Source organism: Chrysoperla carnea, chromosome X, assembly GCF_905475395.1.
Source record: "Chrysoperla carnea chromosome X, inChrCarn1.1, whole genome shotgun sequence".
NCBI lineage: Eukaryota > Metazoa > Arthropoda > Insecta > Neuroptera > Chrysopidae > Chrysoperla > Chrysoperla carnea.
Window position 1 is genome coordinate 36,097,728 of NC_058342.1, and position 123,744 is coordinate 36,221,471.

Below are 123,744 nucleotides of genomic sequence, written 5' to 3' on the forward strand. Positions count from 1 at the left end.
ACACATTTTATATGTATTCAAATCAACATGATTTTATTTACAGCTTGCTAGATTTGACATGACAACTGTAGTTTACTATAAATAATAAGCATGGAATTTTTATATTTTCTTGATTTTCGACGACCTTTTTTTTCTTTTCAAGTTGTTTTTTCTACGCAAAAAGAACAAACCTATGATTCTAGGATACAGTTTTCGTCAATAAAAAAATCTAAGGATTCTACAGACATACAAGTTTTTTTATCTTTCAGGAGTAAAAAGGTTTAAATAAATTATTTATTCTTCAGGAATAAATGATTATTCATCCTTCAGGATTAAAAGATAGATAAGTATTAAACTTATAAAAACAATTTGTTAGAATTTTAAAATAAGCCATGTCTAAAAGTGTGAACTGTAATTGAATAGCCAACAAATAATTTTCAACGAATATAATATTGTCCTGTAGGATAGCAGAACACTAAAGAGGGTGCAGCTAGTTGTTCGTTCATAAAATATAAGAATGTAATATAATTTATATAAAAAAAATGTTAAATTTGGGTGTAAAATATGTCAATTTTATTGAAAATCAAACAATTTTAAGGAGTTTCATTCAAAAAATCAAGAAATTTTAATAAAAACTGTGAGTAACTTTCAGTATTTACATAATTTTTTTGAAAGAATTGTATTGTATTTTTGTATTTGTACATGGATGGTGAATTGTGTTCCATTCGTAATTGTATGGGAAATCAACCTAAATGTCACGAGATACCAAAATATTTATTTTTTTTAACTATGTGAGCGAAAAATGTGTAATTATTTGAGATTTAAGTGCAATTTTTTATTTATGTTTAACCAAAAAAAAATCTGCTTTTAACGGTTTCATGTTTTATTTTAAAAACAAAATAAACTTCTTCTGTGTGTTTTGTTTTTTGAAGGTCAAATGAATCTTTAAGGATATTTTTATTTTCATATTTTGTTTTTCCATTCAGGATAATCTTATTTACCGAAGTTTTTGAATTTCTATTTAGTATCCTTTTTTCTTTATTCTAAGCCATAGCCGTTATAATCTAATGCTGCCATTTCAAAGTTCCGGGAAGTCGGGAGATAAGTGAAATTAATCTAATTATATACGACTGAATTATAATTTTAAAAATATTTATAAATATCCTTCAAATTAGTTTAAAAAATAATTGCTCAACTGCTCAATTTAACTGAATTTGAAACATATCTTTATTTATTTAATTCATGGTCGGTCTTAAGAAAAGGAACAAATTTCTGGATCAAGTTTGGAGAAATGGCAACTCTATTATAAACCGATTTTGACTTTATGATAATTTCTCTCTTTAACTCTTCAAATTAAGGGCTAAGCGACGGTTTTCTGTTCAGAATAACCCCGTTTATAATCCGACGATTTTCCATCTAGCAGCAGATTTTAAATTGAAAATTTACGAATGGATTTAGGAAATAATAGACCGGAAATAATTTCTGTAATAGTGTACTATTTTTGAACCGAAGGGCTAAAAACTTCAGAACAAGTTCTGCCATCTGGATGAAAGTAAAATAATCTTCAGCAGCGTCAAATCTTTTTACGATTTGACGCTCCTGAAGATTATTTTACTTTCATCCAGATGGCAGCACGGCTTACACTGACCACGTGACCTAATTTGACACTCAAACTCAGCGTGAAGCGTCATCATGAAAATACACCTTTAGACTCTTGACTGATTTTTTCATTGAATGAAAAAGCAAAAGATACCTACTTGATTATATCTTTTAATGTGCTTGGCCATATTTGCTCCCCTAGGATTTTATAATTGCAATATAGTTTTCCTACTTTTTTAGATAAACTTTGTTATTCGTGTTGTTATTTATAGTTCCCTAAGCTCCCCAATTAGAAAAAAAAAAATTTTTTTGTGGTACGCATTTCGTGACCATGAGGGATGAGGAAAGGTGAGAAATTTGCCGGGCTTTTATATACCTGTTTGTTTTTGATAATTGATCGACCGCCGCTGACAGTTGGGGGGGGGGAGTTCTAGTGACCAAAATGAATCCCCTCAGGTCGAAGTATGATTAAATATCTACAAAATATCAAATTTTTTTTATTAACTTGCCTGACAGTAATTGTTGAATTAACATTTTGGGAATTTCACGTTTTAGAAAATTGTAAACAACATTTCCGTTGAATATTATATGTCTATGCGAGCTAATTACCTATAGTGATTTTTTCTATCACTAGATAGAGTCTTTGTTAGCATTAAAGCCGCTTAGTTCGCAATATTAATAATGAATTGATGTATGTTTCAGTGATTTGTGAAATTGATTGAAGTGATAACCGTTATCATCTAAATATTTGGAACATATGAAGTTGGCTTCATGGCATGGATAATGTTGTGGACAAACACAAAGATCAGCTTCATGGAATCAGCTTCAATGATCAGCTACAAAAAGTATATTCAACGACACAAACGTTTACCAAAAAGTTCCAGATCCTCAGCAGGCTAACTACTGACAGACTACAGCTGCAGCTGAAGCTGATCAATCCATTTGGATCATTTGGATCATTTGGATCATTTGGATCATCATTGGATCACATAACATTCACAACAGTTATATTAATATTATTAATCCAAGCCTTATTTGCTCAGACGGTTGCTTTATGTCCAACACGCTGTGAATGCAACGAGGACTCGTTACATGTCTCATGCATTGACTCCAATTTGGATTTAGTACCAATACTGTTAAACCCCGATTTACTCCAATTAAATTTAACCAATAATCGAATAACAAATTTACATTATACGTTAAATTTTTACAATAATTTAAATATCTTAGATTTATCGCACAACAAGATACAAACGTTAGGCTCCATGAACTTTGAGTCACAGCATCAATTACATGTGTTAAATATAAGCAATAATCAAGTGAAAAACATTTCGAAAGATACGTTTAAAGGTCTCCAACAGTTACAAATCTTAGATTTCAGTTATAATCAATTACAATTGATTATGACGAATGCATTCGTCGATTTACATAACATCCAGATTTTAAATTTAAATCATAATAATTTACTCAGTTTTGAAGAGTCCGTTTTCTCATCCAGTCCAAAATTAACTCATTTATATTTAACATCAAATCAATTATTGGAAATTCCATATAATTTAATATCGTTTACACCGAATTTAAAACATTTCGAGTTAGCTCATAATTTAATTGAACAAATTGATTTAGTTATCGATTTAGAATACTTAGAATATTTAAATTTCAATTCGAATATGATTTCAAATATTAGTTCGAATGCATTCGATTCGTTATATAATTTAAAATATTTAGATTTCACAGATAATAATTTAAATAGTGTGCCAACTGAACAAATGTCCAAGTTAACAAACTTAACAATATTAAAACTTAGTGGTAATTTTATAGAAGTCATACCAACATTAGCATTTCAAAATTTATTTCAATTAAAATATTTATATATGAATCGTATGACACGATTAACATCGATCGATTCACGTGCATTTATCGATAATATACATTTAGAATCGATACAAATCGATTCAAATACACAATTAACAGTGATACCAACACGTATGTTTCATTCGTTAAAATATCTAACACATATAACGATACGTGATAATGTGTTTGAAACGCTTGCGCCTGATCACTTTCCATTGGATCAATTACAAACGTTAAAGATCTCTGGTCAACAATTCATTTGTAATTGTTCGTTGTTATGGTTGTGGAAGTTGTTACAATTACAAGACCCTACAGTTCAGGTCCAGGTCCATGCAATTCATGCAGATCATTTACATGCGTTGCAAATCGATGGACGTAAGATTGTATGTACGTTACCGCCTGAATTGAGCAAGATACCATTGATAAATGTACGAGAAAGCGATGTAACATGTTCCAAAGATTGGGCAACAGTGATTATAGCCATGATTCTGGTTCTATTTGTGATAACAGTGATTGCGAGTGTTATCTCATACGCAAAACGTTATAAATGTCTTCCTTCGCGTCCAGCCATGCAAAGTGTTGTTAACAGTCATAGTCATGCACATGCGCATGGACATCATCGTCATGGTCATGTGACACGTGGACACAGTAATAGCATTGGTAGTGGTACTGATCATATGACAATTAGTGGACCATCACAAGTGTATGGTCATGGTCATGGTCATCATAGTCCACCGTTACCACCGTTACCCCCACCAAATAATTTACATCGTCCAAAATTGAATATGACACCAACTCATTGGGATATTTCATTTCAAGAGCAATATTCACAAAGTGATTATCATCATACGCATCCACATCAGACATCCACAAATACCCCACAAACACAAATTAAAAATAAACCACCACATATTGTCTTTGTTTAATACATTACATTTTACATACTATCCTTCTCTCTCTCTATTCTCTTCTCTCTTTATCTTCTTCTCTGTCACTGTCATGTACTATATTTAATTGTGTGCACGGATTTCTATATTCAACTTAGATTGCTAACATGAAACGACATTCAATTAATTCCAGGGCGGTGATACTCAAATGGACAGTGAGCTTCTTAAATGTCAGGGCTTGAACCCATATAACAAGGACGTGAAACTTGGGTGTAGAGGGTAGCAGGAAAAAAGGCGCCTATCTGGGCGGTCCATGGTCGTTGCATACTGCGCATCAGGATGTATAAAGTGATTGAAAACAAAAAACAGGCTAATGCGCATTACAACGTAGGCAACGAGATAGGCGCCTTTTTTATTGCTTCGCTCTCAGGGGTACCGCAAGTGAGTCCCTAGCACCTAGACCATGAGTCGTCTGGTCTCTCCGATGTGAACGACCTGTTTTAGCTACGTTTTTCGACTGTTAGCGATCTAACTTGAATATTGACGTATGTGTTCTAATTGAGAGGTTTTCAAACCACTTCTTATAAATATAATTTTATTTAAATATTTAAGCTCCTTTAATAAGACAAAAGCTAGTAAAGCTAAATTTTAAGCGTCCAGGAATTTTTATAAAATGATTTGTGAGAAAAAATTTGAATGAAGAAATTTTTTGAATATTATATAATTATTTGAGAGTTTCATGTGCTAATTTTCTGATAATTTGCGTCCGTCTTTGAAACGTATTTATCAAAGTGATTCAGTTAAACGCATTTCTATATTAAAATACGTAGATTTAATTTAGATCGAATGGATTTTAGGATCTATACAAAAAATTCATTCGATTTAAAGAAGATTAAATCTTAAAAATTTAAAAATGATTTGCAATTTTTGTCGATTTTAATTGTGAATTACATACTAAGATCTAAGAAAAGCATTACATCTTCTAAAATTTTCAAAACATTAATTTACTGTTATCTGTTTTATTTTTAAAGAGAAATTTCATTTTCTTGTCTAAAGTTCAGCGACCACTTTAAGCTGTATTTAACCCAACGTCATGGTCTGAATCATAGTCATGGTTATATCGCTTCCAAGGGCCTCCATTAGCAAATCTGACAGTATATCACTATTGCATGAGCTGTCAAAGTGTGGAGAAACAGGAGACGATGTCTCATCTTGTCTCATCTTGCCACTGTCCAGCTCTTGCCATGAAGAGCTGGGCTTATTTGAGCCAGCCTCTCTTTGACGACCTCTCTGGCCTAAAGTCCGTTGTCGTCAAAGCACTCCTACTGTTCTTAAACAACTCAAAATGGTTCATGGAGAAGTGGCCGGGGTTGGACCAACCCTTTTTCGATATCACAATGGATCCCATGGTCTAAGTGTCTTTTCATAGACGTAAGACGTGAAAACTCCATCAAAAGATCAACGACAGCAACTACTGGGAGGTTAATAACAGCGTGATCACTGAACAGAAGATCGACAAGAATTATTCTCATACCTTAGACTCTACCTCGATTAAAAGTCTTTCTAGTAAAGTAATTCACCTTAGAAATCGACTATTGCGCACAAATTCGTACTTAAAAGCAATATTATGTACAAATAATAAAGTTAGGACTTCCCACGGCCATGACCACAGTGTCACGGTGGTCAGGACGATATGGAGTTCTAATCTTAACTAACTGATGTAGGTATACTACACGATAATAGGTAGTATGCGATAAAAACGTTTGGAAACTAAAAAATAAAAAAATAAAAATAAAGCCAAAGTGTGATAAACGCACATAAAAATTTAATTTTTAAAGACTGTTTTTTATGTACTTCAATACATACTTAATTAATTAATTAATTAATATAAACGAACGATATTTATTTTTTATTAATTCACATCCACAGTGGAATTTACACCTCTCAATCACTGACATGGGTCCGTCCACAATCCACAATCCATCACATGTTCCATGTTTACATGTTCCAAACGGCTTAGGTCAAAATCGATTATAACGGCATCGAAGGCACTCTTACTTTTTATCTATCTGAAATAAAGGACCATCCATAAATTACGTCATACGTTAGCGGGGGGGGGGGTAGGGAGCAGGGACAAAACTTCCGACAAGTGCCATCGCACGCGCAATTAAAAATTATTTTGAATGGAAATATAAAAAATTTTAAAACTGATGGTTTTAATTTATAAGGGGGGGGGGAGTTTTCACAAATATGACCACGTGTGATAAATACGTAAGGGAGAGATGGAGATGGAGCCCTAGTTTATGGATGGCCCCTAATAATGTCTCTTACATTAGTCGCCTTGGAGATATGACTTCAATTTGTAAGTTTTGTACTTTACCAATAGCCGATGGTCGTAATAACCGATTTTCACTGTACACAGTTAAAGATAAATATTCACAATAAATATAACAAATCCAAAAAACGATTAAAAAAAAGTTAGTTTTTAATAGGAAAATAATTTTAAAATGTGGACGAGCCCATTCTAATACATAAAAGAATTGAATAACTAGTATTTATATATAAATATATTTATATTACTGATACTGGGTCTGCTAGCAGTAACTATACGCTTACCATTACATTGCAGGACATATTTTTAGACTTAAGCAGTGGAATTTGAGTCACAGCTGAAAATTTGGGAAACTGTGTCTTAACAACTTTTTGAAATATGTAAATTTTTTTAGCCAAGTTTCAGTATGAATGTTCATTGAGAGCGAGGACAGGACAATAAGAGAGAGATGTTGGGTTAAATGATTTTTTCTGGTCCCTAGCTTTGAAAATGTTGCTATTTTAAAAAGTTGTTAGACTGTGCGGCTATAACCTTAATATTTTATAATTTATTTATAGATTAGTTTTTAAAATTTTAGTTTTAGTTATTTCGGCTTCTAATTTATTATGCTCTACGAGCACTACGAGCTACATCTACAGTTCTATTTTAGTACTAAGCAGAAGCTCTTTGAACCATAGAGATAATAGAGATAGAGCAGACAAACCATAGAATGCTGTGTAAGTGGAAATGTCTGCAAAACAAATAAACTTGGTTATCATTTGTCTCTGTCAAGTGTTAACAACAACTACCGCAATTCTCTCTATTAAAATAAAGTTTGGTAGCATCTATCTCTGTCGATAACAGCTACCGCAACTGACTATCTCTTTCATTTCTGCGGACAGGTTTTATGCTGGCTTGTCTCTTCCATATATGTAATACTTCTTACAGCCCAGACTATATATTCCTCACACTCTGTCGACGCAGGACCACGACTCTTGCGCATGCGTCACTTCATACGTATCAGTACAAACGTACTTTTTCTCTGCCTCGCCTGTTTTCGCCGGTCCCTCTCATAGAGATATATAACCTGTTTGCTTTGAACACAGTATGCAACTTACAGCCCTTAAGAAGTGTGTTAAGTGAGATGGTGATGGTTTGCGTTTAGTTAATCTAAACTTACCCAATATTTAAAAATAATCTTGATTTAATTTATCAATTCAATATATAGAATCATTTTTTTAATATGACTCATCCAGTGTCCATGTGCTCACTGCTACGTTCAGTTTAATCGCCATTATTCAAATATCTTCTAAAAAATAACAATCATATTCTGAAGTGTATTGAGTTTAATCGAAATCGAATACATAAAATATTTTTCGATTTTTTAAGAGGAAATTATTTTGGGGGGAGGGGAGGGGGTTCTAGTTTATGGTAACATTGGATTGGATGAATTTAACCTTGATTGACTCCTTCAATAATTATTTTTTTGTGAGATATTTGAATCCGTCCATTAAAAGGATTACCCAAAAAGTTAGCAAATTAAATCCAAACCATTACGGTTTTTTTTTGGATTTTAAGTGGTACTGATCGTGTTATGGCAGACTCATCTTTCCGAATCTGTAAATTTTAGTAAAAATCGTATGGGTTTTGTTAAAAAAAGAATTCTATATACAAAAAAAAAAAAAGAAAAAAGGTGTTTTTGGTTTCTATTTGAATATAAATTCGTTTTACAATATTTAATAAATTTATGAATAAAAATTGATTTTAGATCAGCCATTCCAATAATTTTCTATGCCACCGTCGAATATTCACATTAATTTTCCAATTTTGGAAAAATTAAAAAAGATAATAAAAATATTTTGAAATAAAATACAAAAATCCGGTTCATTTAACGATTTAAAGTGTAGTTTTTGAGATATCATCTATAGTCCTATATAAAGAGCGATATTTTGAAGCGATTTCAGATGATCGTTCAAAAACTAATCGTCAAAATGAACCATGTCGTTCGGACGCAGACGCAATAATAAATGATGACTGATCTATGATCTATGAATGATGATAAAAAGTATTTTATATAATAAATTAAAATAAAGTAAGGTATGTTGTGAACGCCATTTTGTTAAGGTACCTATTAATTACATAAATATAATGTATCTATATTATATAATCTAAAAATATATAATTATCAAAATAAATAAATAAATTATTATATAATCGAAATGCAAAAACAAATAAATAAATAAAAAATTATTTTTAATAATTCAATTTTTATTCAAATAGAAATACATTAACGTTGCAATAAATTAATATTTATAATGATCTGCAATGATCAATGATCTATGATGGATCTATGGATCTACAGATCTATTATATATGTATAAAGTTTGTATTTATTACTTAAAAAAAATCATTACATAGATTCAACAATTTTGATTAAATTATCATTCAGTGTTTTTAATTAATAACCTCACTTTACCAACACCAATTTCAAACTTCTAGGTCCTAGAGGAGAAAGAAGATTGTTGAACGAACATAAATATCAGTTGGATAAAATTAGACCCTCTGGACTTCTTTTCATTCCATATAAGGAGATTAGGCAACTGCCTAGGAGTCCTGGAAAAAAATGAATCAATGAAAATAGGTTAGGTAAGATTAGAGGGGCTGTCATGGGGTGGGACACACTTACAACTATGGGGTCCGTTGTGATACCGAATAGGGTTGGTCCATCCCCGGCCACTACTCCATGAATTATTTGGAGCTGTTTAAGAACAGCAGAAGTGTTTTGACGTCAACGGACTTCAGGTCAAGAGAGGCTGGCTCAAATAGATCCACCTCCTCATGGCAAGAGCTAGACAGTAACAGAAAGGATGAGACATCGTCTCCCCCCCCCTTCCACACTGTGACAGCTAGGTATTAATGACAATAGGTATTACTTTTTTGACGTATGCTGTCAGTTAATGAAATATTTCATACTTACAGAACAGAATCATCTAGTAAATGGGGAGGAGGGGGGCGCTAAAAAGATATTGTGCCTCGGGCACGAGTTAAGCTCACTACGCCACTGACAACTCTGTATTGATTTAATTACGAGTTGGTTAGGTTGACTTTGTCGACTGTAGAAGAGTTGGTTGGTTGAGTTCTGAAGTTTTTAGTCCTTGCGTTTAAAAATAGGATGGAAGTCTAAAATGAATAAAAATTAATGATGTATAATGTTCTAGAGAGTTTTGGAACTTGAATGTTCAAGAAATATATGAAATAGGAAAAGAGGGAACATTTGACAGAAGGTAGAATTATGGAAGTAAATTTGTTTGCAGGTGTACAGCATACAAGTACAGGTTTGCTATAAGTAATCAAAATGAAATAAATTTTTTAACGTTTAATAATTTTTGGCTTACACTTTTTGTAACAAATGTAGTTTTGAACAAGTTTGTTTTACAATCAATATGTAAACTTAGTAAACTTTGTTTTTATATAATTTTTACTTTTTACTTTACAATTAACATGGCTGCAGACTGCTGTCTGCTGGCTACCTTAACTTAAAATGAGCTGCGCTGAGCTGCTGCTTAATTTATTTATAAATATAAAGCATATTTTATTAATTTATAACTTACATTATTTAACAAGATCCGTTTTTTATTCATTTATTTTTATTATTTTAAATGTGTCCCATACCTCATCTCATTCCATCACTCATACATTATAATGGAAGTTATACTTAGCAATCTACATGTTGAAGTTAGTTATAATTTTTGAACACCATGAAGTTAGTCCGATAAACAAAATGTCACTCATAATCATGAAGGTTATAAAGAACGAGAACGATCGCTACGTGTTAAAGCATTAGCGCGTCTGTCCCTGAAAATTTGTAGAATTTATAGTTCATTTTTTAGCCACCAGCCGCGCTGTCATCATTAAGTAGTATCTGCGAAGTTAGCTGTTTATGAGTACAAGTAGATGAAGTTAGTTGCATAATGTACAAATTGATATATCATTTCAAATTAGCGCACAACAGCCCGCTTTTATTGATACTACTTAGCGGTCGCAGCGCCTTACTTATTTTATCCATATTTCGGGGACAATATTTTCTATAGCGATCGTTCTCCTTCTTTATAACCTTCATGCTCAAAATAGACAAGGGTACAGATAGATGACAGGTTAAGAGTCATCTATGAACACAATAGATAAGCTTATACAGAATGCTTTTTTTAAAGTTGACATATGCTTGAAATTCGATAAATAAATTTAATCGAGCAAAATGCTTCAAACGAAAAATGTTAGTTTCAAAGGCACACATCTTACTTATACCGGAATCGAATTCGATCTAAGTTTTTAGGTTCAATTAAAACCTCACTATGATTCATAACTGACAAACATTAGAAGCTTTAAATTGTTCATCTATCGATTACCAGTTATGGAAGTAGAGTGAGCTTTTCATTGAGCTTGAAAATCTAGGTCAAGATTAATGTCTGCGTAAGATGTGCGCCTTCACATTCAACATTTTTTGCTTGAAGCATTTTTATTGATTAAACTTATTTTTCAAATTTCATGCATATGTCAACTTAAAAAGGACACCCTATATAATTGAAATTATAGTTTCTAATCGATGAAGACGACAATATATAGTCACCACTTTTAATGGGTGAAGGAAGGCACACAAAATTTACAGATCTAAATGCTAGGGACTCTAGACTCAATGGGATTGGGAGGTGGGGAGTGAGGGGTTTAAAGACTCTTGTAAGATTGTATGGGTCACGTTTAAAAAAATGATCCTGTGTGCCTTAGTTTTTATATAAGCTTATGAGATAATTCGTTGCTTGTATAAAATTTACGACACTTTTATATTCGATGATTCTTTTGTAATATCTTTTTTGTTTTTCTTCGAATAACACAGAATGAAATGTTTCGATTACGTATTCGGAGTGTCCACTCAATTAGAAAATAGAATTAATTGTTAAAAGTTTGGAAAATTCGGAATTAAGATGGAAAAAAAATGATTATAACGAACATTTTCAAAATTATCTTACTTTTGCCAACAAAAATCAGCTTGCAATGTTCAAAATTGGCCGTGCCACAAATTTTAACATGGAATTATTCAAATGTCGTTAAGGTTTTTCAGGATTCTATTCACATTAAAGTTGAGTACAGTCCTGCTTCCATTTTGTAAGGGTAAAAGTAGCATTTGACCTTTAGCTGTTACCGTTAAATTAACAAACCGATGTCAGCGAAAAAACAGTTCGAAATTCGTCACCCGCAACAAATTTTAACATAAAATTATTCAAAGAACGTTATGGGTTAAATTGAAAATGTTAAGATTTTTCACGATTTTATTTATCGATTGAAATCGATCGAATTGCTTGCAGGATGGACACACCGAATAGTAATAAAAACGAGTTATGTGATTATAAGGCGCTAGTGATGAATTTTGGAAGTCATGAAAATGCCTTAATGGTAATCCACCACTGAATAAGGCACGAAACAAAAAAATTCTTGCTCAAGGAAAATTCCATTCTGTATTATCCAAAATCTATAATACATAATTTTCATCTATATATATATATAATTTTTTTTTGTTTCTAAAAACAAAATTAGTCAAAATTCGTTATAACGACATCGCAACATAAAATGATCAAAATCGCACTCAAAAGATTGGATTGGGGTTCCCCTCGGAAAGGAATGAGTGGGTGTGGGTTGGGTTGGTTTCGGATCGGATCGGATAACGATCATAATTATAAGTTGATTCAATGTCATTATAACCGGTTTCGGCTATACTTTAAAAGTTTTTCATATAATACTTCTAAAAGAAATTGTTTTTTGTAAAATGTGTAATAAAATCACTCGACGTACGATTTTTAATAAAAAAAATGTGTGTTTTTTTGTAAACTAAAACAACTTGGTCACTCACTTGAGTCACTCTAGATTCAACAAAGTCTTTTATCACAAAATTTGTTGTGATTTGTTTTAAAACAAAAAAGAAAATTATCAGTTTTCACAGTCTAATTATTATTGCATTATAAAAAAAAAATATTAAGGGGTGGAGAGTTAAATTTCGGCCATTTTTTTATCTTCAGATTCCAAATTCGTTTTTGGAATATACAGTAGAGTTTCAGTTATCCGAATAAGTTTATTAAGTCATATTTTTTTTGTTTAAGTATTGAATTAGCAAAAAACTTGCCGAAGTTTAACACTACCCCCTCTTTTTCTTTACAAAATGTACCAAATCTGAGCTGCCATAAAGAAAACACTAATCGAAATTTATAATATAATTTTCTGTTTTGATATGTTTTGAATTTCGAAGTATCACAGTTATGATTCGAACTGATTTGGTGAAAAAATTATATTATAACCTTACGAAATTTCATAGAGCAAGTTTTGGGCATTATCTAAAATTAAAAAAATAGTCTAGTCGCAAAAATAGAGGTATTTTCATATTCGATTTGCACCTGCAGAAATCTGCTGGGCTTGGATCCATCTATCCTGGGAGAGATCCCGACGGAGATGCTGTGAGCTTTTTCAAGATCATTTTCCATTTTTATTCATTAACAAAATGCGAGAATGATCTTGAAATCTCGAGTCCCAAAAATATATGTACTAATAAATCTTGTGACCTCGAATTGTAAATGAGACCTCTATTGCTGCGACTTAGCTAAAAATTGTAATGGAATTTTTAAATCTAAATATTTAAAAAAAGAAAAAATTAAAATCAGAGATCAAAATTTTGGATTGACCTCCGTGCGTTGTGATGGAATGCCAAAAGAAAAAAATAAATGCAATTTATGAAATAATTGAGCATAGATTCGTTTTTAAGTACTGATGGCGAATTTTATATATTTTGGTTTTGGTAGAAGGCACTTGTAATTGTTTCATGTTTTCTAGTTGGCGTCGTTTGCCGGAACTCCAATTGTTAAAACTACCGAATAGCCAGAATCTTTGATTAAATTGACAATGTCGCCATGACATAAGTTCGTTATTGGTATATGATTGACAGCCACAATACAATCACCCACTTGTAGAAGTCCACATCGTTCAGCGGGACTTCCTTCAATCAGTCTCCCTGCAAAATAACATTTTATTAATTAAAAACGTTAATTTAATTTAACGTCTTGCGTTTAACCCCTCTTCCGTCACGTGATAGTTGATTTTGAGTACAGTGTTGTCAAACTAACCGTAGGTCCATCTATGTTTTATTATTTGAACTATGGAACTAACTGACTGATCGATCAACGCAAAAATGATATCGCTATGCCTAGAAGCATGAAATTTTAAACACACGTTCTTTAAATGACGTAAGTATACATTAAGAAGGAATTTTAGGTAATTAACCTCCCTCAAAGAGTTAAAATGAGGGTTGAAAGTTTGTATGAAAATTGATCAAATCACATACCTATGGTTGATCCAGCTTTATTCGCCGAACTGATAATTACAAAGCCAAATCCTTCGTTTTCGGATCGCGTTACAACAACATTATACGTAGACGCACTGCTCGGTAATTGATTCCGTCGCCTTCGTATTCGTAACTTAACGCGTCCATTCGCCGCCGCAATGCCCATCAGTTGTACGACTTGATGATGTGATGAATTAATTACAGAATGTCCGTCTACGTTTAGAATAATATCACCTGTACATATTCTACCATCTAAATCGGCTGCGCCACCCGGTACAATATGGCCAACGGCCACTTGAGATCCTTCTTCAGTTCCGCCAACAATACGAAACCCAAAACCACTTTCTTGTCGAATAAGCGTCACGACAATCTCATTTGAGTCGACGTTCAAGCGTTGCATTCGTTGCGTCATGTGGTCCCACGGTTGGTACACAGATTGTTGGACTGTGTAATGATTTTCGAGGTCGTTTGTTGAAGACATGTCGGGCTTCCGTCGATCTAAGTTACGTTCTTTCATATCTTCGTTGTCTTCGGGTATACTTAAACAATAATTCGAGTTGATTTTCGTTTTTTTACAATCATGGCAGTAACAAGTTTCGTAATGGTAATACTGATGTTCACTAGGTGGCACTGGAGTTGAGCCCTCGTTTGCGATTGCGATAATATTGGAGCCAGGAGTCTCGCCATATGTGTTGATGTTGTAATTTGAATTAAGTACATCCGATTGGCAAGAACTTGTCGAACTGGCACTTACTTCAGCTAATGGTGTTTTGGAACGATTTCGAGTATCGACCAAAGGAGTTTTCGGTCGATTTGGTAATATTTCTTTTTGTTGTGTACTGTAAAGGTCTGCAGTTGGAGTTTTACTGCGGTACATATTCGCAACAATATCTTTGGTAGTTAAACGTCCATTTTCGATTTTCCTTAATTTATTTTTACCCAATTTCGAGGAAACACACTGTCCTCGTTGAACAATTATAACGGCTTCCTCATTATGCGGACAATTCTTTAAGACTTGAACAACTTCATCGTGACTCTTACTTTGCACATTTATGTTATTTATTTCTAACAAAACATCGCCCTCGAATAAGTTCTTACACCGTTGCCGGTCCAAGATCTTTTTGACGCGTTGGCCACACGCACTGTCCGCTATCGTAAAACCAAAGCCCATTGCACCTTTCACAATATGAATAACAACGGTATTTGCGAGATCCGTACATATATTGCGTACATCATTCAATCGGTCCTGATTTGCGCCATTACTGTATTTCCATAAATCATTCTCAGAATTATTCATAAAATTTAAATTTCGATCGAAATTAAAATCGACAAAATTTCGGGTTGTTTCACAGGATGTTGCTTGTGAATCAACTGCCACAGTGGTAACAACTTCCGTGTTTGGGTCATTTGGATCGAATGGTAACGGATAACCTCGACACACTTCTAAACAAACAGCTTCACCGGGGGATATCGATTGGAATAGGTTAACAACTTGATTGTGAGTGAAACCTAAGACGCAGGTCTCATTTACGTAGACAATTAAATCGCCGGTTTGTAATTTACCATCTAGCCATGCAGGACCATTTGGGACAATCGATTTGATTTGAAGAAATTCATCGACATCGTCATCTCCACCAATAATTGTAAATCCTAAGCCTCTCGATGATTTTGTTAAAGTTGTGGTAAATCGTTCCCCACATAATTCGGAAGGGTCTTTCGTAAAGGAAGCTCGACCTTGTTTTGTACCTGAGTTCGGTGTAGAAAGCCGCTGTTCCACAGCTTGTTTCGCTTGTAAAACTGGATTCTCATACTGTGTACGTCGATTCACATGATCGATAAAATATGTTCCATACTGTGGATCGGTAATTTTCTCCCAGCCATATGGTAATTCATCGTCTAAGCAATCTTCTAGTGATTTTTTCTGGAATTTTGACAATCTTGGATCTAACCAATGTGACGTCCCCGTTGAATGACTGTAATTAAAACCATGACTTTAAAACAAACGATAACCACTTTCACTTAAAGCTTATTCATTCGGTTCCTTAGATCCAAATCCAATTTTTTTAGTATAATCGCAGCTATAAAGGGTCTCGAGATTCAAGAATCGTCACAAAAATATTAGTTCCATTAAAATAGATGAAATTTCATATGATTTACTAAAGTTTTGGGTACAGCAATGTGGGTAAATTTCTTAAATAGATTAGAAGAGTACCAAAAAGACCATTATTTTGTCATAATTCCTGAGGGTTCAATATTATATTAGCGACTTTTTATAGTTGCGACTAGACTATTCGATTGAAACTGTCTAAGGAACCGTACTATAATAAAATACGTACTCAATAAAATAAACTTCGCCATTTTCTGTGTATGCTTTCTCCCATTTTGGAGGTAATGGTCCTAAATCACCATCGATATCGTAATCTCGATAGTTACGACATTCAATGTCCATGCTTGATCGGCCATCGTATTGCTGTAAATCAAGATCTGGTCGTCCGCCACTGGTCGTTGATTGCTTGTCAGCGTCATTATTTACAACACCGACTCCAATGATATCTTCCTCGACAAGAGTGCACAGGCCGCCACCCAAACCATTGTTGGTTGGCCCCGCCGGAACACTCGAACTCATTGCCGTTCATAAAACTATTTAAAAAAAATAAATAAAAACTTTATTAGAATAATCAAGAGCGAAATTTGCCAATTAATCAATTGGCGAATACATTGATTCACGACCAACAAATTCGCGAGCAATTTTAAAGATACGGTGCTCAACTTATTTTGAAAAAACCTTTTTACATAGAAATCTGCGAAAATGTATGATAATTGCGGTTAAAATATTATTCCACGGCTTTCACAACGAATTTTCACTTGAAGAACTCTATTCTCAAAAGGATACGGAATAGATACATTAATAGCGGATACGAGTTTAACTAGCCTTTGAAGAAATCGTACACATAAATATTTTCCGCGGATAAACACAACATTTTAAAGATAATAAATTTAACTTACGAAGTAAATTTCGTATTAATTAATTGTGCAATTAATAAATCACAAAATAATATTAGGCTATTTTGATTAAAGATTCGACCCCCAACTTGGAAAGTGGATGAATCAGAATAAAAAATGATTCCCCCGAAGAATTTACATACCAAATAAAAAATCCTCTGAGTCATCAAACATCAAATCGAGTGATTTCATTCAATAATTATCGAAAATAAATAGCACAGCATTTTTTTTTTTTTTCAAAAAAAAAATAATAAATAAATATATAACAAGCCTAGGATCGATGACCTAATATTTAATTTTTTTCGATTTAATATTATTTAAAACAGGAAATTTACTTGGATACACTCACCGTGTATTTAAAAAACTACCATAGCACACAATATTTTTCAACAACAAAACACACACAAAAATGAAAAATAAACAAAAAAAATTTTTCAAAATAAACAAGTCCGATTTCCTGAACACAACTCAAAACACAATCTGTCACTAATTTTGTGTTGAACTTAACGAAACTAAATACCCATCAATTGAGTGAAGATCTCTTTAAATTTTTTTTTGGGGCGTTTACTCGATCTCAATATTTTGATTAACAACTGGTAAACTGTTTGAATTGTGCGTTGAATTTGAAAAAAATAAATTTTCTTAATGAAAATCCACTTGTAATAATTGAAACATCAAACATCATTATAATTAATTAATATTTTCATTAGTAATTCATAAAAATTTTTTCTTAGTCAACTCAGGTACACCAACTTGATAAAACTTAAACACATATGAAATATATAACATGGACTGCACTTGTTTGGCTGCCATAGATATTCACTATTTTGGTTCTTTCATTTAAGTGAAGCTCTCTACAAGCTTTAACTTCAAGAACTGAAGATAATAATGCGAAAGTTTCCCCCTATGTCTCTATTCCGAGTACGAGCATATAATTACAGGTTTTTTCGATAAGTTTTGGCAAACTGGTGATTATGTGAAACTGGTGAATATTTTCGAGTAACTTCTTGAATTTTTGAGAACGAAGTATAGAGAGCAATATCTGAAAATGCAATTCTGCAAAATTTGGAAGAGTGTTCTAGAATGTTTTGGGATTATCGAAAAATCTCTCCAATTTTCAAGCGCGGACCAAAGAGATAACACCTTATTTAGGATCAATGGCAGATGGTAGAATATTCAAATAATGAAACTTATCTGAGTAATTCTAGGTAACTTTATGTAAGCTCCAAGCTTTCAAAGATTCCTGGAAGTAAAAGCGTTTGTAATATAAATAGATAGTCCCCTTCTTTTTTTGTAATAAGTCCATGATTTAATTATGAATTAGGGACTTGAAAACATTTCTATTTGATACATTAATAAGTATATTGGTTTCAATCATACGCTGAAATCTCGTATCCTTGTTACATTATGGGAACTTTTTAGATAAATTTAGTTCCGATTCTGCTACCTGTAGCGCTGATTTAAACAAAAACAAAGAAAAAATATATGTTGTACTCTATGTTATCGACTATAAATAGTTTTGTCTTTTTGTCCGTAAGGTTATATATTCTATGGTTTCAATTTCATAATTAAATTTAAATACTTTGGTCGAATTTCATTAATGATATTATTGATAAGCTAAATAGTTTATTAAAACTAGTCATTTAGTATGAACATAAACCAACTAAGCTAGTTCCATCTATGAAAAAATTACTTAAACATTTTTTACTTATACTTGTCTCTCACTGTTGGCGCTTCAAAAAAGATTTTAATAATAATTTATGAAAAATGATATTGAGATCTAAACCAATCAATACGTAAGAAAAAGCTTAAAAAATGATTTAGTTGTTTACTATGATATACATATCCTTAAATTTAGTCAGGGTATAAACCATAATAAGAGCAAACTATTTAGTTAAAACAGAAATTAGTTCAACAAAGTTCTCATAGATGGCCATGTTATCAAAAAACAAAATAAATGTGGGAAATATAAAATGAAAATTTACATTAAACGTATTCTTGATTTAAATCGATTGATAAATTAATCAATTTAGCTGTCATGGTTAACAAGAGATCGAATTTTCGATTTTGTACGAAGTATTGGAAAGCAAAGATGGGGGCGCTAGAAAAAGGGGGTGTTTCTTCGCAAAAAAAAAAACGATATTTTTATTTGTAAAAATAAAAGACACGAATCGAAAAAAAAAAGACATGGTGAATATTTTATAAGAATAAGGGCGTTTAGTCTGGTTGAGTGGTAGAAGGTAGAACGTTGAACGTTGAACGGTGTAACTGTTTTATAAAATACAATAAACAGACGTTATCCAATCGAATAGTGGAGGTGAATGGTAGTGGAAAAGAGCCAACCAAATAAACTTGACTATGATTACAAGTAACCAATCAAAATGCATTTAATATACAATGAATGTACTTGTAAGTAGAAAACTTGTAACTCGTGTGTCGTAGTCCGAGTCCTATAAGTCCTATGATCCGATCATCGTCACTTCAAACAATTATTTACATTTTCTTTATATTATATTCATAATTTTTTATCATAATTAATAAATTTATCTTATTAATTTACTACAAGAAATTTGAATGACGCACAAAATATCTACGTCGTTTTTCAGGATTCAGGATTCAGTGGATTTAAGTAAAAATTTCGATTACTCAGTCCACTCAATAAATCGGAAAGTCTGGAAAAGCATTTCTATGAAAATTAAGAAAATTAGGGTAGTTTTCTCACTTCCAAAGCACCCCAAATAATAGCAGTGATAAAAAATTTAAAAAAATTCTAAACTTTATCTCGAAAATTATTTTTCGGGTGTTTTCGAGGTCACTGATTACGAATCAATAACGAAAATCGCATTCATTTACTCGCCAGATTTCAATTACTCGGATTTAGAAACTCAGAACTATGAGAGTGATATCTTGAAAAACTGATTTTAATCAGCGGCAACATTTTCGCTGTGTCTAAGTTTTTTGCTGTTTCTTTGCAAAATTTCGAGATATGAAAAAATATTTTTACTGTCGATTTTGACCTAAAAATAACGAAAATAGCATTAATTAATCCGTCAGACAAAAGCATTTCAAGATATTGAATCCACACAAGATATTACATAAGTAGTAGTCAAAATTTTATGGTCGCTAGGAGTGTCGATGGTGAGATGCTTGGCTAGGACTTGGCAAACACCTATTACAGTAGGTTAGATGAAAATTGCTGATATTTGGATACAATTCCTGGAAAATTGAACAACCTATCATAAAAAGATAAACTAGAAAATCAAAGGACCAGACCAGAGTGCCCTAATAAAATAAATAATACATTCTGATGAAGGCTCAAAATCATAAACGAAACGTAGCACATATTTAAAATAAATTCATTCATTTAGAAATTGGAGCAAATTATAAATTTTCGATAATATAGTTTCTTTGTCACCTTATTTTCAATTTCGAGTTTTTCACAACTGAAAAAAAAGGACTCTGAGGAAAATTTCCAGCATATTCACATATCAATTTTCATAAAATATATATATGGTGTGCTTGAAACCACGCCCAAACGTGATATTTAGCGCCTCCCAAACATATTTTAAGCAGAGCCTTATGTTTACCCATGTTCTTAGCTTTGTCCAACACATTCGAATCTGTTGAGATGGGCGTAAATGAATATGCAGATGATGATATATCTGTCTTTGTTCGATTCATATGTTAGAGTGTATCGACATGAGAGTGAGAGAGGTTAACATGGGATATAAAGTATGTGAACGTAGATGATAGAAACGTAAGGCTAACGTACATGTACGGTTGGTATTGCTATAAAGTTTTATAATCAATCGTGCCTTTCTTTAGCAAAATATTTCTAAGGTGAGAGATGATATTTATATTCGAATCATTGAATAATTGTCGCTGGCACTGGCATCGGTAAACCACTGACTTCACTGACTGACTCTGGCTGTAAGGACTCTAAATCTAAACTGCAAGTCTGCTCTGCTTCTAGATCAAATGAAGTCTTCTTTAATTGAATTGGAAATAAATAAAAATTGAAAGTTTTGTGTTGAAAAATAATGATAATGAGTTTTTTAAGTGCAAAGTGATTTTAAAAGTGAACTGCATTTGGATGACAGGATTTTAAAGTGTTTTTTATTTTTAAAAGTGTTAACTAATTAGTGTTACAAAGGAAACGATTTATTGTTTGAAAGCGTAGACACGTGCATTCGCGTGTCACAAATTAAACTGCAATCACGGCGGCATCATCCGAATCCCAGATGACCCAACACAGTGAGACTTCAATGAGTGATCATTCGGAGGTATCTGTGACACCGCCACCGTTGGCTGTTAGTAAAATGCTTGAATTTGCGAGTTCAACACAAAATTTTGGTTTTTTAAATTTAGAGCGAAGCAGAAATATGTTGGCGGCTCCATTAGCCGCCTTGCATACAATGACTGAAATGAAAAATGCCCAAGATATGAATCGAGAACGGGGCATCGATTCATCCTCGGACAACAATAGTATTGAACATTCATTGTTGGAGCGTACAAACATACATTTAGAACGGTCCAACAATAGTTCAAGTAATGGGAATGGCACGTTAGGGAATCCTCACGGTATCGACCATATTTTGTCGCGACCGTCGCAAACGACTACCGCTAATAACACATCCACAAATCATTTACACTTTCCAGCGAATTTAGCATTCGCTGCACATAACAGTTTGGGAATGACCACGTCCACTGTGGACGGGTCACATACATCACAACCGGGTTCGGGTAGTCCTGCATCCGCTACAGCTGGCTTACGCGGTTTTAATATTGCAGCCGCTGCGTTCTTTCAACATCATGCAAACAATGCGGCTGTACAAGCTGGCAAAAGTGCAAATCCAAGTGCTGGTAGTATTTATTGGCCAGGCTTTCAAGGTCTTGTTGCAAATCCAATGGCATGGAGAGATCGACTTAGCACAGGTACGTTTTACTTGTACACTCTTTTTTATACTCATCAACTCATCCGACGGGAAAAACATATGCCCTTCCGAGTTCCGACGCATTACACAAACTAAAGATCAAAATATGATTCGAGTAAATCTACTAAAATAGAGCAAAATTAACCATTTTTACTCACTTCAAAAAGTCGAATTGAATTGAATCTTCGGACACTTATGACCTTCTTAATCACTTTTCTACGTTTTTTAGATGAACTCAGAAATTATTTTCTAATTTTAAGTTCAACTAGTTGCAAAAGCGTGTTTTTTAAACAATTATTTATTAGTAAAGTGTCATTTATCATGGTTTTTCATTTACATTTCCCCATTTAGAACACAAGTGTAGAATGTTAGCTTATCATAATAAAATTTGGTAAAAGCAAATTTACTAACATTCGCGAATCAATAAAAACAACTTGTAGTAATTAATAGCAACAATTTCTAAATTTTCCAACTTTTCCAAATGGGGAATTTGACGTTTTTTATCCGTAAATTATTCCTGAAATTTTTCATTTTGCTGTTCAATTACTTTTAAAAAAAATTAGTTGTAATTTATTACTAACATATTAAATTAGCGCAGCAAAATAATTCAGTCACAAAATTAAAACTTTCATGAACAATTTACGGATAAAAAACGGCAAATTTTCAATATGGTAACGTTGGGAAATTTTCGTTTCTTAAGATAAGCTAATTTAATGTTAAAATGCGAACCAAGTCGTTTTGTTAAAAAATATAATTGAATAATTTATCGATAAAAAGTAACAAATTCTTAGTAATGGTAAAGTTAAGGACACTCGGATCTAATGCCCAGGGCGGCGAATTTTCAACGACGGCAATATTAGGAGAGTGAGAATGTTTTTGAAAAATATAAGCGTGTTGGAAACATCTTAAATAAAATAATTTTGTTCCTTATTAAGAATATTTTCAAAATTATAAACATTGCATTTTCAGCGAAAAAAATTGTATTTTTTTTTCAATTCTCTTTAATTAAGATTAATAGACAAGATATTTGTCAATATTTAGATTACACTGTATGCATCATATTAAAAAAACATCAATTATAATCGAAAGACTTTGATGTTAATAAATATCGTATACATGATTAAAAGTAAATAAAAACAAGAAGTAATAATAATAATTTTTAACTTCCGGCCATGAAAAATAAAAATTTTTTATAATTAAAAAGCTATTGATTTCCGGGTGTTCGAAATTCGGGTGTATATACATCAGATTTCGAAGTTTTGAGATTAAATCTGCCATAACTTTTCTAACAACTTGATCGATCGATTGCGGTTTGGCGTGTTCTAAAAAGTTATTATCAGATTGTTGTTGCGCTTATTCGAACGTTTGGGTATGGGTATGTTTATGGAGGTTAGCGAGCCATGCTCGAGCATCGCGCCTCGAAGCAATGGTTCAGAGCACCTAGCCAAATAGACGCTTGTACTCTATCCCCGCTACACTTTTCAGTGGCTATTATAACCAACTGATGTACTGAAACTCAGAATTTGCCTAGCGCTGAGTTTCCTAATTTCTTCTGGTTCGACTATGGCCGAACCCAATCATTTCCTTCGCTGCTGTATGAGCGCCGGGCAGTAACAGAGAAAGTGGATCGATGTTTCTTCTGAATTTTCTCCGCATCTGTCACACGCGGGAGATTGTCTTTTTCCAATCTGATGTTGGAACTTGTTCAGGTTATCATGCCCTGTGAGTAACTCTACGATGACTCTAATATCAGCTCTGTTTAGTTTCAAGATCTCCTCGGCTCTGTTACCGAGCGAGTTTCCTTCACCCAACAGGCTTTTGGCGATTCGCCCTCCCTCGTAGTTGGTCCATGCCTTTAATTGTTGGTTTTTCAGATTATCTCCTAATCTATTAAGACTTTCTATTCGAACGTTTAAAAGTAACAAACTTTGAAAAAAGCCATCTTAGATGCAGGCACTTTGGTTAAAATGTGAAAGTAATCAAAATGGAAAGAAATAAATCTGTATGCCACCTTCTTTTAAATATTCAATTTATTTGAATTTTTATTTTTATATATTTTACTCTTATTGGTTTTTCATTGAAAATAAAATTGTAAGAAGAAAAGCGGGTATTCGAGGAGGTTTGGGGTGGCTATAATTTATTAGTAGCGACTAGCGAGATAGTGTAAGCAGCATATACGAGCTTCGACTCAACTGTACAATGGTCAAGAAGTAAATTGAACATATCTCTCTATATCTATATATTCGAAATCCTCTAAAATCAATTTGCCGTAAAGCTCCTTAAGCTTCTAAATTCTTTTCTATTGTTCTTCAATTGATTGATACAGAAAAAAAACTGTATTATATATTTATAGCTTTTTCTTCGCTTACAGAGGTTAAATCAGTAAAATTGGACCATTTTTCGCTTAAAAAATTTTTGCTGATATAAATAGTTGATCATTACAACCGATCTGGCGTTTTATTCGATATTATTATACAGTGGAACCTCGGTAAACGTCAGTAAGTCGAAAAAAAATGCCATTCCTTTCCGCTGAACCCGAAAATACTCGATATATCGAATTATTTATACTTTGCAATAGAACAAAATGTCATTTCCCTGCGAGGTATTGATTGATAGTACGTAATAATACTCTCGAATTTCAAAAAGCAGATTTCGTAAGTCGTAGTTAGTAAAATAGAAAGACTTGATAGTTAAATATAATTGTGCCTTTCTCGGAAATTTTAGCAAAAAAATGAAAAAGAAAATCTTCTATATCTCGAACTAATGATTAAAAAGTGATAATTAAAATATGAGTAAAGTACATATTAGTGAAGTTTGAGATTATTTTGCAATTAATGATACAAATTTTTGATGATTTATTGGCAAAAATATTCGCAAAAAACGATGCGAATGTTAAAAATTACGCGAATATTCGTCCCATCACTATAGTACCCATATAATTTAATTAAAAAAATGTGAGCCAAATTGAATTTGATTGTAGATTGCAGTAGCAACATATTACTATTCGATAGATACCTATAGCGAGTGAAACTAATGAAGTGAAAATTTCAGTAATTTGATTTAAAAGCTAACATCATTATTGAAGTATTTAGTTGATGAGGCGAAGCATAACGTATCAACCGCTCATTTCAACCGCAACGCTACTATAAATATGTGTATCTACTATTTGTGGGTAGTGGGTACACAGTGGCGGCTTTAAGTCTTCAGCAAACGAAAAATACTATCCTTTTTTCCTAGCAGGCGGATGCCGCTATCAAAATTATCTTTTTTTATACCCTGTATATATGAAATATATATCAAGGTATATTAAGTTTAGTCCCAAGTTTATAACTACAGCTTAAAAATATTGATGATACGAACAAAGTTTTGGTATAGGTGTTCATAAAATCACGCCCAATTCTGACTATCCGTCCGTCTATCTGTCTGTCTGTGGACACGATAACTTAAAAACGAAAAGAGATCCCAAATTGAAATTTTTATAGCATTCTTAGGACGTAAAAAGTAAGTTTAAGTTCGTAAATGAGCAACATAGATCAATCAGTTGGGTTCCGAAAATTAGACTAGAAAATTTAGAGGAAATCACTGTTTAGAAGAAATACTTATTTTCTTTACACAAATTATTCATCAGTTACGAGTTTTACGAGTTTTTTTTCTTCAAATAATTCGGATGTTTAAGAATAAAAAGTTTCATATAATTTTACAATGAAAATTGTTAGGATCTTTGGGGGATCTCTTTTCGCTAAATCCGTCACTGTGAATGTTTGGTTCTACTGTAACAGTTAACGTATGTTCATGTTTCATAAAATTAATTAAATTAAATATTTTTTAATATATAAAATCAACATTTACCTACAATAAAAATAAAAAAATTTTTAATAATATTTCAAATCTAATATAATTAATTTTATTAGTAAACTTATCTAAAACCAATATCTAATATAATCACCACTAAATCACCATATGTTAGTTATTATTAGCATATACAATAAACATATCCCTATAAATCCTCTTTTTTACAAGTAAATTAAACATTTATTATTCACATCCATGGAAAATCCAATCTCGTGGAAAATGCTGCTAGGGCTTTTTATAAGTTGGGTTGGATTACTTGAACACCCCATTTTCTCGAAGTTCTCTGAAGGCCCCTAGAAATTTAACTGGTTAATTATGATATAATAATGGACAACTATGCCAAGTTTCATTAAATTCTGAATGCAAAGTCTATTACCGATAGTACTACCTTAAAATTAAAACTTTTAATAAAATATACTTTTTAAGGAACAAGCTTTTATTGAACTAAAAAGTAGAAAAAAAAGTTTTATCTATGAATCACTCCTACCCGAATGAATCGAAAAATAATTAGGATATTTGATATTTTGAACTGAATGACTCAAGCTTTTACTAATAGTCGTTTATGAATGACACAAAGATAAAATTATTTTCTACTTTTTAGTACAATACAAGCTTGTCCCTTAAAAAGTATTTTTTATTAAAAATTTTTTTGATTTTACCTCCCAACCGGCATACAAATCAGAACGATAACGTGCGATAAGGAACATCGATCCAAAAATTGGCAAAAACTGAGCTGAGTGTTCTTTGTTTTTATATAAAACAAAACGTAATTATGTAATAATGTATTTTGAAATCAATTATAAATAATAGGTTGATATAGCTTGCTTATAAGGTCATATAAATAAGGTATAAGGTATAAGGTATGGAGGGTAGGACATGTAATAGGTATAGTTGTTATATTTGCAATAAATAAAATAAGTTGTAGCACAGACCTTGCAGTCGTAAAATGACGGCTATCAAGCTATGAATGTAAAATAAGGTAATTTTACAACTTTCATTACCATTTTAATATTTCTATATTTAAATCTCTGTGTTTTCTGCTACTTTTTATGATTATGGTTTTTCCAGCTTTTCATTCTACATTGCTTGTTTGTTATTTTTTGTACCTATACTTTTTGTTTTTATGATCGAATTTCAATTGATACATTTTTTACCATTATAAATATCTATATAGAATCAGAGATTTTGAAAACGTGTTTGTTGCTTTTTTTTTTTAAAAACATTTTCATCTCTAAAATTTATTTTTTTGATTGAATTTTTATTAATTAGGAGTTTTAAACATTTTTAATTGATACACATTTCTAAAGATTTTCAAAACCCAACTTCACTATTCTCTCTGTGGAGTGAGAATTCTTTACCGGAAATGTGTTGTTAGATAAAAAATAATGATACGTGACCTAAAACGCGGGTAAGTCTTGCTGTGATGTCATATCGGTATGAGTCATAGACCATCAGTTAGTTTAGTGTAGACAGTTGGGTATAATATATACATAGAAAATAAGTATTTATATTTATTATAATCAGATGTCTATGAATATATCTGTCAAACTTATTTATGTTATTTCGTATAGTGATACAAATATTACGTCATCAAATTGGATTGCCCACGTTTTCGACAGTTTAAAAAAGGTTTAAAATTTAAGTTTTTGGCAAGAAAGCATGTGTATTTTTCCGAAATAAATTTTTGGTGGCTTTTTATTAGCAAAATCAACATTTAGAGGTACTTTTTCAAAAATAGTGGAATACCCTATTCGGTTAATAGTGGTGACAATGATTTCAAACTCGTTACACAAATATCGTCGACAGAATTGGTCTCAGAGGTACCTGGTGCAACGGTATCTTAAGTAGTTTTCGAGAAATTCCTCATATAATCAGTTCAAATTCCTTACTGGAGGGTTTAGGGAGTCTAGAACCATAATTGTTACAACTGTTTTCGAAGTTTTGATAGTATTTTTTATACATTTTACATGAGATACTTACTTGACAGACTTTCAATACCTACCCATTAAATTAGAATGTTGTTGGGCGAAGTTGCGGGATACAGCTTGTATGGAGGGTAAACGGTAAATGAAATTTTGAAATTCATTTAAAATGAATTAAGAAAGGGTATTAGAATTGAATTAAAATCTTTTGTAAGCGTAACATGAACGTGACGAAGTCAGAATCGAAGTCGTAATTCAAATATGAAGTAAAGTGAAGTGGAGATGAGATGAGATGAAGTCCTTTGCAAACTAATTTATTTACTTAATCCTTAATATTCATATGTAATTAAATTATTTAAATCTCAATTATAAACATCATCTTTCTATTATTTATAAACCATGTTATTTCGTATCCGTATCCGTAAACCATGTTATATGCTATCGGAAAATTCATGACACGTGTCGGGTGCAACGTATAATCAAAATTGTCTATAATGACGAATTGGAAAAATCCCAACTGAATCACAATACACTAAGCAACATTCATTTCTAGGTTAAAAAAAAAACGAGAGATGTCGTGGGACACCCGGCTCGAACTATGCTTCGATCGTATCTTCGTACAGATGTTCAATTTTGTAAGATTATTTTTTTATGCTCTTTCTTCTGTCTATTTTTTTATAAATATTTAGTTGTAGTCGATTTGCTATAAAAAAAAAAAGACAATTCCAAAAAAATGAAAAATATACAACAAGATAAAAATTGTTTGCATGTCTGTGCATTGGTAATTCTGAAAATAAAGTATTAATTTAAGAAGTCAAATACTTGTTTTATTGTTTAAAGAATTCAATATTAAAGCTACTTTAACTCTATACTTTATGAAATAATTGTAATATTAGCTTAAAAAAGACATACTTCTGATTTAGTAGTCAACCCAATATGTGTTTACTTTAAATTATCTCTATTATGTTTTAACTTCTGATAACTCAACTCATTTTTCTCAAAAAATATAAAGTGATAGATTGTAAATTATTTTCAAAATATTCTCAAAATTCATGGCAAGCTGAATCGATTAAAAAACTTTTAGTTTGCTAGTTAACACATCCTCGGATTTTGGGGTCGTTTTAAGTTGGTCTTTTTTTGGTTTTACCTCTCAACCAGCAAACAAAGTATAGCGTGGGGTAAAGAAGATAGTTACAAAAAAAATTTAATTCTATTTAAAAAAATCTTAATGAAGTATATGTTCGACATATTCGATAAAAATTTCTGTATGTAGAATTTTATTTGAATGCATTAAAAAAAAAGCGATATGTATACAACATCTTTTGAAACTTTCTACATGAAAATACACTTCGAGTTCTAGGTAACAGTAACAGTAACAGTAACAATATACATATATATTCGAGTTTGATGACGCCCTATTCGATGTATCTGTATATGTTGTCGAGAGTCGAGACATTCGACGAACATTCATCGTTGAATTTGTTACCGCCTTCATGTAATATATTATATTCTAACTCATGATCCATTTTCTCTGTTCGACCATTCTAACTTCATTTTGTTACACAAATGTATTTTACCATGTAACAGTTTATTTCGAATTGATATCGAATATTAACTTCAAAGCAAATCATTACTTTTTAATAAACTCGAACTCAATTGTTTTTGGCCAATTTTATTCGAAAATCAAATTTTTTTTTTTGTAATTTAACTATTGCCATATGTTTTTTTTTCTCGAAGTTTCGAAGTGAATTCGGACAAAGCTAGAATCTATTAGAGAGGAAGCATTGATTATGGAATTCCCTTTTAGAAGAGTGCAATCATTGCTTCATTTTTCATTTTAGTAGAACTTTAATAAAGGTACAAAATGTTTGGTTAAGAATAAAAACCAAATTAGTTAAGTTTAAGTTTATCAAGTCTGAGTGGCTTCTTTAAGCCACGTTTGCCCATGGATGCAATAAGGTATTCTACTATATTTGAAAAAGTACTTCAAAATGTGGATTTACTTTATAAAAACCCACAAAAAAGTATCCCACTTTCTTGCAATTAAATTAAATTAAATTTTAAACCTTTTTTATTCTGTCAAAAACACTGTCAGTCATTTTGGTGACGTAATATTGGTAAAAACAACAGTCGTTATTATATATGTAATTATTATATGTACTTAAAAACAAAGTTGATTAATGGTTACATAACCTACAATTTCCATGAAAGTAATCAACAAATAAGTAATTAATGCATATTATTTTTGCCTTTATGATGTCATATCATGGCGGCTGTTGTTTTAGGTCACGTGATGTACAGATTAAAAATTACCGACTTTTAATTTTAATATAATAAAAAAATAATATTCTTTTATGACTCAAAATCAGAATATTTGAGCATATTTCTACATAAATTTTAATTTTTATCTAATTTCATAATTTATTTTTTACTACCGAAAGTACCTTATTTTAATTTTTTATATGAAGTTCGATTAATTCTGAAAATTAAAAATCCCGGACCTATTATAATATATAATTTGATACCTCCCACATCTAATCGTATTGGTGAATCATATTTTTGTTTTCTTTATAAATAATAACAACCAAATATTTTTTTTAGTATTCACTACCCAATTAAATCAATTATTGTTTTATGATAGTCTCCTCAAAGTGACACCTACTAATTTAATGAATTTGATAAGTTTGTGAATTCATAAATATTTTTATTTTCCCATAGTCACATCTCCCGAATCAGGCCTCAGATCGAAATTTGGTAAAGAGCTTTTTTGTTCGTCTTTATGAGCTTATTCTGTAGGCCAACGATCTGCAGTCAATAACAGAACGCCCTGTATATATATTATTTGAATAAACAATATATGTGGATGTTTTATCCTGGTTACGAAAGATGAGTATCATCCTTTAAGATGTGTTATTGAATTTGTTCAAATATCATATACATATCCCTGGAGAGACGTTACACATATATATATGTTTTTTTTAGCTGTTGTCAGCAGATATTCGAGGAAATATAGCACTTGTTTGACACGCTATTCGATCAAACTATCACTGTTCAATAAAAATTCTATTTTCTAGTCACGTAACAACGAAAAACAAAAAAAAAGGAACAAATAACTATATGTGTGTGTATTTTATTCGATTTCATATCCTTGTCTTTTTTTTTTTTTGTTCATTCACATCGAAATTCAACACTTTCTATATAGAAATTTCGAATTAATATTCAATTTTATATTTTGATTGTAACAAATAATTTACACGAAAAAAAAAATAGTTGAAATGTTTTTATATGTAATATACATGAAGGGTATGTTAAGTTTAGTCTAAAAGTTTTTTTATAACTTAGAAATATTGATCTTAGATTCAATCATTATGGTCTGTTTTCATGACCACTCAAAAAATAAAAATGAACTCAAATTTGAACTGCAAGATTTAGGTACAAAATCTCTATATCTCTATATATTATAAATGCGAAAGTAAGCATGTTTGTTTGTTTGTTTGTTACGCTTTCATGCTAAAACTAGCGAATGGTTTTTAATGAAACTGTACAGCAATATATCAGAATAACACATGAGATATAATTTATAAAAATATATAAATATTTGACAAAATATATTATTATTTGACATTACCATAAATTACAGATTTCTATAAAAGTAGTTATTTGACATTATCATAAATTACAGATTTCTGTAAAAATAGTTAATATAAAATATTTCACGGCCATCTTCTCTGATATGCTCAATGAATAATTACGACTATTATATGTATGTATGCATGGTTCCATATCCCTTTAAGGGATGTTAGAGACTACTTTAGTCCATGTTTTTCGCTTTTCCGGGGCTCTGCATATTTCTTCTAATGTCATTCCAGTTAAAGCTTTTAGATTATCCATCCAGCTAATTTTTTTCCTTCCAACTGCTCGTTTAGCTGGAATTTTATCAAAGAAAGCCACCTTGATCATATTATATTTTATATTACATGGAGGAAGTCTAGAAAAGCTTCGAATTGTCGACCGAAATTGCCTGGTGGATTTTCCGCCATCTTGAAAAAACGATTAAATTTAATTTTTTCGTAATAACTCGGTTCTCCGTTGAGATACGAAAATTTTTATACAATACTTTTTTGTTGCTTTTCTTACGATCTACAATTAAGGTCCTTTACATTTTTGACCTATCGTCCATCGTTATTGAGATATCGATCGAAATCATTTCAAATTCGTTCTCAAGTCTTTTTAAGCGATTGTACGTGTTTGAAAATTTGATGAGACCCTCGCAGATTTCTGGAGACATTTGCGACACATTGAGAAATTGGACATGTAGCTCGGAGGTTGTAAATTTTGTAGCTTTATTTTCATAGCAAATGCAGTTAATTTTTCAACAGGTTTTTGTATGTCGTGTAAAAATATAAATTAATTTTTAATCAATTTTGAAATTGTGATTAGATAATTATTTACCTACATTTTGTACTAAATATGTAAACGGTAAAAGTGTAAACAGTGAACTGTTTGCTGTTTACAAAATATTGACATATTATGGGTACATAAGGTACCGTACCGTAACGTTGCATCAGTTACTGTGCGTTTCGCTCTCATCACATCACTTACACGTACCTTTATTATATCTCACATATGTTTAATCTTCTTAAGGTAGTACAAGTGAAAAATAGATCTAGTCAGGTTACATTTTTAGAAAATGTCATTTTATTCGTTTTTTCAGGTAAAACTGAAACATTGACTGCAAAATATGACTCTTACTGACATCTATTGGCGACGAAATAAAGTACATGACCGGGACATTCAAATTGATATTTGTGTGGAGATATTTTAAATGGTTCTTATCCAACATTGCCCTGGCACTCGTACATCCTTAATACCTACCATGCTAATGATATAAACACGATTACGATTTTAATTGTTGGGAATTGGTGTAGAAATTTGAATTTAGTTTATTTTTTGGGAAATATGTTTGACCAACAATGAGAAGGGAGAACTTTGAGGTTTTAATCATTTATTAATTATTATTTTAAGATTATATAAAACAAATTTGAAAGAAAAATCATCATTGAAACGGAAGTTGTACCGCTTCAAAGATACCCGCCTCGAAAAAAAAATACGCTTATCTGAGAGAAACAAAATAAAACGCAATTTTAATTTAGAAATGCGCAAAAAATATACCGAAAAAAATATCGGACTCATTTCTTAGTATCTCCCCCCACTTTAATTTCTTTATCTTAGCCCCTAAAAACAGTGAAATGATTACACTTGCTCTGTAGCAAAGGAAAACACGCCTACAAGAAAATTCTGTACCTGGCCATGGCTATCTTGTATGAGAAAAATATTTTAATAAATGGTTTCACTGTACCTATACAGTAAACATGTATAAATTATTAATAAATTATATAGAAATGATTATAATGTTTGTGAACACTTGTAAAAAATAAAATTAAAAAATGTCATAATAATATTAATATATATGTATTATTGAAATATGAAAAATGATTTTTCAGGAAATATATAATTATTTAATATTTAAAATATTATATAAGAAAATAATGGATGGATGAGAAAGAAAATGTGGAATATTCTAAGTGTATTTTTCTTTTCATTTTTTTTTTTTTCTACATAAAAATCATATGATGAGTTTTTAGTGAAATATAAAAATGTGATTGTATTTATAAAATACTAGCTTGATACTCGCCCGTTTAACTGTGTTTAAAAGTAAAAACCACTACTTTATACCCACCACCTCTTTTGATCTTCCATAACACTCCAAAGGATTGTTTTACACAGCCTAAAATATATGCACAGTTTTCAATTTTTTTAAAATGTAAAATAGCCATAATTCATTGAGTTTATCAGAAAAAGCAGGCAATGAATTGTTTTTCATTTACAATTTTAAATTATTTACAGAAATATTTAATTTTTGGCTTAAAATGATGCTCATAGATAGAGGAGTAAAATGTCAGATTGAGTTAAATTTTTAATTTTTTTTAATAATATATCCTTATAAATTATAGCTCATGTGTTATTCTGATGTATGATGTAATAGTATTTTTGCGTGAAAGCGTAACAAACAAAAAAACATACGTACTTTCACATTTATAATAAATATGGGAGGATAAATGGGTAACGGTAGACTGTCAGTTATTTCAAAATGTATATTTGAAAATAGAAATGGAATTGAAGAGAAAATGGAAAGGATGAGAGTGGGGGTGGGAGTGGGGGGGGTTTGTTAGAGGTGGAGTAGATTTAATATGATAGTGGGAGGTGGTATCTATATATCTATATATATATATATATGAATGTAATGTTGTATAATAGAGACGAGTTGTGTCTGATGGCGGCAGTAGGAACAGGGCAGAGGCGCCTGGCTGTCAGCGTCAGCGACGGTAGACGGTGGACGGTGGACTGTGAATGCGGCGGCCAACTCGTGTGCGTATATACACCATTAATACAAACACAATTTGATAAAACGAGTGTCATCAAGGATTCAAATGTAATCCCGCCAATAAAAAAGTGCTCATCGACTCGTCGTCCAAAACAATAAATGAGCCACCCCTGCATCCTGGCTTGGGTTACATAGTTACACAGTACACATACTCCCACATTTTCTCATACCCTTCGATTCCCGTTTCCCAAACCCCACACAGAATAATAGCCGCACAATAATAATTTTTTTAAAATAATTTAATTTACTGTTGATATGATATAAAATAAATTAATGGCGTTGATCCATTTATTCGTTTTAATTAAATATTATTCCATCAAATTTATCTTTCATCCATTTTCATTTCAATCAAAACAAAAAAAATAATTTTACATAAATGCTTTATTTGGTTTTGTTTATTTTTATTTTGCAGTGAACACAAGTGCATTGAATAATGCCAATGAAAAAGATTCCAAAAAAAAACATACGAGGCCAACGTTCTCTGGACAACAGATCTTCGCATTGGAGAAAACTTTCGAACAAACCAAATACCTGGCTGGTCCTGAACGAGCTAAATTAGCGTATGCCTTAGGCATGACTGAATCACAAGTAAAAGTAAGTAACTATTTTCATTTTCTTTTTTTTCTTTTATGTACATCGGAAAAATCGGCAAAAATTTTAAGGAAGCAAGAAAAAAAGTTTTTAAGCTGGTATTCTGGTCTAAAAACCTCAATTGTAGGTAGTTTTCAAACTAAAATTATAGGAAAATGAAAAACATTTATGTAGTTGAAGTGGGGGGATACAAAAAAAAAAAACGGGCTGGGCATCCAAGTTGACATGATTCAAGCCCTTGTACTAATCTGAATCAAAACAATTTGAAAAAGTCTTAATTCGTAAAGATCTAGTTTTCGTCTGAACTTCGGTCAAAAATAAAATTGACAAAATGGTGTCGAAATGAAACAAACAATTTTTATTTGACCTTTTCAAAATTTAAATCCGTAGTCCCGACAATAGATAGATTTATAGAGAAGATTCCTATCAAATTTCAAAGGAATCGGTCGAGTAATAATAATAATAATAGGGTTTAATCTCCGTTTCTCTGATATATACGAATATAACAGAGGCCACCCACATTATTACTTGTTAATCTTTATTTATTTAATTACAAACATATTTACAATTACATTTTTGATGTGGGTGGAGTCGGTTGCTTCGATCTTAACCAAGCGACGACAATGTGATCAATTCTACACTCCCATTAATTATAAATTGTTCACACTACCGCTGCCTGGATTCGAACCCGTAACCCAAGACTAAATGGACAAACAGACAAAGACAAACGCCTTAGACCTTGGTGGATTTGAGTAATTTTCAAAATTTTATTCTTATTTTTCGTCTACTTTCATGAAGTTGTAACAAAATTCGACTTACGAGCGCCAATTTACAAATAATTTCAATTCTAAATCAAAAATTGCTTTGTTGCTCATACTACCTTAACTGATTCATCGTAATTTTGACTGTTTAATTGTTCAGATTTGACTTTTGAATTTTCAACAATGTGGTTTTCAGCAAAATCAAGTTTGACCAAAACATCGACCACCCTCTTTCTCTCTCACTTGACAACAATAAGGGGTTGAAACGAATATTGAATGGTGTGTTTTTAAAAGGGGTGATTTGTTACGATTAGGGGTATGTGTGTGCGTCATGTGTACGGTACGGTGGTAACACAAAAAAAACCAACATATCATTTAAAGTTAAGAGTTTTAGTTGCGAATCATTAGAGCTATAATTGAGTTAGTTGTTCAAATATAATTAAATATATCTATAGAAATACAAACAAAACACCCTCTAATCTCAACCCTCTTCACTCTAAACGATGCGATGTTTATTTTGCTACAGATGATCAACTCTAAATCTAATTTTAAATAATAACTCTTCTAATTTTCTGTAAATCATATAACCTCATCATGTTTCTATCACAAGTTTTTTTTAATTTACTGAGTACGACTTATATTAAACGAAAATACGAGGCTCGACAATTTCTGAAGTTAATTTTTTTTCGCTTACACTTTTACTCTTGTGATGAGAGAAATTCTCATCATTTTTGTATTCATAGCTAACAAAAAAAAATTTAGAATATTTAAAATTAACCTTATGTAAGAAAAAGTTTGAAGACTCCTGAATGAAAACATATGTCTCATCAAACACAGAATTTGGAGGGTATGAGCGGGGTGTAAGAAGAGTGTAATTTTTTTCGTGGAGGTAAACGGTTGGTAATATTTTTTTCTGAGTTTTAATTACAATTTGTGTACATGTAGTTATATATAAAGGGTAAGATGTAGTACCTAGACTAATGTGTATCTTGAATATTCTGTAGTTTTTCGACAGATTTTGTTATTAACGATACAGTATTTGTATTGAAATGAGAAAATTTTATAAGAATGCAGATAGGCTGAAGACTGATTGTCAATATTACTTATTTATTTCTGGCCAGTAAATTTTTATACTATATTCCAGTTGTAGAATTAGAACTTTTAGAAAATATTTGACTTTTTAAGAACTTTTTCCTTGGGCTTTATTATTCCGCAATGGTATAAAAAGGCCCTAACACAAATTCTTGTTCATCACTTTTAAGATAAGCACTCTAACAACTGCGGACCAATATCGTAGCGTTTACAACTACTCAAAATTGAAATGTGATGATATTGTTTTACAGCGAAATTTAAAATGTGACCTTTTACTACCCTCTGAGTCTTATTTACTTCATAGTGTTGAGAAATAACAGTGCTATGAACTTTGTAACATAGCCATTGTGATATTTTATTAAAAACAGATAAATTCTAGGTACTATATGTTGCCCCATAAAAAGTACCATCACATCTCTACATTAGTGACTGTTTATAAAAACATCTTCAAGACATATCAAGCTCTTGCTCTTGGCGAAGATGAACCAAAGCAAGTAATTAATAAACGTCATTTAAAGACGTTCTTGTACGTCTGTACGTCTGTATACGTCTATGAAAAGGGTAGCTCATTGCTCATTGCTCATAGCTTTTACTTAATACTGCAAACTATAACACAAATACTAAAAGAAGACATTTAAAAAAAAATATTAAATCTGAGATGAGAACTAAATTACATCGCTTACACTTACACTTACACGTCACGTGCTGTGTTGATGCTCCTTTAAAAAAAAATTAATTCACTTTTATACAACAGTGATTCTCAAACCTATCCCAATTATAAGTACTATCAAAGATAATCAATCCAAAATGGACGATTTTTCGAATTAAATTTCGATTTTAACTCCAATTTCCTGAATCAATGTATTAAATTTAGTCCCAAGTTTGTAACGCTTAAAAATATTGACGCTAAAAACAAAATTTTGTTGTAGGTGTTCATAAAATCATTTAATTAATCTGTTCGTCTGTCCGTCTGACAACACGATAACTCAAGAACGAAAAGAGATATCAAGCTGAAATTTGCTACAACGTGCTAAGGACGTAAAAAGTGAGGTCGAGTTTGTAAATGAGCAACATAGGTCATGGTTTTGGATCCGTAGGACCCCTCTTGTAAACCGTTAGAGATAGAACAAAAGTTTAAGTGTAAAAAATGTTTCTTATAAAAAAATAAACAACTTTTGTTTGAAACATTTTTTCGTAAAAATCACGCTGTTTACCCGCGAAGGCGCAAATTGTATAGTATGTATTATATGGGAATATCAATTATATATGTAATCAACTCTATATACATGATATTTCAACAATTAACTCAGTCAATTATTTGTTTTCACTTGTTTTTATTATTTTTGCTAGCATTCTTAATTATTACAAGTTTATTGAAATATTTGAATACATAACGCTATTAAATTATCAATTTGTCCAGTTTTTACATTCCACAGCACACTAGTTTTGAAAATTTATTTTTTATTTTTATGACTGTGCTATATGGAATGTTAAAACTGGACAAATTGATGAGTTAAGTCTAGCTACACCTTTGTGCAAGTATGGAAAAATTGCGATTTAATGCGAAAGAATGTCAGAAGTGAAATTTTGATGTTGCTAAAAATTTGGTACCGGCTTAAACAAAAATCATTTTTTAATACGCTCTCTGATTGTGAAAACAGGATTATGTCATCTGCAAACCGAAGGCTCCCTTAAGCGCCGACTTTGCAAACAAATATTGCTCTAACTTTGATCCTATATGGTTCAAGATGGTTTCAATAGCTAAGCTTATTCCATTTTAAAAATAATAAATATACTTCGATGGAATTTTGTAATAGAAAAATTCCGGAATTGGGATTTAGCATCTCAAAATTTCGCAAAACAAAGAAGATCAAATTTTATTAATAGTGTTTATTTTTGATGGAGCACTTGGCTGGTATATGTCGAACGAAGATAGATAGAATTAGTTGCGTTTTATTTGCTTGATATTTGTTACATAACATAAAAGCCAGTAATAGTATTATATTATGTAATACAATAACTGTAATTTAGTAAATAGTCAAATATGATTATGACATTGTAATTAAATTATTATATAATAAATAGAGAATGAGAAACAGTAGAATCAGAATCAGAACAGTAGCAGTAAAGTAAGTAAAATGAATTAAATGCGAATGTATGGTTAATGGTTGTGAGAACTAATTCAATAAAATTCATTTCAAGTCGTAAAGTTCAATTTAATATCATAAAAGCATCATTTAATTATTATTTAATTAATAATTTTATACATAATTATTATTATTATTATTTGTAACTTTATTTGTTTTACACTTAACTATAAATGTTTAGTTTATTTTTTAAAACAAATTATCAATATTAACAACTAACAAAGTTAATTGTTTAAATACGTGTTTATATCTTGATTGAGTTTCTGAACTAGCACGATGTGGATATTATTGAAGGATAGCATTGAATAATATAGTTAGGATGATGTGGGTACCGGGTGCTCTGACGTTAAAGGAAACGAAGTAGTGGAGCAAGCGCGAATCCAGCCCACAAAGAAGGTGATGAACACGGCGTAGCACCCGAAAATCGGTCCAATGCGAATCGAAGACTATTTAAAGCAGTTCAACCCTTGTAGGAAAAAAAATTTTATACAACAGGGCCTGTCTAGGCGCAATAGTAGGTTGCCTAGGCTCGGCCATAATACTGGGCCATGACTGGACCACTTCTCAACTGACAAGTCTTGGTTTGCCAGTCTTGGACCAAGACTCAGCCAATGTATAGTCAACAAGTCTTGGTTTGCCAGTCTTGGACCAAGACCTAGCCAATGTATAGCCAATAAAGCTTGTTTTACTACTCTTGGGCCAAGACTCAGCCAATGTATAGTCAACAAGTCTTAAGCAAGCTATTAAGGTGATGACATGGCTATTATGCCCATTTGGGAGACTTTGCCACTGAGTACTAGCCTAAATTAATCAGTTCAACCGAACGCACCCATTATGCTCATAGATACAACCATATATGAATTTTTCAACGGGCTATTTAAAAAACATGAGTATATAACGCATGTGTTGAATGATTTTGATTAAAACGAAAAAAAAAAGAAACAATTGGCTTAAAATCAAATATATTTATGAGAATTTGAATATAAATGGATTTGAGTTTTTGTTTCTACAACCGTACCATTCTACCACTCCCCCCTTCCGCTTTACTTTTATTGGGTAGATTCATTCGAATGTATTTAAAAACGTGGATAAAAGCTGACTGAATGGATTGTTTATATGAGGACTGAGGAAAGAAGATTTCCTCGACTAGAATGAGATGAGATAAAAGTATTCGAACAAGATATAGTTGTGTTGTAAGATGAATTCGTTATCCAGGTGTTACATAATATGGTATGGATGTCGTAGTCATTGAAGTCGTCAGTCGATTCATGTTGGAAGGGAAACATATTTTTTTTATTTTTATAAATTTTTATAGCCCCATACAATTTTAGGTTATTGCTTAATATTGTTTCAACTATTATGTATTATTTGAATTCGTTTGTATATCGAATGAAAAGCTTTAAAACATCTAGATCCATAAATATTTATTTACGGCCATGAAGTCATATGGTCGTATACCTTATACCTATATAGTCCTATACACAACACAAGTATACCGCCCGCGCCGCACCGCGCCATCAATATTTATTCTATTTACCGTTTCAATTCTTATTTGCTTTGGTTTTATTTTATTTGATCGGTCGGTAGGTAAAGTTAACCATGAGGGTTTTCTACCAACGCGAAAAAAGAAACTTGTTGAAAAATTAACAAGACATTTTTAAGCCCGCCAGCATTCGCGTCAACGGATTTATATAATTTTTACTCACGCGTTCTTCGCATGCATCAGAGTTCAATACAAATTCGAGAAATTTAAGCCTCCTTGTAACGCAATCGGGTAAAAATAATGTCCAAGTTAGATGGAATTTGCCAATCACGTTATTTTTCATAAACATTGGTTTGGTAAACATAAAAATTTTCACCAAACCAATGTTTATGAAAATAGACCTTTTCATTTTAAAAAGTGATTTAGGAGCGGATAGTTTGTTAAAAAATTAATGTAATAAAATGAATAACAAATATCTTGGGTCTTTGTCCAACTTATTACTGTGTGTCCGAAACAGTAATGAATCGTAATTGAAATGAAAAAGACAATTTCGGAATAATTAGATTCAATGCGGAATAATTTCAGTGACTGCACGGAATGAAAATGTTGGCTCTACTGTCAGATTCATAAAATATCTCGAAAATTACTCATCTAATGGTCAAATAAACACGATTTTTGTAATTTTCGGGTCAAAATTACCTTATAAACTTAGTTTTATCGAAATCGGAAACAAAAAATTTTTTTACACTTTTTGCAATTTGTAAAAATCGAAAAAATCATAAAAAATTCAAAAAAACACAATTTTTGTAATTTTTGGTTGGGTTGGGTTGGGTTGGGTTAGGTTGGGTTAGGTTGGGTTAGGCTGGGTTAGGTTGGGTTAGGTTGGGTTAGGTTGGGTTAGGTTGGGTTGAGTGTGGGTGTGGGTGTGGGTGTGGGTGTGGGTGTGGGTGTGGGTGTGGGTGGTGGTGGTGTTGGTGTTGGTGGTGTTGGTGTTGGTGTTGGTGGTGGTGGTGGTGTAGATGTGGGTGGTGGTGCGGGTGGTGGTATGGGTGTGGGTGTGAGTTGAGTTGGTTTTTTTTTCAATTTTATTGATCATTTATAATGAATTTTTCCATACAATCTCAGTTTTCTCAGAAAACGTGTGTATTTTCCGAAATAAATTTTTGGTGGCTTTTTATTAGCAAACTCAACATTTGAAGTACTTTTTCTAAAATAGTGGTAAATAATACCCTATTGAATGTTTGCGTATTTGTATTTAGTATTTAGTAAGTTTATTAAAATGGAATAAAAGTGTAGTGATAAAAAGAATCTTGTAAATAATAAATTAATTACTCAATAAAGTTGATGTTGATAATAAATTGAAGAAGATGAGCTTTTTAGTGAGTAAAATGAGTCATATAACACAATAACAGTAACGTAACAGTCCTACAACACACTATCATAACGTTACTCTTACCGTTATCGTTATCGTTACGTTATAGTTAACGTTACCGACCCAATAATAATTGAGCGTAGCGTATTGTATTATTATGTCGAGCTTAACATAAGTATTTAGAAGCATATACCAACATATATTTCTATTTACAATGTATTCCAAAAGTTTTCATTTGTGTAATCAAAATTTTAATAAAAAATACTTTTTAAGGGACAAGGAACAATACTTCTGTGCATTGGTAATTCTGAAAATTTAAAGTATTAATTTAAGAAGTCAAATACTTGATTTATTGTTTAAAGAATTAAATATTAAAGCTACTTTAACTCTATACTTTAGGAATTAATTGTAATATTAGTTTAAAAAAGACATACTTCTGATTTAGTAGTCAACCCAATATGTGCTTACTTTAAATTATCTCTATTATGTTTTAACTTTTGATAACTCAACTCATTTTTCTCAAAAAATATAAATTTACAGATTGTAAATTATTTTCAAAATATTCTCAAAATTCATGGCAAGCTGAATCGATTAAATAAGTTTTAGTTTCCTAGGTAACACATCGTCGGATTTTGGGGTCGTTTTAAATTGACACTTTTCTTGGTTTTACCTCTTAACCAGCAAACAAAATATAACGTGCGATAAGGAAGATAGTTACAAAAAAATGCATCTCTGGAAAATTGTTGAAGCGTACCGTTTACTTTTGAAACAAGCGATAAATAGATGTAGATATAGTGATAGTATAGTTGTATATAGGTATACAAAACAGTGTCATCTAATCCCCAATTAAATAGCGACAGATGGCTCCAAATGACAGAGCAGTCAGCAGAGAGTAGCGTAGCGCGTACATATTAGTTCGTGTATTAAGCATTTATTTTCAATATAAATTATTAATACATATATATATATATATATATAACAATATTATATCATGATCATAGAAGCATCATCAGCTCACACAGCACACAGCTAACAGAACAGCTCAACAAAATAATATACATAAACCACCCCATTCCATTTTGTATTCTTATAAGTCCTAAATACGGTGCAGTGGTAAAAGTGTAACCCTTATAAATAAATACAATTTTCATTATACCATGTATATATGAAATATACATAGTATATTAAGTTTAGTTCCAAGTTTGTAACGCTTAAAAATGATGAAGCTAGGAAAAAAAATTTGTGATAGGTGTTCATAAAATCACCTAATTAGTCCATTTTCGGTAACATGTCAAAACGAATAAAGATATCAAGCAGAGGTCGAGTTCGTAAATGAGCATCATAGGTCAATTGGGTCTTGGGCCCGTAGGACTCATCTTGTAAACCGTTAGAGATAGAACAAAAGTTTAAATGTAAAAAGTGGTCCTTATCAAAAAGTAAACAACTTTTGTTTGAAACATTTTAGCTTAAACATCACTGTTTACCCGTGAGGGCGCCAATTAGGCGAAAATTTTATAATATGTACTATACTTGAATATCAGTTACGTATGTGTCACATGTATGTATGTGTTATGTGATAAAGAAATCAACATTGACTGATGATGCATGGTATTTCAACAATTAATTCAGTCAATTGTTTGTTTTCACTTGTTTTCGTTTCGAATGGAGATACATCTATAAACGAAGGGCATTTGAGTTAGACTCGTTTGTGTCTGGGTGTCGCTTCATGTTTATATCATTTAAATTATTATTGGACATTATTGCATACATTTAAACTAATCTTGTAATATTATTAAGTAATACATTCGGAAAAAATTGTTTTGGGACTTGGGGAATTCTAACTATTCGGTTACGGCTCTACAACACTCTATATGTTATATACTTTAGAGACTTTATGGTCTGTTTTATTTAATTTAAATCCTTTCGTTAAAAAAAAAACGCCAATATTTTTAGAAGAATTATAAGGATTGCGAAAAAATGAGGGGGTAATTTTCCTAGAATATTTTACTTCGAGATTTATAAAAAACAAAAGAAATACTGTTTTTTTAATAATAAATATTTTCAGCATATACAAATTATTTAAACATTCAATTCAATTAGTTGTTAATTTCATATAAAATATAGGAACAAGTGAAAACGAACAATTTACTGAGTTAATTGTTGAAATACCATGTATAGACACTATTGATTACGCTTCCATTTTTTTTTAATGTCATGGAAGTATAGAATGATAGCCACTCTTTCACACAAAGTTATAAAAGATATATTTTTCTTCTCACTTCCTCAGTGGATATAAAGAAACACATACATAATAAATGTAACGTATAAATTTAAAATATATACAATACCTGTTTTTTACAACATTTTTTACATTTAAAGTTTGGTTTTATCTCTAACGATTTACAAGACGGGTCCTAGGGACCTAAGACCTAATTGAGCTATGTTGCTCATTTACGAACTCGACCCCCTGCTTGATATCTTTATTCGTTTGAGTTATCGTATCGACATACAGACAGACAGACGGATAGGTAACCGAAAATGGACTAATTAGGTGATTTTATGAACTTTTTTTAACAAAATTTGTTTGTTCGTAGAATTATCAATATTTATAAGCTGTAGTTACAAAGTTGGGACCAAACTTAGTATACCTTGATATATTTCATAAATTTATACATGGTATAAAAATCCCATGTCACGTTGTTCGTTGACACTCACCTCTGAAACCAATTAATCGAGTCTAATAAAATTTGGTAAATGTGTCTTTTTTGCCATGGGTTTTATTTTATCCAGAAGAAGTTGAATGCACTTCTAAGTTCTATAAATTTTCAATAGATGGCATTGAGTGATATTCAATTTCCCTCAATTTTTGTGTGTGGGTAAGTATTCAATAGATGGCGCTGTCTTTTCTGTGCCTGTTTCCTGGGTCTGTTCCTGGATCTGTACAATATAATTAGCTTTTTAAATTATTTGAGCAAAAATATTTTATTTTCATTGATTGAATTATAATTAAGGTACAGCAACGCATGTTCGGGTCAGCTAGTATTTTATATAAATAAGTGTAGGACGTTTTCCCTCACATGTGTTAATAGAAAAACCATATTGAAAGCACATATAGGAAACCACCTCGTGAATAAAATATAAAAAAAAAAGAACATTCAAAGTTAAGTAAATCAATAATAATTGGTTTTCTCTCAAGTAAATGTGGTGAGGACTGTGGACTAAGGACTAAAGGACTAAGGAGAGAAAGGACTCATTCACCAACAAAGGGTGCATTATACTTGTATTTGTATGTAGGGGTGAAGGGATGAAGGGGTACTTTGTAGTCATAATATACGGTCACATGTGTTAAATCAAACAACGGCATACATTATTGAAATTATTACTACATATATGGAAACGAATAACCCGTTGAAAAATTATCAATTTTATTTATATTTCGATTTGTGTTTTGTCGAAAATTTTTCGTTCTACTTTTAAAATTACTTACTACTTTTATTAAAATTACTTACTACGATTTTTAGCTTACTACTTTTTATAATGATTTCGGGAATATCTTTTGAGTCGAAAATTGCTCCTATAAATCATTTCTTTAATCAGATTTTTAGCGGTTTCTCAAAAACTATTTATCTAATCGTTGAATGAAACCGATATTTGTATTTTTTGGGTCAAAATTATTCATTGTACTGAGTTTTATCGAGATCAGAGGTACAAATTTTTTCTCGATTTTCCCAAATTTTGCAAAGGAGTCCCGTGGAAAAAATCGAAAAATTCACAGAAAGTTTATTGTTTCAGAATTTGATTAAACTCAGTTTATAAGGTAATTTTGACCTAAAAAATTCAAAAATCGGGTTCATTTGGCGATTGAGCCAGTAGTTTCGGAGAAAAACAATATCTTGGATATATTTTTGACGTTATCTCGAAAACTTTAGGTCCAAATGTTTAATGAACCGGATTTTTGAAATTTTTGGGTCAAAATCATCTTATAAACTGAGTTTTATCCAAATCGGAAACGAAAAATTTTTTTCGATTTTATCGATTTTTTCTAAGGGGTACCCCTTAAAAAAATTACAAAAAATCGAAAAAAATTTTTCGTTTCCGATTTGGATAAAACTCAGTTTATAAGGTAATTTTGACCTAAAAATTTCAAAAATCGAGTTCATTTGGCGATTGAGCCAGTAGTTTCGGAGAAAAACGCAATATTGGATAGATTTTTGACGTTATCCCGAAAACTTTGGGTCCAAATGTTTAATGGACCGGATTTTTGAAATTTTTGGGTCAAAATCATCTTATAAACTGAGTTTTATCCAAATCGGAAACGAAAATTTTTTTTCGATTTTATCGATTTTTCCCAAGGGGTACCCCTTAAAAAAATTACAAAAAATCGAAAAAAATTTTTCGTTTCCGATTTGGATAAAACTCAGTTTATAACGTTATTTTGACCTAAAAAATTCAAAAATCGGGTTCATTTAACATTCAAAGGTCAGTTTTCCATTGAAAATTTGTAACGAATAATTCCAAAATCACCTTACGTGGAAACAAAAGCGAGCATAGAAAAGAAAAATAAAAAAGGGCTCAAAACCCAAAAATAATATAAAAAAATTGAAGAAAATTAATTAATTGGGTTTGAAGACAAAATTTTGAGTATAAAAATCCTCTCATTATATTTTGTCCGGAAATTTGGTATAAATACTTCACTGTGGAACACTCCCTAGAAGAGTACTTTTTTTTGACAAGAAGCACATGATCATTACACATCGTATGGTGAAGAAAATAATGTGTACATGAATATCCATCCCTAAAACCAATTGGATGATGTTTGGGTTCGATTTCGTAATAATTCGTTCATTGTAGTGCATTTGTTCAGTATTCTCTATTCTGATACTCAGTAGTCACTTGCTGTGTGTACTAATACTATCACTAACAAAAATAATAGTTGAACGGTTTGGTAATGTGTCAGCTCTCAGCTCTCAACTCTCAGTCAAAGTTAATCCAATTTACTGTACAGTTAAATCTAATTATAAATGTAAACATGTTTGATTCAATCAAAATGTGTTTGTGTGTTCAGTTCAGAGTCAAAGTCAGTTGGATTGCATTTCACTCATAATTATAATTGATTGCGTACAAATTAATCATATCATTATAGTAACAGCATTTTTATAAATATTTTATGAGTTGAACAATCAGAGGGGCGATCACGACTAGAGGGGTGAACCTCACTGTTACCATCAAAGTCAATCTGAATCAAAAACTATTAATTATATTATTTTTTATGCTAACAATAACACTTGCTACCGATTCAAATAACGTAAGGGTATCTTTAAAACAAGTGCAATTTTATTTATTGCAACTGCAATATCTGGATTAGAACTTGTAGTTGCGCCTTTATAAGGTTGAGACACCATTCCTCCATCTTCCCGGACACTCTGGTTGGAACGGTAATGAGAGAGCAGATAAGCTGGCCAAACTGGGAACCACCATGGCTCCCACTCAAGAAAAGCTTGCGAGGATGCCATACCAAGGAGGTCTTAACAGATTAGGAGATAATCTGAAAAACCAACAATTAAAGGCATGAACCAGCTACGAGGGAGGGCGAACTCGCTCGGTAACAGAGCCGAGGAGATCTTGAAACTAAACAGAGCTGATATTAGAGCCATCGTAGAGTTACTCACAGGGCATGATAACCTGAACAAGTTCCAACATCAGATTGGAAAAAGACAATCTCCCGCGTGTAACAGATGCGGAGAAAGTTCAGAAGAAACATCGATCCACTTTCTCTGTTACTGCCCGGCGCTCATACAGTAGCGAAGGAAATGGTTTGGTCCGTCCATAGTCGAACCAGAAGAAATTAGGAAACTCAGCGATAGGCAAATCCTGGGTTTCAGTACATAAGTTGGTTATAATAGCCACTGAAAAGTGTAGCGGGGATAGAGTACAAGGGTCTCTTTGGCTAAGTGTTCTGAACCATTGCTTCGAGGCCCGATGCTCGAGCATATCTTCACTCAAAGAAATCTGTAAACATGATTCTGACATTTCTACCTTGTTAATAACGTACAATCGCGGTGGATATGTGGACCATCCCTATTCCCTATCCTCTAAAAGTCTATATAGGATAGTGGGAGACAATACATTATTCCCATTCCCATCAATTTTTCCAATAAGCAATTTATAAAACAAGATACATACAAAAATTTTGTTTAAAATATGACAAATGTGAAAAAAAATTGATAACAAAATTTCCATAGATATATTCAATATAATATTTATACATAGAGACACCTATATTAAAATTGAATATACAATACAAAAAGGGAAGGGGATGAGTAAAGAGGGAATAAAAAATTTGATACCTAATTTTTAAATATTAAATTAGTTTATCATACAATTCATACGGGAGTGAATTAATCGAATACATATTTATCCTGTGAAACTGCTCACTGAGTGCACATGGTATTGGGTGATCCAGTTTTAACTTACCTACCTACTCAGAAAATCAAATATAATATCAAATTTTAAAAACATAAGGAAACCTTCGACATCAAATCAGGTCTAATCGATTCGATTTTGCATCGTACTACCGTAACTTCTAATCGATTTTTTTTGAAAATTTTTTATTTTACACAGTTGATTTCATGAAGAATATTTTTAACACCATGAAGTTAGTCGATAAATGAAATCAGATTAATATTCATCTATGAACATAATAGAAATAGATACTTAACTGGAGTATATCTAATTTGTTTTCATTAATTATAAATTATTATATTTGTTATTACCGAAGAAGTTTAGCTTCTTAGGAGCGCTTTGTTTTTGAAAGGTAATTTCAAAAAAGGTGTTCCTAGCTATGTTTTAAGAAAATCAGCTTCTGCGTCAGAAGATTATCGCCGCTTTCTTAGCTGTTAACGAAACCCTAAACTCGCATTTGAAACATAACAAAATTAAATTTAAAATCGATTCATCCATTTAGGAGCTACGATGCCACTGACAGACACAACAACTTATAACACCCCTTTTTTTACTCGGGGGTTAAAAAGGATCTTTCACCGAGACAAATTTATTTCCTGTCTCTTTAAAATTTTCTGTGTATCTTTGTTATATAATTTTTTTCGAAACAGTTGCGATTTTTCCCGTTTAGGAGTTACGATTATGAAGGGTCCTAGGAGCAGATCAGAGTAGATGTCTTCTTCGACGTGGACTGAATTTTAGACCGTGGACTTATTGCAATTTTAGTAGAGATCTGTCTCTCATCGCAAATAAGAAGAATTTTTTCCCCTCCAAAAAAACCTTCACTTTTCGTCTCCGTCGAGCAAAAAAATAGTATACACACCACGGGAGAAAGCAAACAATGTCTCAGATCTCATATTTATCATCCTCGGCTGACAATGAGCATGAAATCTGAGCTATTTTTTACTTTTACTCCCTATAGGTGAGTAATATACTTTTCTCCTCTCTGGACAGAAAGTATCCACTTTCGTACCGCTGTGTAAAGCTTGGAGCTTTCCGTTTCCATCGAAAATAGTATATTTTGCTCCCTTGATGTGTAATATATTATTGTCGAATCCCTACCAGTCGGATTCAAATATTGGCGCGTTTAAACAAACATCAAGCAAGTAAACAAACAAACAAACAAAAAAACCGTTCAGTTTTATTATAGTAATATAGATTTTTATTATTAAATATCTGAATTTGGATGAGTTAGTTTGTAATACCTCGTACACCACAACCTCCTCCAACATGGCATGCATCACGATGGTATGCAGTATAGTATTCTGCAAAAAAAATAATGAAAAATAATTAAAAAATGGTGATAAATTTGAATGTTGGTAGCTGTAGAGGCTGTAACTGTAGTTCTGTTATATTTGTGATTATAATTCGTGTGGATTAAAATTGATGGACATGTCACCAATAAATTTATAGATAACAAACCAAATTTGATATTGTTATGTTATTGTTATGTTGGTACTGCAGTACCAAATCAAATAAATAACAAATAATAATAACAAATCTATTTGTTTATTTATTTTCAACGAAGATAAACAATTTTATAAAAATTATGTTTTTGTTAAATGTCAACTTCTATTATACTAGTTACTAGTTTAGTAGTTTAGTTCTATACAAATGACAGTAGTTTAGTTAGTGAATTTAAGCAAGCACGGATCCGTGCCCTCAAAAAAAGAGATAGGCATAGCACAGCACCCGAAAATCGTCCAAATTCGAATCAGAGTATGAACTCGCTCATGATCCATATAGTGCATTCCTACAAACGAGATGTTTACAAAATTTATGACGCCCTGGCCAAGATAGTTTATTCGCTCACAAAAATTACAAAAGTAAATGTGCGATTGTTTACACATCATAGTGTCTCATTAAGACTCTAAACTACTGAACCAATTTTGATAAAATTTTTGCAACTTCAAATTAAATTTAACGCCAGTATACATTCTACAATAAATCATTTTATTTAGGTTCTTTACTTAAATAACAAATTCAAGCTTTCGTTTTATGTCGCGAAAATGTTGATAATATCATCGAAAGCAAGCCCGAATAATATTTTCTGTTCCATTGAGGCACGCAACCAAGATTTTACCCCGTGAAGTGTAGAAAACAATCTACAGTCTCTGTGCAGGTGCTACGTTGGCCGGAAGAGTTTCGCTACAAATCTTGGACGCATGCTTTAATGAGATGAGCTACCGACCTCTGGCTTTACAGAAATTATTTTCACATTCTGTTTTCCAGATTTGACCTTCCAGAGTCGGTATTCATTTATAACAGTTGATTCGCTATGACTAATGAATCGCCGACACATCTGAAACACTTTTTTCACTGCCTGGATCGATATTCAAATACTGGACACCAACATTTGATTCATTGATTTAAATTTAGCTTAGAACTGAGTTTTATCAAGGTTAGGTTAAGTTATATTGGCTGTCCACTAAGGACACACTTAGGCTATAGAGCCCATGTGTTTTACCACCTTTTCCGCTGATAATTTCATTTATCAGCTCCTCAATTTCAAAGGCTGAGTGCACCTCCTCTATGCATATACCATGCACTACACCAGTCCATTAAAGCTATTAATTAAATTAATATTTGTTGCGACGGCGGGAATCGAACCAGCTACCCTGGGCATACCGCGGACGAAATTGGTAACGCCTTAACCAACTGAGCTACCAAGGCGACAAGTTTTATCAAAATAGGAAAAAAAAATTTATTAGATAAGTAGTTTCTAAGATAATTTTAACCCGAAAAATCTATTTAATTTCACGATTGGATCCTTAGTTTCCTTTTAAATCTTCCGGGGTCTATTCATAAAAAATATAAATAATAATTAATAAAAAAAAAAAACAAATCAGTGTATGAGAAAGAAAAAGAAAAGTTTGTTGGTGGAAAATGAACATTGGTACATAAATATATATGAGAAAGAAAATAATGATATTTTGTGAAAATCACAGGTCACGCGCTATGAAAATGAAACAAATAAAGTAATACGAACGAATACCTACATGCAACAAAATTATATTTACTAAAATGTGGTTTTACACAACAACTCAGGACTGAGGCAGGCTCAAGGTTTGAGTATGAGAGGTATAAATGTTATGCTATATAACAATCCCATCCTTTTTCTCTACCATATTTTCTCACTCTTTTCCGCTGAGGTTTTTGCTATATCCTTATTAGCTCCCTATTTTCCCTATGTACAAGAAAATGATACACAATCATATATAAATGTATATGTACATATATAACATTGGATGTACGAATACAACCAGGAAGGGGGGAGGGGGGGGTGGTGGCAGGGGAAGTTATAAAAGGGGGATGAAATGTGAAAATGGTTGCAAAACATCATTTCACTTAACTATTAAATACATTTTTTTGAGGAAAATCTAGATTTCTCTTTTAGTATGTTGTTTATAAAGTCATTCTTTTGTTTTTTTTGCAAAACAGTAATCAAAGAAAATGTTGGAAAAATCCACCAAATAAATTTTGTTTCGTGTTCGAATGTTATTTAGTGAAATATTTAATAAAAATTACAAAAGTGTTGGGTTCATAAAATCACCTAATTAATTCATCTTCGGTTGTCCGTCAGCCTAACAACACCATAAGTTAGGCTAGGTTAGGTTAGGTTAGGTTCAAATTTGTTATTTTTTATGATTTCAATAAAACTTTAGAAATACGTTTTTTGATTAACAATGTTTACAAGAATCACAAAAAATTCCTAGGTCATCGGGCTGTTTATTATGATTTTAATCGTTCAAAGTTGGCTGACAAAAATAATGAATCATATAGGTTATCCATTTTAATTGGATATTTCTATACCAAAAAATCTAGAGAGTGTGATAAAAAAAAAGTCTAAATGGACAAACAGTCTAATACACATAAAAGTAAGAATTTGATTGAATTGTGTGACCTGATTTAAAAGCGTCACATAATTTGATGAATCATGATATGTGTACCAAATTTAAAAGTGGTATCTGATTGATATATTTTCTTTCTAAGTGTTCTAGAATCATTCTAGATTCTAGAATGCTATGAATGTTCAAGTGTGGTAGAATTTGGAATAAAAAGGATGAGAACCAGAATGAAGTAACGAATGATTATGATGGCAGGGTTGCACGAGAAGAAAGAGGATGTAGATGCAAGAATTGGAGATGTAAGCAAACGAATATATATATATATAGAAAGAAACAGGAGACAGAGGGAAGAGGGAGGAGTGAAGTGGGTGTTGCGAGAGTAGAAGATAGGGAATATAGCAGTAGCAGCTAGCAGGGAATGTAGGATAGAACATGTAGTTTGTAGTTTCGATGTATTCGATGTAGTCGACATAGTGAGATGTTGAACACGGCCACGACACGACTCAAACAATAGAAAGAACATGAAAACGAACGTTGTTGCCTTCTGCTCGTGCTTGTGTTTGTGTTTGGGGGTAGAAAACTGTAGTTGTACTTTGTACTTTGTAGTCGATTCTCATAGAACGATACAGGTCCGTGAGCAGGACTTTTAAAGGAGGGGGATCAAATTTTTGTTAATCATTTTAGTTAGTTTATAAAGTCAATAAAAACAAGAAACTTTTTTTGCGAGTAAGAGAATATTTTAGCAAATTTCCGAAGGAAATGGAGCCGAGCTCTAAACGCCTTAGATATATAAATATCCAGCCACGGGCGCTTAAAGCTCAGCATAGAAGATTTCATTTCGTTTTATTTAACACAAAGATATCTTAAATCGACAATATCTGAAAATCGGCTGAATGGTTTAGTCTCGCTTAATATACAAGGCGGTGTAAAGGTCGATCACAGAGTTTTGGAAAATATTTTTTGACATAGCAAAATTCGTAGCGCAGGAGCTGCGCTAGCTAAATTCCCTCAGAGATTGAAAAAATAACACATTTTTCTTAAAATCAAATATTGTATTTTGAGTTTTTCAAAATATTTGATTCCGAAAACTAAGCGTCCCAAAAAAAAATCACAAGAGTACTTTTTTGGCTAAAACTGACCAAAAAATACGAAAATATTTTGCAAAAATTCAAAATTTTGTTCTTTACGCTTCCCCCCCCCCCCCACTCAAATACAATATTTTTGAGTATTTCATGTTCCATCATGGAGGCTCGTGTTTTTTGTCACGTGATATTAACGTCACGTAGCAACAGCTAGTTCGATAGGTTCGCTAAAATCCAGGTTTTCTGTTGGGAGTACTCGACTCAAACACAACAAGTCAAATATGCATGGATATTTGATTAGTCAAAGGAAATGCGTTTCAAAAATGATCGCATTTGCATATGTGGAGAGATTTTCAATGGGAGAGGTATTGACCCCACCTAATATTTCCCGTGGTAACGGGCCTGGAACAACATGAACATCGAACACACCGAAACAAACAAGCTAATGCTATCAACATGAACATGAAGATGCTTGTGAATGAGTGCGATAGATATAGAGTTCTTGGTGTTGTACGTACATCCTGACACCCTTACACTCTTACATTCTTACACCCTTGTATCCCGTGCCGCGCCGCGCCGCAACAACACTGTTTACGAGCATCTGTAACGATTCGTTTTAACGCCTCAATGTTATTTATATGTGTAGTCAGTATCAGTAACAGTATCAGAATCAGTATCTACTTGTACTGAGAATGTAGAATGTAGTCAGTTCTGTTTTCTATCTTAATTCCAGATTTTCACAACAAAATTATTATACCGAATATTTTGTTCATTTTCTAACAATTTTCTTTTCTGTTATATACATGTATAGATATGTATTACACAAAATTATTTTCATATATGTGCAAAACTCAAATCTGTATACATTTATATATATTATGCAATTTTCATGAAAATTTATTTTTCCAAATGTATTGTGGTATTCTACGTTAAGGATGTATGAGCACGGTAGTGGGGGCACAAATTTAAAAAATATATATTTTCAATTTTTATGATAAATTATATTATTACTTGACGATATAAGACGAAAAGTAAGAATAAAATTTTTCGATATCTGGCTTAATTTTCAAAATATCGAAAATTGAAAATTTTGTTTAATTATTTAGCTTTCGATATTTCGAAAACCAAGACACATATCGAAAAATTTTATTCTTATTTTTCGTCTACATTCATGAAGTTAAAACAAAATTCATCATCAAAGTTGAAAATAAGATAAAAATAATTTCAACCCTTAATCTACCCTGCTCTTACATCCCTTATATGGACGGTGACACTTAGTTTTTTTCTTTTCTAATTCATTGCTAATATGTTTACTTTCTATTAAAAAGTTTTTTTTAAATTTTTTTTCATTCATTCCAAATGAAAATTATCAAAAACTTTCAAAATATGTCGTTTTTTGAGATTCCTCCATAAGAGCCAATGTATTTTATATCGATTTTTAATGACTTTTTTCTTAAAAATTTGCACGGATACCTAAGCTGAAATTTTAACCACATATTCTTTGAGTAAAAGTCTACCTACAAACAAATTTTGAGCTTTTAAATCAAACATTGTTGTCATGCTCATACATCCTTAAGTTAAATGTTTGAATTGAAAATTATTTATTAATATCGTCAGTTTACAATGGTATATTACAATACTTCTTAGAATCTATAGTTCCTAGCCTAAGCTTTACCTATAATACATCATAAAAAACTTATATAAAAAACCAATGATATCTAAAATTAACCTAAGTTGGACGGATAAGGCGTACCTAAAACTAGATCTTAAAGAAAATATATACAATTTAGATTACTCCGAATCAGTTTGGATTTAGATGTCACCCAATCAAAGGACTGTCTAAAGTAATTCTAGAGGCAGATTCTTATGACAATATCGTTACAATTTGGTTTTAAATAATACAAAATACAATTTTATGATCAAAGAATTGATTACATAAAAAATCGTGTTACGAAATAAAAATAAAAATTTTTTACCGTGGACTCTGGAAATAAAGAATAAAGACGAATGACGACGTATTGTAATTTTAATAATAATTACAAGGTGTTTCAAAAGTAAAGACAAATTTAAAGACAAAGGACTCAATAAAAACTTCAAAATTAACAAGTGAAAACAAAAAATTGACTGAGTTAATTGCTGAAATACTTTGTATAGTAAGTGTATGTCAATGCTTGCATTATTTCTTTTATACAGTAGAAAAGTTTAAAAATCCAACACAATTATGGCCAAAAGACTGTCATTTATTTGGTTTTCGAAAATTTTGTTTGTTTCGTTTTTCGAGAATGTTTCACAAGACTACTTTGAAGTTTTCTGCAAATTTTCAACTGTTTATCTTTTATAGTTTTGGAGAAAATGGACAAAACAGTTTTGCCCTAATATGACTCCTCACGGGTGAACAGTGATGTTTACCAGAAAATGTTTCAAACAAAAGTTGTTTATTTTTTTATAGGGAACATTTTTTATATTTAAACTTTTGTTCTATCTCTAATAGTTAACAAGACATATCCTACGAACCCAAGACCTTAATTTATGGTGCTCATTTACGAACTCAAACGTCCTGATATAAAAATTTCAGCTTGACATTTCCTTTCGTTTTTGTGTTATCGCGATCACGGACGGACAAATGGACAGACAGGTAGACGAACAACCGCAAATGGACTACTTAGATGATTTTATGCACTCCTGTACCAAAATTATGTTCCTATCATCAATATTTCTGATCTCAACACAAATTTGGGACTGAACTCTGTATACCTTGTTATAGACTAGATATCTTTGTACATCCTGTACATTAATAAAATAAAAAGAAGGGTTATAAATTTCGAGCAGCCCCAGAGTCACCAGAATGTGGTAATCAAAGATAGAGTTAAAGCATACCATATTCAAGAACTACAGAGTATACAGAGACCAGACGCGACCAGATGTGTTATTACAGAATAGAAATTCGTAGTCGGTACATTTATGATACGGCCATAAAACAGGTGTACAAGTATTTAAAAGTAGTCACCTTTGCAGCCTTCAATAACATCGACTTATATTTAAATATAAAGGCCAATTCACTTTAGTATTACAAAAAATATGTCATCACCAATGTTTTTTCTCGACAGTCGAAAGAAAATTTTTTAATTATCGAACTAGCTGATTATGAATCGGGGAAGTAATATTAGTAGTACAAAATTTAATATAATATCATGGTAATAAAGAAAAAATTAATGCATCTTTGAAATTTTATTTATTAGTTGTTTATTAGCTTGTAAACACTTTGAAAAATACAAGTCAACCTTTCTGGTGCGTACCTAACTCCCTTTTAATCAGTTTTTTAAGAATTACAAAAAAACTGCATAAAAAAAAAAAAAAATTCAATTAAAATTTTCGACTTTCTTTCGATTCAAAGCTCACCAATATATGCCAATTGAAAAAGTGGTGTTTTTTGCTCATTTAATCAAATGAAATATTATCCATCTTGTAAATCGTTACAGATAGAACAAAAGACTAAGTGTAAAAGTTATTCCTTATAAAAAAATTAACAACTTTTATTTGAAGGATTCTTTCGTAAACATCACTGTTTACCCGTAAGGGCGTAACTTAGGAAAAAACATTGTCTTAACCTTCAGAGAATGAAGAAACCATAGTGGTTTTGTGAAAAAAATTCTAGAAAAGCAAATGAAATCTCTAGATTTCCTGTCTGTTTCCGGTTTACGGTCGCAAATTCTCCGAATTCAAACCAAAAATGAGAGTAGTCTCGGTAGAAAGGCAGTTTACGTATAACATCACTTCCAGGTAACGGATTGTTCTCAAGAACAACTTACGCATATTTACAAAACACCGTAAATATAAAAATTTATACGGTTCGAGAAAATAGAAAAATTCTAACTTCTTTTAGAATTAAATAAAATGTAAAGCATGCTTTACAGTTGACACTGTGAGAAATAATAAAAATAAAAATATTTGGCAATATAAAATAACTTTCGTACGTAAAGTAAAAAGTATATGAAAATTTACAGTTTTTATATAAAACACAATGTATAAAACACCAGTAAAAACAAACAATTGACTGAGTTAATTGTTGAAATACCATGTATAGACAATGTTAATTACTCTGTCACATTACACACACAAACATGTTCACACATATTTAACTGACATTCCCATATAATACTATACAATTTGCGCATAATTTGCGCTCTCACGGATAAACAGTGATGTTTAAGCTAAAATGTTTCAAACAAAAGTTGTTTTACATATAAATTTTTGTTCTATCTCTAACGGTTTACCAAGATGGGTTCAACGGATCCAAGACCTTCACTTATGGTGCTCATTAACGAACTTAGCCTCACTTTTTACGCCGTAAGCACGCTATAAATATTTCAGCTTGATATCTCATTTCGTTTTTGAGTTATCGTGTCCACAGACAGATGGACAACCGGAAATGGATTAATTAGATTGAGTTTATGAACAGCTATACAAAAATTTTGTTGCTAGCATCAATATTTGTAAGCTCTAGTTAACAAACTTAAGACTAAACTTAGTATACATTGATATATATTACATATGAACAGGGTATAAAAATTGTATTGTTCCATTTGAGAATTTATTACCCACAACAAAAATATGAAAGAAACACATGAAAGACAAACAATTCAATTTCGATGTAGAAAATAAATCTCACCTTCATTTAAACATTTATTGAACGAAACCATAGGCGTTCCTACATGTGTAATGGGGGCAACCACTTGCGTAAAATTACGTATATTTAGTAACTAATGGTGCCTGGGTTGGTTAATGTAATATGGATCTCTATTCGGGGTGACTATATGTAGCCACGGTGGGTGCCCGATCAAATTTATACACTGGGGTTAACGATATTTTGCCGGGTTGGTTGCCCGGTTCAACTGTTGCGGTTGCCTGTTCGGGCTCACGTACTCGGTTTTACTTTATATACCCGGTCAGTTGCCCCGGTTGGGCTAAATTATTCGGGCTAGCGATACTAGTTACCTCGTAGGGTTTGTATAAGTTGGGGCAGTATAATCAGTCCCGGTCTGTCACCTTTCATGGCTCACGTCATCGGGTCTTATTTCCCTTCCTTGATGGCGCCCTGGTTGCAAGTCGGGCAGCAATCGGGCACTTTCTACCAGGGATATTATAATTTTTTAGGTAAGAGCTCAAAGTTTTACCTCCTTCCTTGATTCGGGGATGGTGTCTGCTAAAATACGTCTATTTTGCAGCCGAGTGATCATATGTGCTCAAATTGCTATTTCAAAATGACCAAGCTTACACTGGAACAACGATGTTTGAGCCCACTTTGGGAAAACAGACCGATATGCGCCCATGCATAGAACTCTATACATCGTAAATCGATGTTGTCGCTAAAATATCATACTAAAAGCCCACACAAAACACAATAATTTTATGTTAGCAAGAACAGGGGAGTACGAGGCGGGTTTCCATGGTTGACGTAAACGGTAAACCGGTTAAATAAAATAAAAATCTGTTCTTTTTATTCGGTCTTGTATGTTAAAAGTTAAAACATATAGATTTGAATTATTACAATAGTTTTAAGTTTCGAGTTAGAACAATCGAGTTCATTTCGAGAAACGAACACTATATATTAAAATGGTATGTATGTTACCCAAAAACTTTATATTCTATTTAAAATCCATTAGCAGCAAAAATAATTCAAGGCGTGCGTCGACACATCATGAGAAAGGTGGTAGTTTGGGGAGTTTGGTGGAACCCCTACTGCACAGTTGATACTGATACTGATAGAACACATATAAAGGGAAGATTTAACAAACAACCCCTTAGAAACTAAACCAAATACTGTATTAACTTTTATACATGTTATATCATTTTGTGGGCGGGTCTTAAAATGATATGCTTTAACCATTCTTATTTCGCTTACGATTCTCAGCTTTATGCTTCATGCCTCATGCCTCATGTACACACCGAAATCTTTTTAATTGTAAACATTTAAAGTAACGTATTCAAATTTTCACTATAATTATTTAATATGCTCGATTTGTTTCTAATTTGTCAAAATTTTTAACCGACTTCAAACCAAAAAAAAGGAGGTTATCAATTCGACTGTATTTTTTTTTATGTTTGTTACCTCAGAATTTTTGACTGGGAGAACCGATTTTGATGATTCTGTATCTATTTAAAAGCTGGTGTTTCCCGTGTGGTCCCATTTCATTTTGGTCTAATTCTGACAACGCCATCCATGAGAAAACCATAAAAGTCTCTAAATGGACAAACAGACAAAGATAAACGCCTTAGACCACTCGGCTATTTATGCTCTAATTTTAACATATAAATAATTACTATGGAAATGAATGATCAAATAAACCTGGCTCAATTCATTTCGAAAAATGTAATAGTAAAATAATTAAGTAATTCAAAACAATACCTAATTCAAAAGAACAAACTCAACTCAAATATTTCAATTTCAATTAAAATATTTCCAAAAATTTGTCCCAAAAAATGATAGATCTCTAAGTATCTTTTTCCTCTGATCTGATGTCCTTGACCATCAATTTGATATTGATTTGAGAAGGAGTGTTCTAAGTTTAAAGTGTTTATCTGTGCGTCTGTGTGTTTCTCAGTGGAATCGTAGCCCTTAAACGGTCGAACCGACTTGATTGAGAACATTTTGTAGCTAAGTTTCCAAAAATCGGTTAACAAGAATTAAACCGCATTTTTCTAAGGTTTCTAATTTTGTAAATTTCACTTGTCAGCTTATTTCTTCGGCATACTTGAGAGGAATAATAACTATACACAAAGTGACTACAGCACTAAAGCATACACACTCAATTTAATCATTAAACGAAATCAAAATATATATTTTGTATTTTACAATTGAACAAAAATCAAAAAATTTATATTACATTTTTTTGCTGTCATTTCCAACGGTGAGCGTGGTTGCTTGGTAGAGTGTTGGCCTTCTAATCCAGAGGTTTAGGGTTCAAAGCTCATGCAAGCTGGTCACTTTCAATTGTTCAAATCAATACTCAACGTGATCTGGAAGTGGTTATCTGAGGAACGCATTACTATGGGCACTGATGGCACAGTTCCGATTCGTCTCGACGGTAGTACAAGTACGCTAAGATTAACCCGCATCAGATCATTCTGTGGCCAGATTGAACAGTTGAATTGAAGAACAATTGTGGAGCCGTTTAACTGGCTGTCTGATGTTGATAATCTCAGCATCACATACAGTCTTTTATTTAAATTTTTTGAAATATTTTAACACAGCGAAATAGATGTCAATTGTTTGCGGGTAAAAAGCACAGAAAAACTTCTGGAGACAGCGGAGATGTAGTTTTTTTATTGGTGAATTAAGCGTAGTGAGACATTAATTTTTTCGTATGTGACCGAGATGGAAAAGACTAGAGGACGGTAATGAATTCTCAGTGGAATCGTAGCCCTTAAACGGTCGAACCGACTCGATTGAGAACATTTTATAGCCAAATTTCCAAAAATCGGCTTACAAGGAATAAATCGCATATGTCGAGAGTTTTTAAAATTTTGTAAATTTCGCCAATTTCAACTTGGTGACTAGATTAGACTTTTCCTGTGCCTTTCATATGTAAAGTTTTAGTCAATTGATCAAAATCACCCACAAAAAAGTATTCATCGATGATAATAGAAAATAGTATACAGGACAGGAGTTAGAGAAGGCTGAGGGCTGAGGGCGGTTTGTTTGCGTTCAATTTATTTGAACACGTGTCATCGTAAAGTATCGTGGTCGTGGTTGTACGCGTGTAAATCTCTAAATATAGTGATTTCATGTTTTGTTATTTTGGTAGTATTAAGTGTTTTATGTACCAGATATATCCTCCCAACACCCTTTTTAAAACTCAAATTTTTCATCCCCTAATTTTTAAGATGAAAATATTGTTATGTTTACAAATTTTATATCGAAATGATGTTTTACCAGATAAACATCATTCGATAAAAACAATGTTTTCTAGCTTGTTATCTTGTAACAGTCACACGTCACACGTCACACGTTACACGTTTGGTTATTTCATTTATTTATGGTTGGTAATTATATTTTTATCGTGTTTAATTTTCCATACGTAATCATTCGTTTTTATCAGATTTTAAACGTTCAATAAAAAAATTATTTAATAAAAAATTAAACAAAATAAAAATAAATTCAGTTAAAAATAAACTGAAAAGAAAAAACAAGTCCAGCGGTTTACAAAGCGGCTTTAACAGCCGGGACCCATTATTGGGAACATTTGAGTCGGAGTAGATTTTAATGGACCCCAACTGTTAAAGTTGCTATGTAAACTGTTGAACTTGTTTTTTTCTTTTCAGTTTATATCTAACTCAGTCGGGTTTTTTGATTTTTTAAATAATTTTTTTTTAATTTACCCTTTTTAGTTAGAAATTTCAAATACCTATTCAACGATACCCCACTTTCCATAGTTTGTCGACTGTCATTTTCAGCCTATGCTTGGTCCTTTGAGATCAAACACGTGAACCGATTTTAATGATTATTTATGCGTTAATCGATTTGTCTATTTAATAGCTATTCAATGACATCTCATTTGACATATTTCGCCAACTGTCAATATTTGCTTTTACACAATATTGCGTCTGGTGGTCGTCATATAGAACTTTCATTATTGCCATATCTTCAGTATTACTCGCAAAGTTAAAACAAATCGATTGACGTCAGAATTATCAAAATCGGTGCACGCGTTTGCTCTCTATTGCGCCACATAGGAACACATATAAATTATTTTCACAATATGGTGTCTGTTGGTCGCCATATTGAACTTTCATGATTGCCATATCTTCAGTAGCACTTGCAAGGTTAAAACAAATTGATTAACGTCAGAAATATCAAAATCGGTCCACGGGTTTGGTCTCTAGTGAGCCATAGAGGAGCACGCATGATAAACACTTCTTTGCGTTGCTCAATCGAGTAAAAATTTCTGTGGCTCTAATTTTTTTATTCCATGTTATATGAAGGTATACTAAGTTTAGTCCCAAGTTTGTAACGCTTAAAATAAGCAGGTATCATAGTAGTTAAAATGGAGCCTGTTTCCTGGAAGTACTTTTCTAAGAAGTAATTTTGTGGTCTATCAAAATGTATTTTCAATAATCAATATTTCTAGCTAGTAAAAATTTGAAACTTAATATTTAATGGAACAATATATGTTATAGACTCAATTTAAATACGTTACCGAAAAAGAATTGGAAAGGGATATCAAAGAGATAGAATGATGAAGCAAAGTATGTCTAATAAATCTTGATAAGAGATAAGCCATTTGTTTGTCAAGTACAAGTCACAAGTTACAAGTCGATTCCAACTACGACTTACAATCATGAAAAGTGTTTTATGTAAATTTTAGAGAAAAACTAATGGTATTAAAATCACCTTTTTATCTGATTTACTCAAATGGAACATGCAAGATGGTACACACTAAACAAATACCTTTCTTAAGGATGTATGAGCATGATAACAATGTTTGATTTAAAGGCTCAAAATTTGTTTGTAGGTAGTCTTTTACTCAAAGAATATGTGGTTAAAATTTCAGCTTAGGTAACCGTGCAAATTTTTAAGAAAAAAGTCATTAAAAATCGATATAAAATGCATTGGCTCTTATGGAGGAATCTCAAAAAACGACATATTTTGGAAGTTTTTGATAATTTTCATTTGGAATGAATGATAACAAATTAAAAAAAACTTTTTAATAGAAAGTAAACATATTAGCAATGAATTAGAAAAGAAAAAAACTAAGTGTCACCGTCCATATAAGGGATGTAAGAGCAGGGTAGATTTAGGGTTGAAATTATTTTTATCTTATTTTCAACTTTGATGATGAATTTTGTTTTAACTTCATGAATGTAGACGAAAAATAAGAATAAAATTTTTCGATATGTGTCTTGGTTTTCGAAATATCGAAAGCTAAATAATTAAACAAAATTTTCAATTTTCGATATTTTGAAAATTAAGCCAGATATCGAAAAATTTTATTCTTACTTTTCGTCTTATATCGTCAAGTAATAATATAAATTTATCATCAAAATTGAAAATATCTATTTTTAAATTTGTGCCCCCACTACCATGCTCATACATCCTTAACGGTAGAATACCACAATACATTTGGAAAAATAAATTTTCATGAAAATTGCATAATATATATAAATGTATAAAGATTTGAGTTTCAAACAAGATCAATTTTCAAAGAAGATCAATTTTTTATTTTTTTTTTATTAATATATCTTAATAAATTATATCTCATGTGTTATTCTGAAGTATAAGTTATATTGCTGTACAGTTTCATTAAAAATCATTCGCTAGTTTTAGTTTGAAAGCGTAACAAACAAACAAACAAACATGCATACTTTCGCATTTATAATATATAGAGATTATCACTAATTTTAATATTTAGGGACTTTCAGACAATATTATTAACAAAATTTCATTTGATTATTTGTTTCTGATAACTGAAAGCCATGCTAGAGTGGGATTCGATTTTTAGAGCTATCAACATGTATTGAGTGATTCCATATGTGATATGTGACACTACATTTAATTCAAAAAGCGTTTTATTTTGGGCCCTTCATTTACAATAATTATCTACTCCTAATACAATATAATAAAATTAAAATAATTATGGTCTGGATAAATTTTCAGGGTAATTATTTATTTATTTTTTTCGGGTAGGAAAAGTTTTACATTTTAGTTTGAAATGTATACTCTCTGAACTCGTATAGTTCAGTTATTTTTGCATGCCATTTGTTATATTTAAATGAACCGAGATATGGTGTTACTTCATTTAATACCAGGTACTTCAAAATCACCGGACTTTGACATATAATTTTAACATATAAATAATTCCTGGCTCAATTCATTTCGAAAAGTGAAATGGTAAAATAATTAAGTAATTCAAAACTATAATTCAAAAGAACAAACTCAACTCAAGTATTTCAATTTCAATTAAAATATTTCCAAAAATTTGTCCCAAAAATTGATAGCTCTCTAAGTATCCTTTTCATCTCATCTGATGTCCTTGACCATCACTTTGATATTGATTTAAGAAGGAGTGTTTTAAGTTTAAAGTGTTTATCTGTGCGTCTGTGTGTTTCTCAGTGACATCGTAGCCCCTTAAACGGTCGAACCAACTTGATTGAGAACATTTTATAACAAAGTTTCCAAAAATCGGTTTACAAGGAATAAATTTTATGTAGGTACTTAAAATACTGAAAGCTAAAAGTACTACAGTAGTTTTAGTATTAAAAAAAGTTTTTTTATTCATTCATGGTACATTTTTTCATGGAATCACCCATTAAATTGTCGAATAACTTGTAAATTATAAGTATCATAAATTTTGAAATACACTGTACTGTATAAAAGTAACAGTCAGTATAAAGTGTGATATAAATGTTTAGAGGGTATATTTTTGAATACATTTATGTTATGTACGTAATTCGTAAGGGATGAATATCTATCTCATAGTCATATAGTCATCCCCCACCCCTTAATAAAAGACCGTTGTCACATTTGTTGTAACAGAGTTTGTAAATTGGGACCGCCCAGTTTTAAAAACAGACTCTAATTAGTATGGACTATTAACATTACTTGAGCGTTGCTTAACCGCATCGATTAGCGCTAAGTGACTGTGTAATTAGCTTATATACATTATATTTATATATCCCCAAAAATCTACCCTGCTTTACCCCCACGCTCAAACCCTCAAACCCTCTATTGTCTTCAAGTCCATAACATATAACAATTATATTATGTGTACCTTTATTTTATTTAACAAAAAATAAAAATTTTATTTAGAACTAGCTGCAAACACCCACTTCGCTGAGTTTTTTCTCTTTTTTTTTTTCAAATTATCCTTTTATTAGATTTCTTCGAATTGGATTTAAACCAACTACGCTATCAGTGCTTGTTAGAAAAGTACAAAAATATGCCATATATTATATTTATTTCAAATTCTCTGTAAGTTAGTAACAACAATCTTCATGTAGTTGGCACAATCACATATAGACTAGACATGGTAGGTATGTGTTTGTAATAACCAAATCCTACATTTAAAGCAAACTCAAAGAAGTTTTCTTTTAAATTCATCGATTCGCTTCATTTACACGATTATGTAATTCCAACTAAGTACAATTTATTTTCCATTAATAAAATGTTTGACTTTAAACTTAAAATCAATCTCTTTCATAGAAGTAATGATTTTGTTTATTTAACTTCAATGATTTTGTATCAATGAATTCATATTTTAAATTCAATACTTTTCTATTGTAAATACAAATATTAAGCTGTACTTGATACAATCATTTGTAAATTGCTTGCAAGTATTTTTACTTTGAACATCAAACGGCCAACTTCGGGATGAGGTTCAGCGTTGCCAACTCTACTAACTTTAAGGTAGATCTACCAACTTTGAGTATTCTTAGAATAGAAAGGTTGGTAGATTACCAACTTTGAGTAGTTCAAAGTAACTAGATCTAAGATTAGATCTACCAACTTTTAAGCAGAATTTGTTGAAAACTACCAATTTTTCAATTCATATCTACCACATATCAGAATTTGGGTTGGCAACGCTGATGAGGTTGTCATTTTTTTTTCAGTGTTGTTATGCCTTTACTCGCTAGGCCACTAAGCAGGTCCATTGTTAGTTAAGAATACTGATGTTTTCTAAATGTTGCTTTTTTTTTAATTCTAGGTATGGTTTCAAAATAGAAGGACAAAATGGAGAAAAAAGCATGCTGCTGAAATGGCAACAGCAAAACGGAAACAGGAAGTTTTACACAATCAAACAGATGAGAATAGTGACATGTTATCAGACGACGAAGATACTGGTAAACGACAAAGAAGACATTAGAAAATCATATTCGAATTCATACCCAAATCGTATTTCATAAATTCGAACTTTTGTAAATATATCCCCCACCCCTCCCCCCACCACACATTCCAATATAAATAAATATAAATAAATTTTTAATAATTCAAATATAATTTGACCTCATATTACTTCGAAATTCGATTGTGAATGAAACTAAAATATATTTTTTACAAAAAGTAAGTGTTTTTAAACAAAAGAAAAAAAAAACAATAAAGTTTTTAAAAGCCGCCATTTTATAATATAGTGTGTGATTCCTGAATGTGTGTCACAGTCACATAAACATAAATGCGAATCGGAATGTACCTATAGGTTGTCCCATCAAAATTTCCTAGACAAAGCTGTATAGTAAAATGTAATTCGATTTCCATTAGCCACGATTTTATTTTAAGACATTTATAAATTACGCAACACAAATTTTGTGATTTTTTTCAACCCTATCCCCTCCCGTCGCAAAATGTCACATTTCGTTGATCCTTGCCACTTCCATCATGAAATCATTGAATAATTTCGGCACAAGTTTATGGGACAATCTTGATAACATTTTTTAAATGAAATCAAAAATTGCTTCTATATTTTTAAATATTAATTTAAGAGTGATTATTCAAAACAAATTTTTGTTATTTGTTTCGATACAAGTTAGGAATCATTTCCTCGAATTCATAGAAAAATAAACATGTGTATCTTTTATTTGAATTTTTGAAATTACCAATATATTTTATAAGCTTATGAAAATCTAAAAAGCCAAATGGTTTTTCTACCTACCACAATTTTCCTTTAACAGAGAGTATAATAATACTAGATGTCCCGTGACTCGATTGGACATAGATGGGTTTTATAGGTAAGTTTGACTATGCGTGTGTTGTCTGTCTGTCTATAGCATCGTAACTCCTAAGCGGATGAACCGATTTTGATTTATTTCTTTTAAAGGTAATTTACTGGAGAGTCTTGTTAGCTCTATTTCTAGAAAATCGATTCAGGAGTTTGCTCTTTATCAGGGATTTTTTAAATTTCACGAAATTTTTTGCTAGCTTAAATTCATAGAATGCATACTTCTATCCAGAGACATATTAAGGAAACTGGAGACTCCGTTCCAAAACCGTAAAAATGGTAGTCCTACTCTTGGTAACCATTTCAGAACTAACGAAAAACCATAGGTATTTCAAAATTCGAAGAATGGATATGAATGCGTTTCGCGTTTGATAATTTTTCAGCTAAGGAAAATGAAAAATACTTCTTGTAATGATGTAAACTCTCAGAGTATTTAGTGCAATATATATTTTATAATAGTCTAGGAGCTGTGTCGCTTTTTTGAGTACATATTTGAGTTAGGTACATTGAAAATATTAATGTTGATAACTTGCGAATGTGTGGATGTGGTTCTTGAGGCACTTTGAAACTTACACCATTTTAAAGTCTTATATTAATAGTAATAATAATAATAATGGGGTTTAACCTCCGTTTCTCTGACATATACGCCTATAACAGTGGCCACCCACATCATTATGTGTTTAACTTTATTTATTTAATTACAAATATATTTACAATTACATTTTGATGTGGGTGGAGTCGGTTACTTCGTTCTTATCCAAGCGACGACAATGTGATCAATACTGCACTCTCATTAATTATAAATTGTTCACACTGTCGCTGCCTGGATTCGAACCCGCAACCCTATTCTAAATGAACAAACAGTCGGCAAACGCCTTAGACCGCTCGGCTATTTAGTCTTATATTCAATCATACGAAATATCATCGCCTGGTATGATTTGGTGGGGACTAAAATAGCCTGGCAGAGGATTTTCATTTGCAATTTTTCCTATGCAAAATATGTTCTTGAGGCACTTAGAAACTAAAAACCATTTTAAAGTCTTATATTCAATTAGACTAGTTATTATCGCCTGCCATGATTTGGTGGGAGCTAAAATAGCCTGGCAGATGATTAAAATAGTGCATTTAAATCATCTGCCAGGCTATTTTAGTCCCCACCAAATCATACCAGGCGATGATATTTCGTCTGGTGTAAGTTTCAAAGTGCCTCAAGAACATTTTTTACATAGGAAGAATTGAAAATTGCAAATACCAGGTTGTCGATTTCACAATCCACACATTCGCAAGTTATCAACTTTAATATTTTCAATATGCCTCAAATATGTACTCAAAAAAGCTACTCAGCTCTCCAGCTATAACACATTTTCGTCAGCCAAAAAAAAAAACTCTGAAATCAGAATTCATGATTCGAATAAATAAGGAAAAGCAAAAAAAAATCATAAAAAAAAGAAAATGATGCAAGGAAAAAAACATTTATTGCATATTGCGTGGTGTGTACTAATGTAGGCTGGTAAAAAAATGATGGAGGGAGTAGATTTTCTCTCGTTTTTATGTTTTTCGTTCACGTAACGCAGGAGAAAAAAGTAAAATGCCGTGTTTGGTGTATGTACAGCATTTGTATTCGTATAAAGATATAAAAAAAATTTGAAGAAAGCTCGGGATTATTAAGATATTTTCTGAATGACATAACGCTTTTTAAAAGCGCCAATTTGAATATATGAATAATATAATGAAAAGCTTCTTCTTTCGTTACAACTTACAAGGCTTTACCAAACAATGTTCTATTTTTTTTTATTTCTGTTATTTATGTTTACCCGTTAATTAAAATTTATGCTTTCTCAGTGGTTTTTCCTCGAAAACTTTTTTGGCTGCGAAAAAATCGTTGTTTATTTTTCTAAGAAAAAAAATTTTTTTTTTCTTTAATTCTTTTTAAGTTTATAAATCTAAGGGCTAATTGATTTTGAAGTTTATTTTTTATTTTGCAAAATATTTACGAAACAAAATCTCGACAAACGATACAAAATGTATTATAGTTCAATTGGAACCAGGCCCGTGCGCCGGAATTATCCAAGAGAAGGGTTCAAACTTTTGTTCGCCATGTTAAGTTTTTAGGCCAATTAAAACAAGAAATCCTTTGAGTAAGAGAACATTGTAAAATTGTGATCTTCCAAACTCCCAAACTTTTCCAAAACTCTGTAATTATCGACCTCTACACCGAAAATGTATATTAAGCGAGGCCTGAACCAATCTAAGGTATGCTTCGAGACGACACAAGGTTGATTCTTTCGTCACTATTGTCACAGGCGAAACAACCAGAACGCGAAGTACTTGGAAAATATTCGGAAACGCATCTTTTTTACAAATATCGAGTACTTCAAGTGAATTTGACACTCTGTTCAGCAATGCGTTTTCGCCAAAGTTGAACGTCATTCCAGTTGTCACGGGAATCAAGGTGCAAAATTGAATATTCTAGTTCAAAAAGGCGCGCAACAGTTGGCTTTTATTGAGAAAGAGATGCAAATGTTGCGATGATTTAAAAATCGATCTATCATCTTCAACTGAATCAGTCTATATATTCGAGCGTTGAGTCTGTTATGACACAAACCTTGGCTTCCAAAGATTCAGGTTTTCTAATTAAAGTACTCGACTTAAAGACAAAGTCGAACAATGTATCGAGCACTAAATATGAATGGATATCTGATTCGTTAGTGGAAATGTGTCTCATTTCAGAACTATATTGTTAATTAAAAATTAATGTGGGCAGATTATTAATGGAAGGGGTTTTGACCCCCCAAAACCTCCTCCCATACGCACGGGCCTGTTTGAAACAAATTAGAAAACTAGCGCTACTTATTAGCGTATAAATCGAAATCCAATTTTTGTATTTTCAAAATCAATTAGCCTGTAGTTCTTATTCTTAGACATCTGTTTTCGTAACATTTTTCTAAGAAATGATAAATGATCTCTTGTGAAAATTTGTACAGCTGTGAAAATATTCCTAGTTAATAAAAATAATTTCTAATTAATAAAAAAAAATAATAATAATTGTATATTAAAAATTAGTGTGAAAATTCAACAGAAAATCTCAGAATTTATAGTTTTGTACAAAGTCAAAAAGAAAAGTTGTTCATGAATCATTTTCAATTTTTTATAGTTCTATTTTTTTTGTACAAATGGAAAATTTTTGTATTTTTTCAAATTATTCAGTTATTTACGCCATGATTTTTCATAAATAGAACTATGAAAAAAGGATGTATGTGATTTGTGTACCGAAAAGCTTAAAATCTGACTCATTTTGGAAAATTATTTTTTAGATTCAATTTTTCCCAATGCTTATTAATTTATAAAAGTTTTTGAGTTATTGAATTCTGCTACAGGATGCATCAGATAAGCATGAAAAGAGTCCAAATTCCATACATTCACATGAAAATCAAAATGAATCAATGAATTTTTGTTTGAATTTTTTGTATTTAACGGTGTAGATTTTAAAAAAATGGAAAAAAAAAATGAAAAAAATTTTATCTGTAATTTTTGTTGTAAATTTTATAATCCAAAAAAAAAAAAAATAACATTTCAAACTAAAAAAAAAAAAGACAAAAAATGTGTACTGTAAAATTACTTATAAATAAATTAGCTTCGAAATAATATAAAATTTGTTTATTTATTATTTTTAAATCCGAAGATTTTTCTATGTTCGAATCAAATTTTAAAGAGGTAGGTCATTGAATTTCATTCAGAGGTAGGTAAGTCATCTCCCCATTAATTTTAACTCTTTAAATTAACCCGCCATGCATTCTGCACATGCGTGAAATATTTCGCGTGTTAAATATTCTTTAACTTTGTCAATCATAACCTCTTAAAAATAAAAGCTTGAATTACTCAATTTAAAATATCAAAAATAAAACGGAACGCCTCATCAATCAATTATAATTTGATTGATGTAGTGTGTTAGAACCACGTTTTTAAAGATAACGTCGTCCAGGGCCTAACAATATATCGAATATGGTGGAAGCGATGGGAAAATCAGGACGCCACAACCTTAACATGGAGGTGAATCAAATTTGACTTGCATGATTTGATTACAGACAGACTACTAAATAAAAACTTGTAATATCATAACGGCAGAACCACATTTCGAATTAAATGCTTCATAAATGCTGAATCCAAAAATTGACAAATGATACAAATCAAAAATTTAAACACAAACATTTAAAGGAACGGAAGTTACATTTACTTTTAACACAGACTTGATAATTGATGTCCAAATCTGAGATGCTAAGACCAGGTGGTCAAACCTTTGGAGTAACTTTATGACTAATCATTCAATTGTGGTTTTTTATTGATTACAGGGTGAAACACACACAGGTATACAATGCAGGGTGGACTGTGTTAATAGCTTTTAGGTTAGGATAGGTTATATTGGCTGTCCACGAAGGACACACTTAGGCTCCATTGTGATACCATATGTGTTTTACCACCTTTCCGCTGATAATTTCATTTATCAGCTCCTCAATTTCAGAAGCTGAGTTCACCTCCTTCATGCATATCATGCACTACACCAGCCCATCACAACTATTAATTAAATTAATTTTTGTTGCGACGGCGGGAATCGAACCCGCTACCCTAAGCATACCGCGGACGGAAATGGTTACGCCTTAACCAACTGAACTAATAGGGCTAAAATCATTTGAAGATCAAGCTCAAATCACTTAGAAACTAGAATTGTAGATCCAAGTCATGAACACAAGCCACTGTATATAGTTCTTTCTACGCCACTGTATAGTTCTTTCCGTTTTTGTAGTATTTATTAAAAAAAAAAAGGTCTTTAAACCTATTTACCAAATACATTATCTGATTACTGTGAACAATTTTGACTTTGACAGTGACTTTTATCATATTTTTGTTCATAAATTTCGTATACCTGAGAATGATTTTTCGTAAATTTGTATAAATGAAAAGATTTACAAATTTCATTGACGACATAAATACCTTTATAACCAACCAGGGGTATGTTTTTTTTTTTTCTTCTAGTGAGGTATTTATTACAAACGGACTTAACAATAATCATACAATTTTGATTCTTTTTTTTTTCTTTAAAAGATATTAATAGATTTTTATTTCCTCTCAAATACAAATTATTGAACATATCCTGTTTAGATCTTTTTTACTCTTCTATTGTTGATTTTTCAAAGTCAATTTTTATAATCCATAATACTTTATACATGCTGATTCTAAAGTCTCTTGTCACTTATCTGTTTTATATTTTTTCATGGATTCTACGGAATGATTTAATAAAAAGGATTGAGTTGTTTGAACTATAGTGCTATAAATCAGGCATGGACTAACGAAACTTACAAAAGTTCCTCGGACTTCTTACTTAAAATACGAATAAGAAAGTGATAACTTAACCTATGACAATTTCGAAATAATTAGATTCAATGCGGAATAATTTCAGTGACTGAACGGAATGAAAATGTTGGCTCTACTGTCAGATTCATAAAATATCTCGAAAATTGCTCATTTAATGGTCAAATAAACACGATTTTTGTAATTTTCGGGTCAAAATTACCTTATAAACTTAGTTTTATCGAAATCGGAAACAAAAACTTTTTTTACACTTTTTGAAATTTGTAAAAATCGAAAAAATCATAAAAAATTCAAAAAAACACAATTTTTGTAATTTTTGGTTGGGTTGGGTTGGGTTAGGTTGGGTTAGGTTGGGTTAGGTTGGGTTAGGTTGGGTTGGGTTGGGTTAGGTTGGGTTAGGCTGGGTTAGGCTGGGTTAGGTTGGGTTAGGTTGGGTTAGGCTGGGTTAGGTTGGGTTAGGTTGGGTTAGGCTGGGTTAGGCTGGGTGTGGGTGTGGGTGTGGGTGTGGGTGTGGGTGTGGGTGTGGGTGTGGGTGTGGGTGTGGGTGTGGGTGTGGGTGTTGGTGTGGGTGTTGGTGGTGGTGGTGGTGGTGGTGGGTGTGGGTGATGGTGGTGGTGGGTGTGGGTGGTGGTGGTGGTGGTGGTGGGTGTGGGTGTGGGTGGTGGTGTGGGTGTGAGTTGAGTTGGGTTTTTTTTTCAATTTTATTGATCATTTATAATGAATTTTTCCATACAATCTCAGTTTTCGGAATAGCTTACGATTATCGAGATTACTGTATATTATATTTTAAGGATTACAAGCTCCGGGTGGCTACCCGGCTCGCCCCCCTCCTGGATTATTTTGTAATATTAATAATTAAAACTTAATTTAATTAATAGTTGTGATGGGCTGGTGTAGTGCATGGTATATGCATGAAGGAGGTGCACTCAGCCTCTGAAATTGAGGCGCTGATAAATGAAAGGTGGTAAAACACATATATGGTATCACAAAGGTTCTCTATAGCCTAAATGTGTCCTTCGTGGTTAGCCAATATAACCTAACCTAACCTAACCTAATATTATTCTTGCAAAAATAAATACAACTAGCTCGACTAATTAATAATTCGTGTTTTTTCCTAAGCGGAACATTTTTAGACCAAGAGTATATTTTTCGTCAATCTAGACATAATAAGCTTGAAAATGAGGCGTAAATCGTGGAATTTGATAAAGGAATAAGGAAAATAATGGTAGAACAAGAAGAAACTTGCTAAAGTAATAATATATAATTTGGGATGAAAATCGACAGTTTTCAGTTTTCAGTTTTTCAAATCAATCAACAAGAATGTTTTCAGGAATTCCCATTTTAAATCGTAAGCTGATATCGCAGTTCAAAAGATGACTTTTATTCGAATCGATCTGATTTGAATAACATAAATTTTAACGGCGTTGATTCAAGCGTAGAGTTCAAATATTCATGAATCTGGTTAAAATAAATTCGATCAGTGTGGTAACATATAAAATTAAAAAGAGGAGATAATAAAAAGCAATGAACTTAAATAATAAAAAATAAATAAATAAAATTGTAAGTAGATTGAACGTTTTAATTTTTAGTGAATTGTTATTTTTATTTTTATTTAGAAAATGAACTGTTTAATGAGGTGTCTACGTTTTATTAGGACTATTTAACGTATAACTTAGGTATATAATATCATATCATATCATATCATATCATATATTATTATTATATGTGCATTCAGATTATTTAGAGAGGGGTAATTATTATTATTATTATTATTTGGGTAAAAAGGGCCGTCCCTACGGATTAAAAAGTTAATAAAATGAACAATAAGTTGTCAAATACACATATATTATATTAAAATAATATATACTGTTCTGTTATACTGTTTAGAATTAATATGACATAATATGTTCATATATTGTCTTTTTACAGTTAAACTACTTTCAATCAACCAAAAAAAAGGGACAAGCTTTTATTGTACTAAAAAGTAGAAAATAATTTTATCTATGAGTCACTCATACCAGATTATTTGTAAAAGCTTGAGGAGCTTAATTTAAAATGATAATAATAATAATAAAATAATGTGATTTAACCTTCGTTTTTCTGACATACGCCTTATCACAGAGGCCACCCACAATACATTCATATTTACTATTACATTTATGATGTGGGTGGAATCGGTTACTTCGTTCTAATCTAAGCGACGATAATGTCAATTGTTCGACAATTCTTCACATTGCCGCTGCCTGGGTTCGAACCCGCAACCGAAAGTCTCAGTAGTCAAACGGTCAAAGACTAATGCCTTAGACCGCTCGGTCACTTAGGCTCAATTTAAAATATCAAAAATGAATCGAAACGCCTCATCTACTCCACATGCCTAATTATTTTTCGATTCATTCTTAATATTAAGTGCCTCAAGCTTTTACAAATAGCTAATGGTCCCATTTAAAAAAAATGGTTATACACACAATTTAACACTTGTTGAATGAAAGTGATATTTGACCCTGTATACATTGTGGCTTTTTTTAAACTTGACATATGCTTGAAACTCGAAAAATTAATTTTATCCATAAAAATGCTTCAGACAAAAAATGTTGGCGCTGTCGGTGCACATCTACGCAGACATTAAACTTGATTCAGGTTTTCAAGCTCAATGAAAAGCTGACTCTATTCCATACCTGGAAATAGATAATCGAACACTTTCAATTAGAAAGTTGTTATCGATTAAAAGGGTAGCATTTTTCTCCGAAATATTTTCCCTTTTACCGAAAAATTTAGACAAAAACAGACTGTTTTATCAAAAAATTGTTTTTTCGTATGTCTTCTGCGAAATCTAAACACTCTCCGAAAATAAATTTTCAATAAAAGGAGTTTTTCAAATCAATCAACAGGAATTTCTCATAGGGTCTTATTTTTGCTATCAATTACTGTCTAAACTATTCGGTTTACAAAAAAATCTTTGCGTTTTTCCTTCGAAAAGAAAAACCTTCTAATTTAAAGTGTTTTTTTTTTGTTTGTTTTACCTCCCAACCAGCAAACAAATCAGTCAACAGGATAGGGAACATAGTTTAAAAATCAAAATACGAATAGGTTTGACTGTAATATATTTTAAGGATAGTATAATAAAATAATTGCATTGCGAACAATACAAAAAATATTAGGCATTGTATCTAAAATAGTGAATACAGTGAATTGTGTGTGTATGAATGGATATTGGATGGCTTGAAACTTGGAGCCATTCTTTAACTTGTTGACAATATATTTATATATTTTTAAAGTAAAAGGGACCGGATATTATAATTTTTCAAAACCGGTGTGTGTAGTATTTGTGTGAGTTTTTATTCAAGTCACCGTTTTTGGACAAATTGTAATTGTTCAATTTGACATATCACTGTAATAGGTGTTATAATTGATGGCTTTTAGATACCTAGCTAATCACTTTTAATGTTCTATTTATCAAAACACAATACTTACTTTACAGTACACACTGTACCCTACTCTACCCTATTAGGGTACCTACTACCTATTTAGGTTTTATTTTTAAATATGACTTTTAGTAATCAGTACAATAACTTTGTGAAATAGTTCAATTTCAAGTCTACCAGTCTCTGGAGGCAATCTTGAACCTGTGCAGTCCCGGATCAGTTTCTTTTTCGTTTTTGGGGCCCCCAACGAATAAGCCCTTTGAGCAAAGAAAAATTGCACCCTTCATTCCACTTTTTCTTCTTCAAGAGTCCAGGGGCCTCCATCGACAGGTCCCTGGCTACATGGCTAATCCACCACTGAACCAGTGTCGTTAAAATAGAGTAGTAGAACGGGTATGTCACGGGCATCCAGGTGGAAGGGGTCCCCGAAGTTTGATAAAAGTCCTGTTTATGAGTCTTGGTCTTGCAGAGTTAGGCCTTGATCTTGTAGAGATGGATTTTGGTCTTGATCATAATTCGTATATATTAGGTTTAGATATTGTTCCTGAGAAAGTGCTACTAAATTGCAATACCAAGACTTGAACTGCAAGACCGAGACTAATTTTGCTCATCCCTAATTCGATTCGCTTCGAAAAGCAAACGGTCTCATTCAAATTCAGATTTAAAGAACTAAAATTTTTAAATTTCGATTTTCGAGACTAAAACAAGAATATGCTAGCAGAAAGCAAAAAAAAATGAGTACAAATCTTTTTGTGTTTAAAATAAATGGCTAAATAATTTCATACACAATTTATACCGGTTTTTATTTTTTCTCTATTTCATAAATCGGAAATTTATTATATTTTTTTTGATGTATTTATTATTTTTATTTTTCTATTAAATCGGTCCCATTGTGTTTCTATAATTCGATAATTTAACACAATTTTAGGATTTTTTTTTGAAAGATTTCTAAAATTGAAAAACAGAAAAAATTCGGTTTCTTTACAGGGTGTATCATAAGTCACAAACGAATCTTTGGCGATTGATAATAATAATACAGTCTTATTTTATAAGATTGGTGGTCAAAAAGTAACCTTTAAAAAAAAAAGAAATGTGAACTTTTTGATAACGATAAGAATAGTAAATAGTAAATTTTGATAAAGAAGTAAGTGTTAAAGATATTAAATTTAGATAAACATAATTACATAATTATATAACATAATATTATATAATATATATGATGTTCATTGAACATTCAGAAGGGTATGATCAGCTATCTATAATTACATCTAAACATGTATAAACATTACATTATATAATGTATACATATGTAACTATATCGTATATCGTATATATGTTGCAGATGGATTGCTAAATCAGTTCAGCTGAATTGTCACAAAACTACTATCCAAGATTAAACGTAATGCAGAATGCAAGGGCGTTGCAAGTCGATGGCAAAAAGGGGGTCAAATTTTACCATTAATTTACCTGAAAACAGGCGTGGATTTAGAGTTATTCGGCACATACAGTTATTCGGCATTTGTCATACGTTAGATACCAGGAATCCATTCGGTTACACCCTCACGGTCAAACAGTGGGAACACCGCCTAACAATACTTCCTCCAATAGGACAGGTCACTGGGATACGCCCAGTTATCGCACCTAAACTTCTAGTGTGTCTTCCGTCTAGGCTACCAAAGTCCCTAGCAGATAAGGGGGAGGGGGTTCACATACACTGGAATCTGGATTGATACTCGTGAGAACCGTGGACTTGTTTGTGTTCCTGTGGAAGCTCTTACTGAAAAATTTATATTTCTGCTATTCTTTTTTCCCCCTTTCATCGAGATATCGAGTTGAATTTTTTTTTTTATATCTTGATTCGGAATAAAAAGGTGAATTTGAGTTCGTAAGTTGGCAGCATGGGTTCATTGGGTCCTTTAAATCGCAAGAGGAAAAGTAACAACAAGTTTAAACGTAAAACTGTTTGAAATAAAAAACTTTACAACTTTTGTTTGAAACATTTTTTCGTAAATAAATTTGTTTTCCCGCGAGAGTCTAAATTAGGGCAAAAATTTAGTTCCCATTTTCTCAAAAACTATAAAATATGGTTAGTTGAAAATTTATAGGTAAACTTATCCGTTAGCTAAAATTTCGAATTCAATTCTTTACTTATTTAAAGCAAGTGGGTGCTTAAAACCCCTAACTAAGCCCCCTCTCTTGGCGACACTCATGTTCTATTCTAAACTCATATCCTCTAACCGTTAATTGTTGACACGCTGCATTGGTAAATGTTAAACGTTTATGCAATTTTGCATGTTATATAAATGTCTTTCAGTTTTGCATAGCGAACCTGATTCTGCAATCCATCTGCGACATATATACGTATTGTTAGAGAAAGGGTACTCACAGCACTAGCACTATCACTAGTGTTATGTGGTGTATGTGTGTATGTGTATGAGCTTACATAACTAACTTATCCAATCATTTGAGCAGCTTCACTATAAGTGTGAACTTTAAGTACACAGCTTTAATATATAATACATATGTATAGTTGGTACATGTGTACATTACATATGTATATGTGTAGGCTTAGCTGAGCTTTGAATAGGAACCACGTGCGAGTCTAACACAACACAACAAATATCAGTACACGCACGCCAACAAGCAACGAGAGAGTTAACTAGCTCAATCAGAGAACACTCCTAAGATTTAGTAGTTCAGTAACTTCGAACTAAATTTGTTTACAGAAAAAGTAAAATGTCTTCCTGACTTGTTAATAAAACAAGTGAAAACAATCAATTGACGGAGTTAATTGTTGAAACACCATGCATAGTCAGTTTTGATTTCTTTATCATATAACACATACAAACATGTGACACATACATAACTGATCAAGTATAGTACATATTATAAAATTTCCGCCTAATTGGCGCCCTCACGAGTAAACAGTGATGTTTAAGCTAAAATGTTTCAAACAAAAGTTGTTTAATTTTTGATAAGGACCACTTTTTACATTTAAACTTTTGTTCTATCTCTAACGGTTTGCAAGATGGGTCCTACGGATCCAAAACCCAATTGACCTATGATGCTCATTTACGAACTCGACCTCACTTTTTACGCCCTGAGTACGCTGTAAAAATTTCAGCTCGATATCTATTTCGTTTTTGAGTTATCGTGTCCACAGACGGACGGACGGACGGATGGACAACCGGAAATGGACTAGTAAGGTGAATCTATAAACATCTATAGCAAAATTTTGCGTTACAAACTTGGGACTAAACTTAGTATACCTTGCATATTACATATATGCATGGTATAAAAATCTATGTTCTGTCTGCGAAGGGGAGTTTATTGTAAAGACTACGGTAGGCTTCATGGAGGAAGGAAGGGGCTACAAAGTGGCTTGAATTGAGTCATTTAATTTAAAAGCGCTTCTCACCCAAATTAACTTTCAGTAAGAATGAACTCTCTGTGACAATAATTACAGTTCCTGGGAAAAATGAAAAGCACATTAATGACGATATTCTTCGATTGTTGAATGTTTAAAGAAAGTCCTAATTTTATGAATGGCTCTTGAATAGTGATCAAGAACTATTGACTGGAACATACATATAAGTATATAATGAGTAGGGACTAGGTACTCTGTATTAAGTGAATGCGATGATTATCTATGCATGGTACAACGTGTCTTAAAAATTTATACACTGATCAATTTTCAAAGAACTGTTTTCTTTACACTAATCAATTTTCAGACTCACGAAGCAAGTTTAAGAGATTTGATTTTAGTCTTAAGATCAGTCATGAATTGATGGCAAAATCAAAACTGATAAGAAAGTGTATATGAAATATATCAAAGTATATTGAGTTTAGTCCCAAGTTTGTAACACTTAAAGATATTGATGCTAAAAACAAAATTTTGAAATAGTTATGCCCAGCGACGCCCAGGACTAATGTAACAACTGGTATAGTTGTAGATGTACGCCCCTACACATTTTGTTGAACATTCTGTACTCTGTAGGTATATAAACATATTAGTATTAGTATTAGTAAAGAGATGAAGTGTTATAATAGGCGCATAAAACAGTGTTAGCATGTGTATAATGTAAACGTAAATGAAACGTGTACCGTATACTTACTGTTTAGTCAATACTGTAAATTGTACGCTAGTGATGGGACGAATGTTGCATTTTGTACATTTGAGAATGCAAATGTTAACTTTCAAATGAAGCGCTAACAAATTGTTATATACCGTCATTTTAAGAGCCTAAATGGCCGAGCGGTCTAAGGCATTTGCCTTGGACTATTTGTCCATTTAGACTTAGATTTGCGGGTTCGAATCCAGGCAGCGGCAGTGTGAACAATTTATAATTAATGGAAGTGCCGAATTGATCACATTGTCGTCGCTTGGATAAGAACGAAATAACCGACTTCACCCTCAAAATTTAATTGTAAATATGTTTGTAATTAAATAAATAAAGATTAACAAATAATGATGTGAGTGGTCTCTGTTATAGGCGTATATGTCAGAGAAACGGAGGCTAAACCCCATCATTATATACCGTCATTTTTGAGTTCATTACTTAAGAATAGAATGCTACATTACTAGCAAATAACATAGGCTGTATTTTATTTTCAAAAAAATTAGGGTCCTGTACCAAAGATTTAAATCTATTTTTATTGTTATTAAGTTAAAATACTTTTTTTAATATTGTTTAAACAATTTAAATAACTAGCAATTCATTCACGTTCTAGCATTCAATTCCCTGACCTTCATTTAACTTCCTTTTTGTTCACAATCTAATGGATTTTAACTTTTAGTGTGGAACCCTAAAATACAGGCCTTGTTACTTGTTGATAATGTAGCATTTTATAGCTGAAAGAATTTTTAAAATCGGTTTAGTAGTCAACTCAAAAATGACGGTTTGTATATTTTGTAGCACAAAACTTTTTATCTCCAACTTCACCCTTTTAGGGGATTAATTTCAAAAAATCACTTCTTAAATGACACCTACAGTATAAAAATAATATCCTCTCAAAATTTCAATTTATCATTAGCCATTTAGGCTGGGCGTTCAGTCAGTCGAGACACTGCCTTTTCCCTGCGACTAGAAAGACAAATTTCAGTTTATTTTGATTTGAGGTTAGTTTGCTATAATTACATTTGTCCAACAGTCAAATTTAACTGTGATTCTTTATAAAAATATGAGTAAAGTACTTTATTAGTTAAGTTTGGGGCTATTTCGCAATTTATGATACAAAATTTTGATGATTTTTTGTTAAAAACATTCGCATCGTTTTTTGCGAATGCGAATGTGAATATTCGTCCCATCACTACTGTAGAGTATATCTGTATACTGTATTCACAGTGAGTGAGCAATATCGTATGGCATGGTAGGTAGAGCATGGTAGCATGGTAGCATGGTATGGTGATGGTCATATACATATCATTTACGACTCATTTTATGTTTTAATTGGCCTTGTATTGACTATCATTATGACTATCTAAATATCAAACTTTATATTACCTATAATCTATATCACATGTATTATATTAAGTGGGATATTCTGATCTAAAAGCCTTAATTGTACGCACTTTTCACATTCAAATAAGAAAATGAAAAACATTTATGTAGCGGTTTTTTTTCATATGATATTTCTTGATATTTTAATTCACAATACGGCGTCGAAATGAAAATTTTGTTTTGAAATTTTTTTAAATCCGAAGTTCAGACGATAGAAGAGTTTATAAAGAAAATTCCCATCAAATTTCAAAGGAATCGGTCGAGTAGAACTTGAGATATCATTTCAACCATCTCCAAAAATGTAGTTTCAAGAAAAACGCGTTTAAAGTTTGAGAGACACTTCCGACAGAGTCTACTGGACTACTGGTGATGATGTAAGTAATAGGGTATTCCACTATTTTTGAAAAAGTACTTCAAAATGTTGATTTTGTTAATAAAAAGCCATTAAAAATTTATTTCGGAAAAATACACAAACTTTCTTGCCAAAAACTTAAATTTTAAACCTTTTTTAAACTGTCAAAAACGTGGGCATCCAATTTGATGACGTAATATCGGTATCATTATACGAAATAACACAAATAAGTTTGACAGATATATTCATAGACATCTGATAAATATAAATACTTATTATCTATGTATATATTATACCCAGCTGTCTACACTGAACTAACTGATGGTCTATGGTTCATACCGATATGACATCACAGCAAGGCTTGTCCGCGTTTTAGGTCACGTGATATACAGTTTAAAAATTACGATTTTTAATTTTAATATTATAAAAGAAAAATGTGCTTTTATGACTCGAAATCAGAATATTTAAGTTTATTTTTACATAAATTTTAACTTTTTTCAAATTTCATGATTTATTTTTGACTAACGATAATACCCGATATTGTTTATGGTAGATATTTCAACATGTTTCGTATATGATATCAATATGAATTGATATAAAAGTGATGAATTCGAATTAAATCCACTTTGAAAAATAAAATTTGGTGTAAAAATAAGGACTAATAACATTACAATAAATAAAAAAAAAAAACGGGAACATAATCAATAAATATGGAAATGATGCATGTATAGATGCATTGAGTGATACTGATACTGATACTGTTATTAAATCAGATTTAGGTAGAACACATGCTCCCAGTTTCAACCTCCCAAATATTATAAAAATAAATATAAATAGAAATACGAACAATTTTACTGTATTATTTAATACATAGAGCTGTCTGCAAGGGCTTAACTTATTTGGATTACTGTGCTCCTGGCTTCTGCTCATGCCACAATAAAAATATCTAGGTTTATCATTCCCTTTATGTTCTCCTACCCACCATGAATACAAGGTGCTTTAAAAAGTCTGTACAAAACTTTATCAGATATAATAGAAATAAGCTCCCACTCAAGAAAAGCTTGCGAGGATGCCATACCAAGAAGGTCGTAACAGATTAGAAGATAATCTGAAAAACCGACAATTAAAGGCATGGACCAGCTACGAGGGAGGGCGAATCGCCAAAAACCTGTTGGGTGAAGGAAACTCGCTCGGTAACAGAGCCGAGGAGATCTTGAAACTAACCAGAGTTGATATTAGAGTCATCGTACAGTTACTCACAGGGCATGATAACCTGAACAAGTTCCAACATCAGATTGGAAAAAGACAATCTCCCGCGTGTGACAGATGCGGAGAAACTTCTGTTACTGCCCGACGCTCATACAGCAGCGAAGGAAATGGTTTGGTCCGGCCATAGTCGAACCAGAAGATATTAGGAAACTCAGCGCTAGGCAAATCCTGGTTTTCAGTACATCAGTTGGTTATAATAGCCACTGAAAAGTGTAGCGGGGATAGAGTACAAGGGTCTATTTGGCTAAGTGCTCTGAACCATTGCTTCGAGGCCCGATACTCGAGCATGGCCCGCTTACCTCCATACTCATATTCATAATAGAAATTACGTATTTCGACTACCAAGTAATCATCATCAGTACGAATTAGCTAATCGTAATTACTCTTATTGTGTATGTTCCTCGTTGCTAATTTGATGCATATTTTCGTGTACCTACAATTTATACTGTTCTAAGTTTCTGTCAAATTGTAATGTCAGTGACGTCAGCCAATCAGCTTCATTCAGATGACTAGTGCTTGGCCAATGCGCATGATCCTTATATGCGCATTAATATTCGAGTATTTTTGAAAAAATCAAGGTTAAATTTCATGATTTATTTAAAATTTTTAAGTTTGTTTTTGTAATTTTTTATTTTAAACGTTCAAAAAAGACTCGAAGGATCATGCGCTTTTGCCACGGATCTCGAACGTTATAGTTACACTACTGAGTGTTGCACAGACCTTTTTAAAGACACCCGGTATTTGATCGAACTTGGATTAGAGGAAAATATTACGAGAGTCAATATAGCGTGCCGTATGTAACAAAAAAAATTATTGAAAACGCCACACAAATTCCATATACGAGTTTAAATTGATGGTTTCAATTTTATCTTAACATTACAGGACTAATTGGGCAATGGGTCCCGCGATTTATGGTCATGTACTGTAAATTTTTGTATAAACTTAACCAACCAAATTAAATTTGGTTCCCTTATCAGAAAAAAGGTTTTTTTTGTATATAGTGACGTCATAAAAACAAAAAATTTTGTTTTGCTCAGCCACAGGCAAATTTGATCCAATTTTAATAAGCCAAGTATGAAACTACATACTAAATTTGGGTTATATACCAGGTGTATTAGAATAAAGGGTCTCACATTCAGAGTTTATACCAATTCTTGGTTCGAATTCACTTCTATCTTGAAAAAGTACTACCACTTTAAGCCCTAAGATAAGAAGCTCAAATTGAATCATTATATGGAGGTGATGTTACTAGAGCATGGAGCATGGGGCATGATGAACGTAGAGTGGGTATGGGTAGTCGTTTTACAAATTCATCGAGTCTTTTTTAATTACAAATTCATTGAATATTCCAATTGTCTTCAAATGACCACCGACCATCGACCATTGTTTACTTACCCCCTCTACCCTGCTTACAATTATAAATGTCAATGTAATTACAAAGTCAATTAAAATTTTCTTAATTGAATTTTCAACAGATCTCGTGCATTACATCCATACAAAGTGACGTGGCATTTCCAAAGAGAGGAAACCGGAGTATTTGAGAGTATTTTAGATAATTACCAAATAACTAACATTTTTATACCCTGTATATATGTAAGATATATCAAGGTATATTAAGTTTAGTCTCAAGTTTGTAACTACAGCTTGCAAATATTGATGCTACCAATAAAATTTTGGTATAGATGTTCATAATCGTGTCTGTGGACACGATAACTCAAAAAAAAAATGAGATATCAAGCTGAAATATTTATAGCATGCTTACGGCGTAAAAAAGTGAGGCTAAGTTCGTAAATGAGCAACATAGGTCAATTGGGTCTTGAGTACGTGCACTTCTTGTGCAAGATTTTAGACAATATCTTAAAAACTACTCAGCGAGCAGAGAAATGAACCCAATTTTTATATTCTTACACAAAGTTTTATCAAGTATGAGTTGGGTTTTTTTTCAATTTTATTGATCATTTATAATGATTTTTTCCATACAATCTCAGTTTTCGGAATAGCTCTGTTTTTACGATTATCGAGATTACTGTATATCATATTTTAAGGATTTCACGCTCCGGGTGGCTAGCCGGCTCGCCCCCCCCCTTGGATCGGGCTCTACCCAATTAATAAATACGTAAGCTGAACTTACCTATTACCCTGACACTTCTAATTCTTCTTTTTCTAGAACGATTTTTTAATAAGGACAATTGGTTAAATGAGAAAGGAGCTGTTCAACAAAAATAAAATAATAGCAGGTAATCCGTACATTTTATAATAATAATCTGTACAGGTTATTTCAACAATTAACTCAATAAATCGTTTGTTTTCCTGACTTGTTCAGTGTTCAGTGTTTAGTGTTCAGTGCTCAGTTCTCAGTGTCCTTAAACACAATTAATTATCCTTTTTAAAGTGTACCATTCTACTGCATATAATATTAAAATTAAAATAAAGTGTAAGTATCTCTTGTTTAATGGTCTTGTACATTTCCAACCCCCTTACATCTCTACACCCCTTACTCAAGTACTCATGTACTCAAGTATTTCTCAATTGCTTGATTGTACAGATTTTCTTAAGATAAAAACAATTATTATACATTTTCATTTCCATTTGTAATTATTTCAATTTTTCTTCAATCAAAACAGAATTTTTCTACATTTTAAAATAATCCTTACCGTGCTGTTAAAAAATGTGGTTTTTGACTTTCAAAACATAGTCCGGCGGCCACTTGATTTACAATCATTTGTGACGCTTTAGCGATCAACTACTTCTTCAAATATTCTATGAATTCGATTGTAAAATTTTTTGGGTCAAAATAACCTTATAACATGGTGTTTTTCGATTTTTTCCGAAGGCATTGGATTTATTTAATCGATTTTTGACGTTACATCGAAAATTATCCGCCCAAATGTTAACTAAACTCGATATTTAAATGTTTTGAGTCAAAATTACCATAATACATCAGTTTTATCCAAATCGGAAAAATTTTTCTCGATTTTTTGAAATTTTTTCGAAGGGGCACCCCTTCGAAAAAATCGAAAAATTTGAAAAAAGTTGATAAAACTCAGTTAATAAGGTAATTATTACCCAAAAAAATTCAAAAATTGGATTGATTTCGTGGTTTAGTAAATATTTTCGGAGAAAAACGATATATTGAATCGAAAATGTGTAGCGTAGGAGCTGCGTTAGCTAAGAGACTTCCTTTAGAGAAAGAAAAAACCAACACATTTTTCTTATTGTATTTAAAACTGATTAAATAATACAAAAATATTTTTTATTTTAAGAAAATTCAAAATTTTCTATTTTAAGCTGCGTTAGCCAAACGAATTCTCTCAAAGATTGTAAAAAATAAAAACATATTTAACACTAACGACGTACTAACTGCACTATCAATACGCATCTCATGTACTTAATTGATAATAAAAAAGATTACATAATCAAAATTATTTGTAATATGATTGACACAGCACATCATAACACACAAATTATGTAACAAAATACACAACAGGGTGTACGAGAGAGAGAATAAGAGAGGGCCCTTTAATTAAATTTGTAGATGATTAAGTTGATGGCTATGATATCTGTGTGTGTGTGTGTGTGTGTGTGTTATGTAACAATAATAATTGTATTACATAATAACATCAACTAAAAGTGAGTAAACAACAACACATAAAGTTATATAATAATAATAATAATAATAATAACGAACGAGGGTTATATAATCATATAATATACCACTACTGTACTGTGTTTGTTACTCACTGCGTTTACGTAACGTAGCGTAACGTAAACGCAGTGAGTAACAAATACAGTGGCGTTCAGTGACTGGAGAAAGTCATGTATCATTTCAGATTTTTCCCATTCATATTTTTCGTAGAACTCATTCTTCAGAGAACTTTTAGGCTACTTTTTCTCACAATTATTATACCTGGTATATATGAAACTCGCTCGATCCGTGAGAGAAATTCCGCTACCGTAGTTACCGTGACGCATGGCTAGCCTGTACCCGTGGCTAAAAATAACAAATTCTATATATCGTATTCCATTCAAAAATGATCAATAACTTTCAACCATAAAAAATATTTGCCCCAAAAGCATTGAAAACTTTTGGACATCGTGGAAAATATTGTAGAGATGCCCATGCAGCATGCACAGATGAATATTAAAAGTTTCAATCAAATCATATTTATAATGATATGGACCCTTACACAACCATTTTCATTTTTATGGTTATTATATAATATTATATATACCTAATACCCATATTTAGAAAATATATATCATTTACTGTATGTACGATGTACGATGTACGATGTGCCATTACTACCTACCACCTACCACCTACCTAGTACCTAACCTACAGTTACACTAAACCTATATTTTTATAAAGCTTTCTACACTATTTTTATTTTGAATCAGATTACTGATTATGGTAACTCTATCACCCGAAAAATTACCAAAAATTGTTTAGCTTCTTCTTCTTGTATACATATTTTTATAATATACAAGGTGTTTTATTATCGACTGCAAAATTTTCGCCTCCTGAATAAGCTAAGAAAAAAAATAAGAAAATGTTCTTTACCAAATTTGAATCTGAGGCCTAATTTACGAGATAATTATCCTACTCTTAATATAATCAATTAATTAACAGATGATGTGTTTTATCATAGTGGAAGGAGTGATCTTTTTTTTGTAGTAATTTTGCATGTAGACACTCCTTCCACTATGATAAAACACATCCTCTTTTTAAGTAGTGTTTTATTGGATGAATTTGATTTGAAGGAATGTAAGGGTAATTATCTCGTAAATTAGGTCTCAGATCAAAATTTGGTAAAGAACATTTTGTTCTTCTTTTTTCTCATCTTATTCAGGTAGCAAATGTTCTGCAGTCAATAATAGAACATCGTGTATAAAATTATGAGAACAGATAATCAAAGTCTGTCACCCAAATTGTTTTATTTCTCTGGTTTTTCTTAAAATACGAAAGAAAAATTTACTCAAGTAAAATTAAAAAGGCACATTGAAAAATTCTGCAGGGGTTTCATTATTTATTTTCAACAATAAAGTTTGATAAATTTGGTCTTAGCGAGATAGGGCTTGGTCATGCAGAATTGGATCTTGATCTTGATCTTAACTCACACCAAAATTGCAAGACCGAGACTAATTTTACTCATCACTATTGCATTTTCTTTCTATTTGCCCATTTTTTTAATGCTCGTAAATCAAATTGGGGTAGGACCAAAATTTTTTTTGTGGATGCTGCATAAATGTTCAATTTGGCACTGGTGTTAGCATAAATATTTTAGAGTGAGAGGCAAAAGTCTATGTAAATGAAAAATCCCATTTAAGATTTATCAAGCACTTATCGAGAAAATGTGAAAACTTTTGAAACACACTGTTAAAATATTAAGTGTCGGTTGTCCCCTATTTATAAAATGATGCATGCATTTATTTAAAATTTGATTAAATAATCATAAAATCATGTTTGAAAGTTTTTTTAATAAATTTAAAAAAAAAAAAAAACAACAGAAAAGGAACAGCTTTACTAGTAAACATACATCCCCCACCCCAATCCCCAACACAAGCACGCTTAATAATAATTTATTTACGAGTCTCAAAATTTCATTAAAAACTTTGCCAAATGGGCACTTAGCACATACTTATACAAATACTAAATATTATTGAAAGCTATATTTTACTGATCGTAATAAAAAAAAAAAAACTTTATGCTTTTGTGCTTTTTTATTTTTTATTTTGAGATTAACATGTATCGACTATCGATGCGATGCCTGTGGAATGAGGTTATAAATATATTTTGGAAGAAGGTGTTGCGAATCTGAGCACTAAATCTACGCGAACATTTATCAAAATAGCAAATAAAAAATAAGTGATAATTTAAAAAAACTAAAAAAAAATCGCTTTTGCAACTACCTGAATTAAAGAGTAGAAAATAACTTCTAAGAAGGTCCTTTCGCCGCCAATATTAATTAAAGAATATTAGATTACAAGGAAAAATAATATCTATATATTATAAATGCGAAAGTAAGCATGTTTGTTTGTTTGTTACGGTACTAGCTTCATCTACTCATAAACAGCTAACTTCGCAGATACTACTTACCGACGACAGCGCGGCTGGTGGCTGAAAAATGAACTATAAATTCTAATGCTTTAGCATGTAGCGATAGTTCTCCTTCTTTATAACCTCCATGGGTACTAGGCAGCCAAGGATTTCGGTAACTACGGAGGTGCAATTCCACTCGGGTCGAGTTAGTCTTATGTGATTATAACACAGACGTCATAACACAAACATTTCTTATATGTGACAACAAAAATCAACACCACCACCCCCCTCCTCTTACAAAGTCACACACTCGTTTATTATTCAAATTTAAGTTCATGTCAAAGCAACACACAACGTCATATTCGTGTACATTTTTATATAACAAGGCGAGAAAAATTGATTTATTAAAGTTGTATTATTAAAAAATTTGATTCTGCAAATATTCTATGATTGCTATTTATTTTTTTGTATTGTTTCAATAAAATTACCTAGACGGTACCGTACACAAGTACACAAGTACAAATCACTGCTGTTCTTTATAATATCTCATTCCCGTTCTTCTCTTTCACTCCCACCCCCCACCCACGTCTTCGTCTTCATCCCTTCCTAAAAACATAACTTTATTAAAAACATCAATTTTAAAGTTTTATTAAAACATTTTCAATAAAATTATAAATAACAAGTGAAAACAAACAATTGACTGAGTTAATTGTTGAAATACCATGCATAGACAGTTTTGATGACGCAATCGTTTGTCTTTTGACGTCACGTAAATAAAGAAAGATTTCCACTCTTAAATAGCCACACACACATAACTGATATTCCCATATTAATACATACTACAAAATTTTCACCTAATTAGCGCCCTCGTGGGTAAACAGTGATGTTTACAAGAAAATGTTTCAAACAAAAGTTGTTTATTTTTTTATAGGGAACATTTTTTACATTTAAACTTTTGTTCTATCTCTAACGGTTTACAAGACCCAATGTTGCTTATTTACGAACTCGACCTCACTTTTTACGTCTTAAGCACACTATAAAAATTTCAACTTGGTATCTCTTTTCGTTTGTGAGCAATCGTGATGACAAACGGACAGATGACAGACGACAGACAGGCATACGGAAATGGACTAATTAGGTGATTCTATGAACACCTAAACCAAATTTTTTTTCGTAGTATCAGTATTTTTAAGCGTTACAAACTTGGGACTAAACTTAATATATTATGTATATTTCATATACATGGTATAAAAATAAATTTTGTCTTTTGTCTCCTATTTTTTTACTTGAACAAACCTTCAATTCATACTTTTCTTATTCTCCATAGGTAAACTTGCCATAGGATAGCGACGCCCCTCTATTTGCCATCGGCTAGCGACGCCCTTATGAACGAAACCAAAAATTGCATTAAGAGTCAAATGATTCATGTATTAATATTTTCTAAATGAATACAACTAATGTCCCAAACACTCTGTAGTTCTATTTAATAGGTAGTTAAGTGTATTATTGAATTACAAGCAAAACAAGCACTTGGACTAATTATATGAGTGTTGGTCGATGTCGTTTGAACATTGTCAGTGAACGTTTGAAGTCAGTAACAAATGTATTTATCGTTATAATAATTTTATGGAGGCAACAGTCGTCCCAAACCCAATTCAATTCCACTGAATCAACCCTCAATCCTCAATATCACTCACCCTACATATATATACATATACTCTAAATGTACAGGTTGATTCATTATATTGGCTAAGCTTTTTAAGCTTCATCGGACATTAAGGCAATATATAGATAGATAAAAATCTTAATTTTGATATGTTATGAATATATCCCTATATATTATAAATGTGAAAGTAAGCATGTTTGTTTGTTGATTTGTTACGCTTTCACGCAAAATCTAGCGAATGGTTTTTAATGCAACTATACAGCAATATAGTTCATACATCAGAATAACACATGAGATATAAACATTTGCTATTTTAAATTTTTACAAAAACTTTTAATTTATGGTTCAAAATAATGTTCACAGATGGAGCAGAATGATCATAAAGTACACGAAACTTCAGCTAAAACTCTTAATTGAACTTTGAAACTGAATAAACCCCCCCCCCAACTACTATCAAAAAAAAGAGGATTTAGTACGTCCCTGAAAAGTGGACTTTTTTTTACAAAGTGTTTACAAACTAATAAAGAACTAATAAATAAAATTTCAAAGATGCATTAATTTTTTCTTTATTGCCATGATATTTTATTTAATTTTATTAAACTATAGTCCATTAATTCGTTTCTAAGCTGAATCAATCATCCTGTAATGTATATTATTTGTTGTATGTAGATACAAAGAACAAAATAAGCCCAAAGTGGAGCGAACCCTCTAAAAATGTTATAACGATAATAAATACAGCATAAATAATCTTTTCGACATAAATTTAATTTACTTCGAACTACATTCACATTCACATTCGAGGTACTTAGTCAAATGTTTATAATGCTAAACAATAGTAAACAGAATGTTTATCATATCATTCATTATATCATTTTAATATTTTAATCAATTAAATTTATTATTTATTATTTTAAATATATCTACTTAAGGTTGAATGGACATTAATATAATGTATCTATAGATAAAAATCTTAATTTTTTATATGTTATTAATTACATATCAAATATTTTCATTGGACACCTGGTTGGATCTATGTTCCTATCGTATCTTTGTATATTATAAATGTAGTGCTTACTTTTTTACTCAGATTTGCTATGATTTTTTAGCTGGTTTGAATGATTGATTATGCGCAGTACAAATAACTGTATCAGTATTTAATCATAAATATTACTTTTGTGGTACGTTACCTTGAACATTTAGTGTAATAAGTTTCTTGTAAAAAGTTTCTTTTTATTTTTTCTCCCACGATACTGTTTGCATGTCTGTGCATTGGTAATTCTAAAAATTTAAGAAATCAAATACTTGTTTTATTGTTTAAAGAATTAAATATTAAAGCTACTTTAACTCCAGACTTTATGAATTAATTGTAATATTAGTTTAAAAAAGACATACTTCTGATTTAGTAGTCAACTCAATATGAGCGTACATTACCTTTATTTGGCTTGATCAAGATATTTATTATGAGATAACATAAAATTTCCTTGTTTTTACTTTAAATTTTCTTTATTATGTTTAACTTCTTTTGATAACTCATAACTCATTTTTTTGAATGAAAAACATAAACTTTGGACAAAAAATATAAATTGGGTTTAAATTATTTTCAAAATATTCTCAAAATTCATGGCAAGGTGAATCGATTAATAAAGTTTTAGTTATCTAGGGGTCGTTTTAAATTGTTGCACATTTTTTAGTTTTTCCTCCCAACCAGAAAACAAGTTATAACGTGCAATAAGGAATATAGTTTCAAAAATTTTAAAAATCGTAGTAATTAAAAGCCAGTGCAGCAATGAGCAGTGAGCAGTGACTACAAGTATAGTGGTAGGGAACTATAGACTAAAGAGTGATAAATCTTATTATAATAAATTTTCATATAATTGAATAAGTGTTTTCATAACTACAGTAAAACAGTAAATAAATAATATTCAGTATTCAGTATCATTTACAGTGCACAGTGGTGTTTGTGTAATAGTGTAATGGGCTGAGGCTGACACACTAATATCATTACACAATGTATTTTACAATATAATATGTTATCAGATTCAGAACGAAACAATTCACCCATTACCACTATTTTTTAACCATGACAAACCAAGCCATTGTAGAAATTAGCAATTCTCAAACAACGGAACTCATCTACTCCACATGACTAATTATTTTTCGATTCATTCTTGATATTAAACGCCTCAAGCTTTTACAAATAGTCGGGTATGAGTGATTCATAGATAAAACTTTTTTCTACTTTTTAGTACAATAAAAGCTTGTGTCTTAAAAAGGTTTATTAAAATTTTTAATTTAAGACTAAAAAAAATGTATATATATCGAATATGGTGGGAGCGATGGGAAAATCAGGACGTCTATACATAACCTTATCATGTATTGTCATCGAAATTAAATGTGCATACAAAATTTCAGATCAATCGGAAACCGAGAAGTGGATCAAATTTGACTTGTAAAATTTGATTACAGACAGACAACGGGACAGGTGAAACTAAATAAAAGCTTGTAATAATGTGACACTATAGAGTGTGTTTGGAGCCGATTTGAGCCGAATTCGTGTATTGAGAATAACATACAAATAAATATAATAGATATATATGTAGATGTGGGGTAATAGTAATTTGGTGAGATACTCAGATTAGAGATGGGCATGGTCACTGTTAAGAAAGTAAATCGATGTTGAAATAATCGGTATTCTGTATAATCGATTACGTATCGACAAATTGAAAATATTGATACACGCCCGTTTCACTGAGCTTAATAGTAAAAAACCATCGCTTTATAGCCTCCACATAAAAGTTTCTGTAAAAATTTTAAATAGTAAATGTAAAACAATTCATGGTCATCTTTTCTGAAATACTCTGAATTTTCAGTGAATAAATAAATGAATTATGACTATTTTTAAAAAAAAATTGAAAACTGTACATATATTTTAGCTGTGTAATACAATCCCTTCGAGTGATATGGAAGAGGAATCATTAAAATTAAGAGAGGTGAAGGCTATAAAGTGGTGGGGTTTACCTTAAAGTTCAGTGAAGCGAGCGAGTATAAAGCTAGTTATTTAATAAATTTTACAAAAAATTTGTTTCTGAGTACCTTATAACTATTAACCTCAAAGAATTATTTGACATTTAATTTGATTTACAATATGAGTAATTTAAAAATAATCGATCGAAATAAAATAATCGATCGAGAATTAATTGATTATCGAATAAAAAAACATCGATGTTAAATGAATCGATTTTGTTTGCCCATCTCTAACTCAACTACTCAAATACATATCTCATACAAATGCAATTTAGTAGAAATGCACGAAAAGTTAGCAGAGTCAAGGGGAAGCGAAGCCTTGTACTCCTTGTTAAACCAAACCAAACCAAACTAAACTAATGTGTTAGTGTTGTTACAACTTACTGTAGTGTTGTTAGTTGTTAGTCAAATGGCAATTCATAAACGAAACAGTTTAGACTTTAGAGCTTTTATAAACGGGGTGCAAATCGAATTAGTCACCCCTATTTTAACATCTAATATTGAAAAGGCTTTTAACATTTATATCATTTATATATATAGATATATATTGTGTACTACTTAACGATGAAAAATTATATTGTGAAAACCAAATGGTCTGAGATTTTTCCATCATTTATATTCATTTTCTGTCAGAATATTACTAATAATTAAATTTTCTTTTACCAATCGTTTTTTTTTTTTTTTTCATATACTTTTACAAATCAATCGAGAAAATTTTTAAAAAGTTTTTAAAACATTTAATGAAAATTTATTAGAAAAATCAAAATAGACAACGACTTCAAAATAGGGTAAAATAAAATAAAAAAACTCATTTTAGAATTAAATATTATTCTTTCATTTATGTAAACCCTTTACTTTTAGCCCAAGAGGGGAGGGTGGGGGTGCCAAACAGGAGTTAGAGGGTAAATCAGAAAATTTAACCTAAAAATTTAAAACTCATATTCTACTCAAATCAATCCCAGCTCCAAAAAGAGTGCAAATAAGGGAAAAATTTTAGTTTTCTTTGGAAATGACAATCAAATGAAAACAGGCATGGATTCAAGGATGGGGGGGGGAGTTACAGGGGTCATTTATCCAATAATCTCAAAATTAATCCTAATAATAAAAATAGGATATATTTTTCTATGATAAAAAGTCAGTTTAGGCCTTTCTGCCATCTGGATGAAAATAAAACAATCTTCAACAGCGTTAAATTCACGTGACCTAATTTGACGCTCAAACTCACCGTCAAGTGTCACCATAAAAATACACCTTCAAACATAAACGGAGTATTTAAACAATTAACTCAATTAATTAAATAAGAAATAAAACATTGATAAAAGCCTTTTATTATAAAACTTTTTCTGTATTAACTAAATAGTATACATAGAGTATTTAAATAGTTAACTATAGGTATTAATTGTTTTATTTTGTATTAGATGAACTGTAATCGGATGTATTCGTATCGGATGAAGAATATAAATAAATAATGATGTGAGTGGCCTCTGTTATAGACGTATATGTATGAAGAACGGAGGGTAAACCCCCTTATTAGTATTATTATTAGATGAAATGCAAATTGCTATATGCTGCCATCTATGAATCAAATGTCGAACTACCATAAGAGAATTCTATGATATTTTAAAGTTTGGTTCATATCCGTACTAAACGTCCTTTCTAAATTATGATGAATAAAGGGCAATTATCAAAAAAAAAAAAAATGCCCAACGTATGTGTGACCTGCGCACAAGTGATTGCTACTCCCCTTGTCAATCGTATCTAACAACTGATTACAGAATTAGAAAATGTATAAAAATTTCCAAATAACATTCAAACCGCTTTAAAAAAAAATTCCAAAATCGCATAAAATCATTAAACAAATCAAAATATTGTTTGCAATGTAAGTAAATTTAGTGTTTTTAGCAAAAATTTGTGATCTATGTTGAAAATAATGTGGAACAGTTTTTTTTTCTGCTAGCAAATTTTTTTGATAAGTTACATTAAACCGGGTTCAATAAATCACTTTCAATTGATTAATTATTTAATGTGAGTGTGTCGATTCAAAATTGAATTGATTTGAAAAAAGGTGTTTTAAGATCGTTTCAAAATAAATTCATTTATTGATATCTATAATTGAGTTTGACTTTTGACATCAATTCTTCAGCACTCAAAAATAGAATTGATAAGCGTTTAAAGAGCCGACCCTTTACATTTTATTAATGACCCGAATAATCATATACAGACAATTTATTATTTATTTTTGTTAATTAGTTGTGGAGTGGAATCCTCAGGGCAGTGCTTCCAAAATGCCCGCTGTACGAGGAGATGGCATGCGAGGTCTTGCCGTATTCATTTCTGATATACGAAATTGTAAGTACCTGCTTTTTATTTTCAAAATTTGCAATCCCAATTTATACTTGTGTTCTGTGCCCTCCAAGTTTATCATAGTGGTGATTCATAGTGATTGGTGTATTAGTACAGTGAAACCTCGTTTTTATCGATTAAAATCGGAGCCGGTCTAACATAGAAAATCAACCTAATTTGTTTTTGAAATTGTATATCGAGTTAATTAGGTTTTAGATTCGAAAAGTTTAAATTGGGAAATTTTTGGAGGTGGAGTTATGAATAGTCAGTTTGGTTAATATTTTGAAATTCAAATTAGGTCAAATTTGAAGTGTATTTACAGTTTTCGGAGCAATATGATAAATTAAAATTTCTCTTTACCGACTTTTTAAAATAAACCAAATTTAAGCATTTTTTGCGTAGATTACGAATTCGCTGGCGAAGATAGTGGGAAAAATTAACAGTTTTTCCTTAATTAACGAAAATTGTGGGTAAAAATGAATAAATTCGTGGCTAAAAATGAATAAATGGGTTAAGTTCACTACACTATGAGTGCGTTCATGCTGCTGATCCACGGGTTGGCCATTTCTCTAATGGGGCCGAGTTAGCACACCACAATCAGTGGCCGATGAAGCATTAGGCGAAGTAGACAACTACCTAGGGGTCCTTACGCGATTGGGGCCCCGGTTGATTAACGAATACTAAAAAAAAAAGGATAAAAAACAAGGAGGCGCAGAAAGCGGGGCCGCAAAGGTGATTTACAAAGAAATACAAACACGGCGCCCCGGAGAATTAATTATATTGCCAAGGGGAACCGATTTGGGTTAATCCGGCACTGGCTTTAATTCAATAATATTAGAACTATATTTGATTTTTATTTTAGGCAAAAGTAAAGAAGCCGAAATCAAACGAATTAATAAAGAATTAGCAAATATTCGTAGTAAATTCAAAGGGGATCGAACACTGGATGGTTATCAAAAGAAGAAATATGTTTGTAAATTATTGTTCATATTTTTATTGGGTCACGATATCGATTTTGGTCACATGGAGGCTGTTAATTTACTGTCATCGAATAAATACTCCGAAAAACAAATTGTAAGTAACTTTATTTTTTATTTTGAGGTATTCATGTAATCTGTAGCTACTAGCCCCCATTAATTTAAATGAGCTGAGAATCGGGATAAATTTCAGTAATTTGGAAGGAGTAATCTTTCTAGCTTGTAAAGAAGAAAAGGGGTAGTTGTGGGGGTGTTTTCCACGTTTGTGAAGAGTTGCGAAGGAAAAATTTACGTTTTTCATATAATCCTGTTATTTTGAACCTATTTCACGTTGAACCCGACCTTTCTAACGTGAATACAAGTGAAAAGGGCAGTTTTAGGGATGTTTCTCCCATTTTCGGGTGGTTGCGATGTAGTTATGAAATTTTTCGAAGTATTCTGCTAATTTGACTTTATTTTGGGTCGATTGATGAAAATCCCAACTTTCTAGCTTATATAGAACAGAAAAACTTAATTTTTTGGAAAAAAATGCAGTTTTCTCGAAGGTTTCATCCCATATCTTTCTAGCATGTCTAGAAGTCCCTTAGAATTTATATACATGAGTCAGTCAGTCGGTCAGTGAGTGAAAATCACTTATATTATTTTAAATTCGATAAAAATTCGAAGTTTACTGAATTTACCGTATTTTAAAGGTACCATCTACCGTTTTTTGTTGGAAATACCAATTACTCAGTTGAGTACTCAACTGTTTTTTTAACTCCGGAACCAAAAAAAGGGGTGTTTGACCACTATGTGTGTGTGTCTGTCTATCTGTGGCATCGTAGCGCCTAAACGAATGAACCGATTTGAATTCTTTTTGTTTCGTTTGAAAGGTTATTTAATGAGGAGTGTTCATAGCTATGTTTCGAGTGCCAGTTTAGAATTCCGTACCCGGAACAACTAAAAAAAAGGCGATGATCCTCAAAATCGGTTCAGTTTGGAGAAGGCTTTAAGAAAAAGTGTTATTTAATGAAGAGTATTCTTAGATACGTTTCAAATGCGAGTTTAGGGTTCCGTACAGATTACAGTGATGCCAATTATCTTGTTGTATATATTTATTAACAAATAATAATAGAGTGTTTGTTTTTGATGTACAGGGTTATTTATTTATATCAGTGCTAGTAAATACAAACAGCGAACTTATCAAATTGATTATCCAAAGTATTAAAAATGATTTAGCATCACGGAATCCAATTCATGTCAACTTAGCACTACAATGTATCGCAAATATTGGAAGCAAAGAGATGGCTGAAGCTTTTGGAAATGATATTCCAAAATTACTTGTATCTGGGTAAGTCTTATCTTCTATCTAAAACTGTATAAATGAAAATCGATTATTTCAATTTTCTTTTTCAGCGATACTATGGATGTTGTAAAACAAAGTGCCGCATTATGTTTACTCCGATTATTCCGAACATGTCAGGATATTATTCCTGGGGGCGAATGGACGTCTCGTATTATTCATTTACTAAATGACCAACACATGGGTGTAGTAACAGCTGCTACGAGTTTGATTGACGCATTAGTTAAACGTAATCCGGATGAGTATAAAGGCTGTGTCTCATTAGCTGTTTCACGATTAAGTCGAGTAAGTTGAGAATCTATCAAGTTTTCCGAATCAAATCGAAATTCACTAGATTTTAATATAGTAGGATTAGGAGACAGACTCTTTGAAGGTAATAAAGAACCAAAAAAAAATTCATTTTGTTTTGTAGATAGTGACAGCCAGTTACACAGACCTTCAAGATTACACTTATTATTTCGTTCCTGCACCTTGGTTATCGGTGAAGCTTCTACGTTTATTACAAAACTACACACCACCAGCGGAGGATCCAGGTGTACGGGGTCGTTTGAATGAATGCTTAGAGACAATATTGAACAAAGCTCAGGAACCACCAAAATCCAAGAAAGTACAACATTCAAATGCTAAAAATGCTGTCTTGTTTGAGGCAATCAGCTTAATTATACATAATGACAGGTAATTCTTGAACACAAACAGTTACTATCAAACCCCAACAACGTTATTTCAGAATATTCGGGTCCGAAACCTGTGAGAGATCGAGACGGAGAAGCTGTGGACAAAATCCTTTAGCTTCATCCGGTTTTAATAGCTCCTCCGTAATAACGAGACATCTTCGGATGACAGGTCGTACTCAAGGGGGGCACAGGACTCTTGATCTAAGTGCTAGGTACCCATTTGCGGTACCCGTCTTTTGTTTTATTATTATTATTAACCCCCAACCAGAGAAAAAGTTGTTTCTTGTGACGACACTGAAAAATGAAACTCAGTATAAACAGTGTATTTAAAATATTTGTTTTGATTTTTAGTGAAGCAAATTTATTGGTACGAGCTTGCAATCAACTTGGACAATTCTTATCAAATCGTGAAACAAATCTACGTTATTTAGCATTAGAATCAATGTGCCATCTTGCAACATCTGAATTTTCACATGAAGCTGTTAAAAAGCATCAAGAAGTCGTTATCCTGTCGATGAAGATGGAGAAAGATGTGAGTGTGCGACAGCAAGCTGTTGACTTGTTGTATGCGATGTGCGACAAAAGTAATGCTGAGGAGATCGTACAAGAGATGTTACATTATCTAGAAACAGCTGATTATTCGATACGTGAAGAAATGGTGCTAAAAGTAGCTATACTCGCTGAAAAATATGCTACAGATTATACATGGTATGTGGATGTTATCTTGAATCTCATACGTATCGCTGGTGATTATGTATCGGAGGAAGTTTGGTATCGTGTTATCCAAATCGTTATCAATCGTGACGATGTTCAAGGATATGCTGCTAAAACTGTTTTTGAGGTAAATATCAATATCATTTAATTCAAACATAAAACTAAAAATAGAGGAGGCTAGAACGAGCATGGGAAAGCTCGTACGAACGATTTAAAAACAATATAAAGTTCGGGAAGGAGAGAGAGAAGGAGCGCGGGAGCGAGAGAGAACGTTCGAACTTGATTTGATCAACAGCTGTACTTATATAAATATTTGTTTTAGGCTTTACAAGCACCAGCATGCCATGAAAATATGGTAAAAGTTGGTGGTTACATACTCGGTGAATTTGGTAATTTAATCGCAGGCGACCAGCGTTCATCACCAGCTGTTCAATTTCAATTGCTCCATTCCAAATATCATTTGTGTTCGCCAATGACACGAGCCCTTCTACTCTCCACATACATCAAATTTGTGAATTTGTTCCCGGAAATTCGACCAAATATACAGGAAGTGTTTCGTATGCACAGTAATTTACGTTCAGCAGACGCTGAATTACAACAACGCGCTTCTGAATATTTACAATTGAGCATTATAGCCAGCAGTGATGTGTTGGCAACCGTTCTCGAAGAGATGCCTGCTTTCCCTGAACGTGAATCCTCTATACTTGCCGTGCTCAAGAAAAAGAAACCAGGACGTATACCAGAAACAGCTGACATGCGAGAATCAAAGAGTCCTGCTCCTACTGCTAATCATAATAACGATTCAACTGCGAATGCACCCAGAAGGTATGTAACATATCAACGAGGCCCTTAAAACCACCGCGACAACTAAATGACTGCCTAGGGACTCCGGGGAAAGGTCAGAAGAGGAAAGACAAAGGGGAAGGCAAACTTTTATGAGAAGACATGGGTTGACTTACTTGACTTACGTTCTTTAATCCTGATAGGGGAGTGGGATCTCAAGAAAGGAACTTGATATCTCCCCAAGACTTTTCTTCGTCTATCCCGTCCCCGACGTGGGTTAATCTCACTCAACTAATCGTCAAATACATTTTGAAGACGACTAATGATTGATGATTTGAACTTGATTTTAGCAATACTTCATCGACGGATCTACTTGGTTTAAGTACACCTCCAACGTCAGCTCCTGGTTCTGGCAACACAGGTGTACTTTTAGACGTGTTGGGTGACATCTACAACAACAAACCAGCCAATTATAACAACAATACCTCAGCGTCCACAGTTCAATATAATCCTAAGAAGTACATATTTTTATTGCCCAAAGATCCATCCATTTTAAATAACACGCCATTTTGTTTTATAGATTTGTGTGCAAAAATAATGGAGTACTATTTGAAAATGAATTAATTCAAATCGGAGTGAAATCAGAGTTCCGACAAAATTTAGGTCGTTTAGGTCTATTTTATGGAAACAAAACATCAGCACCTTTGCAAAACTTCCAAACGAGTATTTCATGGCCTGATGATCAAGCTGCTAAATTATTTGTACAAATGAAACCGGTTGAACCAGTTCTCGAAGCTGGTGCTCAAATTCAACAAATGTTTAATGCAGAATGCATCGATGATTATACAGGTATGTCTGTTTACGAGAACTCGAATCAGTGGCGTAGGTATTGTAGGGCCAGGTGAAACAGTGCATTGGGGCTGGGCCCTCTAATCTTTGAAAAGAAAGGAGCAGCCAGAACTTTGAGAGGACATTTAAAATCTATATCGATTTCAGAAAGTATAAAATTACAGTAAAACCTCAATCAAAGTTAATTTAGTGTGGCTGTCCTGGAGTGAGACACATTTAGACTATTTTAGCAATTAGGGATGTACGAGCCGTTTAAGCCTCTATGTTATATAACCTCTTTGTTTCAGATACACCAAGTTTGGTGATAAATTTTACGTACAATAATTTCCCACAAAAAATCACATTAAAATTACCATTGACAATAAATAAATTCTTTGAGCCAACTGAAATGAATGGTGAGTCATTCTTTGCCCGATGGAAGAATTTAAGTGGAACGCCACAACGCTCTCAGAAAATATTCAAAGCAACCGTTCCAATGGACTTAACAGTGACACGCACCAAAATGTTAGGCTTTGGAATGCAACTCCTTGACAACATTGATCCCAATCCAGATAATTTTGTTTGTGCTGGCATCATACACATGCGCAATCAACAAGTTGGATGTTTGTTACGTTTGGAGCCCAACAAACAAGCACAGGTTAGTCTTTTGGACCATAGTAGTACAACTCAGTTTATAAGGTAATTTTGACCCAAAAAATTCAAAAATTGGGTTCATTTATCAATTGAGGTAGTAGTTTCTAAGAAAAACGACATCTTGGGTCGATTTTTGACGTTATCTCGAAAATTAAGCCTTGATGAGAAAAATAGTTGCATTAGAAATTGTCACTAAGTTTTTTATTACTGCGGGGGCCGGGACTACAGTCCTAATCCGGCCCTGATTGGAAAATATTGAAATGAACGAATACTTTTCTTGTAATCAAATGAATTAGATTTTCAATTGAACCAATCAAAACAAAAAACGACTTTGAAATATAGATTTAATATGTACAGGGTATTTAAACAATATATACATGTTTTTAATAATATTTCTTGTTTTTTTTTTCAGATGTATCGATTGACAGTGCGTTCTAGTAAAGAAAGTGTATCGATGCAAATTTGCGATTTATTAGTCGACCAATTCTAAAACAAATAGGGAACCATATACATTTTCGACTATAACTTTACACCCTAATATTTCCCTCCCTCAACAAAAAAAAAATCTATAAATATATATATAAATAAATATATATAAATGTATAAACGAAAGAAAACGAAAAAAAAAAATGGAAAACGTTGCTTTTTTATTTTCCAAGTTGATTTTGTGATGATCTAGTAAAATTTTTTGATTTTCTTTGTTAACTAATTTTTAATGTGCTAAAATTTAGAATTCTAAAAAAACAAAACAAAACAAAAAAATTATCTTAGGTAGATTTGCCACCTCCCCAAGTTCCTCAAGACCACGAGTATTCGGTTTTCAAATTAAACAAAAATTTAAAAAAAAAAATCAATCTTTAAAATTTCAAGTTTCCGATTTCAGAAAACATAGAATTTGTACTTTTACGAAAACAAATTTTTGGGGCCTGTTACGGAATTTAAAAAGGTGCTTGATTGTAATATAGTCCCAAAAATTAACGTACTACAAACAATTGCGCAAGCGTCAAGAAGCGAAATTTTAAAATATGATTACCGTCGGAAAATACATTAATTCGTATGAAAGAATAGTATATTAAATTTACATGTCACTTATCAATCTGGAGTCGGATGCCGTCTTTTCAACCGTTTGGAAATGACGCGTGACCCTAGGTCCATTCATATTAAACTCGGAATAAAAATAGAGTTTAATTCAAAGTCGAAAACAATTTTGATAATTTCAAACGTGCTTTCAAAGCGATGTATTCCAAGAAAATTAGGCAATCTCCGAATTTCGAATATTGGACTTTCAACACACAATGTATCTACGGAAATAGTCGAAGTATAACGAGACCATCCGATTTGTTTTTTGTTTGAATTGTGAGAATTCATATCTTGACTCGGAGATATGTCTCAAAAACCGGAAACTAAAGGTTCAAAACCGGAGAGGTGGCAATCGTAAATTCTTAGGCAAAGATTAGGATATATTTATATTTACAAGACCTGTATACATAAAAAAAGACGATGCGATTAGCGTGCGATTTGAAGTCATGTATACAGCTTTCTCTTATATCGGTCAGTTCTGCTTCAGCGATTTGCAATTTGGTTTTGATATCAAAATCGCGGCTATTGTACGCGTACAGTATTCTTTCTCTTTAAATTAAGTTTATTTTTCGTTTTTGTAGGCAAATGTGTGGCACAAAAAAACGTACCATTTCAATTCGAATCTCGATGTAAAATCGAAACAAAAATTTTTTGAAGTATATTTTTCCCTCTATAAATTGTTTACAGAGGTTTAGTCTCGTCTCGTTTCTATTTAAAAATTCTTGTTTTTCTCCGTACTAGGGACCGGTATCACACTTTGCATATCACAAATTTTGATTTTGATAAGATCTATTTTATAAAATGGAGAATTTTGGAAAATCGATCAAGTGTTTTTTTTGTCTGTAATTTTATAAATCAGTTGAAATACATTTTTTTATTTTATACACCTTTTTTTGTTTTTAAATATTTATTTTTAATTACAGGGTGTCCTCTCAAAAGTCACCACACCATCTAATTTAAAAAGTCAATAAATTTTGATATTAAGTCGGTTCGTAGGTTAGAGTGGCTGTCCTGAGATGGGACACAGAGCCAAAGGATTCGTTGTGATACCGAAAAACTACTCCATGAACAATTTGGAATTGTTTAAGAACAGTGGGAGTCCGATCTGAAGTCCGTTGACGTCGTCAAAGAAATCCTGGCTCAAGTGAGTTTATCTTCTCATGGCAAGAGTTGGGCAGTGACAGAGAAGGTTGTTTCCTCCTCTTCCTCACTGTGACAGCTCTTGCGATAATCATTACGTAATGGCAGGCCCAGTCGTTCAACGTACCTGCCATCTAGGCAATGTCATTTCCCTAACAGGGAAGAAATATTTTGTACCTCATAATTACCCTTAAATCTAATAATATTTCGTTGAATCTAAGGATTTCGGGAAAATATTTACCTATATCAAAATTTATTTACTCTAAAATTTTGTGGGGGGGCACCCTACAGTATGAATTATTGTATTTCTTTGAAAAGTGAATACCGGCCTAAGTATTTAAGTGAATAGAAATACAACGTATATATTTTTGGAACGAATACGATTTGTAATTATGTAAATATTTTGGTGACTAAATGGCGGACACGATGCGAATACGGATTCGGGCGTAGTTAATTCACAAGTTAAAATTCAACACATTTGCTTAAATTTATTATTTTTTTTAAGTCTTTAGTCACAAAATATTTTTAAACAAAAATGGCTTCAAAATAACGATTACGAATCTCTCATTTAGCTTATAATTATAATTATAAATTCTTAGTCACTTCTAAAATCATTCCATTTATCCAATTATCACTCACACACATATCTTATCTATACCTTCCCCTCCCCCTTTCCCTTGTCCCCCCGTCTCACCCGTGTAAAGCCATTATTATTATTAATTATTTAATATTGGATACTTTCAGCTACACGTAAAAAAATTTACACTTGCGTTTAATATGAAATGATGAATCAAGGATCAAAATTTATTTGCCGTAAATTTACTCGCGTTTGGATATCTTGCCACGACGGTACGCTTATCAATTTATATTCGAAGATATTCGATCATTCTTGAATTGAAACAAATTTCCTAAATGAATTAGAGCAGTTAGAGCAGTCGGCCAAATTTTGACCTTGAGATCATTTTTATTTTGCGTTTCAAAAAAACACATACAAAAGATTTCGTTTTTAAATCTTAGGGCCCAGCATGGATTTTTGAAGTTAGAAAAATAAAGTATACCAAAAATTTTCCGTTTTTGATCCTAATTTCAAAAAATTTGTCACCGATTAAATATTCTGGATTTAAAAAAATTAATCCTTATTTAACGATAACTTCAAAAAGCTGGCCAAGTTTTAAATTTGATTGTTTTTGGATAAGGTGTAGTTGGATGTATCAAAAAACGTTGAGCGATGATTGATGAATACAATTTTTACATATTAAGTTAGGACTACTAGGACTAGGACAAGAAGTACTGAAGTACAGGAGAACAAAAAAGCACTTTTTTGAAATAAAATTATTTTTATTTTGTAGCTAAGATAATAAAAAAGATATAATAAAAATTTTTACCAATTATTAATTAATAATTACATATTATACAGCATAGACCATAAATTTAAATTTAATATATTACTATTTTTTTATATTTTTATTTTATTTTCATTCAAATAAAACAAACATTCAGCTTCTACACTCAAAATCGACACTTATGGCGACATTGCGACAACGCGACATACCGTATGTCGTATAACGACCAATTGGGTTACGTTCAAACATCAAACTAAACAACATACCAGTTATAAAGATTAAACATTTACTATGAATGAATTAATTTTAAGTCGAAATCACTTTATTTTACCCCCGATTGGCTAACTTTAGTGTTCTAGTCACTAAATCGTCGCCCTAGGCCCAGATTTCACGGTTTTTTGCCTAAATAAATAAAGTTATATTGTTTAATATAGTAAGTGGCCGCTCTAACCGATATGTTGTTTTATCTGATGTTTAACATATTAAAGGTATGTTCACACTACGTTTGTATTTACACTAATTGAATTTGGATCTTATCAATTAGTCGTTATAAACGATGTCGATATTATCGATTTTGAATGTAAACAAATGAATAAGAAGAGCAACAAAGAGCGTGGGCTTCTTTCTGTTTTTTTTGTATAGACTAGACTAGAGATAGAGAATTGAGTTTTTGAGAACAAGTTTGAAAATGATAAGAAGATGGTGGATGGATATCGATTGGTTATTGTTTTTTAAAGATGGCGTTTTATTTTTGTGTGTATATTATGTAATGTAGGTATTTTTAATTGTTTTCAAAGATTTATTCAAACAAAATAAAATTATTATAAATATTTAAATCACTTCTGTCATTACGTGTCTGTGTCATTGCACATGCGCAGATGTCTGCAGATGGACAAAACAAACAAAACTTTAAACTTGAACAAAACAAAACAAAACAAAAACATATGTAGAGCCCTTATTAAATTATAATGGAAATTATTCAAATTCTTTAACTGTGTATTTAATGTTAATAAAAATTAAGCATTATTTATCGTATTTTCATTTTTTTTTTCCTCCAAAATTTAGGTAACAATTACGAAAAACCGAATTACAGCGGTCCTAGATCCCTTCGAACCATGTACTCAATATAAGTTTAATCAGTCACAGATAAATCATTGGACAGATTAGGTAACTGCCTAGGAGCCCCATGCGGGAAAGGTCAAAAGAGAAAAAAACAAATTTGTACCAGAAGTACGCCATAAAAGGATGCCAAGTACGGTTTACGAGAATGAAAAAAGGGGAGAAAACAAATATAACAAATATTTTTGCCTATTCTCAAAACTCATGGCAAGCTGAATGGCTTAGAAAATTTTCAGTTTCCTTGGTGACTTAGGTGAAAATAATCGGTTTTTTGTGTCGTTTTTTGTTGCGCTTATTTTGGTTTTACCTCCCAACCAGCAAGCAAATTAGAACGAAAAGAAACATAGTTCAAAAAATGAAAAAGGAAAACATTTGTGGAATCATTTATGGATAATTTAACAAACTAAAGTCGGTAATATCAATCTCGTGAATTATTGAGTCTGCCATCTATACGTGGATAAATGTAAACTAAATGAAATGACAACCTGTAAAAACATTTAATTAAAAACTGATAAGTAAGCTTTTTCTTAGAATAAAAAAAATAAATAAATACAATTGATTGTTAATCAAAAAAATATTTCGATAAGATTTCAAAATTATAAATAAATAAACATTTATATTATAAAATAAATAAAAAAACAAACGATAATCAACAATGCGCACGCATCCTTGGTTAAAAAAACGGTGTAATAGACAATTGTAATTGTCTATATAGATTATCCGTGTATAGGTGTTATGTGTTTAAGATGGTGTCCAAAAATGAGTGTTTCAAAATCATAAAATATTATTAAAAAATTGTGTTAAAATTCATATAAAATTATAAAAAAATGTTATCACAAATGAAAATTAACATTCTAATAAATGTTTAAATAATATTTATAATATGTGAAATGTTCAAATTATATGAATAAAATGTTGAAATTAAACCATTCGTATCTCATATTATTCTGAATAGAATTGTGTTGTACATAGTACATATATATATATATACATATGTATTTATAAATGTATATATATATATATATCAATTATTTTGTATACGATAAATTCAAGATGGTGTATAATGTACATAATATATTTATAAAAACATTGTTTATATGGGCAACATTTTATCATTTAGTGTATGCGAATTATTTACAAAATCATAGTTATGTGAAGTGTCCGAATATGTGCTTCTGTTTGGGGCGGATTGTTGATTGTTCACAACGTAATTTGGATGATATACCCAATTATTTACCTGATTGGACCGAGCACTTGTAAGTTTTATTATCAATCAATTTGTATATTGCACTAGGAAATCAGACTCTTGGGGATGCTTACAGTTTTTTTTACCACTAAATTTGATGATGTCTTACAGAATCCCACGTAGTTTTATGTAGATAATAAGAGGACTATCGTGATTATACCCCTAGCACCTATTACCTGTTCAGGGTGGTAATCGACTTCAAAATTTCCATATTTTGAAAAAATTTTGAGATTATTGAAAAGTTGGGAAATTTTTTGCTATGCTTATGAAAAAAATCAGATTAATTTCATAGAAACAATTCAATTGTTATCCTCGTAAGCCTTTGGTGCCCTTTTTTAGAATAATCCGTCACTTCGAGGCAGAGATGTTTCTAGTAATTAAGGTGGGCTTCTCATATTGTATCGTGTAGCCTCTATCTGATTCGGGATATCAGGAGAATCATACTAGCGGACTCATAGACTCAGGCTGACGTTTTCGTGTGTCAACCCTGGTGGAAAAAATATTTGAAAAAAGAATAAGTCTTAATAAGTCTTAGGAAACTCTGAAAAAGTCTTAGAAACTTTAAAAAAGTATTAAGAACTCTGAATTAGACTAGTCCGAAAACGTTGAGAAATTCAAAGTTCCTAAGACCTTTTCAGAATTTCTTATTCTTTCTTCAAATATTTTTTCCACCAGGGAACAAATTCGTTGCCTCGTTTCCTTTACGCCACAGAACCCAGATTAGCTTGGCTTTGTTATTTAGATTCAGGTTCCTCGAAAAATCCATACACAATCCTCAATTTGAATCTAAACATCTCGAAGGGTTCCTGTTAAAGAAAATATTGCCCCAATACTATATGTGTCCATAAATCTGGATATTTCTCTTAAAGTAACTAACCAAGAGGAATCGTTTTCTTTATTTTAGGCCTAGAAAGCTCCGCTCCTGAAATTTTTTAGGACGTTGATCCATGTCCAGGAGATGATTGAGGGGTTTCTAGCTTTACCACATCAAAGAAAATGCTCAATATTTTCCAATTAAATTGCAAAGAATTGTTTAAAATTCTACAAGAAATTTAATATATTTTTAAAGCTTGGAAAATTAACAATTTGGGCGGTAAAATTATACAAAACTTTGAAGGAGGAATGTTTTCTAGTGTTTAGTTAGCCCATAATTTTTCTTGGTTAAACTTCTGAAACTTTTAATTAATTTTCTTTCTGACTCAAAATTGAAATAATGGTATTTCGTTCAGAGGTTTAACTGTATCAATTTTCTTAATAAAAATTACCGCAATTGTATTTTGAGATTTCCCTAGGTATGAAATCATTTTAAAAAATGATTACATAAAATTTGACATGTCATATCCGTCACCCGTCTTATATTTGACATTTTTGTTTGTTTTTTTTTTTTTTGAGGATGTACACTTAAGTATAAAAAAATCGTTCCACTCCCGATTTAGTTAAATATACTAAAATTTACCGTGAAATTTTGTCTTATTTTATGTTTCCGAAAATCATCTTGTGTCTTTTTAAGACACAAGCTTTTATTTTACTAAAAAGTAGAAAATAATTTTATCTATGAATCACTCATACCTAGTAGATGAGGCGTTCCGATTCATTTTAGATATTTTAAATTGAGCGCATCAAGCTTTTACAAATAGTCAAGTATGAGTGACTCATAGATAAAATTATTTTCTACTTTTTAGTTCAATAAAAGCAAGCTTCTCCCTTAAAAAGTATTTTTTTATTAACAATGTTTTTAGAACTGTTTTTGTCAAATAAAATTTTAGGGTGAATCAATTTTGTTGTTTGTAAGTGTACTTCCCAATAATTTGTTTATATTTAAAATTCTAATAAAAATTTTCGATAAAAACAATCTTTACAATTAATTTAGATCAATGGAAAGATTTCCTAAATAATTACTTTTGTTATTTTACAGTAGCGTAGATATTATTTTTTAAAGTGGGGTTGGATTTTTTTAAGTTAACTTAGAGAACATGTTGTATGTGATACGAGGGGAGGGGTATTGAATTTCGATTATTCTTGTCAGTGGATCCGCCACTGACCACTGACAGTTAAATAAGTTATCTTATAATTATTATCAGTTAAGTAATGTATTTTTTTTTTCTGTTGAATTAGGGATTTAAGCACCAATCAACTTGGCTATGTAAACTCAACACCTTTACAACAATTAACAAGTCTGACCCGATTGTAAGTATTTTAAAGATTAAAATTTTAAGTATTTTATTGCGTACTTAAGCGCCTCATAGAAAGTTACCAGGCGCCATTTTACTGCCACATTTATAAAGAGTTTACCAAAATCTTTCACAAGCTTCAATAGTTGAAGCTATCTACAAACTTTTTTATAGTTTTGGAAAAAATGGACATCAAAATTTTGCCCTAATTTACCCCCCATGGGAAAACAATGATATTTACGAAAAAATGTTTCCAACCAAATTTTTCTTCTATCTCTAACGGTTTATAAGATGATTCTTACGGATCCAAGATCAAATTGACCTATTTTGCTCATTTACGAACGATATCTTTTCGTTTTTGAGTTAGCGTGATGACGACAGGCGTAAATGAACTACTAAGATGATTTTATAAATGCCCATACCAAAATTTTTTTGTCAATCAATATTTCTAAGCGTTACAATAAGTATAATAATCTGCATCTTTAGAACTGAATTCTGAGAACCTGAATTTTTAACAAAATCTCAGAATGTACAATTTCAACCACACAAATTCCTATTTTGCATACAAACAACTCATGCGTTTGTGTCAACTTCACCACTCAACCCCGTACGATACTTGTATCACATTCGTGACCCAGTTCGCCATATTTGATCTTGCGATGAGGTTGACACAATCTCATATCGATTGATACTAAGAATTTTTTTCCAGTGCATGTATTCAGAACTTCTTACGCGCTTTGATCATTGAAGGTGCTGTATCGTGTGATTAATCAAAATTTTTAATTTTGCAGGGAATTGAATAAAAATTCATTAACAGCATTACCAACATTAGAAGGACTCCTTCAACTGCGACACTTAAGTGTAACTTTCAACGAAATTACCAAAATCAATAAAGATGCCTTGAATGTATTACCAGAACTTCAAATTCTTGATCTCACTGGAAATCGTATCACTTACATTGATTCAAACGCATTTCCAGAACGTAATATTCTTTCAATTCTGTAAGTACCTAATCTGACTTTAAAAAAAACCTAAAGTTCCCAATTTTGCTTTAATCGTTAATAATTTATTTTTAAGGATATTAAACAATAATCGGATAAGTGGGATGGATGTGAAATGTTTTGAAAATTTAACACAATTAACGGAATTAAAATTAAACCGTAATCGAATTTCACAATTACCCAAATATTTATTCAATTTTAAGAAACCATCGAAGTTAAAACTTTTGTAAGTATTTATTAATAATCGGATTCAAATTTAAAATACACATTAGTTAATGTTTTCTCTTTTTTGTTTTTCCAGGGAAATTAATAAAAATCAATTGGAAGCGATCGATGGTTTAACATTTAATTCACTCGAACATTTAACTGTGTTAAAATTGAAACGGAATCGAATTTCATATTTAATGGATGGCGCATTTTATGGTCTTAACAATATTGGTGTTCTGTAAGTATCTTGTGATTTCGTAGAATTTTTTTTAAACTTTTATTCCAACAGGATAGCCTTGATCCTACCAGTGCATCACGATTATTTCAGGAACTGTCACAGTCGGAAGGCTGAAGAGAATATCTCTCATCTTCTCTGTCAAGATGGGCTCATTTCAGCCGACCTTTCTTTGATGTCCTTTCCCACGTTAAATACAATGATGCCAAAACACTTCTGCTGTTCTTAAACCGCTCCAAATGGTTCCGGGAATGGACCAACTCTTTTCCGATATCACAACGTACTCTATGGTCTGTGTCTCATCCCAGGACAGCCCTTGAACCTAACCTATTCCTAATGAGTTTTCAGAGGATGAATAGAGTTCCTTTTGTTACATTTCGTTTGTAAAATATTTGATTTTCATTAATTTATTTACAGAGAATTAGATGGAAATTCCATTCCCAAAGTATCCAAAAGATGGTTGTTTGGATTAAAACTACTAAATACTCTGTCCCTAGGTGGTAATTACATTCATACCATTGAACAAGATGCCTGGGACAGTTCACCACATTTAAAGGAATTGTAAGTATTTGTGTGAATTCCTTTGAACTTGTACACATTATCTAACGTTTACGTTTATGTATCTTTTTTAGGGATTTATCCAATAATCACTTGGAAGAAATTGATCGTAATACATTCAAAAAATTATTACATTTGGATCGATTGAATTTGAATGGTAATCAAATATCGGTCATTGCAGACAGTGCCTTTAATAATACGCCTCGTCTTCAATATTTGTAAGTATCCCTGTTACCTGTAAATTAATTATACAGTATGTGCAGCGAAAAATACCTCTGAGTACCCAATTTTATACAAAAACTAGCTTCATACTCACCCGCTTCATTGGACTTAAAGTAAAAACCATCGCTTTTTAGCCTCCACCTCTTTTGAGCTCACTTATCAAAGTTCCATAACACTTGAAGATATTGTTTTACGCACCTAAAAGATGTGAACAGTTTTCAATTTTTTAAATTGTAAAGTAGTCATAATTCATTTAGTATATCAGAAAAGGTAGCCATGAATTTTGACATTTACTTCTTAAATTTTTACAGAAATATTTAATTTATGGTTCAAAATGATGATCCTAACTCTACTCCATCTGTGATCATCTTTTTGAACCATAAATTAAAGATTTCTGTTAAAATTTAAAACAGTAAATGTTTATAGCTCATGTGGTTAAAAATAATAAAATTTTATTTGATTTTACAGAGATATGAGCAACAATAAGATATCTTCAACAATAGAAGATATGCTAGGTGCCTTTGCTGGACTGAAAAGACTGTTACGTTTATCGTTAACGTCCAATGAAATCAAATCAATAAATCGACGTGCATTTTTAGGTTTAGTGAACCTAACAAGTTTAGATTTAAGTGGCAACAATATTATTGGGATCCAAGAAAATGCGTTCGATACGATGCCCGTCCTTCAGAACCTTGTAATGAATACAAGCAGTTTATTATGCGATTGTAACCTTCAATGGTTCTCACAATGGTTACGCAAATCTAAATTCTTATCGATTGAAGCTCTATGCGCGTATCCAGAACATTTACATGGGAAATCTTTAATACAGTTATCTGATGCCAACTTCACGTGTGGTGATTCTCCTAAACCGTATTTAATCGAAGGTCCTGAAACGAAAATGACTCTAAAAGGTGAAAACGTATCGTTACGTTGTCGCGCCAAATCAAGTTCACCCAGTGTGATGACCTTCAAATGGAAACGTGATAATGTTGAAATCGATGCTCAACCGCCTACAACGGGTGTCCAAACACAGACGGATAACGGACGTTCAACGGAAGCTATGTCCGAACTACATTTATACAACGTGACCCATAACGATGTTGGGAAATATCAGTGTATTGTGGAAAATGGATTTGGTACAACATATTCGGCGAAAGCTCATATTACCGTTTCAATATATCCATCGTTTACGAAAATACCCAAGAATATATCGGTTTCGGCTGGTGATACTGCGAAATTAGAGTGTCGTGCTCATGGACAACCAACTCCAAGTATTGCGTGGCAGAAAGATGGAGGGCATGATTTTCCAGCGGCGCGGGAACGTCGTATGCATGTTATGCCCACGGACGATGAATTTTTTATTATAAATGCTAAACATGACGATACTGGTATTTATACTTGTATTGCAAATAATTCAGCGGGAATTATTGTGGCCAACGCAACCTTAACTGTTCTAGGTAAGTTCTTAATTCTAATTCTAGGTTAGAAATCGGAAATTTGAAAAGTTAATCCTATCAAAAATACTTTAAGAGTTCAAGAATGTACAAGCGCCAGGGAAATTTTGAATAAAATTCTTGCTTTTTCTTATATGAAGTTGGGCTAAGTCTAAAGCAAGTCTAAATCTAATTCCTTTTTCGATTTTAGAACGACCGTCATTTTCGAAACCAATGGAGAATAAAGATGTAATGGTTGGTGGTACAATTGTTCTTCAATGTATGGCTGGTGGAATGCCCCGTCCAACGGTTACATGGAGTAAAGATGGTGGACCGTTAGCAAATACAGAACGACATTTTTTCACAGCTGAAGATCAATTATTGGTAATTGTAAATACACGCTTAACCGATGCTGGCAAATACGAATGTAAATTGAGCAATGGTTTGGGAACGGTTCGAGGTTACACACAATTAATGGTTGTTCCAGGTATGTGTACTTATACGTATTTCTTTTTTATATCGAAAGTTAACGGGGAGTCGTTGAGGTGTACCATAAATTCGTTTTATAAGCCCTAGAAAAGATTTTCAGAAAGAAAACAGATTTTTCGATATCTCTAAATTTGTATGTAAGTTAATTTACTGTGCCTTCCTTGGAAACAATCTTTCATCCGAAGGCGAGACGTCTCCGGCTAAAACACGCTATTTTAAGCATATAAAGCCATATAATTCCGCCGAGGCCAGACGTCACATGGAAAGGAGAAGTTTTTTGAATGGTATGTGTTATTTTTCAGCTCCAGTGACAGTGCTCCGTGAAGGTGACATGATGGGTGTAATTATAATCACAGTAGTATGCTGCGCCGTCGGTACTTCCATTGTCTGGGTGGTGATTATCTACCAAACACGTAAACGAATATCGTTAAGTGCATTAGCCGTCCAACAGTCCGCCCTAGAAGGTGGCAGTACTTTAGGACCCACAATAACTACGACAGAACTAGGTGGCAGCATAGTACCACCAACAGTTTTATCCACACATACAGTGACATGTGTCTACACTGCTGACAACTTGTCAGAGCATTCTTCCTGCAAAGACAGTGGAATGGGTGACTCAGCAAAACGTAGCAGTGATGATTTTCTCCCTGTCGACGATTACGTTGAACATCAAAGTCCAGCGTTGTCGTACAACGACGACAGTGGTCATCATCACCAGACAACTGGTGTTTCATCTGAAGAACCCTTATTACAACAAAAAACACGTCCAACAAACCATGAACGATTAGATACAAATGTTGATGAGAGTCATCTACAGGGAGAGAGTCCAGTGGATGACTAAAAACTTTTTATTTTTATGTAGAATGTATGTTATGTAGAACCAAGTGCTTTTGGTTACGACTTTTTATTTTTTATGTTTGTTTATATGTGATATTTTTATAATAACATATGCAATGGCCATGTTGGCCATCTTTACGAAATCAGACTCTTACGAAAGAAAAATTTTTTATCTTTAAAGTATCTCAAAATGTTTGGATTTTAATTCCCTTTAAATTAAGTCCCTTAGAAATTGTGTCAGTAAGTGAATCGGCTTCAAATGGGGCTAATTAGTATTTTAGATAATTCAGTTTTTGAAATAAATATCACAATACTCGAAATAAAATTTTATTTCGAGTATTGTGGTATTTATTCAACAAAAATGTTTGAGGTTTTTAAGGCTTTGTTAACCTATTCGAGCTCTTCAAAACGAGAGAGATCTTTATTGAAAAAACAATTTTCCAAGCTTCACTAAGACTCTAATTTACAAAATCACAAAGCGAAGAATTTGAATCTTAACATTTTTGAGATACACGGTAATTTTTAAATTTATTTATCGATTAATTTGCCATTTAAAACATTGCCATTGTTGATATTTGAGCCAATATTTATAAATCCAAAATGGACGATTGTTTTTGGGTGATAGAAGCTTTATAAAGTCCCAATTTTTTTTGGGCACATAATAAAAATAAACAGGAAACTCGATGGAAAATTTAAAAAAAAAAATTGAATGTGTGATTTAGGTTTTAAAGAGAAGGAAGACGAATGATTATAAAAAGTTTGGACTTGTGTTTTATAAATATTATGCGAAAATTTGTTGATGAAAATTCGATAAAATAATTTAGAGAGTGCGCACTACAAAATATACATATTAATACACCACTTAAAAATATTTATATATATTTAGGGACGTTTTAGGACATCGATTTCAGGCGTAAATTTGTTATTTTAATCAAGCTCAATTCTAATCATAAATTGGAGAACATCGGGAAGAATCAGGGAATATATAATTAATCGAGAAAATCAGGGAAGTGATTTTTACGTTTTTTTGGGTTTTAATTACTTTAGACCATGATTTTTCTCTAATCTTGGATGAAACTGGGTCTTGCGGCGGCCGCTACTCTTTTATAGAGTTTTCACGGGGTATACGGCGTTTTATTGGGGCTTCCATGAAATATTGTCTGTCTTTTCATGGAGTATCAACGTTTTGTGTTCTTCTGTTATGAGAATACCGACAATATTTCATGGGAACCCCGAAAAAGGGCCGTAAGACTCTCGTGTCGTAACTGTATATAAAATTCCAAGTAAAACTTCGTCGAAACCTCGCAAATATTCGACCAATCGTCTAATGAACCCAATTTTAGTACTTCTTTGGGTCAAAATTATTTTGCAAACTCCAGTATACATAGTTTATTATTAAAGTTTAAAATTGAATACGAAGATCGATTTTCTCGAAAGAATTTTCTGAGTGGAATGGACCTGAAATCGATGCGTTTTAGTAATATTTAAACAAAAATAATTTAATAATATTAAATGTTGTATTAATTTCGTTCTTTGGATTCGTGAAAGTATATTTTGTGTGGATATGAAAATGCAATCAAAATCGGTTATAACGACATAAACGATACCTACAAATTATGGTTGTTATAACCGATATTTTATCTATTAAGAATAATTCGAAAGAGTCACTAATTTGATGACTCCACGTCACTATAGATGATGTAATGTGATGTCGTTATAGTCGTTATAACCGATTTTGATTGTAAATAAATAAAATTATATTTAAGAAGAAAAAAAAAAACAAATTTTAAACAATTGAAAGTATTTTTAACCAATTTTCTAGAGAGTATTATTTAGAACATTTTTTTTTTATTATTTGTTGTTGGTAACACTTTTTTTGTACCACTGATTTTGATTTTTTTTTGTTAACATTTTAACTTGTAAAAAAAAAAATTACAAATTGAATGATTTCAAAGATTACCGAACCGATTAATTGTGGCCTGAAATTTTATGGTGGTTTTTCTTTGCTGAAATTTTTGTACAGTTCAAATTATTTTCATCATTTATAATACACTTAATAAGCCGGAAAATGTCAAGCACTCCAAAGAGTAACAGTGAAAAAAACTCAAATATATCACTTGGAAAATCGTCTCTTGAGGGTTTTTAGGGTCGCTGATTATGAATTCCAGGTCAAAAAGCAACTGAAGATGGTTTCAACTCCATTAAAACCATACTAAGTTGCTTTTTGACCACGGATTCATAATCAGCGACCCCAAAAACCCTCAAGAGAGGATTTTCCAAGTGAAATTTTGAATTTCAAAACTATTCGCATGCGCGTAACTTTAAAATCATTTAATTTATCAATTTTTTTGATACCAAAATAATATTTGTACTATAGGTTTCCAAAAAAAGAAAAAGAAAGAAGGATTTTTTTTTTTTTTTTTTGAAAAACAGAAATTAATATCTAACAAGAAATTTGAATTTTTAACAAATAATTTTTAGATTTTAAGTTGGCACCAGTAAGATAGTATTTCTTTTGTTTTGACGTAAACATATAGTTCTCAGCAATAAAGATCACGGAAGTACATTCACGCCCAGGTCACGGAAGTAGATTCTAAATACGATTCGGAACCTGGAATCTAATAGTGAATTTCAAGCGATAACACCAGAAGAGGCTTTATTGTTGGGATTCAACGAGAAAACTGTTCACGAATTATTTTACAGTTAAAACATTTTTTATTTAAACAAGACTGAATTTCATTTAGCGGCGCGCGATTCAAAAATTTATTTAAACGCATGTCAAAACTACGTCAAAACATAATTTTTTTTATTTAATGGGTATGTTCTCCTTGTACAAGCAGCTCGCAGTCATTACGATTATGACTTTGTTAACGACACATTGTTTCTGGTTTTAGTCATACTTTCCCCGAAAATGTAGACTTATATATTCAAAAGGTAACGGGATGGAATGCATATGATTTACAGGGTCAAAAATTGATATCCAAATTAAGTCAGTGTCGAGGAAATATGTTTTAGAGGGTTAGATGATTGAAAATTTTATATGTAAGCTAAATTATTCTCAAGAAAGTGCCTTTTGTGCAGATTTTAACTTTCTAACCTACTTTCTCCTTTTTAAGGCTTTAGGAATATTTGTAGCCACTCCTAATTGAACTACAGGGTTGAGAATTTGTATGTAAGTTAAGTTAGTGTCAAAGAAGTGCCTTTTGGAGATGTTATCATCACAGAAACTCTTACCCCACTTGCACAATCCCTCCAAATTAAGCTAGAGAGCTGAAAATTTCTGTAAAAGTTGGTGTCAAGGAAGTGCCTTTTGAAAATGTTAACTTCACAGTCCCTTTTCTCCTATTTTTATATCGAAATACTTTTTTTCCACGATTTTAAGGCTTTTTGCACTTACCACAACTCCTCCAAATTGAGCTAGAGAGCTTATCAGTCTCCTTCGCCGGTACATCGTGGCGTTTACGACTGACTAATAACCAAACAGCACAAAATAAATTTTCCTTTTACAATTAGAACATACCCACAGATTTGGTTGGACGACTCAACATAAAAAAAAACTTTTGTCGAATTGTTTTTTCTGTAGAATTTAAATTAAAGTACAAATTTTTTTTCGTTTTTAATTATTTATTTGTTTCTTTTTTTAAAATAAACAGAAATTTTTGTAAGAAAATATTTTCGATATTTTCCGGCTATTATTTTGTTCGTTTAAAACATTGAATATGTCTAGCGATTCCAGAATTACTAAAACGAATAATACAACCTTTCTAAACTGGCCGAACAGAATGTTTGGATAAATATGTGCAAAATTTTACCATGGTTGTAATTTTTGGATACGCTAAACATCTTTGTTTTAAGGTAAAGAGTATCCCAAAACTATTTCAAAAGAAAATCAGAGTGTAGAGTGGTCGAAATCGATCTGTAAAGGTCGGGGAATTTTGTATTTCTGACAGGGAGTCTCTGGAGTTGAACTTAACTTGATTCGAAATAAAAAAAAATTGCAAAAGAACTTTCTGTTAAGGATTTCACCCTCTATATTATTCTGCTTTTCTTTTATACAATAGCTTTTGAAAGAGGACACTCTGTATAAATTCGTGTTATAAATTTTGTATAGCTTTGTAAATTTTTTTGGTGTTCAAGGTACTAATTTTGAAAATACGTCCATAATACTAAATAACACGATACTTCGATGGCCAACATATTTAAAAAAATAAAAAAGTTTGGCCATCGCTATTAATTTGCCTAAATTTAAAAAAATTATTGAGTAAGATAATTTAAAAAGAAAAATCTTCCTATAAATAGTATTGATTTTCTCTTGTTTTTTAATAATCTTCGATAACCCACCGTCTTAGTTATTTGGCAGCTATTTTTCTTTTTGAAATCGTAAAACCACTAAAAAATTCATTGAAATTTCCATTATAAAAAAGGTTCCAAATTTAGGAAGCTCTGTTTCCAATATTAATAAGAATTTTCGACGAACTTTACGAAACGCGTCGCTCAAAATACGTCGAAATACACTTCTTGTTCGGTAGGATCTGTGAACGCATACGAAACCGACTCAGCGCCTTGACTACTCTCGTGAAAGTGAAGGAATTTCAATACAACGTTACCTAAAATTTGATCGCTACCTTGTGAATGGCTTCATTAATTTTTTCGTGGTTTTACGATGAATGTACGAACAATTATTGTATTCAAAACTCAACAAAAGTATTAAATCTTGTTAGGAATTAATTTTCAATTAATTTTTGTGATAATTTTTGCGCAGTATAATTTTTATTTTGTTTCTTAATATTTAAAATTAAGACTACTAGTTCCATTTATATTATTGTAAAAAATATACAAAAAAAAAAAACAAACAGGGTCTAGGGGCAGGCGTTAGGATTTGACCAGATATGTAAGAACAGCTCCAAATTATCATAGCCTGCGAATTTTTTTTTTTCATGGGTCTTAGACAATTTTTAATTGCGTGGCAAACTTATTCATTGAAGACGAAAATAAAATAAAAGAGAAGTACCGCGAATGGGTCCCTAGAACCTAGGCCAAGAGTCCTCTGTGCTCTCCTTGAGAACGACCTGTCATCCGAAGACGAGACGTCTTCGGGTAGTCGATTTTGTCGAGGCCAGTCGCTACCTAGAAAGTCCACTGGATGTAAGGTTGTATACAAGCGTTATCAATGAATATTTATCCTTGTCACGCAATTAAAAATTTTCTAAAGGCTCCTGAAGGAAAAGTTCCTTGCCATTACAAATTTATGTATTTTAAAAAGTTGTTAACCTCTCAAATACTGCGCCTGAAACTAGACCTAAAATGAAAAAAACACTAAAAAAAAAAACAAAACACTATCATATAGTAATTATTTATATTTAAAAATTTAAAAAAACAAAAAAAATACAACAAATGAAAAACTTTACAATTAAGTAAAAATTACAAAAAAAAAATCTATAAAATATCTTTCCTGAAAAAATTAACAACTGTTTTGTTTCCTAAATTCGAACTTAAAAAAGCTTCAAAAAAAAGTTTAGGACGTTTTTTATACGAACTAGCGACAAAATTAGCTGAAATATGTTCTTTCTAAATTTAGTTTAAGTCTACAAAAAAATAATTTCTATAACGTTTTCAAAATGATGGATACAGGAAAAAGTTTAATTATTTTTCGAGTATGTGACAGCTCTTTTTTTTTTACACTCTGTATATTAAACCATACACAAAATGAAAGATCAGATCTCAGCGAATTTTGATGCTAGAAAGTTGTACAAAACGTACAAAATAACACCAGCCACAACTTTTGGCAAATACAGTTCGAATTTTTTTTTTTAATTTGTAAAGAAAATTATAATCGGGCTTAGAATTAAGGCAGCACCTTATTGATTCCATGTTTGTTTGTTTTTTACGCTCATGTTAAAACTACCGAATGAATTTTCTTATGGAAAGGGGATATAATTAATTAAGGGGATTAATTTTTCACCGAATTAATTTATCGCGTTTGGATTTTCAACAGAAACAAGTTTTGAACAACCTTAAATCGAAAGCCCTGATTATAATTGACTATAAAAAATCGACTAATATATTAAGATTCTTCCATTTCAATTTTTAATTATTTATTTGACAAGAGAAAAATTTTTTGGATTTTAACAATTTGTCGATTGTTTTCTTTTTAAAAAAAAAACCTATTTAATATAATGTTATATTTTTGTAATTAATACCAGTGAAAGGTATCAAATAAAAGACATTTTAATGCTGATTTTTTTTTTTTTTTTTTTGAACCCTGCAGGATTTCCCTTAACAGAAAATATGTGATCTGACCATAAAAAAATCTTTTATTTTATTTTTCCCCATCTCTCTGTAGCTATACAATATTATTTCAGTTAAAAATAGGTGAGTATTTCGAACTTCACGATAGGTAAGTATTTCAAACTTCGTTTGCCATTTTTTTTTTGTAATAATACTACTCAAAATTTTCCGAAAATGAGTTTTACTTTTTGTTATAATTTAAGAAAGTCGAAAATATGAATATAGTTAATTATTTATTAATACGGATAACAGAGCGCTAATGGTATAATGGTTAGCGTATCTGACTTCGAATAAATAGTCCCTTGGTTCGAAACTAGGTGAGGACATATATTAAAAAAAAGTTCATTAAATCTTTTAAGCAAAATCTGATTTTTATTTTCATTTTTTTTCAAATTTCCACCACAGCATGTTTGCCTAGTAAATGATGAAAAAATTAGTTTTTTTTCGTTCAAAAACTTCAATTTTTTTCACATTTCTACTAGGAGAACATCATGGGCGGACGGAATAAGTAGTACCTGATAGCAAGGTAATTGTTGTCACCTCGTAAGTCAGAAAGTTAGTGGTCTGCACACCCGTGTTTGGTGAGTGTGACCTCTAGTGGGCAGACCAATAACTTTCTGCCAAAATAAAATTTTAGACTTTCGGGGTGAAAACACTTACTCGCCTTTCTCCTTATCAGGAACTACTAATTCCCACTTATGTTCTCCTAGTACAAATGTTGAAAAAATTGAAAATTTTTTCGAAATTATATTATTTTTTGAATATAAAATTAAACTGACCAATTATTTATATTAGAAATAAAATTTTTAGTTCAGCATGTTCAACATAGATGGCACCACCAGCGAAATAAAATTTTAAGTTCAGCATGTTCAACATAGATGGCACCACCAGCGAAATAAAATTTTTAGTTCAGCATGTTCAACATAGATGGCACCACCAGCGAAATAAAAATTTTAGTTCAGCCTGTTTAACATAGATGACACTACCGTCGGAATTATCTTATTAGTTCAACCGGTTTATCATAGGTGGCACCACCGTCGAGACGAATTACTTAGTTCAGTGTGTTTTCCATAGATGGCACTAGAAGTATCTTATTTTTATAATCATTTACATTTGTTAACTGAAATGATTTTTTAAATTTATACCACTTTATTAAATATTACCTACTTTCAAATAGGAGTTTTTTCCAGGGGTAAAGAGGGGTAAAAGTAAAAACAGAAGATGACTCTTGATATAAAAATGATTTATTTACAAGAATAATAATTAATAATAAAATGTGATACAAATTTTGAACGATATATCAATATTGTTATCTGAAAATTCACATTTGTTTTTTGTCCTCTTATCAAAATAGCACAAACAATTAAAAAAATTTACCGAAAGTAAAATAATGTCTTTAAGATTGTATTTCATTTATAGTAAAATATCTACGTAAGTTTTTTCTACAAAAAAAACGGCCATATTAGATCCCCGCCACTTTAAATATTGAAAAGCGTAGAAATTTTACAAAACAAATCAATAGGGGTTCATAAACCTGCCACAAAATTGTCAGATTTCAATTATTTAAAGCTATTTTGATAAGATAACATTAAACAAAAATTATTGAGTATTAGAAATTTAAAAAAAAAAAACATAATTATTTTGGCAATTCTGATTTTGAATCAATCTAGAAAATTCTAAAAAAAAAAATAATTGGTATTCTTTTATTTTAAAAGCTATTTTTAATAAATGCCTTAAATTTTAATCACCAAATAATCATAGGGAATATTCATGAAATTTCTGTGTTCGTTTGAAACTTACTGGAGCACAGTTGAGAAGGGTGGTGGGACTCTTGGCAGGACGCTTGAACTACCACCTTTATAACATGGGAATCCTTAATGATCCCACTTTTAGAGCCTGTATGGAGGATGACGAAACCTCTATACATGTTATTAGCACCTGTAGAAATCTGCAGGGCGTTAGATTCAAAAATGTTCGGGTCCGAAACCTTGGATCCATCTATCGTGGGAGAGGTCCCGATGGAGAAGATGTAGGCTTTCTGGTAGCGTCTGACCTCGACAAAATCTTTTGGCTTCACCCGATTTGAATAGCTCTTTTATCTTGATTGTTTGTATTAAAGCAAAAAAAAAATCATGAATATTCTCTATTAATCAATTCATAGACATAAATAGGCGACAGAATTAAGGAGACGGGGATGATGTTGGTTAGTTAAATCAACGAACAATTTTGTTTAGGATAGCTACAATATCTTAGTATCTATGTGGGAAATTCTCATGTCCTTTCTCCAGTTTGTCTTTGAAAATCAAATGATGTCCTTGTGGATTCTTACGATTATTAATCGACACTCATAAACGATAATCTTAAATAAAAATAAATCAACTAAACAGGATAGCGATCGAAATTCCCTGGAATTTCATCATATAATTGACCAGTGAATCTTCTTACGTTTTGTAGGTTCGATTGCTATCCTGTTCTAAGAAACGATTAAACTTCATCAACGACTAAAATGAAAAAGGGTTAGTAACAAAGTGATATTTAAAAAAAAAAAACTATTCATAAGAAAATTTATAACGAAAAAAGTGACTAAAAAGTGCATGAGTATATATGAAAAGCGCTTTTACTAACTAGCAGACCTTTAAGATCCAAATATAAGTATCCAAAAAAGA

General features: G+C 31.7%; 5 protein-coding genes across 7 annotated transcripts; 4 read left to right on the top strand and 1 right to left on the bottom strand.

Annotated features, from left to right (window-relative positions):
* The first annotated feature begins 565 nt into the window (after positions 1–565).
* On the top strand, positions 566–5,159 carry LOC123303081 (leucine-rich repeat and immunoglobulin-like domain containing-NOGO receptor-interacting protein 4). Its single transcript, XM_044886181.1, has 3 exons — positions 566–616; positions 2,281–3,264; positions 3,316–5,159. Exons 2-3 carry the CDS (start codon positions 2,355–2,357, stop codon positions 4,356–4,358), a joined length of 1,953 nt encoding a protein of 650 aa, XP_044742116.1. The 5' UTR covers positions 566–616; positions 2,281–2,354; the 3' UTR covers positions 4,359–5,159.
* Positions 5,160–13,094: 7,935 nt separating this feature from the next.
* On the bottom strand, positions 13,095–17,632 carry LOC123302608 (membrane-associated guanylate kinase, WW and PDZ domain-containing protein 1). Of its 3 annotated transcripts, none has more exons than XM_044885622.1 (4): positions 17,364–17,632; positions 16,348–16,651; positions 14,012–16,002; positions 13,095–13,681 (listed from the first exon to the last, which is right to left on the bottom strand). In XM_044885622.1, exons 2-4 carry the CDS (start codon positions 16,635–16,637, stop codon positions 13,500–13,502), a joined length of 2,463 nt encoding a protein of 820 aa, XP_044741557.1. In that variant the 5' UTR covers positions 16,638–16,651; positions 17,364–17,632; the 3' UTR covers positions 13,095–13,499. The 3 variants fall into 3 exon arrangements, with proteins under 3 accessions (XP_044741557.1, XP_044741559.1, XP_044741558.1); XM_044885624.1 differs by having other exon boundaries at positions 14,012–15,984; positions 17,364–17,631; XM_044885623.1 differs by lacking the exon at positions 17,364–17,632 and adding an exon at positions 17,018–17,101.
* Positions 17,633–21,255: 3,623 nt separating this feature from the next.
* Positions 21,256–65,904, top strand: LOC123303082 (homeobox protein Nkx-6.2-like). Its single transcript, XM_044886182.1, has 4 exons — positions 21,256–21,444; positions 21,556–21,953; positions 34,590–34,761; positions 65,746–65,904. The coding sequence occupies exons 1-4, from the start codon at positions 21,256–21,258 to the stop codon at positions 65,902–65,904; spliced, it is 918 nt and encodes a 305-aa protein (XP_044742117.1).
* A 29,229-nt stretch (positions 65,905–95,133) lies between these two features.
* On the top strand, positions 95,134–102,292 carry LOC123302600 (AP-2 complex subunit alpha). Its single transcript, XM_044885612.1, has 12 exons — positions 95,134–95,273; positions 95,645–95,743; positions 96,600–96,811; positions 97,851–98,044; positions 98,110–98,341; positions 98,469–98,731; positions 99,082–99,571; positions 99,767–100,269; positions 100,578–100,745; positions 100,808–101,076; positions 101,364–101,713; positions 102,122–102,292. The coding sequence occupies exons 2-12, from the start codon at positions 95,680–95,682 to the stop codon at positions 102,197–102,199; spliced, it is 2,823 nt and encodes a 940-aa protein (XP_044741547.1). The 5' UTR covers positions 95,134–95,273; positions 95,645–95,679; the 3' UTR covers positions 102,200–102,292.
* A 5,146-nt stretch (positions 102,293–107,438) lies between these two features.
* Positions 107,439–114,897, top strand: LOC123302599 (leucine-rich repeats and immunoglobulin-like domains protein 3). The gene is made up of 10 exons (XM_044885611.1): positions 107,439–107,647; positions 109,753–109,824; positions 110,600–110,809; positions 110,886–111,035; positions 111,111–111,254; positions 111,669–111,812; positions 111,884–112,027; positions 112,500–113,488; positions 113,676–113,951; positions 114,256–114,897. Exons 1-10 carry the CDS (start codon positions 107,445–107,447, stop codon positions 114,792–114,794), a joined length of 2,871 nt encoding a protein of 956 aa, XP_044741546.1. The 5' UTR covers positions 107,439–107,444; the 3' UTR covers positions 114,795–114,897.
* Positions 114,898–123,744: the final 8,847 nt, after the last annotated feature.

Coding starts and splice junctions, on each gene's coding strand:
- LOC123302599 (XM_044885611.1), top strand. CDS start 107,445: ATGGTGTATAATGTACATAATATATTTATAAAAACATTGTTTATATGG. Junction 111,813..111,883: donor TCACCACATTTAAAGGAATT/GTAAGTATTTGT, acceptor TATCTTTTTTAG/GGATTTATCCAATAATCACT. Junction 113,489..113,675: donor CGCAACCTTAACTGTTCTAG/GTAAGTTCTTAA, acceptor TTTCGATTTTAG/AACGACCGTCATTTTCGAAA.
- LOC123302600 (XM_044885612.1), top strand. CDS start 95,680: ATGCCCGCTGTACGAGGAGATGGCATGCGAGGTCTTGCCGTATTCATT. Junction 98,342..98,468: donor CTGTTTCACGATTAAGTCGA/GTAAGTTGAGAA, acceptor TTTGTTTTGTAG/ATAGTGACAGCCAGTTACAC. Junction 98,732..99,081: donor TTAATTATACATAATGACAG/GTAATTCTTGAA, acceptor TTTGATTTTTAG/TGAAGCAAATTTATTGGTAC.
- LOC123302608 (XM_044885622.1), bottom strand. CDS start 16,637: ATGAGTTCGAGTGTTCCGGCGGGGCCAACCAACAATGGTTTGGGTGGC. Junction 16,003..16,347: donor GGCGAAGTTTATTTTATTGA/GTACGTATTTTA, acceptor TTTGTTTTAAAG/TCATGGTTTTAATTACAGTC. Junction 13,682..14,011: donor TAAAGCTGGATCAACCATAG/GTATGTGATTTG, acceptor GTTATTTTGCAG/GGAGACTGATTGAAGGAAGT.
- LOC123303081 (XM_044886181.1), top strand. CDS start 2,355: ATGGATAATGTTGTGGACAAACACAAAGATCAGCTTCATGGAATCAGC. Junction 3,265..3,315: donor GAATATGATTTCAAATATTA/GTTCGAATGCAT, acceptor TAGATTTCACAG/ATAATAATTTAAATAGTGTG.
- LOC123303082 (XM_044886182.1), top strand. CDS start 21,256: ATGACCCAACACAGTGAGACTTCAATGAGTGATCATTCGGAGGTATCT. Junction 21,954..34,589: donor GATCGACTTAGCACAGGTAC/GTTTTACTTGTA, acceptor AGTGAACACAAG/TGCATTGAATAATGCCAATG. Junction 34,762..65,745: donor TGACTGAATCACAAGTAAAA/GTAAGTAACTAT, acceptor TTTTAATTCTAG/GTATGGTTTCAAAATAGAAG.